At 40.5% G+C, this 128,411-nt stretch overlaps 1 long non-coding RNA gene across 1 annotated transcript; it reads right to left on the minus strand.

Annotated features, from left to right (window-relative positions):
• Positions 1-30,122: 30,122 nt before the first annotated feature.
• LOC308616663 lies at positions 30,123-120,143 on the minus strand. The gene is made up of 3 exons (XR_014015738.1): positions 119,646-120,143; positions 99,928-99,995; positions 30,123-30,426 (listed from the first exon to the last, which is right to left on the minus strand). It is a non-coding gene; the product is annotated as an uncharacterized lncRNA (long non-coding RNA).
• Positions 120,144-128,411: the final 8,268 nt, after the last annotated feature.

Below are 128,411 nucleotides of genomic sequence, written 5' to 3' on the forward strand. Positions count from 1 at the left end.
CTATAAAAGAGGAAATCGACCGTAACACAATAATACTGGGGAACTTTAACACCTCACTTACACCAATGGACAGATCATCCAAACAGAAAGTTAATAAGGAAACAGAAACTTTAAATGGCACAATAGACCAGATAGATTTAATTGATATTTCCAGGACATTCCATCCAAAAACAGCAGATTACACTTTCTTCCCAAGTGCACATGGAGCATTCTCTAGGATAGATCACATCTTGGGTCACAAATCAAGCCTCAGTAAATTTAAGAAAATTGAAATCATATCAAGCATCTTTTCTGACCACAATGCTATGAAATTAGAAATCAATTACAGGGAAAAAAAAAACGTAAAAAGCACAAACACATGGAGGCTAAACAATATGTTATTAAATAACCAATAGATCACTGGAGAAATCAAAGAAGAAATCAAAAAGTACCTAGAGAAAAATGACAATGAAAACACGACGATCCAAAACCTATGGGGTGTAGCAAAAGCAGTTCTAAGAGGGAAGTTTATAGCTATACAAGCCTACCTCAAGAAACAAGAAAAATCTCAAGTAAACAATCTAACCTTACACCTAAAGGAACTAGAGAAAGAAGAACAAACAAAACCCAAAGTTAGCAGAAGGAATCATAAAGATCAGGGAAGAAATAAATGAAATACAAACAAAGAAAACAATATCAAAGATCAATAAAACTGAAAGCTGGTTCTCTGAGAAGATAAACAAAATTATAAACCATTAGCCAGGCTCATCAAGAAAAAGAGGGAGAGGACTCAAATCAATAAAATTAGAAATGAAAAAGGAGAAGTTACCACAGACACCGCAGAAATACAAAGCACCCTAAGAGACTACTACAAGCAACTCTATGCCAATAAAATGGACAACCTGGAAGAAATGGACAAATTCTTAGAAAGGTATCACCTTCCAAGACTGAACCAGGAAGAAACAGAAAATATGAACAGACCAATCACAAGTAATGAAATTGAAACTATGATTAAAAATCTTCCAACGAACAAAAGTCCAGGACCAGATGGCTTCACAGGTGACTTCTATTAAACATTTAGAGAAGAGCTAACACCCATCCTTCTCAAACTCTTCCAAAAAATTGCAGAGGAGGGAAAACTCCCAAACTCATTCTATGAGGCCACCATCACCCTGATACCAAAACCAGACACAGATACTACAAAAAAAGAAAATTACAGACCAATATCACTGATGAATATAGATGCAAAAATCCTCAGGAAAATACTAGCAAACAGAATCCAACAACACATTAAAAGGATCATACACCATGATCAAGTGGGATTTATCCCAGAGATGCAAGGATTCTTCAATATACGCAAATCAATCAATGTGATACACCATATTAACAAATTGAAGAATAAAAACCATATGATCATCTCAATAGATGCAGAAAAAGGTTTTAACAAAATTCAACATCGATTTATGATAAAAACTTTCCAGAAAGTGGGCATAGAGGAAACCTACCTCAACATAATAAAGGCCATATACAACAAACCCACAGCAAACATCATTCTCAATGGTGAAAAACTGAAAGCATCTCCTCTAAGATCAGGAACAAGACAAGGATGTCCACTCTCACCATTATTATTCAACATAGTTTTGGAAGTCCTGGCTATGGCAATCAGAGAAGAAAAAGAAATAAAAGGAATACAAATTGGAAAAGAAGAAGTAAAACTGTCACTGTTTGCAGATGACATGATACTATACATAGAGAATCCTAAAGATGCCACCAGGAAACTACTAGAGGTACACAATTAATTTGGTAAACTAGCAGGATACAAAATTAATGCACAGAAATCTCTTGCATTCCTACACGCTAATGATGAAAAATATGAAAGAGAAATTAAGGAAACACTCCCATTTACCATTGAAACAAAAAGAATAAAATACCTAGGAATAAGCCTACCTAAGGAGACAAAAGACCTGTATGCAGAAAACTATAGGACACTGATAAAAGAAATGAAAGATGATACAAACAGATGGAGAGATATACCATGTTCTTGGATTGGAAGAATCCATACTGTGAAAATGACTATACTACCCAAAGCAATCTACAAATTCAATTCAAGCCCTATCAAATTACCAATGGCATTTTTAATGGAACTAGAATGAAAAAATCTTAAAATTTGTATGGAGACACAAAAGACCTCAAATAGCCAAAGCAGTCTTGAGGGAAAAAAACGGAGCTGGAGGAATCAGACTCCCTGACTTCAGACTATACCACAAAGCTACAGTAATCAAGACTATATGGTACTGGCACAAAAATAGAAATATAGATCAATGGAACAGGATAGAAAGCCCAGACATAAACCCACGTACATATGGTCAACTAGTCTATGACAAAGGAGGCAAGGATATACAATGGAGAAAAGACAGTCTCTTCAGTAAGTGATGCTGGGAAAACTGGACAGCTACATGTAAAAGAATGAAATTAGAACAGTCCCTAACACCATACACAAAAATAATCTCAAATGGATTAGAGACCTAAATGTAAGACTGGACACTATAAATCTCTTAGAGGAAAACATAGGAAGAACACTCTTTGACATAAATCACAGCAAGATCTTTTTTTTTTTTTTTTTTTTTTTTTTGCAGTACACGGGCCTCTCACTGTTGTGGCCTCTCCCGTTGTGGAGCACAGGCTCCGGACGCACAGGCTCAGCGGCCATGGCTCACGGGCCCAGCTGCTCCGCGGCATGTGGGATCTTCCCGGACTGGGGCACGAATCCGTGTTCCCTGCATCAGCAGGCGGACCCTCAACCACTGCGCCACCAGGGAAGCCCACAAGATCTTTTTTGATCCACCTCCTAGAGTAATGGAAATAAAAACAAAAATAAACAAATGACACCTAATGAAACTTAAAAGCTTTTGCACAGCAAAGGAAACCATAAACAAAACGAAAAGAAAACCCTCAGAATGGGCGAAAATATTTGCAAATGAATCATCGGACAAAGGATTAATCTCCAAAATATATAAACAGCTCTTGCAGATCAACATTAAAAAAACAAACAGGGGTTTCCCTGGTGGTGCAGTGGTTGACGGTCCGCCTGCCGATGCAGGGGACATGGGTTCATGCCCCAGTCCAGGAAGATCCCACATACCGCAGAGCAGCTGGGCCTGCGAGCCATGGCCGCTGAGCCTGCGCATCCGGAGCCTGTGCTCCGCAACAGGAGAGGCCACGGCAGTGAGAGGCCCATGTACCACAAAAAAAAAAAAAAAAAAAAAAAATCCAAAAATGGGCAGAAGACCTAAATAGACATTTCTCCAAAGAAGACATACAGATGGCCAAGAAGCACATGAAAAGCTGCTCAACATAACTAATTATTAGAGAAATGCAAATCAAAACTACAATGTGGTAGCACCTCACACCAGTTAGAATGGGCATCATCAGAAAATCTACAAACAACAAATGCTGGAGAGGGTGTGGAGAAAAGGGAACCCTCTTGCACTGTTGGTGGGAATGTAAATTGATACAGCCACTATGGAGAACAGTATGGAGGTTCCTTAAAGAACTAAAAATAGAATTACCATATGACCCAGCAATCCCATTACTTGGCATATACCCTGAGAAAACCATAATTCAAAAAGACACATGCACTCCAATGTTCATTGCAGCACTATTTACAATAGCCAGGTCATGGAAGCAACCTAAATGCCCATCAACAGATGAATGGATAAAGAAGATGTGGTACCTATATACAATGGTATATTAATAAAAAGGAACAGAACTGGGTCATTTGTAACAATGTGGATGCATCTAGAGACTGTCATATAGAGTGAAGTAAGTCAGAAAGAGAAAAACAAATATCGTATATTAATGCATATATGTGGAACCTAGAAAATGGTACAGATGAACTGGTTTGCTGAGCAGAAATTGAGACACAGAAGTAGAGAAAAAATGTATGGACACCAAGGGCAGAAAGCAGCAAGCTGTGAGGGTGGTGGTGTGATGAATTGGGAGATTGGGATTGACATGTATACACTGATGTGTATCAAATGGATGACTAATAAGAAAAAATAATTAACTAAAACAAAACAAACAAAAAAACCCCATAAAATTAAAAAAATAGTGGAAGATAAAAATAGGGATAAACAACACAGGGGATAAACAAAAAACAGTAACAAGTATGGTAAATATTAATCCAACTATACCAATAATCTCTTTAAATGTCAGTGGCCTAAATAAACCAGTTAAAAGTCAGAAACTCTCAGAATGGGTCAAAAAACAAGACAACTATATGTTGTCTATGAGAAACTCACACTAAATATAAGGGCACATATAAAATAATTAGAAAAGATATACCATGGTAACACTAATCAAAAGAAAGCAGAAGTAAAGGTGTCATTGCTTCAGGAAGACATAAGTGCATATGTGCTTAACAGAGGGTCAAAATACAGAAGGCAAAAAATAATAAAACTGTAAGAAATAGGTGAATTCACTATTATAGTTGGAGGCTTCAATACCCCTCTATTAGAAATTGACAGATCCAGTAGGTAAAAATAAGGAAAGACATAGTGGAACTCAACCCCATCAATCACCTGGATATAATTGATATCTATAGACTATTTCATCCATATCCTTCTCAAGCTCACATGGCACATTCACTAAGAAAGACCACATTCTGGGCCATGAAGCACGCCTTGAAAATTTAAAGCACAGAAAACATACAATGCCTCCTCACAGATCATGATGGAATGAAACTAGAAATCAATAACAGAAGGATAGCTGTAAAACCCCAAAATACTTAGAGATTAAATAACATGCTTCTAAATAACACAAGTCAACTAAAAAAAATCTTAAGATGAATATAAAAATTTTTTGAACAGAATGAGAAAGAAAATACAACTTTCAAAATTTGAAGAATGTAGTGAAAGCAATACTTAGAGGGAAAATTATTGCAATGAATGCATGTATTAAAAAAGAAGAGGGCTTCCCTGGTGGCGCAGTGGTTGGGAGTCTGCCTGCCAATGCAGGAGACACGGTTCGAGCCCTGGTCTGGGAAGATCCCACATGCCGCGGAGCAACTAGGCCTGTGAGCCACAATTACTGAGCCTGCGCCTCTGGAGCGTGTGCTCCACAACGGGAGAGGCCACGATAGTGAGAGGCCTGTGCACCACGATGAAGAGTGGCCCCCACTTGCCGCAACTAGAGAAAGCCCTTGCACAGAAATGAAGACCCAACACAGCCATAAATAAATAAATAAAAAATTTTTTAAAAGAAGGAAGAAAGATTAAAAAATTAATCATCTTAGTTTCTACCTTACAACTCTAGAAAAAGAAGAGCAAATTATATCCAGTATAAGGAGAAGAGAAGGAATAAAAAATTACAACTAGTATACTGCAACCTTGCAAAATTCACCTATTAGTTCTAGGAGTTTTTTTATTCGGTTTGATTTAGTGTGGTTTGTTGTTGTTGTTGTTGTTGTTGTTGTTGCTGCTGCTGCTGCTGTTATTTGTAAATTCCTTGGCTCTTCTATGTAGAAAATCATGTCTGCAAATAGGGACAATTTTATTTCTTCCTTTTCAATTCATGTCGTTTCTTTCTTTTTGTTGTTTATTACATTGGCTAGGCCTTTTAGTAGAGTATTGAATGGGAGTGGTGAGATAAGGTATCCTTTCCTTGTTACTCATCTTCCTGGGAAAAGCTTTCAGTCTCTCACCATTAAATGATTTTGGCGATGGCTCTTTTACAAATACTCATTATTAGGTTAAGGAAATGCCCTTCTATTTCTAGTTTTTCGAGAGTCACTATAAGAAATAAACGTTGAATTTTGGCAATTTTTTTTGCATTGGTTGATATGATCATATGGTTTTTCTCCTTTAAAAGTGTTAACTCAGTAGATTACTTTGATTGATTTTTAGATACTAAGCCAGTTTTACACTCCCAGAATAAAATCTGCTTGGTCATGTTATATTATTCCTTTTATGCATTGTTGGATTGAATTTGCTAATATTTTATAGAAAATTTTTACAGTGATACACATGAGATAGATTGTTTTATTGTTTTGTAGTTTTCTTCTCTTGTGATGTCTTTGTCTTGTTTTTATATCAGGACAATGCTGGCTTCATAAAATGAGTTGGGAAGTATCCCCTCCTCTTCTATTCTCTGGAAGAAATTATATAGAATTTGTGTTAATTCTTTAAGTGTTTGTTAGAATTCACCAGTGAAACCACCTGGGCCTGTAGATTTCTTTTACAAAGATTTTTAACTATGTACTCAGTTTTTTAATAGTAATAAGACTAACCCTGTTACCTATTTTATCTTCAGTGAGTTTGATAATTTAAATTTTTTAAGGAATTAGTATTTTATATCTATTGTTGAATGTCAAATTCACATGCATAGAGTGTTTTGTAGGATTTCTTTATTATCCTCTTAATTCTGCACAGTCTGTAGTGATATCCACTTATTTTATTTCTGATATTTGTACAGATTTTTTTTTTTTGCGATACGCGGGCCTCTCACTGTTGTGGCCTCTCCCGTTGCGGAGCACAGGCTCCGGACGTGCAGGCTCAGCGGCCATGGCTCATGGGCCCAGCCGCTCCGCGGCATGTGGGATCTTCCCAGACCAGGGCACGAACCCGTGTCCCCTGCATCGGCAGGCGGACTCTCAACCACTGAGCCACCAGGGAAGCCCTGTACAGATATTTTTGTCTGTAATTTTTATCTTTTCTATTCTTTGGTCAGTCTTATTAACATCTACTTTTGACACTTCAGATTTCTTAGAATAAATATTTGTTATTCTATAATTAGAAAAATATTATAATTTTAAATACATTTTAAATTTGCTTGCTTCTATATTTAAATTATGAATAAGAATGCCAACAACATGGAGTTGATATGTGGACTAAAAGCAATAATGCACATAAAAGTTCTGTACAGTCTATATTCATGTTAGCTATTATGATTATAACATACATAAGTAAAGGAAGACAGTTGCGTAACTGATTTAGAAGAACATTGTTATACAACTGAAGAATAGATGGTAATATTTGAATTATGATTTGGGGGGGTTCAAGAGAATAACCTAATTTTTTTTTTTTTTTTTTTTGCCACACCGCACGGCATGCAGGATCTGAGTTCCCCCACCAGGGATCGAACCCTCACCCCCTGCAGTGGAAGCACATAGTCTTAACCGCTGGACTGCCTGGGAAGTTCCTGGGAATAACCTAAAGTTTAAAACATGGTTTCCCACAACATTTAGAGTACAGTTGTCCAAAACTAGATATATGACATTTGTTTATTTAAAATTTGTAATCACTTCTGAAAATGACTAATCACAACTCAAAATTTTAAATCTTTGTAGATGAGTATAAAGAGCAGTAGAAGGTAGGCAATTATCTCATTAATTCTGAAATATCCCATGTATTTCTTTGAAGACCAGTCACATAAACTAAATCCTACAGCATAGTTAGTGGATTCATATTACATATTTAGGTCCACAGGTAGATTACCTGTGAGCCTAGAACATGCTAGCTTACTTGTCCTCTTTTTCAAATTAATTTTAAAAAAACAACCAATATAAACCTGTCCTGAAAAGAAACCATTCAGATAATATAGTTTTAAATCTTACCTTTTATATTAGCACAGAGTTTAGGGGCAAATGGGAGGGTGGGGTGAGGGAATTACATTTTCTTTTAAAGCACTTAAGGTGGGTTGGTACAAATATTCCATCTCATAAAAAGAGTTGCTGAATTTTCCCCCTCTGAAGCCTGGAAGCACTCTACCTGACATCTGGAAGATGCTACTCTATGAGGAATTGATCCTCTAAATACTGAGCTCTCAGAGCCCCGTGAATTCACAGGTATGAATGAGGCAAGGGAAATGACAAGACGAGAAGGATTCCAATTGTAGGAGAGAGAAGAGCATTAGACGAAACTGACACATTCAGCCATGATTTATGCAATACCCAAGTACTAATTCTCAAGCCAAGAGCATAATTTCAGGCTATATGCAACCACCAAATTATCATAAATTAAGCTCAGGCAAAAATAAGGCCATAAAGTGGACATTTTACAGTGGCTATTGACTACAATGTTCAGTTTGCTTTAAATCTTCTGAAACATTGTTAGTTTGTCAACTGAATTAGTAACTGGTGTCTTCTTGGGAGGGAAATATATAATGCTTCAAACTCCATATATATTACTCACCACAATTAAAGTCACCTGCTGTAAGAAGCTGCTATCTATATGCATCAGACTAATTATTTTGCACTTTTTTACTACGATAATGGGACACTGCTGCCAGTGGGCAAATCTTGATTATACATTATGTGGTAGTTCCTAGCAATTTTTGATGAAAACTACAGGTAGAAACAGATTATAATGGGAACATCTAATTGAAATTCATCTCCATTTTGCTTCAGATGGAAGACATGCTGCTTGGGCCCTGAAACTTATTCAATTTCATTCAAATGGGATGCAGATTTTTCAGGCAAAAACTAAACTCAAAAAATATATGTTTCAAAGGGTCCTGGAAGAGAGTGAAGAGTACCATAAATGTTGATCACTCAGGTTTATTAGGCTACTGCTCCCAAGGTAGGAATAGAGGGCTGGACTCCTACTAAGGGCCATTATCTTTGTTATACCCTATTCCACTGGCAGTTAGTAACCCGAGGTTCACAAAGCCCATGAGGAATACTGTTTAGTCCTTTCATAAATTTCCCCCCCACTCCACAGTCAGGTCTCCCCAATACTGTGCAGGTCCCCACTGTCACCTCCTTTGAGGTCCTGCCTCTGGCACTGCCTCCTAGGGCAGAAGATGAAGACTTTTCCAGTGAGACATTGAATAGGAAGGCATCTCCTTCCTGGGCCAAAAATATTTTATACACGAAGACACTAATGAACACATACACACACAGACACATTCTTATACACATACATTCATACATATATTCACAGATACATTCACATGTAATATATGCATGCATATATTTATTTTATGTAAGTGTGTATATAGGATATGTATATCCCCCTCCTTGTCTATAAACCAAACATCCACCATTGGCAATATGACTGATAAAATGCTTAGTGAAGTATCAGATAAGTACTCAAGAAAATATTACTTAAAATGGAAAATTGCCGAGTTATTTTTGCTAAATGCTAGACAATGTACTTCTTAAGAACAACTTATTTATTCATTTATCTGCTCATTCATTTAACCAATATTTGATGAGCACCAACTATGTGCCATGTACTAATATAGATGCCAGAGATACAGCCCTAAACTCAACAGTCTCAGGCCTCGAGAAGCTTTCATTCTTGTGGGGAAGAGACAAACAGGTAAATATGTCAGACGGTGATATGTCCTATAAAGAAAAATAACAAGTTGCAGTGAAAACAGAGTGATGGTGGGCACTCTATATATGGTGATCAGCAAAGGTCTCTCTTACAGGGTCATATTTTAAGAGACTTGAATGAAATGAGAGAGTAAACCAGGAAGATAACAGGAGGAAGAGCACTTTAGACAGAAGGAGCGGCATATACAAAGGCTCGGCAGTAGGAGCGCCCTGTGGCTGGATTACAATGAGAGAAGGGGAGAGTGAAAGGAGATGAGGTCAGAGAGAGAGCAGAAGAAAAGATAATGCGAAGCCTTGTAAGCTTTGGTGATGGCTTTGGCTTTTACTGAGTGAGATGGGAGCCATCAGAGGGTTTTGAACAGAGGAGCTACATGACATGACCTTTCATAAGGCTTTCTCTGTTTGCTCTGTAGAGAAAAGATGGCAGGGAGAAGGAAAAGAAGCAGGCAGAGAAATTAGGAGATGATCACAATAATCTGAGTGAGAGAGGATGGTGACTTGAACCACAGCACTGCAGTGCAGGTGGTGAGAACTGGTCAGATTCTGAATATATTTTTAAAATAAAGATGACAGGACATGCTGATAGATTTAGGTGGAGCATAAAGAAAAATAAAGAATCAAAGTTTACTCCAAGGTTCCTGCCTGAGCAACTGGAATAAGCGAGGTGCAGGTAAAGTGCCAGGATGCAGTAGGTGCTAAGAGATGCCAGCAATCAGTATGCATATTACTTCCTTGGGGTGAGACTAGTGACTGTCCTCTTAACCAAGCACAGGTGTGTCCTAATGAATAGCTGTAATGAAAGCCTCTGTCTTTGAGCTGTTAGTTTTTATCATCAAGGCGGACTCTAAATGCCAAAAACTTCTTCACTGGGGGAAGGAGCTGGAGTCTTAAAATGGAAGCCACAAATAAATCTCCAGGCATCTCATGGACAATTTCTATAAATTTTCTTTTTGTGCTATATTTTAAGATGTGCTCAAATTTCCACAGGCAACATACTAAAATCAAAATTAATCCAATCCTTCTGACGTGGAGTTATAATTACAAGTGACCATTCAAAGTATGCTTTAAATACAGTGACCGAAATATGGAACATAAAATCAAAACAAAGCAACATGGCTGAATGCAGTCTTTTAGGAGGTATAGCAACGTGGCTTCTTTAAGGAGCTATGTTTAGAATAGTCAGCCTGAATAGTCAGCACATTCGTTACAAATAAAAATAGCTTCATGGAAAATATAAGTAAATTCATAGAATATAGAATGATAGGCCCGGGGCTTCCCTGGCTGTCCAGTGGTTGAGACTCCGCGCCTCCAATACAGGGGGCACGGGGAACTAAGATCCCACATGCCGCACAGTCAAAAATAAATAAATAATAAAAATCAGAATGATAGGCCCACAATTACTGAATAAGAGAGGATTAAGTATACTATAGGTATATTGCCAAATTTAAAGTTGACAACCAGGCAGACAACTATGATCTTCCAAAATATTCTTCTTGTAGCCTTTTCCAGAGACAGAATGTGAACGGACTGAACCGCGGGCAGGACACAGGAAGATAATTCTAAAGATGTCACCCATGCTCTTTCAGAGTTTCTAGTCTCTATGATGAAATTGTAGAGGCAATTTTACACTGAGAAAAGAAAGATGTCTGCAGAACAAAACAGATCCATACATTTGCCATCCACAACTTAGCACACAAATGTGTGACTAGAAAATGTTACCTATACCAACGCATGCTAGATATTCTCTGTTTACCCCTCTAGGTCCACTCTCCAGCCTTCATCCTGCTTTGCATCTCAGGAGTCTGATTTTTATTGGCTATGTCATCTGGACTCCCTGGCCCTTTGGATTTAGCCAATGGAAAGTACCAGATTGAGATCAAAGAGCAAAAGGAGAAAAAGATTTTTCTCTCTGCTGGACCATGGGTTGGTCCACAGTTCTTGTCCAGGAGTCCTCTAAGTCTGACCAAGTTCTGATAACCACTCCTGCCCCTTGCACCTGTTTCCTGCTATTGCTAACTGTGGGGGCCCACCATCCCTTAATAGTTTCCTTTAAACTTGCCCACACTTTTGTAAATAACTCATTATTAAAATCTCTTTAATAACCCTTTTGAGTTTACTGTCTGTTTCCTGCCCCTCAACTGATACACCGTGATCTCCACACTTGCTTCATAATCATTTGTTGAGCTTTTTAGAAACATAGAGTCCCAGATCCCACCCAAAACTGAGTGAAACAGAATCTCTATGCCTGGAGCTAAAGAACATGTAACTTTAATAAACAACCCAGGTGATTCTGATGCAACCATCCCGAGACCAGCATTTGGGAACATGTGCTCTGCAGATCCTATCACACCAAACAGAATCATCTGAAAACAAGCATGGTGCTTCCAAAATACAACCCCAGCTACACCCCCTCTAATACCAGAGCAATCAGGACTCAGAAAAAGAAGTGGATTCTCCATGGGGACATCCAAAGCTGAGGAAAACGAGCATACGGTCTGCAGTGATAGGAGATGCTCCTGAGCACATTAAGTAAATGCTCAACTACCCCTTTCACATTTGATTAGATCTTCATTTGAAAATCACTTTTCAACCATCTTGCAGGGAATGAAATCTATATCCACCTCCATCTGGTGCCAAAATTAACAAAGTGGAAAATGCCGACCCGCTTAGGCCTGTCCAGCTTCAGCTTAGAGTGGGCACCAGAGCACCCAGTGCCTTTCAGCCTTGGAGAAATGAGCCTGTTTATTCCTGAAGACCATGAGCCTCTGGTAGGACCAACGGATATACAGAATCAAGAGCCCAACCTGCTACAGTCTCTGAGGATCTATTCTTCATTCCAAAGCCAAAGGCATCAGGAGATGGGCTAAGTTGACCATCTGTTCTTCTCTCTGATAATATGTAATTAAGTAATTTATTTATTCAGCACTTGAACCCCCTCCTCTCGCCTCCCATTAGTCAGGGATGATTATGCCAGATCCAGCTGTAGGTAACATATTGCACACTCAGATGAGCGCTGTGCTACAAAGCACTCTGCTAGCCTCCTGGCTATGGCCACCTCTCAGACCCTACCATAGGAGTGACTGTGTGAGGCTTGCTGCTCTGCTGGCTTTGCTTTCTTCCCCAACGATTAGGCAGCACTTTCCTGCTGTGCATCAAACCATTTACTGTGCATATTTAATTCATTTGTTCAAAGATGAATTTACCCACATTCTCTGATCACTTCCACCAAGCCAGCCTACTGGCTAGGCAGCACCGATGGATTTGTCCCATCTGGCAAATTTTATCTAAATATGTAAACAAACATAAATGTACCCAGAGTCTGATGCACGGCTTTAAAGCAATGGGATTGACTCCATAAGCCTCCAGCTAAACTTAGAGCTGAAACTATGATTACATATAGCATATGTAATGTTTTACGTATTACATGTAATGTTTTGTGTATTGCGTCTGTTATTGTGGCCTGACCAACAAATATGTCCCTTTTTCTGATACTGGCTTTTTAATATTTTAAAGGAGAACCATCACTCCTTACCCTATGTCCCTGCCGTTTCAATGGGTCTGACATGATCCAAGATTGGGCTTATGACCTTGGCCAGTCCAATAAATGCAAATTCTAAAAACAGTTCAAAAAATTGAGCTTTTTGGGCTTCCCTGGTGGCGCAGTGGATGAGAGTCTGCCTGCCGATGCAGGAGACATGGGTTCGTGCCCCGGTCCGGGAAGATCCCACATGCCGTGGAGCAGCTGGGCCGGTGAGCCATGGCTGCTGAGCCTGCGTGTCCAGAGCCTGTGCTCCACAACGGGAGAGGCCACAACAGTGAGAGGCCCACGTACTGCAAAAAAAAAAAAAAAAAAAAAAAAAAAAAAAAAAAAAACCAGAACTCAGAGATGAAGAGACCAAGTCCTAAGCAAACAAGTCACCATTTGAGTCCCGGATCCTGCCAACGCTATACCTATTCCAAGACTTTTCTAGTATGTGAGCCAATAAATTCTTGTCATTGCTTAAGTCACTTGGTTATTTTTTAACACTTGCAAACATAAGAATTTTGATTAATATATTTCCTTATTTTAAATGTGATAGGTCACTGTAAAACCTCAACCATTCAGACATGGATTGGGATAAATTCACCTGAGTTTAGCATATCAGCATATTCTTTTTTGTAATAGATGGTACAAATGGAACTTAGTAAATATAAATCAGTTCCTGAAAAAGTAACTTTAAAACAGTAATTCTAAAACCATAGGTTCTTGAGAATAGGAAAGGGCTAAAGGTTATTGTAGTACAAACTAATGGTCAATGATATTACTTCTCTAACACTGACATTACTCAAGTGGAGGCTGGAGGACCCTTGCCCAAGATACTGTAAAGAGTGGTATTAGGGCAATGAAGGTATTTGTTTGCTGTCCACAAAGCTTGCTGTGGTAGGCTGAATAATGGATCCCAAAAGATATCCCTGTCCTAAACACTGGAATCTGTGAATGTTACCTTACATGGCAAAGAAGAATTTTACAGATATGATTAAGTTAAGGATTTTGAAATGGTAAGGTTACCCTGGATTATATGGGTGGGTCCTAAATGTAATCACAAGTATTGAAACCTACATTTAGAGTCTGAGAACTTAACTATTACAGATAAGATAATGTCTGCCTGTGTTTGATCCGCTCCCAATGATGAGAAAAGGACAAGGTCATCAACCATTTGTAAGGCAGACTATCTTTTCATGTGTAGATGCCTCTAGTCAGCAAGAGGTTTTCCTCATATCAAGCCCAAATTTACCTCCTCCTATAACTTCTGTCAGTTGTGAAGCTTTCTGAAGATACAGAGGATATATTTGATAGGTTTTCCACAACACAATCCATCACACCCCCTTAAGTTTTCTTAAGTATGTAACTGTATCAAATCAACACATTATACACCTTAAACTTACACAATGTTATATGTCAATTATATCTCAATAAAGCTGAGTAAAATATATATTCTTTGATTTAGCAGCAATGTCATGGAAAAAATTACACATACTTTCAATGTAAGGATAACATCTATGGAGTATGCATGAAATAATTCAGCAAGAAAAGTTAATTTTAGGGCTTCAAGCAAAAATATCAGATCAGATAACCTGAATACCTCCTGTTATAACGTATATAGATAGTCTGCTTAAAAAATCACAAGTATCCTTTTAAATGCATGTCTGAGCTTAAAACTAAGGAAAATCCCCAGGAATCAAAAAGGAAGATGGAAGGAAACTCAGTGAGACAGTACCATGTTGTCCTGGTTTGGTGATTAGGGAAGGGATTGGTCTGGTCTCAGCCCAGTGTCTTCGATTTTAATAGCTGCACACATAGGACATAATACCTGGGACCTATGTGAAACAGACAGTTGAAAATGAGACCTTCACCCTTAATCCAGAACCTTCAGAGGACTGCACTTTCAATTAAATGGTGTTTTATATGCTCACTGGCACAGGCAGGTAATAAAGAGGCAGATGCAGTTCTACATTCCAGGCAGGAGGAGTGGGGGAAGCCTTCCTTGAAAATTCTTAACCTGAAGCCTTTCTTCCCATGAGTTTGGGCTTATTTTATACTGTCTTTGCAGGGTCCTGTATTCCTAAGGCAAGAAATTAACATAAAAAGTTATCCTGGAACACCTGGCAGGAGAAAAGGAGAAATTTACCTCAGTAGAGAAAGACTCAGCCCAAACCGCATAAAAATCCCATGGAAAAAGCTCTACTGATAATGCACATGCAAAACAAAATTATAGAGCTCAAGAGGAAAAATCTAATGTTCATGATAAATCAGCAGATAAAAAGAAGAACTAGATGCCCCACCCCAAAACTTCAGATAACAAAACAGTCAGAGATTTTTTTTTTAAGTATGCTTAAAATGATTAAAAGGACAGTGTATTGAAAACATGCAATTAATTCTGGTCCTTCCCAAAACCCTTCTAAAATATAGTAAACCTTTTTCCTCCCTAAGGCATAAACACACAAATGTAAAAAGAAAAAAAGTAAGAACTAAACAAAAAAATTTTGAAGGATAGAAAGCTGATGGACAAGTGATAATTTACTAGTAGACAAGAAAAGGCTACATTCTAAAGTAGTAATCAGAAAAGCCAAGAAGTACCCAATTTACCCTACAGATAACACCCCCATAGTCAACAAGCCTCACACATATGCTCAAAATATTTATAACCCCACTGGTACATATGAACAGATGACCCAAGTATGGGCTAATATTTGAGAAAGAAGATGTGAAAGTCAGACTACACCTGAATTCCAACTCTGCAACTTTGTACTATGTACAAGTATTTACCTTCTTTATGTCTCAGCTTTGTCACCTGTAAAATTAAGAAAATGATAATATCTCCAATAGTTAAAGTGAAGATTAAATAAGTTAGTATGTATTAAATAAGTTAATATGTATAATGCACTAGAAGAGTAACTAGTGCAGAGTTAGTGTTTAATAAATGGTTGCTACTACAGTTGCCATTGTTGTCTGAAGAGAGGACAAAATGAAGATGCTGAAGCCAATTAGAGAAAATGGAGATCATATAGGGTGAAAAAAAATATTTTAAATTAATAATATCCTCAGAGAGAAAAAATATCTTGGCTATTGTGCTCAGGAAAAAAGAACACACATTTATTTTTTTAAAAATATACTCAGAGAATAAATACAGTCAAAAGAAAGAACAAAAAAGGTTGCAAGAAATCTCTAGAAATTTGGAATGGTGGGAAAAGGATATCTGAAAAAACACTCTATAAAAACAGTGGAACACTAGCAAAAATTGTCAAAATCAACTTATTCAGACCACTGGAAATTAAAGAATGACATAACACAATCCAAGGAGTGTTTATTCAAGGAAAACATCTGAGTCTCATAAGGACAATGAGATTTGTGGTGTTTTAATGTAACCTATTCCATCACCCTCCACCCAGCTCTGCAATAGCCTTGAAAACCAACAGTCTAACAAAGAGAGTAGCTGTGGAAACCAGCAGCCTTAGGGAATTCAGGTGTTATACTAGGAAATATCTAATTAACACAAAGCAAAACAGTAGGGAGGGACAGAGAAACAAAAAGGATGAAAGACATAGAGATAAAAATAGCAAACCTGCAGACATAAATCCTACCTTGGCAGTATTTGCATTAAATGTAAACAGATTAAACACTCCAATCAAAAGGCAGATATTGACAGATGGATTTTTAAAAATATATATATTCTAACTATATGTTGTCTACCAGAGATATGCTTTAGACTCAAAGACACAAGTAGGTGAAAAGTAAAAGGACAATAAAAGACATACCATGCGAACAGTAACCAAAAGAAGTTGGAGTGGATAAACTTTTATCAGGCAAATTAAACTTTAAGACAAAATTGTTATTAGAGAAAAAGGCATTTTATAATGATGAAAAGGTCAATCCATCAAGAAGACATAACAATTATAAACATATATTCGACTAACACAGCCCCAAAATAAATGTAGTCAAAACTGAAATAATTAAAAGGAGAAATATACAATTCAACAAAAATAGCTGGAAACCTCAAATCCCCACCTTCAAGAATAGATAGAACAATTAGACAAAAAAAAAGAAGGGAACAGAAAGAATTGAAAAAAAGTGTAAATAAACTAGACCTAGCAGAAATCTATAGACCAACAATAGAAGAATATACATCCTTCAACCAACAATAGAAGAATATACATCCTTACTAAGTGCACATAGAACATTCTCCAGGATAGACCATACACTACTCCATAAAACAAGTTTCAACATATGTATAAGAATTTCTATCATACAAAATGTGTTCTCTGGCCACCATGAAATGAAATTAGAAGTCAGTAACAGAAGGACATTAGGGAAATTCACAAATATGTGGAAATTACATAACAGAGTCCTAAATTACCAATGGGTCAAAGAAGAAACCACAAGGAAAATTAGAAAATACATGCAGATTAATGAAAACAAAAACACAGCATGCCAAAATTTATGAGATGTGGCTAAAGTAGTCTTTTGAGGGAAATTTATAGCTGTAAAAGCCTATATTAAGACAGAAGAAAGATCTTAAGTCAGCAACCTAACTTTCCACTTTAAGGAACTATGAAAAAAAGAGCAAACTAAACCCAAAGCAAGTTTAAGTAGAGACAAAGGGAGGACACAGGAGAGGAGGGAAGAGAGGAGACCTCCCAGAAAGTCAGAACACAAAAATGCAGAAATTGAAAATAGGAAAGAAAAGATAGTACAGGAGGTCTAACATCTGAATAAGATGAATCAGAGAATGGAGGAAATGGAGGTTAATGAACCATTTAAAAAACAACCATTGGGCTTCCCTGGTGGCGCAGTGGTTGAGAGTCCACCTGCCGATGCAGGGGACACGGGTTCTTGCCCCGGTCCAGGAAGATCCCACATGCCGCGGAGCGGCTGGGCCCGTGAGCCATGGCCGCTGAGCCTGCGCGTCCAGAGCTTGTGCTCCGCAATGGGAGAGGCCACAACAGTGAGAGGCCCGCGTACTGCAAAAAAAATACAGCAGAAAAGATACAGCAGAAAAATAGAGTTTGTTGTGATTATCCTACCAATACTTATGTCAAAAGACAGAATACTCAGGGTCAGTGAAAAAGACAACACAGACTGATGACCTGGATCAGGATAACAATAGAAGAAAGGGTCAAGAGGAAGAACAAGATATTACCCTTGTTTTTGACAAAGGGCATTATCTACATACTTACGAACAACTAATAATTAATGCAAAACTACATGTGGTTACATATGCATGTCATTTGTAGTTTCCTGTGTGAGTGTATGTATTTGCATAAAACACTTAGAAAACTGTATATAGTTCAGTTCACTGCTGAATAAATACTTTTGCTGTTTTCAGGAAGTTAGGTCAGAACATCATAGCAAGTAGGGTAAGTGAAATAGTAAGCATCTTCATTCACTACCCAGGTTCCACATTGCATACATAGGTAAGATACTATAAGATACTTTTTCTTTGAGTATTATGCATAAACATTTTACATACCAATAAAAGAACAAACTATTAATTGCAGTTAGCTCTCTAAGTTTTTCTTTTAATTAATTAATTCAATTAAGACCCAACGATGACGTTGGGTCTTTGTTGCTGTGCGTGGGCTTTCTCTAGTTGTGGCGAGCAGGAGCTAGTCTTTGTTGTGGTGCGCAGACCTCTCATTGCAGTGGCTTCTCTTGTTGCAGAGCACAGGCTGTAGGTGAACGGGCTTCAGTAGTTGTGGCACGCAGTCTCAGTAGTTGTGACTCTCAGGCTCTAGAGCACAGCCTCAGTAGTGTGGCACACGGGCTTCATTGCTCCGTGGCAGGTGGGATCTTCCCAGACCAGGGCTCGAACCCGTGTCCCCTGCACTGGCAGGTGGATTCTTGACCACTGCACCACCAGGGAAGTCCCTAGGTTTTTCTTAATAGGCAGCACTTTATGTCATGCAGGATTACAAATTTGGGGGGAAAGAGTTACAATTCTTTAAAACTATTCTTTAACGTAACAGCTAGAAGCTTTGAGTTTGTGACTTAAATATGGCCTAAGACCTGTTTTAACCTTCACAAGTGTTATTATTAAATTAGTTGCCAAAATATAAAACTTGGAAGACTTTGCAAACTTTCCCACCAAAATACAGATTTATGTATTCTCTATTTTTAAAAATGTAACAGTTGGCTAGAGCTAAGTTAGGGTGCCCACTTTGGACAAGGTCTGCAGGCAGGAGGTCTTCTTCACTCCAACCCCCAGCCTCCTCCCCTGTCTGGCTGGCCCCATGGGCATTGAAGACTAGAATGTTAGCTCTAATTGCAAGTATAGACCAGCCTAGCAAAATCAGCATCAGGCCAAACAGACATGGTTTAGAACCCTGGGTTCACCAGACTTTCCTGATGCTGGGTAATTTATTTACTCTTTTAAGCCTCAGTTTCTCCATTTTTGGCAAAATGGGAATAATTTTATCTTTTTTATAGGACCATTATGAGGATTCACAAGAAAAATGCATGTATGTCAAATGATTGGCATATATATTCAATAAATGATAGTTCTTCCCTTCCCCTAATTGAACTTCTCACCAACCCTAACACATTCAACATCTTGAATCATTCAGCACACTTCTGAGTGACCTACACACGTAGATTATACAACAAGTGGTTGAGGATAAAAAGATATGTGTAACCCCTGCCTTTAAGAAGCATATAAGCTAGTATAGGAGATAAAAACTAAGAGTAGAACAAGGTAGAACGTGATGTTACCATATACCTACTAAGAATGGGCAGGACTTCCCTGGTGGTGCAGTGGTTAAGAATCTGTCTGCCAATGCAGGGGACATGGGTTCGAGCCCTGGTCCAGGAAGATCCCACATGCTGCAGAGCAACTAAGCCCCTGCACCACAACTACTGAGCCTGTGCTCTACAGCCTGCAAGCCACAACTACTGAGACCACATGCCACAACTACTGAAGCCCACACACCTAGAGCCTGTGCTCTGCAACAAGAGAAGCCACCATAATGAGAAGCCTGCGCACTGCAAGGAAGAGTAGCCCCCGCTCGTCGCAACTAGAGAAAGCTCACATGCAGCAATGAAGACCCAAAGCAGCCAAAAATAAATAAATAAATTAATTAAAAAAAAAAAAAAAGAATGGTCAAAATCCAGAACACTCATTGCAGCTCTATTTACAATAGCCAGGACATGGAAGCAACCTAAGTGTCCATCAACAGATGAATGGATGAAGAAGATGTGGCACATATATACAATGGAATATTACTCAGCCATAAAAAGGAATGAAATTGAGGTATTTGTAGTGAGGTGGATGGACCTAGAGACTGCCTTACAGAGTGAAGTAAGTCAGAAAGAGAAAAACAAATACTGTATGCTAACACATATATATGGAATCTAAAAAAAAAAAAAAAAGGTCATGAAGAACCTAGGAGCAAAACGGGAATAAAGATGCAGACCTGGGGCTTCCCTGGTGGTGCAGTGGTTGAGAATCTGCCTGCTAATGCAGGGGACACAGGTTCGAGTCCTGGTCTGGAAAGATCCCACATGCTGCAGAGCAACTAGGCCCGTGAGCCACAACTTCTGAGCCTGTGCGTCTGGGGCCTGTGCTCCGCAACAAGAGAGGCCGCGACAGTGAGAGACCTGCGTACCACGATGAAGAGTGGCCCCCGCTTGCCACAACTAGAGAAAGCCCTCGCACAGAAATGAAGACCCAACACAGCCAAAAATAAATTGAAAAAAAAACGATGCAGACCTACTAGAGAATGGACTTGAGGATACGGGGAGGGGGAAGGGTAAGCTGGGATAAAGTGAGAGAGTGGCATGTGTATATATACACTACCAAACATAAAATAGATAGCTAGTGGGAAGCAGCCACATAGCACAGGGAGATCAGCTCGGTGCTTTGTGACCACCTAGAGGGGTGGGATAGGGAAGGTGGGAGGGAGGGAGATGCAAGAGGGAAGAAATACGGAGACATATATATATATATATATATATGTATAAGTGATTCACTTTGTTATAAAGCAGAAACTAACACACTAATGTAAAGCAATTATACTCCAATAAAGATATTTAAAAAAAGATCTAGAACACTGATAACACTAAAATGCTGAAGAGGATATGGAACAACAGGAACTCCCATTCATTGCTATTGGGAATGTAAAATGGCACAGCCACTATGGAAGACAAGTTAGTGGTTTCTTACAAAACTAAACATACTCTTACCATACAATCTAGCAGTTGCACTCTTTGGTATTTATCCAAATGAACTGAAAACATATGTTCATACAAAAACCTCCACATGAGACATTATAGTAGCTTTATTCATAATTGCCAAAACTTGGAAGCAACCAAGATATCCTTCAGAAGGTAAATGGATAAATAAACTGGGGTACATCCAAACAATGGAATATTATTCAGTGGCAAAAAGAAATGAGATATCAAGCCATAAAAAGGCATGGAGGAATCTTAACTGCATATTACTAAGTGAAAAGAGGCCAATCCAAAAAGGCTATGTACTGTATGATTCTAAGAATATGATATTCTGGAAAAGGCAAAACTATAGACACAGTAAAAAGATCAGCAGTTATCAAGTTTTTGGTAGGTAGGGAGGGATGAATACATGGAGCACAGGACATTTTTAGGGTAGTGAAAATGCTCTGCATAATACTGTAATGATGGGTACATGTCACCATATATTTGTCCAAAACCATAGAATGTACAACATTAAGAGTGAACCCCAAGGTAAATGATGGACTTTGGGTGATTATGATGTGTCAATTTTAGCAATGACGATTATGATTCGTCAGTTTTAGCAAATGTACACTTATGTGGAAGATGTTGATAATGGGGAGAATATGCATGTGTGGGAGCAGGGGGTATTTGGGAAACCTCTCTATCTTCCCCTCAACTTTGCTATGAAACGAATTTCTCTCTTGAAAAAGTCTTAATTAAAAAATTATAATAAAGGTGGCAAGTAGGAGGGGAAAAGAAGGATAGAGTACGATGAATGCCAGGGCAAAATTGAAAACAGGGGCTTCCCTGGTGGCGCAGTGGTTGGGAGTCCGCCTGCCGATGCAGGGGACATGGGTTCGTGTCCCGGTTTGGGAGGATCCCGCATGCCGTGGAGCGGCTGGGCCCGTGAGCCGTGGCCACTGAGCCTGTGCGTCCGGAGCCTGTGCTCCATAAGGGGAGGGGCCACAACAGTGAGAGGCCCGCGTAACGCAAAAAAAAAAAAAAAAAAAAAAAATTGAAAACAAAATGCAATGAATATACTGAGGTCACATGTGATTAGGCAAGTGTTACTCAGCAGTGTTTTTTTATAAACCTTTATGGTACTTTTCCATGTGTTACCACCTACCTCACCCTCATTCCCATCTATACCAATACAAAGGGGGGATGGGGTAACTACAGTTAGGACTTCACTTAAGGAACTGAAAACTCACCAGTCTCCCCAGATCTGCTTGCTGTACATCCAACCATGTTCTCTACAAAGAGAAACAGCAGCTACTGCTGCTGGTTTAAAATAGGATGTCATATCTAGCTGTGAAATAACATTTAGAAGACTCTACTTTAGATCTGAGTATATATGGTGGGGAGAGAGAAGGAGGCCAATTTTTTTTTAATAAATTTATTTATTTTTGGCTGCATTGGGTCTTCGTTGCTGCATGTGGGCTTTCTCTAGTTGCAGCGAGAGGGGGTTACTCTTCATTGCGGTTCATGGGCTTCTCGTTACAGTGTCTTCTCTTGTTGCAGAGCACGGGTTCTAGAGGTGCGGGCTTCAGTAGTTGTGGTATGCAGGCCCAGCAGTTGTGGCTCACGGGCTGTAGAGCTCAGGCTCAATAGTTGTGGTGCACGGGCTTAGTTGCTCCGCGGCATGTGGGATCTTCCTGGACCAGGGCTCAAACCCATGTCCCCTGCATTGGCAGGTGGATTCTTAACCACTGAGCCACCAGGGAAGTCCCAGGAGCCAATTTTTAAGAACAATCTTACTTGTCTGGTGGGACTCACGTTTTATCTCAAACACAAATGTACTATTAAGTGAATCTAAAATAAGTGATACAAATCTCTCTACTGAGCCAGTGGGAAATTCCAACCTTTGTAAGCTGGGAAGTGCTAAGCCAGCAACCTTTTAGAAAAGAGTATCTGTCTTTTTGAGCTGTTTCTGGGGAACTGCATATAAAGCATTCTGAAAACAAAAATACTTCCCAATTTTTCCAGGATTTGTTTGCCAGCTTGATACAAGGCTACCCAGGACAGATATTGTCAGGGCTCAAAGTGTTTTCAGAATTATATTCACAGTTGAAATGTTCTCCAATATGGTGTTTGAACATCAAAACCAAAACAGCCCTTGAAGAGATTTAAAAAAAAACAAAACACATTCCCTAATTTTTTAGTCCCTATAAAATATCTAAAGGAATTATTTTCTCTATCAATATTCCTATCACTTAATAATTTGACAGGCCTTTCTGAAAAATGTCTTTAGCAGATTTACAACTAGAAGAACTAGGCATATTTTGATTGACTACAGTAAGCTACAAACTGACATAATTCTGATTGATTTTAGGTGGGAAAGAAAAACCATATGCTGAATGTTTCTGTCTTCTTATGGGTGGGAAGAGTAATTATTGGTCAGGTCCCAGGGGTTTCAGAAACGGTTAAGTACCCAAACTTCATTTTCTAGTTAAATCTTTGAGTCATTCTTCTGATGATTAATTCAGCTTTGCAAAAATATACTCTTGCGGCAACTTATTTGGAATAAGAAGTCAATGACAAAACCTTAACTTTATTGAGCTTATATGTTGACACAACTGTCAAAAGATAACTAGATTTTTTTAAGAAAAGATTAATTTATACATGACAAATTCAGGAAAGATGACTAAAGGGGAGTTAACAATGTTTGGAGTATATTCCTAATATGGGGAGGCTATTAGAGACTGAATGTTTATTTCCCCTCAAAATTCACATGTTGAAGCCCCAACCTCCAATGTAATGGTATTTGGAAAGGGGGTCTTTGGAAGGTAATTGGGGTTAGATGAGTCCATGAGGGTGGGGCCCTCACGATAGGATTAGTGTTCTTACAAGGAGATGCACCAGGGAGTTCCTCTCCACACACACACACACACACACACACACACACACACACACACAGAAGAAAGGTCATGTGAGGACACAGGGAGAAGGCAGTCATCTGGAAGCCAGAGAGAGGGGCCGCACCAGAATCTGACAGTATTGGCACCCTGATCTTGGACTTCCAGCTTCCGGAACTGTGAGAAAACAAATTTCTCTTGTTTAAGCCATCAAGTGTATGGTATTTTGTTCTGGCAGCCCGAGCTGGCTAATACAAGGACCATATCCCAGAAGAAAGTATCATGCTCTAATATCCTTTAGCAGACATCTTTTGGGATTTGCCTGCCTAGCCCACATCCCTACTGCTGAGAACAGGCACCCCCTTCACCCACAGGATAATAATGGTACTCACTCTCCTGCCCATAACTAACTGGCCTAGGGGTAGACCCCTGTCAAACCATGCTGCTCTGAGCCCTACTGGAGCCTGAGGCAAAAAGAAAAAAATCAGTAATAGTGATCCTGCCTTTATTCAAAATTTTGTATTCTGTTCACCATGGAATTTTTTGCATTAATATTTATTTCATAAAATATTACATTGAAGTATTATTTATCCAGATTATTGATATTTTTAGTCATCACCTTAAATTTTGCTGAGGCTCCACTCACCTAACCCTAGACCCATCCCTGCTGACAAAGTTAGGTATCCCCTGAATTTGAGAAATGGTCTAAGAAAGCCCAGTCAAGGGATCTTACACTGGCAGCCTCAAGACTCCATTTGGCCTGTAGACTCTAGTTGTGTGTGTGGTTTTGTTTGTTTGTTCTTAAATTTTTTTCATGTGGACCATTTTTAAAGTCTTTATTGAATTTGTTACAATATTGCTTCTGTTTTATGTTTTGGTTTTTTGGCCATGAGGCATGTGGGATCTTAGCTCCCCGACCAGGGATCAAACCCACACCCTCTGCATTAGAGGGCGAAGTCTTAACCACTGGACTGCCAGGGAAGTCCCTCTGGTTGTGTTTAAGTTGAATGCTTTTAAGGAAGAAATGCACTCTGCATATTGCCACTGTCTCATCACTACCTGGTAATTAAGGTGTGGCCCAACTCCTGACAGTCTTTGGGCCTGACTCTGACCTAGCGGGTGGGACTGGTCACTGAAATTGAGACCCTTTGAGGCCACCATATTCTGCACATGCAGAAAGATGCAGAAAAAGCCCAACTGCAGAAAGAAAAATGAAGTAGATGTGCGAGAGGAGCAAAAAGGAGACCTCCAGGAGAGAGAAGAGTATAAGCTTGACTATGGTGACTTTGAACTTCCTGTTTGTATCACGCACGGGCAGCTCTAATTCTACCTTCAGTCTGAATGAAACACCCATGTCCCTTCTCACTAACCACCCCTTGCTCTCCCACCTTCCTGGGCTGGGGCTCCTGATACGTGGAAACTAACAATCCTCACCAAGTCTCCTAATGAGGAAAACCCATTGTCCTTTCTTACTTTCTATTTACTGTAAAATGAGCAGAGAAGTAATTCGCCAGGGAAGTTCTGTCCTGCTCAGAGTCCCCAACCTGTGCAAACAGCTGCCATTTGAAAGGAGGAATGATCATTCACTCCACAGTCTTTGCTGTGTGGTTCATAGCCCCGTCTGCGCCGCAGATATAGTTAACACTTAAAAACTGGTGAGCACAGAAAGGCTGGATGGAGACAGCCTCCAGGAGCTACAAAGAACACCCAGGCTCATGCTGTGATTTACTATTGTTATAATTATTCGGAATCAATTTTAATCAAGAAAGAACATACCCATTTAAATAAAATGAAAATAAAAGCACTGGGAAGAAAACCAAAGTTTGATTCCAAGCAAAACTGAAGACTTCAGTCTCTGCAAAGAAAAACTAATTCTGCCAAAATTTAGTACATTTTACATTTAATTTTGCTCTGATTTATGACTGAATCTCCTGTACCAATGGTACATAAAAAAGCATTAACTCTGTGGAGGCAATTGTTAGTTTTTAATCATAAAAAATGCATACTGCTTATACCATTATTGCTTAGGAAATTAGGAAACACAGCTTCTAATACCCTGTGTGTGGAATACTGTAGCAAACCACTTAACTTGCAATAATAGAGTATTGACTGGGTACAGTGATCTGTGAGCCACGGCCACAGTCAGATTAAGCTATCATCACACTGTGCTCGATAGAGCCGCTCTTATAATACATTCATTCCACCTTAGCCAAAGAATAGCTAACAGATTAGCCACAAACAGGCCTAAGAGGCTCTTCCTGTAAAGTATATATTATTATCCTTGTTTCACTTTGTTTTCAAATACTTAATTAAACTACTGACTTCCTTTTTCCTCCTATCTGCAAAACCTTTAGGATTTTGTAATACTGTAAGTGCATGATTTAAGCAATATCTGAATTAAGAGAAGGTGTTTCTGAGGCTAACTTCATGTTTACCCAAGAGAATCACCATCCAAAAAGTTGGATTATCATTTGCAGGTCTTGAAGGTGTGAGAGGATAAACTTAAGAGCTTTAAAATGACGTTTAAGTGAGCCTCACTAGCCCAATGGCATCAAAGCACACATATGTGCATGCTCTTTCTGAATCCAGGCTGTGATCAGCACCCATCTCTCCCTCCTCCCTCTCCCTTCTTCCCTTTCCCCCTTTCCTCTTCTTCTCACGCACACACACACATCACACATCACACATACACTAACTCACTCACTCACTCACACATAGACTTTTCATTATTCCCTAGTTAATCTGAGGAAGTGATCCAGCATATTACATAGTGACAGGATATGATATCTTCTGGTCCCTGTCACTATTCTTTAATGGACACTGGAACATTTAGTCTAAAGCCTTTTCTTTGCATCCCAGTTAGCATTGTGGACAGATCCTAAGTGTCTGTGGCAGATGAGCCTTAATAACAAGAGAAAAAAGGCACCATCCTAGAAAATCTATCCAAGCTACAGGTCACAGGAGGGAAAGCCTCGGAGACATAAAAAACTGATATGCCCCCAAAACAATCCTCCTGTTTTACCATAATTAGTATTACTCCGTTGATTTAAGGCATTACCCAAATGCAATAACTATAAAAATATGAGTCTTTTGAACATATCATTAGGGTCAACTCTTCATAGGTTTCTCATGTTCCTGCAAGTTTTCTGAGCAGAAGCATTGACAGTTTCTTCCTAGACTATCTTGTCAAGAATGTTTGAATAGCAAACAGCCTTGGAAGCTAGAGATAGTATCTTCCTCTGGGACAGAGGACAGATTTGTTTCCTGACCAATGTAAGAAAGATAATGTCTCCCTCTGAGGCAAAAGTTGGCCAGGTTTATCAGCAGCCCCTTTAAAAAACGAGAGTTTCCTGAGCTTGGGGTTCCTCAACCATGACACAAACCCATTATATGCACAGCAATCCCATTGGACTTCTTCTGCATCATCCTTTGGACTGGGGACAAGGGGAACCAAGGAGATCATGATGCTCATGCTGCCTGGGGAGCCATGAATAAGGAGGTCTGTTGTCTCTACCCAGGAGTCTTATGTTTTCAACCAGCGTCCATGAAATTGTCACAGGCTGACTCGTTAGTGTGCAAGTAGGTTAAAATTTCAGACAATCACAGTTCTGGACGCTCACCACACTTAACAAATTAATATGTAACTTGAGAACAACCAACTCTTTCCTCACAGGAATAACAGATTGCTTGACTCCTGAATTGCAGTGGTTCTAAGGGATGTTTAAAATATTCCCCAGACACTGTCACTCCCAAGAGAATGCTTCACACATGCTCATGAACCGATATGTCAGCAATAGCCACCACACAGAACTGCCATGTTCTCCCTCTCCTGCACCAACTGCCTCCGTAGGTGTTTTGAGCTTCCCCCCAGCAACTGCTCACCACATTCACCTTGTGAATGCCAGTGTCCATGCAAGAGCATGGTCTCCAGAGAATCCTCCATGACGCCAATTCCAAAGGTGCCAAAACAGTGCTTAGAGACTTCCATTTTTTCCATTCTGTGCCATAATGTGACACCGAGGTTCTGCAACACAACTGATTGGGCACTGGAATCCCTAAAGGCTCTCATAAGAAAAAAAAATTACAGCAACTACTGACCATTGCCCCATTAAGCAATGAACTCAAACCCATTCCATTGTATAGGCAAGAAAGACAGAACAACATCCTCATCGTTGTTGTCTCTCCTCCTCCTTGTAACCTTTATTGCAGCCAAACTCCTCCCTCCAATTCAAACTAACAATCCAATGTTCTTATATCAAAGGATACAGACAGATTCTGGGCAAGTGTCCAAAGGCTCCATCCATCCTGGTAATAGTCTATTACAAACCCTTTTTGTTTATAAGACTATCTGCCAACCAAGGAGCAGAGAACTATATTAAAGAAAATGGAACACAAGTTGGATAAATACTGCAGAAGAAAACAGAGAGGAAAAAAAAGACAAAAAGAAATGACCTAGACTTTAAAGATATATGGGAAGTATGCACCTAGGTATTTGAACACATTCTTGGCAGTAAAGACAAGATTGTCAAGGTCATCTTCAGCCTTGAGCACCTCTATCCAGGGCAATAGTTCTTTGCACATGTACTCCAGGCTTTGAAACTGGTCATGCTTTTATCTAGGTGATGATGCTTATTTGTATATTCAAATATGCTAACTAGTAATTATGAAAAGCAGTACATGCAAAACATGGGTGGACTAGAGTAATTGCTCAATAAAAAACTAAAGAAAAACTGAGTTTTGCTATCTTTCATTTTTCTGTCTTCATCCTCCAAAAAAGAAGAAAATGTAGACTTGCTAGGGAACAAGAAAAGCATCTGGATCAGAACACCCCCCAAATTTCACATTCAATCTTGCCATCCAAACAAGGATTTAGAAGCGCTTTTACTAAACCAATAATTGAGTGGTGCCTGCCAATTTCTCCCAGAACTTGGCTTTTCTTAACAAGCCATTCCACTGCCTTTATCCCTTTTGTTCTTTGCAATGAAAATAAGAAAAACTGGATGAATTGCACACAATCAGCAGGGATATCATGGGGGTAAAATTGTGTAATGAACTGTAAAAAAAAAAAAAAAGACTTTTGAATCATGGAATTTTCTGAGAAAAATCCACAAATAAAAAAATGCCATCGAGAAAGTTGACAGTTTTATAAATTGGTCCATAACACAGTAATGCTCAAATTTTTTTTACTAGCCTAGAAATTGTTTAGTTTTGATAGCAATGACCCAAGTAGCGAGGACTATATTTCTATGAGGAAAGTGGTAAATACGTAAAATGTAGCCAGGACCAATTTTTGCCAAAAAAATCAAAGAAACTAAGTTACTTAAAGACAAGAATGAACTAACATCTAACACAACTCAACAGTGAGTTCGCTGACAGATTTCTCAGGAAGGCTGTACTGTTACCCAGACCTCTGGATCTTTCCACTGCTCTGGTCCGGTTCTCTGAGTCTAAGTTTGATTCTAGTTTGATCACTGAAACAATGTTCAGACCACTTATGGTTTCAGAAGATCGAATAAGAAAATTTCCATCTGAATCTTGATCCTGAAAGTGGAGATTTGAGAAAATGTACCAACCTTGTGAAACAGCCTCTCCCAAAGCTGAATCTAGTCCCTGGTAGTAAGTTAAATTACTACAGAAGCACTGAGTGTTCTGCAGGACCATGTATCATGAGGTCAACAGCACAGATTTGGCAGAGGTCAGTCTCAGGTTCAAATCCCAGCACGGCCCAGGTGACCTTAGGAAAGTTATAAGAGATTTCATAAGCCCAGGTTCTGCTTCTCTAAGAGAGGGATACTAATATTCCAATACACGTCCTCCGTGAAACTCTGATGATCAACCATAATATATGAACTAGAACTTTGCTATATAGCAGACTTGTCACAGATCTCAAACGACTTCAACACCAGCAGAAGGAAAAGCACCACTGTGGAATTATAGCTACTTTGATTGTGATGAGATAAAAAAAAATCCCTACAGGAGAAAAGAGGGGTGTTAAGAAGAAAACAGTTATTCACAACTTCTCTTTCTGGAGGTATCTGTTTTACCTCTCCAATCTCTAAAAGCTGTTGAGGCTTCAGCTTCTTCTATGAACAGGAGCTGACCGGTGACGGGAAAGGATGCTCAGAACAGCAACAGGAAGTCATGTAATCAGCACTGGCTGAGAAGCCCTAAAATCTCGCCTGGGCTTCACCCTTAATAGGCTGTACCTGGGGCCCTTGCTTAACCTCTCTGCGACCCCAAATTCTCAATTGTAGAATGAGAGATTTGAACTGAAAATGTTCTAGAAGGTCCACTAGAGCTAACGAAAAAGCATTCTAAATTTCCACGATGCTACTAAACAAAATACACAGATGATCCAAAAAAGATTGCAAGTCAGGTTACCTTTCCTCTGGAGAAATCCAGCTTGCGTTATAGGGAGCTCATGCTTTGTTTGGCAATGAATGTCCTGATCCACTGTGCTGGGCATCCAGGTGACCCACATTTCTGTATAAATGCTTCTGCTCGTGCCAAGGGCTGCATGTGGCCTGGAACTAGAAAGGAAGAGATTAAACGGAAGGCACAAACACCTGCCTCAAAGCCTGTAGGGAGCTCTAACCATTCTGATGGGCCATTTGTGGTAATTGTCCTGTCTTATCCAATAAACTGGCTATTCAGGCACTGAGAGGTTGATGCCTGCTGTCAGTTGACCATAATTCCAATCACCTCATATATCTCCATTGCAGATATATGTTTTATTTGCATCACACCTGTACCACCACAGACCAGGAGAGACCAATTAAACTATGATTAGCACATATGCCACCTAAATCTGACAAACGTCTGTTCTCAATGAAATTAAAGGACTGTGTTAGGGAAGGCCAGATGACCACTTGGGTGTGGGAGGGTCGTACCAATGACATTGAGAATATGAGACATGCAGAAATAGATCTAAAAGAAATAGGTTTTGTTAGTTGCATTTTCTATTGCTATTGATAGACAACTTTTGATAGCACATGCTCAGACAAAGGAGAGCATTCCATTTTAAACACCTGCTAGCAAATCAAGTGGCAAAGGAATAGGATCGTGTAGCTTGACTTAAATAAGTACATCAATTGCTGGGGCATCTGGACAATTCGCAACTGGATACAACATCATTTGGGCTATTGAAATGTAAAGCACAAATACAGACAAGGTCATTGCCGTGACTAATACATCATCCCAACTTGCCTCCCTGCCTGTATTAGTTAGGGCAACACCAGCTGCTCTTAAAAATAAAACTGTTAGGGCTTCCCTGGTGGCGCAGTGGTTGGGAGTCCGCCTGCCGATGCAGGGGACATGGGTTCGGGCCCCGGTCTGAGAGGATCCCACATGTCGCGGAGCGGCTAGGACCGTGAGCCATGGCCGCTGAGCCTGCGCGTCCGGAGCCTGTGCTCCGCAACGGGAGATGCCACAACAGTGGGAGGCCTGCGTACCGCAAAAAAATTTAAAAATAAATAAATAAATAAATAAATAAAACTGTTAGTATCTAGTGAAAGTGTTCTAGGTGAGCAGGCTACTCTCCTCCACATGGAGATTTAGAGAACGAGAATCCTGCTGTCTGGTGGCTCTGTCAATTCCTAGGCCCCTGGAGTCTCCTGTAACCAGATGACAGACAGGGGAAAGACATGGTCAAAGAGATACTGGTGGGCTTCCTTGGTGGCGCAGTGGTTGAGAGTCTGCCTGCCGATGCAGGGGACACGGGTTCGTGCCCTGGTCTGGGAAGATCCCACATGCCGTGGAGCGGCTGGGCCCGTGAGCCATGGCCGCTGGGCCTGCGCGTCCGGAGCCTGTGCTCTGCAACGGGAGAGGCCACAACAGTGAGAGGCCCGTGTACCGCAAAAAAAAAAAAAAAAAAGACATACTGGTTTCTTAAAACTCTGGCCCAGGAAATAATACCTCTGCTCCTTTGCAAGAGCGGTCACATGGCATATCTGAATGCCAGGAGGACCAGGAAATGTAGTCCCTAGGTGGGCAACTTCTTCCCAAGGTTGATCCTATACCATGGAAGGCACAGCACTCAATTCTGGTGGACGGCTAGTCTCTTCTACAATCACACACTCTCTCATATAGAAATGGGTCTACTTGGGAGCCGGTGTTTATATCCCAATCATTTCAATTGTACTTTATCATTGACTAGATATGTTACATCCCAACTTCCTGCTTTTTCCTGGTCAGTAACTTCATATGGCTATCACGTTGAATGTTTTTTCAAGGTATTGGAGGATACCCAACCAGACAATAAAGATGCCTCAGAAGTGTACTATTAGGAGCGAGAAGAGCATACGATTGCCTTCCTCATGAGGAAAGAGAAACTATTGATTTGTCTTCATTTTTTTGGTCACTCTGCTTTCAAGCTTTACACCCAGTAGGGTGACAGGCTGGTTATAGTGTCTAACTCTGCCTCAGGAACCTGGATCGTGATGTGAGTCCAACACCAGCTTTGCCACCATCATCAATAGTAGATTCTTGCTCAGGCCAAATTCAGGGTCACAGCTCACGACTCTATGAACTGTGGGAAGGGAGTAGAGATGATAGAGGCTGTGGTCGAAGATGATTGTCAGATGGCATAAGGGAGAAGGAAAGACATATGAAGAATGTCTTATTCAGTGTATCAGTTAAAGTCTCAAAATCCTGCTTGCCTTCTTAATTGAACTCTATCTTTGATACCACTTTTAGGATTGATAGAGCATCCTGGGATGGCTAAACTTTGTTATAGAAAAAAGAACACCAAGTCATAAATGTAAAAACCGAACAAAAACCCAAAAACTTGTCATTTATAAGAACTGCACTGAAGGAAGCAGGAGACTGTTCACCGGCCAGGTGATAGGAACCACCACTCCCCAGTTTCTTAACATGCTGAAATGACAGTGTTCCTTTTGTTCCTGAGTAAAGCTAAGTTCCCCACCAAGATATGTCTTATGGACAGCAGATAGAAGTAGCTTACGTCATTCAAGTAGGGAAGATGGGACCATGTGACTTTCAGCAGAGGAGGAAAAGGCAGATCTTGTCATCATAAGCTAGCCAACTTTAAAAAACCTATTTAAAAGGAATTCTGAGAACACTCATTTTGATGAGATCAAAATATGCACATAAAGAACAGAATCTGGGCTTCCCTGGTGGCACAGTGGTTGAGAGTCCGCCTGCCGATGCAGGGGACATGGGTTCGTGCCCCGGTCCAGGAAGATCCCACATGCTGCGGCGCAGGTGGGCCCGTGAGCCATGGCCGCTGGGCCTGCGCGTCCGGAGCCTGTGCTCCGCAATGAGAGAGGCCACAACAGTGAGAGGCCCGCGTACCGCAAAAAAAAAAAAAAAAAACAAAAAGAACAGAATCTATGAGCTGCAGTTTATGTCCAGGGTAGTAAGCCATTAAGGATCTCTGAATTAGATTCTTAACTTCTAAAATGCATGATGTATTTTAGAAATTAAGAATGCATCAAGTTCTGTTGATTATAGAGAGTCTGATTTTCTAGTCAGCATCCACCAAAAGCAGCCACAGAAAATGCTTCTGTAGCACAGTTGTGCTGACTTATGATCCCTACTCTGCCGACTCTGATCTGCTTCTAGGCACAGCTGTTTCAAATGGAACAGTACTTTATGCAGACAGTGCCAGCGTGGCCTCAGAGCAAGAAAGTCCAAAGAAGAGGAGTTGGGGAAATCAGTCTTTTATAGTTGGAGCCAAGAATTTGGACCATCACTTGCAATTTCAGATACCTGTGATGTTACAAGGCTTCCTCTTTGCTGAAATGCACTGCCTGAAGCAGATCTTAGAGAGATGTTATGGCAACCCTGTTCTCTGGGTCCCTGAAAACTTCCATGAGACTGCCAAGAAGATGAGCAAATCGGAGGATAATGAAGAAGGCTGTAGCATGCACAGTGCCTCATCTATCTTTGCTGAATCTCAAGGAGAAAACCACATCCAAGTTGATAATTACAATATTAGAATCCACGTAAGGGTGTTCTGTTTGTTTGCTGGCTTGTTTTTCTATAGAATTCAACAGTACAGACTTTCTATTAAAAACAAAAACTAAAGACAGTGAACCAAGGAGTAGAATTTCAGATTCAACAAGATACATGTCATCAACAAGAGCAGGACCTTTGGGAAACTAAGAGAAATAGATCCTCTGAAGAACAACACTTCTCTTGGGACCCAACAGAATGTTTTACAGAATTCATCCTCCTGCACTCGGCTCCTGGCTGATGGCTACCAACTGCTATAATCCTACACCTTCCAAGACTTTCGAAGGCTAGGATTTGATCCATAAGGCAAAGTATAAATTGTAGTGTTTAAGAACCAAGCCTTTGGAATAAGTCTTTCTTATTTCATATCATGGCTTCACCACTTACTGAATAACTGTCAGTAAGTTACCTAATTTCTATTAAGCCTAATTCACACATGGGAGAAGAAAGAGCTGAAGATATATATTTTTAAATATATATATATCTTTATAACAACAGTTACCTCTGGATAGAGGGACTAAGCATTAAATTATTTTATTTAATTTATCTGCATTTGCTAAAAAATTTTACAATTGGGCATATATTATTTTTATAAAAAGAAAAACAAACATGTCATATAATAATAAACTTAACTAAGGAAACTGGAACTTAATGAAATAATGGTTTTAATAGAGTAATTCATGATAAATCCAAGCAATAGTTAGATCCCAACTTTGTTCCTCTAAATACTGTCAAAATGCCAAAAGTCAATTTGAAAATCAGTTGATGGGCTTCATTCTAAATAAAGGGAAACAAAACCACAGCACAGTGTAACAAATAAAATTACAAAACCTCCCCATCTCCCCATTGGTCACTCGATTCCATTCCTCCAGGCCTGAGGTAGCATGGTAACCAGCTCCCTTTACAGTCCCGTAATGCCTCCTGTACCAGACTCTGTGCTGTTATCCAGATATATACATCCCAGGACTACCACGAAACTGTCCTTCCAAAAGATTCCAGCAAAATGAAACATTCTGTTGGAATGTTTTTAAACAAGGTATTGAAACACAGAAAGGACATTTGCTTTCAAAGTTTTAGCCTATTCCAAGAACACTGTTGAGATTTTTGCCTCATTCTCCAACAGCCCTGACACAAAACTCAACTAATAGAGGCAGTCCCGCTTCATGATGGCTGACTGAGCACGGAAGGTGCATCAGCCAACCTGATCATTAAGGAACTTCAGGAAGATAGAAAAAACACATCATATGATTGACAGTGAACTCCCAAAGAACTACAACCTCAGGCAAAAGAGAAGACCAACAGAACTACAGAATAATCCCCAAATAAGAGAATCAGGTACAGTAGCAAGCTTCAGCAGAGTCAACAAATCTTGTGACTGGCCATGAGAAAATTAAAGTGCTAGACAGCAGCTGCAATGGTGCCTGCTTTCAAATCATCTTCAATACATTTTGAATGAAAGCCTCAAATACAACCCTCTAAATAAAGTGGAAGATATGCCCCCAAAAGACAACTCAAGCAAGCACTGGAACACTATGTTTCATGAAACTCCTAGCATCCAAAGTTAAGCTACTCATACACCTAAAGAAAAGGCTACACAGCCCAATGTTTCTCTCCCCTTCTGCCCTACACAGCTGTAGAGCCACAGATCCTGTAATCATAACTGAATTATCTACCGGAAGAACAGCTATTTTCATTTATGCTGAAGAAATCCATTCCAACTACTAGTACTGATCAATCTAGACCCCAAATTATAAATATAAGAATGCCAAAATAACAAAACTTATGAGGAAAACTAACAAATGAAAGAGATAAAAGGCTGAAAAGCAAAATAACCAATCCCTGTAAATGAGCTTATGAACAATAGTGAATATGAATTTAAATACATAACAATTATCTTCAAGAGATTTGATAGGACTTACAGCTATAAAAGAGCACTGTGAAAAATGATCATCAGTCAGCAAATTAAAAACATGATTGCTAAGATTTTTTAAAAAACAAAATAAATCAAAAAAGTAGCAAAATGGACATCAACTAAAGCTGCATTATCAAGGTGAAAATCCATCAAATGGACCAAGAGATAGAAATTATAAGAGAAGTGGCAAAAGTCATGATAAATCTTAAATCTTTCAAGACAGATCTTAGAAAGCCAGTATCTCTCTACCATGAGTTCTAGAAGAAGAGAATGAAAAACATGGAGAGGGAATATAATGAAAGAAATAAACATCAATTTTCCTTGACTTAAAGAAATTTTCCACAGGACATGGCCCACTGTAGAAAAGATAGCTAGTTGTCTCACTATATCCATTCTCCCTTTCTTAAGAAACGCCCTGAGAATTTTAGCTTATCACAGACGACCAAGCTAAATACTTTCTCATCCCCTCTTGCTTATTGGTCATGTGACAAAATTCTACCCAATAAGATACGGGATGAAGCAATATGTGCAACTGTGCGCCACTGTCTTAAAGAAAAGAAAAATGCCTTCCACTTTCTCTTTCCTCTAGCCATTGGCTGGAATACAGATGTAATGGAACAGACGTTTTAAATCAAAGATCAGCAAAAACAGCCATGCCCTTGTATTTACTTATTTTCAATGGCTGCTTTTGCACTACAATGGCAGAGGTAAATAGTTGCAACAGAGGCCTTATGGTTCATAAAGTCTAAAATATTCACTGTCTGTCCAGTTATAAAAAAAGTTTGCCCTCCCCTGGTTAGAATTTTAAAGACTGAAAGCATATGTGTTGGTGATGATATGAAGCACCTGGAATCCTCAGGCAATGCCAGTTGGAGTGTAAAGTGTTACAAGCATTTCTTAAAACTGTTTGAAAAACAGTTTGAATAAAGTAAAATATACAGCTGCCCTGTTACCCAGCAATTTCACATCTCTATATATTCCCAAGATAAATAAGTATGTATTATGTGTGCATGTGTGTATATATCCACAAAAGGCATGTTCAAGACTGCTCAGAGCTGCTTAACATCACTAATTATTAGAGAAATGCAAATCAAAGCCACAATGGGGTATCACCTCATACCAGTCAGAATGGCCATCATCAAAAAGTTTACAAACAGTAAATGCTGGAGAAGGTGAGGAAAAAAGGGAACCCTCCTACACCATTGGTGGGAATATAAACTGGTACAGCCACTATGGAGAACAGTATGGAGGTTCCTTAAAAAAACTAAAAATAGAACTACCATACAATCCAGCAATCCCACTCCTGAACATATATCCAGAAAAGATGAAAACTCTAGTTCAAAAAGATATATACACCCCAATGTTCACTGCAGCACCATTTACAAGAGCCAAGACATGAAAACAACCCAAGCACCCATCAACAGACAAATGGTTTAAGAAGATGTGGTATATATATACAATGGAATATTAACCATAAAAAAGATTGAAATATTGCCATTTGCGGCATAATGGATGGACCTAGAGATTATCATACTAAGTGAAGTAAGTCAGGCAGAGGAAGACAAATACTATATGATATGTGGAATCTAAAAAATAATACAAATGAATCTATATACAAAACATTAATAGACTCACAGTCTATTAATATCACATAGAAAACAAACTTATGGTTACCAAAGGGGTGAGGGAGGGAGGGAAAAATTAGGAGTACGGGATTAACAGATACAAACTACTATATATAAAATAGATAAGCAACAAGTATTTACTGTATAGCACAGTGAACTATATTCAATATCTTATAATAAACTATAATGGAAAATAACCTGAAACAACATATATATACAAAACTGAAACACTTTGCTGTATACCTGAAACTAACACAATATTGTAAATGAACTATACTTCAATAAAAATTTTTTTAAATAAAAATTTATAAAAGACTGCTCAGAGCAGTTTTATTCATTATAATCGAGTGGATAAACATATTTTGATATATTCATACAATGAAAAACTACACAGCAATGAAAAGGAACAAACTACTGGTATGCCCAAAGACATGAATGGAACACCAAAACATACTAATGAGTGAAAGACAGACACAAAATAGAATTTACTGTATGATTTCACTTATATGAAGTTCAAAAAGAAAAATTAATTTATGATGATGGAAATCAGAATGGTTAATATAGGTGGAGGATGTGCATTCACTGATAAAGGCATGAGAAAGCCTTTTGGGGTGCTAAAAATTCTATAACTTGATCTGGCTGGTGGTTACACAGATACCTACGTTTGTAAAAATTCATCAGGCTATGCACTTAAAGTTTTTGTACTTTACTGTATACATATTATAACTGAATAAAAACTGAAAGAAAAAAAAAGCTGAGATAAACAAAAAAATATATATCTTGTAATTAACACAGAAAAATTGTTGATTAATTTTTGGCAAAACAGCAGGCCATAGAATTGAACACATTACCTGAAAATGTAAGACTGAAAAATGTAAGAGGCTAAAATAAGAGATAAGCTCTTCTAAATCATGAATAGAAATAAATCAACTGCAGTGATATTCAATAAATATTACAATGTTTAGTAAAAAGAAGAAGACATGAGAAACAAACACAGTATGAGTCCACTCACACAAAATTCAAAAACAGGTTTAAAGTATATATATTAGGAATGCATGCTTAGGTGGTAAAACTACATAGGAAAACATGGTAGTGAATCTCATTACATTAGGAGAGTAATTACCTTGGGCAATAATAGAAGAGGCTGTGATAACAAAATGATGGGAGAGGGGAACTTCTGGCATGCTAGTAATGTTATTTCTTGACCTACATGATGATCGTACTGATGTTCACATTATTACTCTGTTAAAATGTACAGGGCTTCCCTGGTGGCGCAGTGGTTGAGAGTCCGCCTGCCAATGCAGGGGACACGGGTTCGTGGCCCGGTCCGGGAAGATCCCACATGCCGCGGAGCAGCTAGGCCCGTGAGCCATGGCCGCTGAGCCTGCGTGTCCGGAGCCTGTGCTCCGCAACGGGAGAGGCCACAACAGTGAGAGGCCCGCGTACCGCAAATAAATAAATAAATTAATTAATTAATTAATTAATGTACATATGTTTTAAGCACTTTTCTCAATGTATACTTTATTTTGCATAACAAAAAGGTTTAAAATTAAGTAGAGATATAGGGAACTTGAATAACAAAATTCATTCACCATTATACATGTGTTATCTCTTCCTATATAGGTATGAAAATTATACCCATATAGATATAATATCATAGACACATACAAATTTAAATGTAACATATATTATATATATGTGTGTATGTGTGTATGTACCAAACAGAGAAGATGCATTCTATTCAAATGTTCATAAAACCTTTTTTTAAAAGTCCATCATCTACTAGGCCAGGGATAATTTCATCATTGCTGCAGCTCAATCATGGCTGTGAGCTTCCCATGCTTTCATTTTCCAAGTTGGGGTTTATGTGTTTGTGTTTAAACTGTCATTATTTATCGATGTATGGTAGGGGAGAGAAGATAACTCAGCTTTCAGTTCATGTGTTGCAGGTCACGAGGAATCACATTCACCCACACTTCATGTAGGACAGTGCATTACCCAGAAAGCCCATATGCAGTAAACGAATGGATGCAGTAAATGAATGGGACTCAGGATTGTCTCTCCAAGGCAACAGTCTGAGAAGAAAGGTGCTCTTCTTACATACTTGGTAGCCAGAGGGACGGACTAGGACAAAGATGGCTAACTGTGTTACCCTTCCCCCATAGAGCTGAGATGTCTCAGAGAAGTAACTGGTTAGCCAGGGACTACATTTCCCAGTTCCCTTTATCATTAGAGGCAGTCATGTGACTAAGTTCTAGCCAACAGAATATGAACAGAATTGAGGGCCTTAACTTCCAGACATGATACATAAAGACCACACACACAGCACTCCATCGTATTCTTTTTATCTTTCAGCTAACTAGAATGGAGGTGATCCCCCAGGGTGACCTTAAAAACTATCTGTTGAAGAGGAAAAATTTTCCATCAGCCCAGGTCCCCGAATAACTGTATGGATGGTAGGATAACTTACTACCCTGCAGTGTGGTTGTAAGGATTAAATGAAATCACGAAAAGAAGATGCTTAGCACAGTGCCTCACACGTCATACGTGCCGAGTGTGTGTTAGCTTAGTAAGTACCCAGGAAATTATTACAAGGACCTTAGAGTCTTCGAAATGATTAAGTTTCAAGAGATGAGCTCTTGAAGATAAAGGAAAGTGATTGATGACCATCCACTCAGCCCATTTCTTCCAGTTAATCACTTCTTCCTCCAAAGAATCCTCTGTGCTTGGTTATATGAGTTGCACAGTAGGCAACGGAAGCACATTTGAGGAATAAAGCTGCAAAACCGGCTCAATATGCTAACCATCAGGGACAAAGATGGACCAGCTGGAGACTCTGAGATGAGCCCCTAACATCGGTGAGCAGAAAGGAGGAAATCATATGTAAATACAGGTGTAAAGGTAAAGTTTTTCCCTGCTTTTTCCCTTTCTGCTTGCATCAAGAATATGTGCACGGGGCTTCCCTGGTGGCGCAGTGGTTGAGAGTCCGCCTGGCGATGCAGGGGACACGGGTTCGTGCCCCGGTCCGGGAGGATCCCGCATGCCGCGGAGCGGCTGGGCCCGTGAGCCATGGCCGCTGAGCCTGCGTGTCTGGAGTCTGTGCTCCGCCACGGGAGAGGCCACAACAGTGAGAGGCCCGCGTACCGCAAAAAAAAAAAAAGAAAAAAAAAAGAATATGTGCACGTATACAAGCATGCACACACACACACACAGAGAAACACACACAAACACACACACACACTGACACACAAATAGACTGCTGCACTGCAAACAGTATGGGTGATTTTATTGATGATTCTCTCAAATCATCACTAAAACAAAATAAGCTGTTCACTTCACAGCTGGAGTCAAATAGAGTGAGGACAGTCGTCTCACCCTTCTCTGATGATAAATGAGCCTTCCCCTCCTTACTCGGGTCCTTGACCCAAATTCACAGTTTTTCCAGTGACCCAGGCGGACCTCTGAGATGAAAAAAAGCCACACTCACAAATGCCTAATGAAGCTTGTCTCAACTCTTACTATTGCAGCCTGTCATTCTAACTCTAATTGATTTGCTAAGGTAGCTTTTTTTTTAATCATCAGCCTAGCAGACAAAAACACCTAATGTAAATTAAACACATCCCTCTCTCGCGCGCGCCTACATTTCACCAGCCCCTCTATCCCTTGTTTAAACTTTCTCTGAAACTTCATATTCTCCTTTTTTATCTTGGCAGTAAGCAAATAAGTGTCTGGCCTTTAAGAAGTTCTTTGGTAAAAGAATCTTTGAATCATGTAAAGGGAACTTTTCTCCCCTCAACAATCTTTTTCAGTGAGGCACAAATTTCAGTCAATTGAGAGGGACGCTCTAGAACCCTCTTTGAAAATGGTTTGGAAGCCACATCAGAGCTTAGCAGGAAAGAATGCCATGATCGAATAGCAATGTTTACACAGACAGGGCATGGTGGCGTATTAGAATATATTCCATGTATTTGTCCTCTCTAGGAGTCAAGATACAATGATACATAGAAAATTCCAGAAAGCAATATATCTAGCCTATTGTATATAGATATAGACATAGATACAGATATTTAGAATCCCAATCCTTCAAAGAAGATAACACAACCTCATCTCAAAGTACATTCCTTGAAATTGCTTGAACTTGTTGGTTGTTTCCTACAACCATCTACTTTAAACTCCTTATGCTGTGAAACAGAGATAAATTAAACGGCTTACTCGGGGAAAAAGAGAAAAAGGGATCTTAGAAGTAAGGCCCCGAGGTTTCTGTGTTCCTTTCACAAAACCAAACTCTCTGAGAGATCCTCCAGCCTGAGAGCCTCCTGGAAGCCATGTGCTTTGCAGCTACCTGGATGTCTTTCTCCAACAATGGAGGGGTGCGTGTTAACAGCCTGTAGTAACAGGACTCCATTATAGCCAGAACATAACATCTCAGAAGGACTCCCAGCTACCCAGACTTTGCAGAGTTCCATTTAGCACCATCTTTGTGAGGCGTGAACACCTGACACAGGATGAAAGTGGAGGAACCAGCCCTGGGGAAGAAGGGCTTCTTCCCTTTCAAGTTTCTGAACTTTTCTAGGTCTGTGGAGGTCCAAACCACAGAACCAAGGAAACTGAAAAGGAAAACAACAAAAGAAGCTGCAAATCAAAAGAGCCCTCTCCACTGCACAGCTCCTGCTGTTCTGCTTTCATTCCACACCAGCGTCATCTGAATGGATAGCAGCACCTCAGCCTCCCTGTACAAAGTCAACACATTGTATGGAGTGTGTACAACTTGCAAAGGAGCAGACTGGCTGCTGGCTAAATTCTCCAGCCCCTTTCCGTCTCCCTCTGTGCTTTTTTTCTTTGCGGGGCTGCGGGGTTTTCTTTGTCCTATGATGACTAGGTTCCTCTGGGATCTTTAGGAACACCCTAAGGACACCCCTCCACCCCACCCCCACATATGGCCATGCCCTCCCTGAGAGCTGCACCGCAATTAGGACCTTTCTCTGCCCACCCACTATACCTGTCCTCATCTTCCCTCTGCCTGTTACTCTGCCACTAAATTCTTTAAAGGTATTTGTGTTAGTCAAAGCTCTCTGGGTTGTATAAAGCAGAAATACCCTTCAAACTAGGGAGAAGGACCTTTTGGGGATTATGTACGTGAGTGAGCTTATGAAAATAAAGCAAAAGCAGAGAGGGATCCAGATTTTGTAGGGCTCAAAGTTTAAACAATGATTGCGGAGAGCAAGGGGGTGGGAATCTCTGTAATTTCAAATACAAAATTAGGATTGAAAGTGAGTATTTATTAAGAATGAGAAAAGAAACCACAGCAAATTGCGAATTTTTAAATGTTGACAAATGTTACAAATAGCACAAAATCCAGAAAAATATCCTAATGTTTTCGTTAATTAACTGGCTGATAAAACTCTTGTAATAACTTTGTCTTGTTTCTTTTATCTGCTTACTCTTTGATCACCTCTCCACATGACAATAACTTTGTACTGTAAGTTTCTCTAAGAGAATAAAAAGATAGTTCAGGGGCTTCCCTGGTGGCGCAGTGGTTGAGAGTCCGCCTGCCGATGCAGGGGACACGGGTTCGTGCCCCGGTCTGGGAAGATCCCACATGCCGCAGAGCGGCTAGGCCCGTGAGCCATGGCCGCTGAGTCTGTGCATCCGGAGCCTGCGCTCCGCAAGGGGAGAGGCCACAACAGTGAGAGGCCCGCATAATGCAAAAAAAAAAAAAAAAAAAAAAAGATAGTTCAGTCTTTCTTCTGGCACAGTGGATCAAAATTCATTACCGAAGTTGGGATGCAGAAAACATGCAACGTTACACACAGGGTGTGCTGTTTGCAGTACTGATACCTGTCCTTGCTGTATGAAGACAGGAACTCTAACACATTATATTTTGCATGATTCACAACAAGAGAAAAAAATATACGGTTTATTTAAATTGCCTACACTGCATAACCAAATATATTCCTCCCTATTTCCATTTTGATAGACATCAATGAGGACCGAGTCCTCTTCTTATAATTTTAGATTTCTGGTTATTTATGTGTACAACATTCTCCCAAATCTTCCTTCTCCTCCACTTTCCACATACAACTGATCCTAGGAGCTATACAATATGTTCATATTTTTATCAGATCACACTTTCCTGCTCTGTCTTCTCTGTAGGAAAATGGTCATGGACTGAGGGGAGGGGAAATGCAGAGTGGAAGCAGAGAGAGCAGCTCGGAGGCTCTTGAAGCAGTGTGTGCAAAGGACGACAGGGATTTAGACCGTGGTACTAGAGGTAGAGAGAGTAAGTGATCAGACTCAGACAGATTTTGACAGCAGAACCAATATGATTTGCTAATTAGATATGGGAGACAAGAAAAAAGAGTTCAGCCAAGTAGATAAGAGAACCATTTTCACACAGGATTATTCTGAGTGCTAACTGAATTAATGCTTGTAATTGTGCCTAGCATGATGCCTGGAACATAACTGGAGCTCAATAAACATTAGTTGAATCTGAACCTTGTTTCTATTACTCAAAAAAAAAAAAAACCCTGAGAATGAATCATATAGCAGATCCTACATTGTTCCTGGCTTGATTATTCATGACAACAAGCATTTCTGAAAATTTCCCTCACTGGCCCCTACAAATCTGCTGAGTGCAAGATAGGATAACAAACAAAGCAAACAATTAAAATAAGATAATTATAAAAAAGAATGTAGAGCACAATCTTGTATTTATCTACATAAACACAACTCACAACACAGCTCAAAATAGATATATCTAGGGTGATCATTTCAGTGCAAAGGAGGAGCTACTGAAGACTCATTCTGACAAAACCTGCTGGGGTTTTTACATCGCCAACCTAGTGATTCCAGTACCCACCCCTCAACACCCTTATAATTCCCACAACTACACAGCTTTGAAATTATACCCTTATAGGGTGTAATTTTTAATTTGATAAATTCATGCTATTTCAAATCTTTCCATTAAATGAAATATTAATATTTGCATTATATCACTTCACCATTTGCTTAAATTTGCACAAAATAAGATCTTACCATATAACAAAATTATCAACATAAGTTATTTCTAGTTAGTGAGGTTTTGAATGCGTCTTCTTTTTTTTTCATCTGTATTTTGTAAAATGTTTGCAATGACAGCATATTACTTTAAGAGGAAAGAATGTATTTTTAAAACATTAAGAAAAAAAGGCTAAGAAAAACAAGTGGAAATATTACTTGATTACCCCTCAGTAATAGCAACCTCTTAGTAAATATAAATAAAGTTGAACTTAAAACTTTTTTTTCTTTTTAAATTTTTATTTATTTATTTTTGGCCACGTGCTGCATAGCTTGCGGGATCTTAGCTCCCCAACCAGGGATTAAACGCAGGCCCTTGGCAGTGAAAGCGTGCAGTCCTAACCACTGGACCACCAGGGAATTTCCCTACTTAAAACTTTAATGAATGAGAATAACTGAGGATAATGGTGCACATTCTAATGGTGCAGTATGATATATATTTTAGTCATACATATATATTCACACCATCTTTGGTCCCTGCCTTCCTCTTCTCTCCCTAATTCTTCTCTTATCTACTTCCTTCTCCCAAGAATATAGCATAGTTCATCAAGAACTTCCAATATGCCATGTGCAAGCCTTTGTCATTAGCATTTAGAACGTCGGGGCCTAAAGAAATCTCAAAGGGCTTATACTTTGTAGAAGAGATTTAAGTCAGTATTTACCACAAAATAAGGAAATTTCCCAAGAGAATATGGCAAATACTGTAGGTTGGCTCATGCAATACTTTTCCCTTTCCCTTTTCTTCCTCTCCTGCAAACCCACCTAGATAGATGTAAACCCACATTTCCAGAGACCCCCACAACTAAGGATAGCCATGTGACACATTTACAACCAATGACAGCTATGCAGATGTCTCCTGGGAACTGCTGGGAAACACTATCCCTGTTTGCCAGTTCCTGCCTGGAATGCAAGCATAATAATTAGAGTGGCAGCAGCCACGTTGGGACATAAGGAAAAAAGTCAAGAGAACCACAGAGACTTTGGGCCTCATGTCTTGGACCCACTGCTCTACTACCAAATGTCACATACCTCCAGACATTTTTGCATGAGAAAAAAAGAAGCCTTTATATATTTATGCCTATTACAAGTCCAGCTCCTGCTATAGACAAAGGCAAATCCTAACAAATCCACAGGCCTAAAGTGGCTTTTTGCCTTTAACTAAATCTCTACCACCTTATGTTCCTAAATTAGCCACTTTCTTCTGATATCACAATTTAGGAGAATACTAATTACCTGATGGTTCTGGAAAATTGAAATTGTTTACCAAATCATATTAGGCTTTTTAGACCCAATGCTCCAATTCATATATTATGCATTTATGGAATAGGGAAAAATCAAAGAAGTAAATGAAATAAATCAAATAATATCACAAACTTGACATTTCAAAAACAGTTATTGGGGAAGAAGTCCTTAGAGTCAAGAGTCTTCACATCTGAGAAGCCCTGTGGTGTCTGCAAACCTTTCTGGGTCAACAAACCAGCTTTGCCCTATAAGAGGTGACTGGAGGTTCAGAATGTAAAAAGGCCACTAACTCCTAACATGGAAATTTTTCCATCTAGTCCATGGCCTAGAGGGTATCTGCACCCCACCCCCAATCAAGAAGAGTACAGGAGACATCAAGGCCATGAAAAGGTAACGGACAGAAGACAATCTCACCAAGATTACATTCCATAAAACGGAATTGGCAACATCTGCTCAATCTACTGTAGATAAACAGTGAACTATTTTCCATCTCATTAACTGAGAGGATGAGATATTAAATAAACCCCAGGGGCCTCGTGCTTTATTATCACATTTAAGGGTTGGCCCAGACTTGCTGCATTAGCTAATCCTTATAACGGTTTACAGTCTAAAATCCTACCAATTCCAATCTCTCTTTCTTTCTCTCTCTCTCTCTCTCTCTTTCTCTCTCTCTCTCTCTCTCTCTCTCTCTCACACACACACACACACACACACATTCCCAAATGGCTTAAAACCAAAAGTTCCTGCTTAATCTGGCTGTCTCTCTAATTACTAGTCACTTAGCTTAAATTATTAACCATGTCTTCAACTGCGATATATAATACCTATAGGTCTCCAAACAGGACTCTAATAGAACTATCTAATTCTATTAAACTGCAAACAACTGCCCATTAAATATTTATTAGCCAGCTTGCATTCATTGCAGATAGATTGGAGTGTCAGCAAATCTCTTGGTTCCCTCTACCCAGAGCTCTGTCACACAGAAGGTTCATCCAAACCAGCTCATCAGAATCATACCTACTGATCAACTGCCAATTACCTCTTTAATGAAAATCAATGGAAACAAAAAGAGTTTAGAAGAACTTACAAGATATGGTATGGATTTTTTAATACTTGCTTAAATAAGTAAATTGGTTAAAATATAGCTAACTTGATTGTAAACACTTAAGGTTTATTTTACCGCAGGGAAAACTGCTGCCAGTTAAATAATTAGATTTTCTTCCTCAGCCTGGTGAATTGCATTTTTAATAAAGGAGTTGAAGATCTGTCAGTTTCAGCCACTCAGGAGTGATGCTTTTTGATGCTGTACTTTCAGGCTAAAATAACTTCTTTCTTAAAGCCATATGAAAGTTAACCTGACACCTTGGGCAGACAGCATGCCTTAAGATGGTAAGCATGTGGGCAGTTTTAGACAATTAGATTATGCAAGATGGCAACTGTTCATTCACTTAAAATGCAAGAACCATCTGGATTCTCCCAGAGGATCTGGGGAAAATGAACAAGGGAAGTCCTTCCTCTAGACAAACCATTTTAACATAAATCATTCAAAACCCAAATTGTAAATCAATTCTTAACAGCAAATGGCCATAATGCAGAATATAGAAGAGGGGCAGGAATATCATCTGACTCTCGTTCAACTAGCGTCTCAATAGTCATAGAAAGTCAGGCAAAAGAAAAACAGGAATTACTATAGCAAATAATCAGTAGTAGCATAAATTTTTGCTTTCTGGTTGCTGTATTTAAAGATTCAACCCCAGACAACTGCCTTGTAGGTTGATTTTTGAGAAAATACCCCTGTCCAGAAGCAAAATAATTAAGATGGACATGAAAACTAACACTAGGAATCTCTAGTCATTAAAAACAAAGCAACGGGAAAATAAATAAATTGTGCTATATTCACACACTGGAATAAAGTATTGCAATACAAATGGACAGACTATTGCAACATGAAAAATGGATTAATTTCATAAACATCATGTTGAATGAAAGAGCTAGACCAAAAAAAAGAACAGATTCTGTGTGACTGAATTTACATAAAATTCAAAAACAGGCAACATTAAGCTATGTTTTAAATAGAGTAGTATTTACCTTTGGGAGTGGGAGAAAAGGTAGTGACTGGGGAGGGGACACAAAGGAGATTTTTGAAGTGCTTGGTAATGTTCATGCTCAGTCTACAAGTTGGTTACACAAATCTAGTCCCTTTGGGAAAATTTCTGTACTTCTGAATGTGTGTTATTTTTCAATAAAAAGTTCACTTTCTAAAAAGTGAAGCAACAGAGCAATTTATTAGTGTGGCCTTAGGCAAGTCACTTATCTCTGGACCTCAAAAGTTCCATCATGTGTAAAATAAGCAGTTGGACAAGATGGTCTTCAGATTTCTATTACAAAAATGCTCTGACTCTATGAAAGATCACTAGTCTCACAAGGACAAAATGAATCAATAAATCTATTCTGACACCAACCTCATTTTAGTAGTCAGATGTCTTCCTCCACCCCCTCACCCTTTCTACACCCTTTACTTAAATAGTAAAAAGCAAGTTTTTAGGCAGCACACTTACAGAGAGAATCCTCCTGATAGATAGATAGATAGATAGGTAGATGATAGGTAGATATGCAGATTCATAGATAGAGATATTCTTATAACACCAGACAAAAAGGAGAGGTAAAGCACTTTCACACACTCATGAACGTGCCCTTCAAGTTTCTTTCAATTTTTCACTCACATGGAAATATTTAACTTTTGAGTTATTTTATCCATGGTTCTGAAATCAGACAGGCATGGACTTATAAGGAATGCAAAAAAATCTGCCCTAAAATATCTCTTTGGCCTAGCTACCTAAGTGCCTGATGTTCCCACAATTAGAGTATCTTAGATCAATCAGCCCTTCACCTAGCAGAGAACTGACCTCAGAAGATGTGAGACATAGGACACAAGTTTTGTCCATGTGGGACAGGATGGTAGAGATCAGGAGCCTGGTGCCTCCATAGAAGACAGGCATTTCCTCACCTGCCCAGAACTAAAAACCAGACAACACTATTAGGGGATGGGACCCAGGTGCTCTCCCACTGTTCATTTCCCACCTAACACCAACTTATTCCTGGTTCTCCTCATGTTTCTCCAAGAAAAAGTCTTGTGACTTCACCATGTGATAAGAAAATAAAATCCCATTAATGGCTTATTTCCCCTAAATAACCACAAGCCACCAAAATAAACTGTTCACTTTTTAAACTATTAGTTATATATACAACACTATAGGAGGACTACTCAGAATTTCCCTTCACTCATTGTAGAAACCTAGGCATAGATCTCTCTTCTCATAGAATTTTATAAGGACACGTTGCAGTTTCAATGGGGAGTGAGCACATGTCACCAATTCATGGCCAAGATAATGGACAGAAAGAACCTAAATCCCTCAAGCATGAAATATGACAACTTTTAAACTCCCCAGTAGTGTATCTTTTAAAAGGACAAAATAAAGTACAAGTCAAGAATTGTTCTTTAGAGGAATATCCCTAGATCATGTTGTCAGGAAACATAATATGTCATTTCTCCTTAGACTTCAGGTAGAGTAGAAGGGCCTGGAGAATATGAAATGAGCAAGTTACCTGCTGCTGTCTTTTATAAATCTTAAACAGAGACCAAAATTAGTTTGGTTGGATTTCCTTAACAAGGTGCAAGCACCTCTAGAGAACACATTCTCATGAGGCAAAAAAGCTGCCTCTAAATGTCTCTGTTTCATGCACTTCCAGCTGGGATTGGGGATCTGCTCTCTCCTTTAGAAACAAAGGGCTCTGCTGTGCATCTGGGGAAAAGATGGGGAAGAATTATATTCTGGTTTTGGTTTCTTTCTTTCTTTCTTTCTTTCTTTCTTTCTTTCTTTCTTTCTTTATGACTGCATTGGGTCTTCGTTGCTGTGTGTGGGCTTTCTCTACTTGCGGCGAGCGGGGGCTACTCTTTGTTGTGGTGCACAGGCTTCTCATCACAGTGGCTTCTCTTGTGCGGAGCACTGGCTCTAGGTGCATGGGCTCAGTAGTTGTGGCTTGTGGGCTCTAGAGCACCGGCTCAGTAGTTGTGACGCACGGGCTTAGTTGTTCCGCAGCATGTGGGATCTTCCCTGACCAGGGACCGAACCTGTGTCCCCTGCATTGGCCGGTGGATTCTTTTTTTTTTTTTAACATCTTTATTGGAGTATAATTGCTTTACAATGGTATGTTAGTTTCTGCTTTATAGCAAAGTGAATCAGCTATACATATACATATATCCCCATATCTCCTCCCTCTTGCGTCTCCCACCCATCCTCCCTATCCCACCCCTCTAGGTAGCACTGAGCTGATCTCCCTGTGCTATGCAGCTGGCAGGTGGATTCTTAACCACTGCACCAGCAGGGAAGCCCAAGAATTATATTTTGAAGGGATATGTTTAGGTGTCAATCTTCTTCTCCAGTCTGTAAAGACAGAGCAATTGTGCAAATACTATTTAACTCATAAAAAATGCCATTGACCTAAGCCCAGTAAAGGAAAATCCTGTGATAAAACAGGCTTTTCCACTCCCAGAAGGTAGAAGCAAGTTGGGAGAAGAGACAAGAACATAAAGAAGAAAGTATAAGAGGGAAACTAGAGCCTTGGCTACAGCCAGAACCATTCCATAAAAAATTCAGAGCTGCATAGATGCTGAGGCCCACAAAATGCTACTCATGGTGTCATCCCTCAAGGACCCTGAGATTTCTAAGCTCTATCCCATATTTATTTTTCTATAATAATAGAAGTTCTATCATGTGTATGGCTACCAGGTTAAAGACTACATTTCTCTGCCTTCCTTAAAGCTGGATGTGGCATGTGACCAGGTACTAGCCAATAGGAGATGCAAGCAGAAGTTACTTATGCAACTTTCTGGTCACACCCTTAAAAAATAAGGCATATGCAATTCTGTTGTTCTTTGCTTCTTCTTACTTGCTGGAATTCAGACATAGTGGTAGGAACTAAAGCACCTATTATGAACCAAGAGTAAGAAAGCACAGGCTAAGCATGGAGGAGCAGCAACACAGAAGGTGCTGAGTCCCCAAGCCACGGACCTACCATATAAACCTGACTGCTTACACTCAGCAGCCAAACCAATATACTAAAACATGCAACCACCAATTGGTTCTTCAGCATCCTCTGTTCCATTTGGAGTTATGCTTATCCCTCCTCTCAACATTGCCCAGTGCTTCCCATCAAGCATGGATGATTCCCCCATCTAACATCCTGGCACAATGGACTGCCCCCCACCACCACTACCCAGACTGGGGGTTACTACAGATAGACAACTTGCAGGAGAGGATCATGGTAGTTTGAATCAAGAGCTCTATCCTAATCAAGGTGGGACCATGATAAACCAGTTTGAAATCATCCACTGAGCCTGGTCAGCAGTGGCTATATTATCCCTGATGACGGCTCAATAGCTTTTTTCTCCAGCCAGGAAATTTGAGAGGTGAGTCAGGGCAGGGTTACCTAAATAGATTGTACCTGCCAAGACCTGGTGCCTGAATAAATAAGTGCACGTGGAATGGAAATTAGGAGGCTGGACTGAAAATAAATTTAACAGACTGCCTCCTCTTTATATACTCCTTTTAATCAGCTGGTTTCATGCGGTTTCACTTTGCAGAGGAGATGTGACTCATGAGCATGCTTGCCAGAGACAGATGCTTTGTGGGTTTTGTTGTGTTAAAAAAAAAAAAATCTCTCAGATAAGGATCTGCAAGAAATTTGGATGAAAAGAAATGCCAAAGGTAAACATGATTGGAACCAAGGCAGATTTTGGAAGGAAGTTGTACAGGATTTTTATAGACTCGTAGCTCCTCAAACTCTTTTCAAAGACATAAAAATAAAAGGTGAATCAGATTTTTACAAATAAAAAAGTCATCTAGTTCAACTCAGTTTTCCTAAAAATAAATACTTAAGATAGTATATAACACACAGTTGTCAAACAAATATTTATTTTTGTTGTTGTTGAATAAATGATTGCCTGACTAGAAAATAAGAGAGATAAGTGACTTGTTCAAAATTATACAAGAAAGATTCAAGTGAACTAAGATGTCTTAACCCCAAGCCCAATATATTTTCTATGTTGTCTTCTCTCATTATGTGGCATAGGCACTTTAGTTTTTGAAATGAACACAAAATCTATGCACACACCTTCCTTTTCCTAGTGTCTATTACAGTTAGAACAGTTTTAGCCAAAGGTAACACAACATCTAGCAAAACGCTGTTTAAATCAGAAGAATGTTTTATCGTTTACTTTACAAAAATTCAGAGGTATATTGTCCCAGGGTTGATTTTGATGACTCAACAACATCACCAAGGACCTAAGGACCTTGCACTTGCCCATGCTCCTGTGTTGCTTTCATTTGGAGGGCTATTTCCTCATGGTTGACAAATAGTTGTAGCATTTCTTCTTATCTTCTCTGAAAGCATCCATAGCAGAAAAGAAGGGAGAAAGATACAAATGGCTTCCTTCTCACACCACTCTATTAATAAAAAGCAAAATCATTCCCCAAACCTTCAACATACTTCCCCTTATGCCTCATTAGCCAGAAGTGGATCACGTCCCCACCCTTTGACCAATCACTGGCATAAAGGAATGAATTGTGATAACTGGGTTAGGCCTATGATGATTTCCTTATTGGACCTGGGCTCATACCATCCCAAAGAAATGTGTTAACAAGGAAGAAGGGAAGTGGCTATCTGAAGACATTGATGAGATTCTGCCACATACACAGATTGCCTTGGCAGCTCTACTGAAGACTAAGCCCACAGGTATTATATCCCAACAATGCTAGATGTAGAAGTATGAATTCAACTCAACAAATACTCGTCAATCCCTTTCTATTCTCCAGGTTCCACACAGACCCTGCAACTAAAACTACAAATAGGACTGACACTTTTCTTAACCTCAAAGAGTTCACTATACAGTGGCAGATGAAGACCACTAAATAGATTACTACAATCCCAACATGACATGTGCTCTTAAGGGAATGTGCCTACACACCCATGACATAATAAAGAAGACCTAACTAGCCCACATACAGACAGTCAGGGAAGACTTCCAAAGAGCAGGTGTCATCAACAGAATAAGTAGAAGTTAGCATAGAGATGCTATGGAACAAGCAGAGTTCCAGATAGAAGACTCAGGATAGGCCAAATGCAAAAGACAAATGAGAATACAATGAGTCTGAAGGCTCAAAAAAAGAAAAAAAATCAGTAGGACTAAATCACTGAACATAAGGCAGAGAGACCAAGTGAGACTAAAGAGGTAAGAGCTGGTATGCCAATTAGTCCTATTTCAAGTTTTTGCCAGTTTGATAAAGGATTCGCCATGACAAGCTGTAGGTGGAGTCACAGGTGTGAAAACAACTAAAAGGCAGCAGGCACAGAGGTGACCTCCCCCAAGGAAATGGATCATGACATTGCTACTTGGTGACTTGCAATTCCCTTTGCCAATTCTCCATCTATCGAGGCTATTACAGACTAGGCTGAAAATAATGTACCAGTTCAGAGTGTCGACAGCTCTCAGCATAAGGGCTAGTGTGGGTAATGAGTGTGCTTTGACAGCCCAAGGTCAGGTATTTAACAATATTCCAGAGTTTAAGTATGATACACTGAGCACTGTTTTAGCTCCTTACTAAAGGCTCACAGCTGCTAATATTTACAGAAATAGGAAGCAATTACAGTCTGCTGCCACAGGAGGAACTTAAATAATTTAAGACTCATAATGCCTCTGATTCTTTGCAAGCCATCTTTTCTCCAGAACCAGCTGCTTCTAGTTCTCAGAAAGCCCTCTGTTCAGAAGGCAGAGTCGTCCTGATGCACAGCCCTGCTTTCACTCGCCCAAAAACTCAAGCACACAGCTTTTTGGCATCCATAACATTTCTCCCACACTTGTTCTTCAGCTCTGGAAAGGGCCCCTTTTCTCACCAGCCATGAAACTCCACAGCCATCTGCCTGGGCTAATCTGGGCAAACTGGGATGAGCAGAGAGAACCATACTGTGATTTCACAAACTAAACTACTTTATTTCAGTAGCCATTTTCATGACACGGATGTGGTGGGACAAGAAAAGAGAAGAAAGGGGAATGGGGGAGAAATTGAGTATTGAATGCCAGACAGAAGAAAGTCAAATTTGCAGCACTCCAAGTTTCCGTGTGAACTGTGAGAATCTCTCCTGATGATTCCGTTGTGGACACAGCTCTTTCCCCTAACGGTCTACAAGCTGATGAGTGGGGTAAGAAAATGTAGACAGTTATGAATTTTTTTAATGGAAATGTAGATTCATAAGTTTCTAATATTAGCCTATAAAATGACCTTTGCAAGACTGAGAGAACACTGGGATATCTGCTTCCATTATAAAGTTTTAAAAAATGACTAAGAAAGTAACTGATAAGGTTATTCCACCTGAGGATAGACAGTTTTTATAGGAAAGGTGTTCTAGGATCTTTGGCTTCCACAATCTCACATTCATCATCACAGTTTTCTTGGGAGGATATCTGGCTAGAAGGGAAAGAGCATGTTTTCTGGCACCCAACCTATTAGCTGTCAAATCCCAGCTCTACCCTTTTCTGGCTCCAAACTGTGGGTGGTGATTCCATGTTTCTGAGCCTCAGTTTCTACATCTGCAAAATGGAGATGACCTAATAAACATGTTTAAATGAGAATCAATGTACTTTAAAGCAAGTAACTTGGACAAAGAACCTAACACTGTCTAGTCTATAGAAAGCATCCAATGAAGCCTGGCTCCTGCCCTTCCCTTCCAATACATGTTCTTCCATTTTTCTTGTCAGGGTCATATGTATACCTTTCCAATGGCTGCAGCCATTGGGAGAAATGCTAATCAGTTCCTCCTGTTTGTACACTGAAAAATACAGAAACACTTTTTTATGTCTGAAAGGGCCCTGTTACAGTTTGAATTGTGTCCCACCAAAGTTTGCATGTTAAAGTCCTCACCCACAGTACCTCACAAGGTGACCTTATTTGAACTAGAGTTGTGGCAGATGTAATTAGTTAAGTTAATACAAGGTCATTCTAGAATAGGGTGGGTCCCTAATCCAATATGTCTGGTATCCTTATTAAAAGAACACCATGTGAAGAGACAGGCCCCCAAAGAGAATGCCACGTGAAGATGAAGACAGAGATCTGAGCGATGCAGCAGAAGCCAAGGAATGCCTCATGGTCAGCAAACCACCAGAAGCTAGGAGAAAGGCATGGAATGCTTCCTCCTAGCCCTGAGAAGGAACCACCCCTGCTGACACTTTGATCTCAGGCTTCTAGCCTCCAGAACTGTGAGACAATAAACTATGAGTGTTTAAGCTACCCATTTGTAGTACTTGGTTATGGCAGCCCCAGCAGACTAATACAGTCCCACTGCTAAAGTCATTTTCTACTCAGTGTACACATTAATAGCTTTCACCATTACAACTTTTTTTTTTTTTTTTTTTTTTTTTTTTTTTGGCGGTACATGGGCCTCTCACTGTTGTGGCCTCTCCCGTTGTGGAGCACAGGCTCCGGACGCACAGGCTCAGCGGCCACGGCTCACGGGCCTAGCCGCTCCACAGCATGTGGGATCTTCCCAGACCAGGGCACGAACCCGTGTCCCCTGCATCGGCAGGCGGACTCTCAACCACTGCACCACCAGGGAAGCCCCATTACAACATTTTTTATAGGTTGCCAATAACTTTAGGTCTTTTGAGTGAACATTCAATTATACCCTGTGCAAATACCATGGCTGACATGGATCATTCAGGTTGGCTGAGAACACAGAGGTCCTTAGTCATTGTCTCCTTTACTCCCAAAGTACCTTGATTAAAAGGTCTCACTGGCTCTATTTATTTACCTGTTTTTCTTTTCCTCTAGGCTTCAAGGTCCTTGAAAGCAGAAACTATGTCTCACTCATCTTTGTATCCCTGGCAGAAAGATGGGGAAGGGGTGTAACATTTGTTGAACATCTGACTTTGCCAAGCATTCTAAACTTAGTTCCACAAACTGATCTGAGTGTCCACCACATGCCAGACCACTTCCCCAAACCAGGAGAGGAAAGTATCAAGGTCTTCATCTTATGAAAGGAGTAATCAGGTTCAGAAAATTAAGATGGAAGTGGTGAAGGCCTTTTTTCTTTTTAATGGTGTTTTGCAACATGATTTCAGGAAATACAAAATATGAGTCCAATGCAGAAGCTCTCCTGGAACTTGGACTCAGAGAAGGCAAGGAAGAATTAGAGAGAAAGAGTAGGTGAAAGATGTCATCTCCCAATAAATTCCCATAAGTAAACCATACATTGTAAACAAACCACAATGAGTGACAACACAGTTCTGACCCTGAGAAAATGTAGGTAGAATCTAGAATAGTTATTTCTCAGAAGAAATGTCTAACCCAGAAAGACTCATTCCCCTTCTAAATTGTTCAATACTTATTAATTGTATCCTGTGAACTAAAATGCTAAGTTAAAATCATGCCTTACCTTTTACTATTCAACACATGAGAGTGTAGCAGATAATTATTTCAAAGGCAAAACAACTGGATGAAATTCACGTATGTATGTAGATCAAATTTAGATAGATAGATAGATAGATGATAGATAGATCAAATCCATATATGAATGCAGATATTATGAGAAATATTAAGTCCTTTCAAAAATCTGAATACTTTGTCTCAAAATAGTGGTATTATTAACGGGAAAGCATTTTTTCTGTACCTTTGAAAAGTTCATGGCATAGAATTTTCTCATTTGTTTTTTTTTTAAGTTTTGTGTCATGATATCTTACATATCAAGACACACACACACACACACACATACACCCCAGACATATGTACTAACACAAATAAGGAATACCCTTGAGTATCACCAGTACATGCACTCCCAACCCCTGCTGCTTTCCTTGATCACAAAGATCCATCCCTTCAGGATGACTTGGGACCAATCTGGACATGTGAGTGCCTAATGGCTATGGTCTAAATGTTTGTGTCCCCCCCCCCCAATTCCTAACCTCAATGATAATGGTTTTAGGAGGTGTGGCCTTTTGGAGGTACTTAAGCCATGAAGATAGAGCCCTCATGAATAGGATTAGTGCTTTATAAAATAGGTTCCAGAGAGATCCCTGACCCCTTCCACCATGTGAGGACACAGCAAGAACCTGACTATGAACCAGGGAAAAGGCTTTCACCAGAATCTGACCATGCTGGTCCTTGATCTTGGACGTCCTTAATCTTGGACGTTCCAGCTTCCAGGCTGTGAGAAATAAGTTTCTGTTGTTTATAAGCTACCCAATCTGTGGTATTCTATTCTAGTAGCCCAAATGGACTAAGACACTGATCAACTTTGACAGACACCCTCTGAGTTTGACATTTCTTTTGCCCACTTCACTACTTATTAGTTGGTTTTCTTCCCTTCCAGGCTTCTTATTTACTGTATTATTCCATGAAGAGGGGACACAGAACCAACTTTATACAATCCTGCAGAAACTCTAAAAAGTACCTCCATGTCAGGCCCTTGAACCAAATCCAGCACTTCAGCTCTTGCCTGCAGGTTTCCAAATCCCTTCTAAGGAACTCAAGGAAGATCTCAACTATGAACATTCATGGAGAACTGGTACTAAATCAGTACCAAACTAGATGCTTAATGATTAACTATATGCCCTTGATAAAATATTCAATCTCATCATTGCCTGGCAGTCATGGCTTGCTTTAGAACACCTCTCAAAAGGGATGGCAAAGCATAACCAATTTTAGAAACCATCTACTTCTCTAAAGGAAAACATATATAAGCAATGAAATTCAATATTTACACTGAATTCTTTTTCAAAGAAACCATGAGCTCTCTGAGGACAGAAACCATATATTTTTTTTATCCTGAATAACCATCACAATGTTTGGTACACTGTATGCTTCCAGTAAGTGCTGGGCAGGCTGACTGAATGGCAGAGAAGGTACTGAGACATATACAAGTTAAAGACCAAGGCTAACATCACAGGTGGACAAGAGTCATTACAAGTACATCTATTTGCATATCAATTTCCAAAACTAGTGGAAGTGTTTTTGATGTTCGCCTTGAACAAGGCTCTAAGGATATGAAAGTAGTAACTTACCAAGCCTGATTCTTTAGTGCCAAAATGTAAGAAACTCAATTGTTCCTGCAAAACCTAAGCACAGTTTAATTTAAAATGACAACTCAGAAACTTAAGGCTTAACCACGTCAACTGAACAATTAACTTCTTTATTTGAAACATACAATATATTTGAATTACATTTACTAATCATTCTACTCTGTTACACATTAGAGGCTTTTGAGTTATACAAGGAGCATAAATATTGCTTGTGCTTTTAAACTTTTCTAAATACAAGAAATTGCAGGGCCTCCCTGGTGGCGCAGTGGTTGAGAGTCCGCCTGCCGATGCAGGGGATACGGGTTCGTGCCCCGGTCTGGGAGGATCCCATATGCCGCGGAGCGGCTGGGCCCGTGAGCCATGGCCGCTGGGCCTGCGCATCCGGAGCCTGTGCTCCGCAACGGGAGAGGCCACAACAGTGAGAGGCCCGCGTACCGCAAAAAGAAAAGAAAAAAAAAAAAAAAAAAAGAAATTGCATACTCAGTAATACAGGGAGGGATGACATAGAAAGTCCTTGTGATCCAGTATCACTACTAACTCTCTGATGCTTTTTCTTCCATGTTTTTTTCATTTAAGATCACATAACATTTAGCTTTAAAAAAAGGGATCCTATACATTGTTTTGTAACTTGCTTTTTTCATTTTCTTTGTCTGTCTTTAATGCCTATAGTTTTTAAAATCAGATAAAAACGTTAAATGATTAGCTGTCAAACCTATATTGACAACCACGTACTGCTTATTTTTGATAAGTAATGAACAATTTCATGATTTGTACATTTCAACACCTCAGTCAAGCTGAGGTGATGTGAACAAAGATGGATCTCTGTTCAGAAATATATTGAAACCTAAAACTCAGGTATTATAGCAGAGCTCAAGAGATTGTCAAAATGTTGAAATTTTTAATATAGGCTGACCCTGGGTGACTCTGATTGACCCAAACCCTTTGCTCGTAAGGTAAGAGTCTCTATTACCATGTCAGTTCACCAGTTGGGATGTTGACTTTCTGACATTAGGGGTGAGAGTAGGGGAGGAGAGAAAGAAAAAACTACCCATTCAGACACTGTAGTATATTACCAGCAGATTCCCAGACATACTGTGGCATACAAGCCCATCAATTATATAAACTCCCAGCAAGTTCAAATAAAACAATAAACAAAGAAAAGGTCATCATATAACAGCAAAACAAGTCAGGGAAAACAGCTGCCAGTGTCAGGTAATGCTTGATCCAATCTAAGGCAGAAAATATCAAGAGAGGTTAAGACTGCTTATTGGCTTTAAATCTGTAGGTGGTGCATTCTCTCTGAAGCTGCAGTGCCCAGAAAGGCAGTAATCAAAACCAGTAACCCAGTGGCCCTTTCAACCATGGCTCTCCCTCCCATAATGGGTTGTCAACACCTATTCGTGGGCTCAGAAGCCTGCAGTTTGGGTTATGGTCTATGAAACATTAGAATGGGATCCTGAAAAGACACAAAAGCTAAAACTGTGATTTACAAATTCTTCATGAGGCTCTCCTTTGGGAGAAAGTAATGTGATCTGAAGCTCAGATCCAGAATGAATCTCTATCTCAGGCAACATAAAGAGTGATTAAGGTTATGCTGGTCTGTCTAAAACCCAGATAAATGATTATGATATTTCCAGATTTCAGTTTCAGAGATTGGTCTAACTTCATTGCTAGAAGTGCTTTGACTAGAAAGGAAGCAAGGCAATTAAAAGTTGAAGTCATCACATCTTTAAATACTGAGATAAATAACGAATACTATTAAAATGGTTTTTAAGTTCGGGTTATCAAAATTCCTGCTACTAATGTATTTTGAGTGCTTTAATGCATACTGCTGAAATTTTGACTTTCTCCTAATTACCTGTATACCTTAGTGATGAAAACTGACGGGGTCATTTCATCCCCTTACTTAAAATCCTTCAATGACACCAAGTCCAAATGCCTTATTATGTCCAAATAAGTCCTTCCTGATCTGGGCACAGCCTCAGGGTTCCCCTCCTCAACAATCCTCAGTGTACAAGGCACATTCAGCTGTGTACTGCTATTTACAAATCCCCAATTTGTGCCATACTGTTTCACATCTCTCTGTCTTGCATGTGCTGCTCACCTGGCCAGGAAAACCCTTCCAAATTCCCCAACCCTCCCTTTATCCCAACTCGACCTCCAACTCTTCCAGGCAAACATTTATTCACCACTACTTTAATCAAACAGAGCCACAAAATGGGGCTGACGCTGGAGCTGATAACTTGGATTTGCATCCTGCTTCTACCATCCAGTAGTTACTCAGCTACGCTGTGTCTTTATTTCCTCATCACCGAGATGTGAGGAGGAATAATACCTAGAGATGTTGAGAGGTTTAAAGGAGGTAAGGCTTTATAGGTAGCTTTTGAGAACACACTAAGTATTCAAAAACTATTAGCTATTGTCACTAGCATCCTCATCATCACTCTCTCTTAAGACCCCAGTTAGGGACTTCCCGGTGGTCCAGGGGATAAGACTCCAAACTCCCAATGCAGGGGGCCTGGGTTCGATCCCTGGTCAGGGAATTAGATCCCACGTGCATGCCGCAACTAAGAGTCCACACGCCACAACTAAGAAGCCTGCATGCTACAACTAAGTTCCTGCATGCCGCAACAAAGTTCCCACGTGCCGCAATGAAGATCCAGCACAGCCAAAAATAAATAAACTAATAATAAATAAATAAATATTTCTTTTTAAAAAAAAGACACCAGTTAAAGCTCCTTTAAAATCTTTTGCACAGCAAAGGAAACCATAAACAAGACGAAAAGACAACCCTCAGAAAGGGAGAAAATCTTTGCAAATGAAGCAACTGACAAAGAATTAATCTCCAAAATTTACAAGTAGCTCAATATCAAAAAAAAAAGAAACCCAATCCAAAAATGGGCAGAAGACCTAAATAGATATTTCTCCAAAGAAGATATACAGATTGCCAACAAACATATGAAAGGATGCTCAACATCACTAATCATTAGAGAAATGCAAATCAAAACTACAATGAGTTATCACCTCACACTGGTCAGAATGGCCATCATCAAAAAATCTACAAACAATAAATGCTGGAGAGGGTGTGGAGAAAAGGGAACCCTCTTGCACTGTTGGTGGGAATGTAAATTGATACAGCCACTATAGAGAACAGTATGGAGGTTCCTCAAAAAACTAAAAATAGAACTACCATACGCCCCAGCAATCCCACTACTGGGCATATACTCTGAGAAAACCATAATTCAAAAAGAGTCATGTACCACAATGTTCATTGCAGCACTATTTACAATAGCCAGGACATGGAAGCAACCTAAGTGTCCATCGACAGATGAATGGATAAAGAAGATGTGGCACATATATACAATGGAATATTACTCAGCCATAAAAAGAAATGAAATTGAGTTATTTGTGGTGAGGTGGATGGACCTAGAGTCTGTCATACAGAATGAAGTAAGTCAGAAAGAGAAAAACAAATACCGTATGCTAACACATATATATATGGAATCTAAAAAAAAAAAAAAGGTTCTGAAGAACCTAAGGGCAGGACAGGAATAAAGACGCAGACGTAGAGAATGGGCTTGAGGACACGGGGAGGGGGAAGGGTAAGCTGGGACGAAATGAGAGAGTAATATTGACATATATACACTACCAAACATAAAATAGATAGCTAGTGGGAAGCAGCTGCATGGCACAGGGAGATCAGCTCGGTGCTTTGTGACCACCTAGAGGGGTGGCATAGGGAGTGTGGGAGGGAGACGCAAGAGGGAGGGGATATGGGGATATATGTATAAGTATAGCTGATTCACATTTACAACAATGTAAAGCAATTATACCTCAATAAAGATGTTAAAAAAAAAAGCTCCTTCCAAAAAAAGAAAAACAGCTCTTGGCCAAATACAACCTCGTCTCCCAAACATATTGATTACTTACTCTTTTGTTCTACCCCTGAAACTTGGACATACTTCTAATGCAGTTCTCATATGGAATCACAAGTATTTCTTTTACATATCTGTTCCCTCCCTGAAATTTTCTCAAGAACAGGAACCATGTCTCATTAATCTTGTATTCTCAGTGCCTAGTGGTGCCTGACACATGGGAGATACAAAAATAAGTATTAGCTGAATGAATAAATAATTGAATGAGTTCCTAAAAAAACAAGTGAAAACCGAATACTGATCAATCAAATCATGTTTAACTATTCTAAGGAAATTTGATATTCAGAGAAATCATAAGAAAAATTCAAGGACTGGATGAAATAATGGAAAGCACATAGATTTAGGAGTCAGGCCTACCTGAATTAGAGTCCTGGTTGTTCTCTTACAAGTTTTATGACATGGGCCAAGTTATTTAACCTCTGGGAAACTCTGCTTCCTTTTTAGGTAAGAAGATAACATCTACCTCACAAGTTAAACAATAAATAAGAAGATACAAGCAAAGTACCTGGGCTTACGAGCAAGTGTTCATTCACTTATCATTTCCCTTGGCCTTTAATGTAGAACTATATTTGTATATTTCATTATTACTTCATCTTTGGGTTAAATTTGGATCTGCTAAAATGCTTCATACAACTGTACCATCATAGTAGTCAAGTTTTGTTTTCTTGTCCTGTATCCACATTCTTTAACACCTGGACATATACACCCCATGTGTGACCAAATTCATGGATTTGTATACTATGGACAAGTGTTCTTTGCTTTATTTCAACTACTATATTTTCCTTCTGCTCAAACCACTAATTTCAACCTCAGAATTTGGAAGGTAAGTAAGTAATCATTATCTGAGGTTCCAGGAACACATGCTTAGACCTAACCCTGCAAATGCTAATATATTCTTTACCATTGCATTACCAATAAATTGATCAGCTCCGTATATCTAAGGAAGATAGAGCTGCAAAAAAGAGAAGACAGAACTAAAGGAAACACACGACAAATCCCATCTCTTTTGTTAATTTGACTAGGTCTGACCATGATGATACAAATTCTTCAGTCACTCAGTTTTTTAAAAAAATGGATGAAATATTTTTTTTTCCAGGCTTCCCTGGTGGCGCAGTGGTTGACAGCCCGCCTGCCAATGCAGGGGACATGGGTTCGAGCCCTGGTCTGGGAAGATCCCACGTGCTGCAGAGCAGCTGGGCCTGTGCGCCACAGCTGCTGAGCCTACGCTCTGGAGCCCGTGAGCCGCAACTACTGAGCCCGCGTGTTACAACTACTGAAGCCCGCGTGCCTAGAGCCCGTGCTCAACAACAAGAGAAGCCACTGTAATGAGAAGCCCGCATACCGCAAAGAAGAGCAGCCCCTGCTTGCCGCAACTAGAGAAAGCCCGTGCGCAGCAACGAAGACCCAATGCAGCCAATAATAAATAAATTAAATAAATAAATTTATATTTTTTAAAAAAAGGGTTTCCCTGGTGGCGCAGTGGTTGAGAGTCCGCCTGCCGATGCAGGGGACACGGGTTCATGCCCCGGTCCGGGAAGATCCCACATGCCGCGGAGCAGCTGGCCCCGTGAACCATGGCTGCTGAGCCTGCATGTCCGGAGCCTGTGCTCTGCAATGGGAGAGGCCACAACAGTGAAAAACCCACGTAATGCAAAAAAAAAAAAAAAAAAAAAGACAAAAAACCATTTTTTTCCTACCATAAGATAAGTTACTCATGAATTTCAAACAAGTGTACAGGTTTGTCAGGGAAGTTTTTAAGAAAGGAGGGTATGGTAGGAATGACAGAGTTTCTGATTTCACAAGTTCAAGGCACTCCCAGTTTATCTGTAACCATTCTTACCTTTCATTCTTGCTTCAAGAATACAGGGAGCGGGCTTCCCTGGTGGCCCAGTGGTTAAGAATCCACCTGCCAATGCAGGGGACACAGGTTCAAGCCCTGGCCTGGGAAGATCCCACGTGCCAAAGAGCAACTAAGCCCATGTGCCACAACTACTGAGCCTGCGCACCTAGAGCCCATGCTCTGCAACAAGAGAAGCCACCGCAATGAGAAGCCCATGCACCACAACGAAGAGTAGCCCCTGCTCGCCGCAACTAGAGAAAGCCCATGCGCAGCAATGAAGACCCAATGCAGTCAAAAATTAAAAAATAAATAAAACACAAATTTTTAAAAAAAGAATAAAGGGAGCAAGAAGAAGATGATATCGATGTTACTATTGATAAACAGAGAAACTGAATTAAAACCACCCAAAATCTTGAGATTCACTGGACAGACTTGAATCATACGTAGATATCAAACTGTTCATTTAGCCTCTAAAGCCTAAATTTAATAAAACTGCAAGGATGGAGAAATGGGAACCCCCATAAGGTGAGTATGGACATACAGCGTCATCTACCTTTTAATATTATGTAGCATCATCCATTGTGTCCATTGCAGATGCAAGTGTCATTAAAATTAGAAAACACACAATCCCCCTTCAGCTTCTCCAAAACCCCAAAACGTCATGATTGCTAATGAGTGGATGGCTTACCTTTACTAGATTCCAATTCTTGAGGACGTCAACAGACACACAGGCTAATAGCTGTATTTGGCTTATCAGAGGAATAGAAAAAGAGGAATAAGAAACTTTGCAGAAGTAACTAATACTACAGTAGTGTGGCTATTAACAAATGCCCCCAAAGTAGAACTTAGATCCAGAGAAATGCAACTTTACTTAAAGCATCAGCTACAAAATAAAAGAGTTGGGGCTTCCCTGGTGGCACAGTGGTTGAGTCCATCTGCCAATGCAGGGGACATGGGTTCGTGCCCCGGTCCGGAAAGATCCCACATGCCGTGGAGCAGCTAGGCCCGTGAGCCATGGCCACTGAGCCTGCGCGTCCGGAGCCTGTCTCTGCAACGGGAGAGGCCACAATGGTAAGAGGCCCGCGTATAAATTTTAAAAATAAATAAATAAAAGAGTTGGCCTATCAACACCACATAGTGAAATCTAATCAAACTGAAAAGAACAGTTGATCTGTCTTCAAGAGAAAATGAGGAGGTCGTGGATAATATCTTTAACATATGGGTGGCTGGGTACAGTAAATGACTGTCGCACAGAAGGTTTATCTGTAAACATTGCAGCAAGTCTGGGGTTTTTAACTGCAATATATGGCTGGTTTCAATCAGCTGCTGCTAGCAGGAAATCTATGGCCCATAGGAGCAATTACCCATCTCTTGACTGAAGCACAGGGCAATTATAAGCTACGGAAGTACACTCACGATGCTGGAGCACTTGACAGTATGGTGCTAATGGAATTTGGACAGGAAACAGTGTTTGGACCTACATTTCTCAGTTTTAACCCCCTCCTCAAATCTTTTCATATTTCTCTTATCTCACAACATGGTAGCACAGAGAAATTGTGGTCTGCAAAAGCAGTGTCATCTTCACCCAAAATACAGACAACAGGGTTTTCTCTCCCTGTACCCCCCCCACAGCCCCTTGAAATTATTACATTCATCCTGATTTTTCAAAATGCATCATGCCTTCCTCTGTGGTTTTACAGATTTCTTACCCAAGTGTCATATTCAGCATTTGGTGTTCATTACTGACTAAATCAATTAGCCAAATTAGGACTTCTAATCTCAAGGAAGTGAAGAGAAACTTGTCAGGGAAATAAATGGGGAAATAATTACTCTTTTATGTCACTGTGCAAAAATATGTCAACTAGGTATCCTTAAAGAAGTAACTTCTCTAAGATTAGAGAAAGGAAAATGAAAGATAGTAAGTGGTCTGTCAGTTAACCTTCTATCCTCATTACATTTCTTTCTTTTTTTTAAAATTAATTTATTTGTTTGTTTTTATTTTTTTGGCTGTTTTGGGTCTTCGTTGCTGTGTGCGGGCTTTCTCTAGTTGCGGTGAGCGGGGGCTACTCTTCGTTGCGGTTCGCAGGCTTCTCATTGGGTGGCTTCTCAGGTTGCAGAGCACGGGATCTAGGCCCACGGGCTTCAGTAGTTGTGGCACGCGGGCTCCAGAGCGCAGGCTCAGTAGTTGTAGCGCGTGGGCTTAGCTGCTCTGCGGCATGTGGGATCTTCCCGGGCCAGGGCTCGAACCCATGTCCCCTGCACTGGCAGGAGGATTCTTAACCACTGTGCCACCAGGGAAGCCCCATTACATTTCTTTCTAACAGAAGACCTAATGTGCTAAGCATCATATTAGGTGCTTAAGTGCATTGTCTCATCCAGCCTCACAATAACTCCAAAGCAGGTACTACAATCATCCTCATTTAAAGAATGAGATAATGGAGACTCAGTATGAGTAATTTCCTCAAGGCGTCACAGCTAAACACACTGTGGAATCGGGACTTGAATCTGATCTGTATCAGTCCAAACCCTAGCTCTCAAATACCCTAGCATTCTGCCCCTGCTATTATTGGGCGACTCTGTGAGAGGAGATGAATAATTGGCAAAGTCACTCTGTTATGCTCCCATGATAGACATTAACAATGAATCCCAGCATCCTTTCCCACTGAGTGTAGACAGGACCATAGAATCTCTCTCATCACAGTATTTCAGGGAGCCAACAGTCTTCAATTCTTATGCCAACTTCAGTTTAGAATTCCTCAGCACAGTAGCCTTGGCACAGTACTTGACCTATTAGTAGGCAATTCAATAAATGTAGATTTTAAGAGATCATTGTATAGAAGGAACATAGGCACCTTCATTACACCCAAAGTGACCAGGGTTTAACTTGTGGCTCTGCCGTGTATTACTCACATGCTTTAAGCAACTTATCTAACTCTGGGTCTTAGTTTCCTCAGCTGTAACGGAAGGATGGTACAACCTACCTCACAAAGCTGTGTTTAGGATCAAATGAGATGGACTCTGAGTGGAGGTAACTGACCCTCCAGAAATACTAGGCCTCTTAATAATAACGAAAGTTTATTAGGTTTGCATAAAACTACTAGCATCCCCAAAGACCAAAATAGATAAGAGCTATGTTCCTAAGAAGGAAGAATGGAATTAAAAATAATGGAGTATAGTGAGTATCCTGGAAATGGGACTGTGAAAGAAAGTTAAGAGACTTGAAAAAGACATATAAGGTCCTGAATTGAGTTAGAAAAACAAAAAGACCACCCCTGGGGAATGGATGGTGGGGTGGGATACCTTTATTATATCAGGGCATGTGACTCAGAGGAAGAAAATATAAGGAAAAAATAATCAATTTCTTACTTCTAGGTCTTGGACCCAGCTAGCAAGACTGAATCTTTGTTCTGGTCAATTGAGAAACTCCTAAGAGAGCACAGTAATATATAGCATAAACTATGAGTTAATTTTAAGATAAGTGATCCTCCCCAGACTACTGGTGACCCTGTCTTTCTGGGGAATCAGATAGAGACCCAACCATATATCATGGGCGGGGAAGGGGGGCAATCAAGCACAATGCCCAGCTCACAGGAAGTGCTCATGATTAATGCATATTGATTTTCATCCTTGTATCCCTTAAGAAAGAAGAAAACCTTTCTGTCCTGGTCCTTATAGCTAAGTAGCTTCCAGGTGAGTGGAAGCAATAGTGTGCCTGATACAGTTTCCAAAGGGTCCTGCAACAGAGGATTGGGGTTGTCTTTTTTTCCCTCTTTTTATTCCTGTATTTCCTATTTCTCAAGACATTAGGAAAGCGGAGAAGATGCTCTACAAGACAAATCTCAATTCATCCAGCAGATCAAATCTGGAGAGAAGTGGACAGCACTGAGTTGCTTAATCCCACGAGTCCCCCAACTGCATGGCACAGTCGTCTTCCAGGCTCTAGTGGCGATAGAGAGGAGTAGATGAAAAGAAGCCAAAAATATTCATAAAACTGAGTCAGGGACTTCCCTGGTGGTCCAGTGGCTAAGACTCCGCACTCCTAATGCAGGGGACCCAGGTTCGATCCCTTGTCAGGGAACTAGATCCCACATGCTGCAACTAAAGATCCCACACACTGCAAGGAAGATCCCACGTGTCACAACTAAGACCTGGCGCATCAAAATAAATAAATAATTTTTTAAAAACTGAGTCATAAAAGAATTGATGAATTACACTTACTCTCACAGAGCTGGTTTGGAAAAAAAATGACAGAAATATATTGGAAAAAAATGTACAGTACATTGCAAGAAGCCCAAACTATCAGGTTTACTGCGTGGTCAACACCTCTGACTGTATTTCACGTCCTCTTTTCCCTTTATTATTTTTTTTCCTCTTCTGTCGTTCATGATTCAAGGCCTGAGTTTAGGGATTAGGACACACCATGTCACTTTGCAGTTATGGATTCTCACTGATGCCTAAATTCCCCATCCCCCTCCATTAAAGCCTCCCTTCTTGCTGAGAGCACTTATTTCTGATTCTCATTAGGTTTATTCTATAGATCAGAAATGTTTGTGCTAAAAAGTCCATAGATGCAGATTTTATGGAAATCTGATGACACTCTTATTCCAATATTTATAAAATGCTTCTCTGAAGAAAATACAAGTAAGATTTGGGATCTTTAAGACACTAACTGCTAAGGTTTTCAACTATGATATGACTTCACTTGAGTTATTGAAAACAAAGCAATAGAAAGATGCTTTGATGGATTTAGAAAGGTCAAATATCTTTGGTGACACTAGATATTCAACTCTGTGACAGCCAACCTCATTTTTTTTTTTTTTTTTTTTTTTTTTTTTTTTTTTTTTTGCGGTACGCGGGCCTCTCACTATTGTGGCCTCTCTCGTTGAGGAGCACAGGCTCCGGACGCACAGGCTCAGTGGCCATGGCTCATGGGCCCAACCGCTCCGCAGCATGTGGGATCCTCCCGGACCGGGGCACGAACCCGTGTCCCCTGCATCGGCAGGCGGACTCTCAACCACTGCGCCACCAGGGAAGCCCCCTCAACCTCATTTTTATGACAAAATATTTCAGTATTTTTTCCTTGGTTCACAGATGCTCTCTTTATCTCATATTATACATTCACAAGGCATAGTGTTGTGTTATGACATTCATTCTGGTCTCCTTAGCCTCCTGGCTGCCTACCCCTTTCCATTACCTTACCAGAAAAGTAGCCACAAAATTAAGGGAAAATATCCAGCCTAAAGGGCAAGGATTTCTAGTAGTGGGAAAAGAGTGGGAATGAATTGTTTCAGACCAAAAGCAATTATATTTTGAAGGCAGAAGCAGACATCTTCTGGCACAACTGTCAAGACGTTACAAAAAGATTAAAGGAGTTTTTTTTATTTTTGTCATTTAAAATCTGTTTCTGGTTCTCAAAAAAAAAAGGTCTGCTGTTCAGTTTGTGATTTTTAATAAGATTTCTCAATAGACGCACTGCTTTTAAAAAAAAGTGTAAGGAAAAAAGAAGCAAAAAATCGAAGGCCATGTAGCAAATACAGCAATGACTTTGACATTGTATCATTCATTTTCACCATTCTGGTGGATTTAGACAAGATTTTTGTAGGAGGTTATACCCTATACAATAACCTGTCAACAAAATATACTTTTTGCAGAGACTTTTCAGGATTTAGGATTCTATTGGGGTTAAAGTAGAAACACCAGATTAATTTCTTTCAAAACTCTGGGAACTTTTGCTCAAGGAGGCAAAGGATGGTATTTTTCACTGTTAACAGTGTGCAAACCTCTCCCTAAGCTCCAAATGTCCAGAAACTATTTCATCCCCGTTCTTTGGGATATTGGCTCCCTCAATTCTTCATTAAATACTGATTATCAAGCTCCAGCTGAAGAGACACAAGAGGGTATCTTGAAGAACTAACTGAGGTTATTCAATCAAAAGGGCCGTGATTTCCAGTGATTATCCTCTACCTTGTTCCCCACCTTTATGACATGGAAATTGTTTTGGAACTTGTTCACAGCCAAATTCTCTCCATGGCAGCTGAGCCATCACCAGTTCTCTTTCATCTTTCTCATTCTCCCCATCTTCACGACATTCTTCATCTCTTTCCATTGTTGGAGTTTAACGTATTCTTTTCAAAGGCTTCTCTTCTGGCCTCTCTTCACCCTCCCTGTACATCCACTTCTGTTGGTGAGCATGGTGAGTCACAGCCTTGCCCTTAACATATTCATTAACCAAGGGACACCACAGATGGGAGATAGGTTCAGGGCTTCATTTTCTCTCATCCTGTTCCCAAGTTGCAATAAAGCATGCACAGAATGGGGTTAGGAGCTGTAGGAGGCCACACGAAGTAAGTATGTGAGATGACCCATCCCCTCAAGTATTTTGCAATATTTTGAACAAAACAAGACTTCTACTTGGAAAACAATTAGAGGACAGCATGTGATGGTAATTAATGAGGGCTAAGTCACCTGCCAAATGGTATGATCCATAAAAGATCTACTGCAAGGGGCAGAGGGAAAGAAATGCTTCTACTTAATCCAGTCCTTGCATTCATTGTTCATCCTATGAACTCATTCAGATGTCAACCTGCTATGGCAAATGTGACTTTGCAAAGGAACAAGTTCTCAACTCTCCTTCTATGATTTACAACCCTGGTGACATTTCTCCTTCTTTTATTTCCCCTTGAAACTCCAAATTACCAAAATTGTCATCAAATATGATGCAGGAATCCATTTAGAGTGCATCTCAGCCTCCTCTAAAATATTTACAAGGCTGAGTATGCCTTAACTTTCTACTTCACAGTTTAAAAAAAAAAAAAGACATGAAAATCAAAGCTTCTGCTGAAGTTAGGTCAGCAAATTGAAAATTTTAACATGAAGTTTTACCAATAAACTTTTCGTATTCTAATGCTCCCCAGATGGAAAAAATAAAATCTGAAAGAGGCTATTCTGAAGTGAGGAAATACGGTGATGCTTCCAGGAATTTAAGATTAGAAAAATATTTAATTTCTCATTTAACTCAGTGTATGCCTTTGGCCAGTTACCTTTACCAGATATTAAGAGGGGAGGGGAAAGATGGGGAAACTTAGGTCAGCATTTACTAATTGCTAGAAAGTTTATAGGGAAAGAGATTGAAAGTACTGAGTAATTTCTTTGAAAATGCAGCATATTTCACAGTTCCCGATATCACACTGTAAAATACAATAAAACAGAAAGAAAAGGAAAATGAAGACTAAGATAAGGAAAAAAGGAACTTGAAAAAGAAGAACACAATTCTTGAGCACCAATAACGTTCCAGACACTTGGCTAGGTCCTCCATATACATTATCTCATGTAATCCTCCTAACAGCCACGCACAGGGTCATTAGGAACTTTGTTTTACAGATGAAGCATTTGAAGATTAGGGAGGTAAAGAAACTTGGTCAAGACCACACAGCTTAGACCACACAGTGCAGAACTAGGATTTCATTCTAGATCTAACTCAGACTCTTGTCTTCGTGGTACTATATTGCTTCTCCAAACAACCAATCATTCCTCAGGGGTTCTTCCAGAATAGTCACACCCTACACATTTTGGGTGCCAAGGAGACAGCCTTCTACTGGGAAACTCCCAGGCTCAGCTAACCAGGCAACACAGCGAACACATGGAAATCTATATGATTTTTCCCCCTCTCCTCTCATTGCCTCTTACGATCTCCCTTCACATCCTCCAGGCAAAAGCCCAGCCACCTGGAACATCAAGGAAAGTGAAAGCATAACCCATCAAGGTGGATGGAGATCAGGAGGGAAAGTGTGGGATCATCAATCTCCAGTTCAGCACAGACCCACTCATGACCCAGTAACCAGGGGACGGAAAGAGTTCCCAACAGAAGCCTGACCACAACAACAAAGTGGTCCTAATTCCCCAGGGCAAATGTACCTCCTCGGTCTATCTAACTGAGAGAAAGCATTGACAAACGTACAAGCAAGAGAAAAAATGTGCTCAGAGTATTTTGTATTTGTCAATGTGCAGTTGGCATCGGGGTGACCTGCTGTATGGAAATGGGACAGGCTTGGGGAGGGAGAGCTGCTGAAAAGAGAGGAGAATGCAGAGGATGAAAGCGAGACAGACAACTCAGAATTCTTTCCTTTTGAATTTCAACCTGTTGGATAAAAACAATAGCAAATGAGGCACTGAATATGCATGAGGCCTAGAAGGTATTTTAAGTTTTTCAGGAGACAGCTCGCTGAATGGAATTGCTAATTATGTCTCACATTGCTCTGTCCAATTCAGTTAGCTTGATTATAGCTGAGTTGTCAACTCTCCTGAACTTGAGGTTCCACAGTTGCAGCCCATTCTGAGGTTTAATTCAAAATTGGAATTAGCTTTTCCCCCAAAAAAAATGTTTTCCCTCACTGAAGAGCTAGTTTTACCCATTGAGACAACATAACCTTTCTCAACAAAAATAAAATTAAAACCACCAAGGTTTCGGATTCAAGGGTTTTGGGAGTTGGTGGAACTTGGGAATGTGATCACAGCTGTGACAATTGCAAATTAAGATTGAACAAAGAGCCAAATTAAAAGGGTGAGAAAGAGCAAAGCGCCATATGGAGTATCTCGCTGCTACCCCCACAGGATGTCTTTGATTTCTTAGGATAAGGAGGCTTTGCCAAGTGAGATATGGACTAAATAGAGCCCTAGAATCTCACTCTTTTTTTACCCTAACCTGCAGTGACTGCCTGAGTCAAGGCACTTGAATTTCCCATTTCCTCTACTTAATTTCTTTACCTCTAAAATGAGACAAACCTCACTCGATAATGGTGCTAGCCCAAGAGAGGGATGATGGGTGAAGTAGAGGTCCTGGCTGGACAGTTATATAAAGATCAGAGGCTGTCTAGAAAATCAGGACCTCAGGATAATTTACCCTAAAGATAGAAAGACTGGGGCATGATAGGCTTAGTCAAATAAAATGTCATTAGGTTCATTCAGTGTGATGCCCTTGAGCAAATCCAACCATTCCCAGCCAAGCCCATGCTGGACGCATGTCTGAAATGGATGAAATGCAACAGAGAATGGAGAAAGATGAGCAAAATTGAGAACACAGCAGTCCTGCTTGGGGGCCCCTCCAAAATAGTAGTCCAAAGAGGGAAGGAGCAATTTTCCCGCCTTGCCCCAGAGAGACACACTGCTTTGGGGACATGAGGGTCGAATGCATGGAGGAAGGTATACAGTAAGAGAGACCTGCAATGGCAGCTCTGCCGTGCTGAACTAATGGAAGGGTGGACAAACACTGCAGCAGCTGCAGAGCAGCACAGCTTCAATGGAAGGGTATCTTCTGAGAACATTTGTGACACATTCTCAGGAAGTATAGGAAATGGTCCAGGATGAAATATTTCTTAAGGGGGTTGAGTTTTATGTTATATAGTTGGGAGGCTGCCAATGCAATGTAAGAAGCCTAGGCTATCCTGCTGAGGAGCCATGCAAAGGAGAACCAAGCCACACAGCCAATTGCTAGGCATGTCAAAGAGGCCCTGGGAACCAGTCAGCTGACTGCAAACACATGAGTGAGGCCAGCCATAACCACACATCCTAGAGATGAGCCAGCCCAGCTGAGCCCTGCCCAAATTGCAAAAGGATGAATCAATGGGTGTTGTTTTAAGTCACTGTGTTTTGGGGTGACATGTCAGAGTGCATTAGATAATTGATACAATCTGTACATAACTCTTTTCCTTCTGACACTCCCCCATTTTCAAGACAGAAAAAAAATGATTTTTTCCCATGTCATCTGCTCATGAAAGCAAGCTTAGTTGCTCCAATGCAACATCTGCTTCTGACCTTAATCAGAGGCATTAGAGAAGTAACAATCATCCTACTTGCTAAATTTAAAGCTCTAGCTACAGTACGTCATTCTGCCTGAGCAGAAAAATCATCCAATAGCAACAGCTTCGATGCCCACATCTGTCTGCCGTGAATAGGCTCAGAACTGGGTGATGTACATGCACTTTGGCCTCAGTAACACACCAACCTCCAAACGGGCTGTGAGTTCAGGATATCACTGCAGTACTACAGCCTTGGTTATTTGCCCTAGACTTGCTTTCATAACAGTTCCTTTGGTTCTCCAAACATCCCCATGAGGATAAGAGAAGATAAAAATCTCATCTATAAATAAAGCAGCCAAGCTACCATGAGAGGGGAAGGCAAGTCAGCTGCAAAAAGGCATGGCAAACAAAAACATACAATATTATCAGTCAGTGCCATTTTCCAGTGTGGCAGGAAAACAAAATCTCCATTACTCCACCTGCTTCAAGAACATCTCCAGGAGATGTCCTGAGGAACATGCAGAATTACTTTCTATCAAACCTAAGTGGGGAAGTTACCAGGAGGAAAAAGTGCTATTTTTTAAAAATGTTTGAAATGTTCCTTTTTTCTGTTTCTCATCTCCTGTCCTCCTTTCTCCTAAACTCAAGTGTTTTTTTGGTGGAGCAAAGACTTTCTTAAGCAGAATTTTCTTTCTGATTAAATCTTCTCTGTTCTCGTGCAGTTCCATTGCTTCAGCTCTGATAAGCCTCAGGTCAGCTCTATCTGAGTTTACAATCCAATTTGAACTTTCAGTGATCATGGAAATATAGCTATTTCTTATTTCCAGTGATATCAGATTAAGCTGTCATCCCTAAGCAGCCAAGGTGGGAGAATTAAAATCATATCATGAAATGCAGACACTATTTATTCACTTGAACTCTTTCTCATAGATGTTCCAGATATGAGTACATCAAAATGTTGCTGATAGTCAAGGAAAATTACCCCCTAAAATACAACCTGTGCACATGATTTTTTTTATGTGCTCCTGATGTCTGTCCTTAAGAAAAAAATTGGGTTTACTTCAATAGATTCACCTGCTTGCTGTGATGATCTATGCCAGTTGGAAGCCTCAACTTTAAGTCCATCGTGCTTAAATAAGAAGAGTGTTTCCATGGTTCCAAGTCAAAAGGTTCAGTCTTTTTTTTTTTTTTTTAGTCTCAACAATACAACACATACCAATCTAGCTCAACTAAATTCCATTTTTCTCATTATGTATTAATATTAGGCTTTATCTCTGCATGACCAGAGTCAGACTAAAAGAAAAGTCTACACCAAGATAAATCCAAGCCTGAGGAGACAAAAGGACAAAAATCCAGGGGTAGCAGACGAACCAGTGGGGAAGAAAGAAAACAGAGAGGAACCACAGTCTTATGTCACTCTATGTTTAAGACTGACCATTGGACTCTGAAGAGAGGTTGGGAATGGCAGCAGAGATTCAAGGCTAGTATACTCCTATGGCTGCCGCTGAAATGAGCATTTATTGTGAAGAATCCCTAATGGGAAGAGATAGGCCTCTTCCCTCTACTCCAGCCCCCAGTGCCCTTCTCTTGGCTAATTCCTGTGAAGAGTAACGATGGCTCACTTTCATCTCTTATCCCATGACTACCTAGAACTCTTTCCTAGATGTTTAAAATAAGCTTACTCAGAGGTTGTTTAACTGCAACAGTTCAGAAGGCAACTGATATCTGCAAGATGCCTAGAAAGAAATATTCCAATTCCAATGAATAACAATACTAGGAAGACCTTTTTTCTTTTCTTTTTATTCTTGAGCACTTACTGTATATCAATGGTACAAAAATTTTCTATCATTTAATTCTTACAATAGTCCTATGAGGAAAATAGTAGGCGTTGCTTATTTTTTGTCTGCTAACACACCCTACACTATCCTATTCCTTTGCGGACCTGCTTCTCCCATTCTCCAATCCTATGATAGTGGTGGGACTGGCAGTCCCATACACCACAACCATAGCTCTAAGAGGGCAAATAGAATGGTCTAAACATTCTAAGTCCCCTCATCAGACCACGTGATTGGTCCAGGGTGGGGATATGACCAAAGTAGAACTAACTTAGACTATTTTACCACGTTTTAAAAAATCAGTAAATTGTTTAAATTTCAAGTTAAAGAACTAGATAATGTAAATGAGGAATGGCAACACCTTCTTCTCTGCTATGTGGACAAATCCTGTATGCAAAAATACGATTGAGGCTAAAAGAGGCAGCAAATCAAAGGAGGGCAACAAGGTCATACCTTAACTAACCACTCCTGGAGAGTATGGTGATGAGACCGACAGAGACCGAGACAGAGACAGATTAGCTAGCACATTCCCTTTTTTGCTTCAGCAGCCATAATTTGGATGCTGACATGACCAAATAGCCTTGATTTATCAAAACAGGTACTATTATTATCCTCTTTACAAAGATGGGAAAGCTGAAACAGAGAGATTCAATAACTTGCTCAAGGTCACACCAATACAAAAGACAGAACCTGGATTTAAACCAAACTCAGTAGGACTCCAGAGTCAGAGCTCTTAATCATTGTAAAATATAATCTATTAAGCAAAACCGTCCTGCTAGGCATTTTCAGAATGCAGGGGAGAACAAAATTGCTCTTAAAGAAATAGTGCTGTAGGAGAGATAGATAGGAATATAAATAGCAATAATATAAAGCGTATGTGCTATTATTATGTGATCTAGCACTCTTCGGTAATAAATACTGTTCGTTTACAGTATCTGATCTGAACTTCTCAACGACTCTGTGAAGTAGACAGCACAGGGATTTTTGTTATTCCGTTTTACAGATTAAGAGAATGTCTAAGACAAAGTTCTCCTAAGATCACCTCACTATGTGATGACTAACGAGATAAAGAGAAGACTAGACACAGTGTCTTCCAACTTCAAGGCCAGGGTCCTTTCTCTATAATACTATTTACTTAACCTGGCTTCACTAGGAAAAGTGGTGCTCTGTGGCTCAGGAAAAGATACTTGGGATTCAGAGATTAAGCATTAGAATCTCCCTCTCAACATAGAACTACTTGGGAAATTTCTGATCAAAATTTCTAAACAAAAGTTTTAACAATAAGGATTTTTTTTCATCCAACATAATTCTTAGACTCTTACCAGTTTGACTATTCAGTCAGATAAGACAGATGAGTGGAACGTATAGTCACCAATATTTTTTCCTGTTCTTTTTTACTTTTTTTTTTTTTTCCGCTATGTGGGCCTCTCACGGTCATGGCCTCTCCCGTTGCGGAGCACAGGCTCCAGATGCACAGGCCCAGCAGCCATGGCTCACAGGCCCAGCCGCTCAGCGGCATGTGGGATCCTCCCGGACCGGGGCACGAACCTGTGTCCCCTGCATCGGCAGGCGGACTCTCAACCACTGCGCCACCAGGGAAGCCCCTTTTTTACTTTTTAATTTTTGATTTGAATCCATCTGGAACATATTTTGATGTAAAATGTTAGATGGAAAATAACTTTTTCCCCTCCATATAACTGATCAATTCACCAGTATCATTTATAAATTAATCCAGCCTTTCCCTCTATATACTCATATATACACCCTTAGATTTTTTTTTTCTGAGCTATTACTTCTATAATACTAGTGTGTGAAAAGCTTTATAAGTATAAAAGACAAGAACAATAAAGGAAAAAAGACAGAGAGGTTTGCATCTGTGCAATCAAACATGCAATATCAATTGACAGATTTAAAAAGATTTAAGCCAATACAGACTCTGTGATATAAGGCCAAGAATCTTAATTTGCAGAATAGTTATAAATACAGAAAGGTAAGATGTCCAAGTAGAAAGATAAAGATTAGGAATAGTCAGTTTGCAGGAAAAAAAAACATATTAGCAAAAAAAAAAAATGTGAAGCATGACAATGTTGGCAAGGGTGTGGGAAAACAGTCTCCTCTACTACTAGCGACTGTGTAATAATTGGTATCTTTCTGGAAAACAATTTAAAAGTATGTATCTAAGGCATACAATGTCCCATACCCTCTAATCAGTGACTCTATACTAGGAATTTTTCTAAAGAAATAACTAAGAATGTGGGGACCACTGTTTCATACAAAGATGCCCATATTCTCATTTATAATAGCCAATAAGCAACTTCAAACTTAAACTATAGCTAGACAAACAATGGTTTTATCCATGCCTGGAGTATCCTGTAGGTGTGAAAACTTGTTCATTCATCCAAACCAAAGTTCTTGAAGCTTCCACTGTGTGTCAAGCACCATGCTGAGGTTTGAGAATACACAACCCCTATCCTTATGAGTCTCACAGCCTAGTGGGAGAGAAAGAACAATAAAAAAATCACAGAGGAATTAAAAATATATAACAGTGATCGGTGCCCAGAAGAAAACCGCTAAGCCATGAGAATATCTAACGGGGAATAATTGATAGGTCAGAGAGATCAATAATGGTTCCCAAGAGAAGGAAGGACAGTCCAGTCAAAGGAAACAGCTCACACAAAGTTGTTATCCTTTGCATGAAGGAAATATATGGATGTGGAAAAAAAGAATGGTTACAAAAGATTATGTACATTATACTACTTTTACTTACTGATATACCCCATTTTCACATGTAGGATGTTGTGTTTTTCAAGCCAATTCCATCCCAGGGCCAGCTTTAAGTTGCCTTACCCGGAGTAAAAGTTCAGAGCAGCTACCAACTCCAGAGTAAGCTGTGTTTTCTCACTTGCATATCTTTAGTTACAAATGACTATTTACCTGCCAGCTGGGCGGAGAACACCCATAGGTTTTCCTTTGAAGTGAACCTCTTAGATTTAAAGAGATTTTTTTGAAGTTGTTGAAGGTTTGCTTGATCTAAAGTCTCAGAGACGTTTGAAGTTGTGACTGAATGGAAGATTATTTTTATTCACAGTGATCAAGCCGTTAATGAGATAAAGTAGTGAGGAGACAAGCTTAATAGAATATGTGGTTGTGCTGCATGTTAATCTTCACAAAAGGCGAAATGAAAATAACAGGAAACCAGGAAGAAATTAGGACAGATGGCTGAACAGCTCAAAGACAGGAAAAACAATTCTTCCCTGCATAGGGCTTTCAAAAGTAAACCCCTCTCATGTTGAGTTCAATAGACAAAAAAGCGATAAAGAATGAGAAGATGCAGGGCCGGGACGAAAAGCTTCCTGGTGGCTTTCCCCTATCCCTTCCTCCATCCCTGCCCCAGCCCTCCTCCGAAAGGCAGACTCATCCAGAGCAGCTACAAGTCTTCAGTGTGGAAAGAGCATAAGCAGTAAAGAAGGCTGCCATCTGCCTCAATGGCTCGCCATGCACCACTTTAACCTCCATAAGTCATAACCAGGTGAAGGGGCATCTCCAGCCTGGACGGATTCAGCAGCAACGCACTTGGGAGGCCAGCGAAGCAGATGCAGAAGAGGGGAGTTGAATGTCAGTCCCATTTACTCTCTATGTTGGTTCATTATCATTATTATTATGATTATTTATTGTCATTTTCTTGTCTTTCGGGCCAGGGGAGAAAAATTCTGGCTACCTAATTAATTATCCACTGAAGTCAGAAAACTGATAAAGCCTGATAGACACAAAAGAGAAAAGTAAATTTGTCATTAAAGGGTATTCTTTTAACCCACTAATGTGGAGGTGAACCCAAGCATGGATACCTTTAGTATTTAAAGTGGCCCATGGAATACATTTTAGGAAAGCAGCAAAGCTTCATTTCCCAGTGGGTCTTCGGAGAGCAATCTGCATCGTACTCCTTTGGGATGCTTATTTAAAATGCAACTTTCGGGCTTCCCTGGTGGCGCAGTGGTTGAGAGTCCGCCTGCCGATGCGGGGGACACGGGTTTGTGCCCCGGTCCGGGAAGATCCCACATGCCGTGGAGCGGCTGGGCCCGTGAGCCATGGCCGCTGAGCCTGCGCGTCTGGAGCCTGTGCTCCACAACGGGAGAGGCCACAGTAGTGAGAAGCCCGCGTACTGCACAAAACAACAACAACAACAACAACAACAAAAATGCAACTTTCTGGACCCAGACTACCTCTTGATTCACTGGGACTCAGGAATCTGCACTTTTCAAACATCTTAAAGATGCTTATATTCTGTACCTCATATCCAGTGTCTAAAAGTCCTTGAGAGTCTATATTTCTCCTGGGTCTGGTTACAAATGGATTTGGGAACTGGAGTTAATGTTAGACTGGGCTTTATTTCTAGAATCCACCTGGGCAGAGGGGCAACCCTGCAAGGAAAATCCTCTGGCTTCTGTCTGCCATGCCTCCATTCCATCAACCCAGGAACTAGGAGTTAGTTTCAGGGCTGGGGTCTTCGTGGACCATGCAAGTAGTGTGAAGTCACCAAAGGGCAAGCCTATGGTATAACCACAGGGGAAAGCCCACCTTCACCCCCTCCTGGAACTCAGACCAGGAGGGCTAGACTCCTTATCACTTCCCTTTGCCCATGGTAGATTTGCCTTTCAGTCTGCCACTTTTTAATTAGGAAAATGCCCTTTCGAAGAGCTGGAGATAGAGGTCTCAATTCTTACTCCACGCCTTGGGGCAGCCTCAGACCTTGTCTTCTGTCCACCTCTAGCCTAAAATACATTACTCTAGATTATTGCCCCTCGAGGCAGCTCTGGCGTGAGCGCCCAATTACCTCTTCAAGTCATAGCTCCTCCTGCCAGTTTCTGGCCGTAGGAATTTTCCTTTCTCGGTCACAAGCTCAGTTATGCATTTATAATCATGTTGGCTATACTTTATCCAACATTTCTAGGAGTTGTGTAGCAAGAGGGTTTTTTGGGCTCTCTTGCCTTGTGTACTGCTGGAAATAGAAGTTCTCAAAACTGCATTCTTAGCAAGCACCGCAAATGATTCTGATCCACACAAGTTTGAGGACATTATAATCTGAGCAAGTAATGAGACTTTAGAGTTGTGTAACAGTAGTTTATAAAATGTTTTCATATTCATTTATTTCATTTCATCCTTGCACAACCTTGCAAAATAAGCAGAACTGGTATTTTTATTCCCAACTCTCTGATGATAAAGACTTGTCAGACTAAGTTTCTTGCCCAAAGATATAAAAGTGTTTAAGGAGCAAAAATGAGAAGCTCAGACTTCCCTGGTGGTGCACTAGTTAAGAATCTGCCTGCCAATGCAGGGGACACGGGTTTGATCCCTGGTCCGGGAAGATCCCACATGCCATGGAGCAACTAAGCCTGTGAGCCACAACTCCTGAGTCTGCACACTGCAACTACTGAAGCCTGTACACTCTAGAGCCTGCATGCCACAGCTACCAAAGCCCGCACTCCTAGAGCCCATGCTCCACAGCAAGAGAAGCCACCGCAATGAGAAGCCCATGCACTGCAATGAACAGTAGCCCCTGCTCGCCGCAACTAGAGAAAGCCTGTGCACAGCCAAATAAATAAATAAAATAAAATAAGAATAAAAATAAAAAATATTTAATAATATTTTTATTATTAAATATTTAAATTAAATTATTTAAATATTTATTATTATTAAATATTTAAAATATTTAATAATTTGAAAATAAAATAAGAAAATGAGAAGCCTCTCCTAAATTCTGCCTGGCTGCTGAAGGGTTAGAGCCTGCTTGAATGACTCTTCCTATTCTCCATACTCTAAATCATGGGCTCTTCCTGATTTGGGGGATCAGTTTTCAGCCCTTCAGGAAGACTCAATGAGCTGTTAACCATGGTCCAAGCAGTACTGGGCTCACCATAAGACTTCAGCCACATCTCTGTTTCTGGGTTTGCATTTGATCATTCATCCTACAACCACATCCATTCCATAAACATCTGAGCACCTACAATGTGCCTAAAAACAAACTAGAGACTGTCTCATATCCAGCCTATATTTTAATATTCTATGGGAAAATTTTACTATGGCCTTAACACTGCAGTTTCAGATTGCTTCAAAGGGCCTTTTAGCAAACAATCATGCAACTAAAATAGTTTTCTGCTCTGTCCAATGTTAACAGAGTCTTCCCTTTCCACTTGGCATTACCCCCTTTTCCTCCTATCTTTAGGGTTTACAGAGAATAAGTGTCTTCCCTATAGAAGACATGCCAAGAATTTTTTCACAAGCACAAATTGCCATGAAAACTTAAAAGGATTTGTTTAAAGGGAAGTTAATTAATTTTATTTTAGCGTTGTTGTCCAAATGGCTTTGAAATTGCTGCCTTTTTCCCTTTAGGGCCAAGCTGATTTCCTTTAGTCCCTTTAGCACACGGTAATTTGCATGAATGTGAAAACATTTTATCTGCATTAATATTCTAGAATTTGACAAGTGTGTGTAGTCATGAAGACAATCAGGTCAGCCAGTATCCATCAGTAGTAGGGTGGGAGAACACATAACTGTATATGCAATCAACAGAAAACTCAACTGCCATCCAAAAAATAAGGTGGACTTATGTTGAACGTACCAACATGGAAAACTCAAGTTACATCATTAAGTGAGAAAAGTTTAGTTAGAAAACAAGGTATAAGGTTTGATCCCATTCATATAAACACTTAGAAAGAAGTCAATTTTGAGAAAGAAAAGAAAAATCAAGAAGGTAAGAGGCTCGCATTTTAAGAAAAATTCAAGAATGCATCAGTGCATAAGGAAAAATGTGAAAGCATTCAGGTATAATACCTTTAACAAGTATATCTAAGCCACCAAATAGTGCCTGATAATCATCTCCGATTGTCCTCTAAAACTACCAGATAAGGAGACAATTCTACAGTTCTTGTAAAAATGTTTGAGTTGTCCTTCTCCACATACAGTTATCAGAGAATAATTTTAGTAATGTCGACATGTTATTAAACTCTTACAAGGAACCAATCACAGTGCTAGCTCTAAAAGTGTTAGCCAGAAAGAGAAAAGAGCACTAAAATGCAAAATCTGTAGGTCATAGCTGCTCCAGAATTTCTATAAAGCAGGACCTAGAGCCAGCAATCTGAAAGGGGTTTGGACTTTAGCTCTATTTGTATAGAATTTAAATCAAGAAAATGTCAACAAGAAAAAAAAAAAAAAAGAAAATGCCAACAGATCATATTGAATAATGGGAAGAGGGTGAATAACTAGTCAAATGACAATAGACAGACCCCACACGATGTTTCTGATGTCCTGGGATAAGAAAATCCCCAGTGGAGAAGACACTGCCTCTGGTTCTGGGAAAAAAAAAATTGGATTTTTTCTGGTAGAAGATTCTAGAAACTCAACAAGATTTCAAGAAGTTTTATAGAAGCATCTTCAGCAATATAATAGTTATAATGCCATGGACACAGCAACAACCTGATCCCTTCCTTTTAAAAGTATACATATTGTATCTAATTACACATGACCAACAGCTTAATTTTCCTTCAGTGCAGAGCTTCCCAAACTGTCTGTGGTGAAGGACAAGTCTGTTTTCACTCCTTTGTTTATTAACTTCCTTTCCATCAGAGGTTGATGACACTAAGCAGCTTATAGTAGATGTGATTCACCATGTGGGTTTGACATCAACCAACTGGACCAGACACTGACTGAAAAAAAAAAAAAAAAAGAGTTCACTGATCACTTGCTTGGATGTCACAGCAGTGACAAATTGTTATAAAATTTTCTAAATACTAATTCTCCATTTCTATTCTTTTGTTGACCTAGAGCAGTAAAAATGCTGTTCCACATACCACAATTTAAGTAGTGCTGGTAAGAAGCATACAGATTCTAACTCAGTCTTTAAATATCTTTAAATCAGACACTGATCAAAAAATAGACATATTTAAACAAATAACATAAACAATTTAAACATAGACAATAAAACACAGACAGTTTAAACAAAAATGTCCTACGGCTCCTTGTTTACACTTTTTCGCTCAGTTTAATTGACAAGTATCTTGACACATCAAAGCAATCTGTTTCCAAAAGCTGCTACGATTTGCAACTACTTATCTTTATGAATTATAATTTTCTCAATATCGTGCAATCAAAATAAGATAAATTGGATACTGAGACTGAAAATGTATCCTGCAGAGATACTCTACAGAAAAATTTAAATTTCCACTGTAAAACACATGATTGCAGTAGAGATTCACAGTGTACAATGGCCCTGAAACATCCTACAGAAGTAAGCTGGATTGACTTTTCAAAGGTTTGAGAGTTATTTAACCACAAAATGCATTCTTTACATTATATCAAGGAACACGCTGATTTACCTATTTTGAGAATTGTTGGAGAAGACTCTCTGTAAGGGTACCTTGTCCTTTCTAATGCCTCAGACTTCCTGAATCCCTATACAGAAAATGCAGATGCCTTAACTTTTCATTACCCACCCACCCCTCTCGACACACACACCATTTTCAAGTGCATCCAAAATTTCTATTTTTTGCCTAGGAATGAAGGACATCTAAGGACTTCCAGTTTCAGTAATGACAATCAGAGCTTTATGTGGAGCGTAACTTTTCAGTTCTGAGAAAACTAACCACTGTGCTTACAAGTAAAATAGAAAAAAGCTGTTCTGAGATAATGGATGCTGGAGAGTTAACTAGAGTCACGCACTAGCTGAGAAACTAGTCTTATAGCCAGTGACACAGCAAGGAGAGTTCAAAGCTGTACTTCAGCCAAAGTAAATGTTAGTGCATCATGGATTCATACAATCACCTGAGGATACTGAAAGCAAAAAATGTTAAATCTATCACTGCCAAGGTTCTATGGAACAATCGTGACTCCCTCCTGCCCAAAGACCTATGCAACAATACTAAAGCTCAAAGCAAATTGGGTAAAGCTCCTGCAATCCATGGGATCACATCAAACAGGGTTTTTCAGCTTGAGAGCCCAGACCATTTCACGGGAAATCCCTTGTTAAAAATGCAGCTTTTGTGCTTCCCTGGTGGCGCAATTGTTGAGAGTCCGCCTGCCGATGCAGGGGACACGGGTTCGTGCCCCGGTCCAGGAAGATCCCACATGCCGCGGAGCGGCTGGGCCGGTGAGTCATGGCCGCTGAGCCTGCGCGTCCGGAGCCTGTGCTCCGCAACGGGAGAGGCCACAACAGTGAGAGGCTCGCGTACCACAAAAAAACAAAACAAAAAAAAAAAGCAGCTTTTTCTGGACTGTGGTGATAATAAGACAACTACATAAATGACTTTAAAAATCACTGAAATGTATACTTTCAATCGTTGAATTGAATGGTATATAAACTACACCTCAATAAACATGTTAAAAGTCAAAAAAAAATTTTAACCTCAGCTCCTGGGCCCCATCTCCAGAGATGTGTAGTAGATGTGTAATAGGGTTTAGGAGCTCACAATTTTTTGTAAAGAACCTAGTAATTCTTCTGAGGACGAATGTTTAGGCTAGATGTTCTAAATTATATACTAGAATTAAGCTACATCATCAGAAAGCAGCATTTGCCTGGGTTACATGTGAAATCAATTTACTGAGTTGCTGTCACCAAGGAATGTCACTGTCGGGGAATGCCACTATCAGGAAATGCCACTCACTTGTTTTAAGATGTTAAGTATATATATATTTTAAATTATATAATTCCCCTTCCCTGTTATGAGTGTTGAATGATAACTTAGGTACCAAGAAAAGACTTCCCTCTTCCAAGGAACTGTTATGTTTGTATATGGTTTTCACAGATAATTGAACTGACATTACTTCCTCTTTTAATTTGCCTGCTAGGAAGTTCAGAAACCAAAAGTTCTTCCAACTGTAGTAATTATATAAGAGTTAATGGTGTGATTACCTTCAGTCATAAATTCTATCTTCTCTGGTCTTGATATCTTTTTTGCATATGTCATCTTATAGTAAACATTCTTATAAGCTGCCTCAAAGCTTTGAACAGTGGCAGTGTCATAGCCAGTGAGGTTTATCTGAGGCATAATAATCACTGCAAGTTAAATTGCTTCAATTTTTGTATGAAATAAGACAAAATAAAAATAAATGCTTGGGCTTCCCTGGTGGTGCAGTGGTTGAGAGTCCGCCTGCCGATGCAGGGGACACGGGTTTGTGCCCCAGTCCGGGAAGATCCCACATGCCGCGGAGCGGCTGGGCCAGTGAGTCATGGCTGCTGAGCCTGCGCTTCCGGAGCCTGTGCTCCGCAACGGGAGAGGCCACAACAGTGAGAGGCCCGCGTACCGCAAAAAATAAATAAATAAATAAATAAATGCTTACAATAGATATAACTACATGGAGAACTTGCATTGTAAAACCTCCTATTAAATAACCAATACTATCTTCCAAAGAACTGGAAAAGAAAAAGATTACCAAATAAAAACATAATCTATCTAGCCACTTGGGTGAATTTAGAAATATGTGAGCAAGAGCATTATTGAACAGCCTTGAATTAATGAAGGAGATGAATTAAGATAGCCTCCTGCATTGTAGCCCTGTAAGATACTAGGCAAATGTTGCCAGTTCATTTGAAGGCAAACATTTCCATCAAACTGCAGAGAAACCTTCCCCCAAATTCTGAAGATTCCAATCAGCCAATAAACTGGTGGGACTGAGGTTGGGGGTGGAGCTGGAGCACAAAGGTGGACTATAGAGATATTTGGTACCTGTGAGGAAGTTATAGGAGTTATGGTTGATTTTACTAAAGAGAGAGCTTTGCGATTCTGAAGACACTCTTTGTCAATTCTACATTTCTCCTCCATTCAGAATTTATTCTAAGCGTGATGAGAAGCCACTGGAGGTTTTGTTTTGTTTTTTTAAATAAATTTATTTTATTTATTTATTTTTGGCTGCATTGGGTTTTCGTTGCTGTGCGCGGGCTTTCTCTAGTTGCGGTGAGCGGGGGCTACTCTTCGTTGCGGTGCACGGGCTTCTCATTGTGATGGCTTCTCTTGTTGTGGAGCACGGGCTCTAGGAGCACGGGCTTCAGTAGTTGTGGCTCTCGGGCTCTAGGGCTCAGGCTCATTGCTTGTGGCGCATGGGCTTAGTTGCTCCTCAGCATGGGGGATCTTCCCGGACCAGGGCTTGAACCCGTGTCCCCTGCATTGGCAGGTGGATTCTTAACCACTGCACCACCAGGGAAATCCCCACTGGAGAGTTTTGAGCAGCGGGGCTGGCATGATCTGGTGAAAGTTTTAAAATGATTTTTCTGGGAAATAGACCAAAGTATGGGGGCAAGAGTGGAGCAGAGAAATCTGTAGTCTGCAGCAGAAGTCCAGACAAGAGATGATGCTGCCTAGAAGGGATAGGTGGATAGCAGAAGAGATGGTGAGAAGTGGTTGGATATATCTTGGTAGAGCTGACCAGACTTGCTACTGAACTGAACTCCAGTTTTACCAGTTTATTCAACCCCCAGGTTTTGGTGCTTGTGCCAGAGTCTACAGTGATAAGATTTGGTCACAGCCCTCGATGAGCTCTCATTTGATAGCAAGAGTCAGGCTTGTTTTTAAAAATTCTAAAACATAATGCCTTTGTGTTAATAATTTTTAAAACATAAAAATAATTTCCCATAAAAATATAACTTAAACATAACTAAAGAAGACAGACAAAATATAAATAGAATAGCATTTAAAAAATTAAATCAATATTTATATACACACACAGAACCAGCAAGCCAAGACTACTGAAGCAGTCAATTTTCCCCCATTTTAAGAAGTAAATAATCTTAATCTCATACAAACTATTGCAGAGAATAGAAAAAAGCAGCAAGCTGTCCAATTCATTTTATGAGACTAGAACAACCTTATCTCAAAACAGATGAAGAATAAATGACAAAGAAAAATATACAGCCAACTCACTGGAGCATAAGTACAAAAATAATTTAAAAAAAAAAGAATTGGCAAACTAAATTCAATAGCATTAACCCCCTACATCACACCACACAAAAATATTAATTCAAAATGGATCACAGGCCTACCTATAAAACTTAAAATTATAAAGCTTCTAGAAGAAAACAAGAGAAAATCTTTACAACCTTGAGGTAGATGAAAGTTTTTAGATAGAACATATAAGACGCAAGTTATTTTAAAAAATGATATATTGGGCTTCCAAATTAAATGATTTTGATTTTTAAAAGACACCATTTTTAGAAAATGAATAAGCAAGTCACAGACTAGAGGAAAATATTCTAAAAACATATATCAGATAAAGGACTTGTAGCCAGAATATACATAAAAAACAGTGTAACTCATTAATAAGAAAGCAACCAATTTAAAAAATAGGACAAACTTTGAACATAAGCATCATAAAAAATATGTTCAAATAGCTGAGAAGCACATGAAAGGATGGAAAACATCATTGGTCATCAGGGAACTGCAAATTAAAATCATAATGAGCTATCACTACACATACATTAGAATAGGTACATTTCAAAAATAATCATATCAAGATGTAAAGGCAAGGATGTAGAGCAACTGGAATTCTCAGGGATCGCTGATAGAAGTATAAAATAGTATATCTTCTTTATAAAACAGCTTGGCAAGTTTTTTTTTTTTAATTAAACATTCACCTACCATACAATCCAGCCATTCTACTCCTAGGTGTTCATCCAAGAAAGATGAAAATGTATGTCCGTACAAAGATTTGTATATGAATCTTCATAACAACTTATTTTTAATAGCCAAACACTGAAAACAACCCAAATGTCCATCAACAAGTAAGTGGATAAACAAACTGTGATGCATCTATAAAGGGAATGCCGGTGAGCAATAAAAAGGAATGAAAGGTGGATTTAACTATAGGTACCTATCATTGCAAGTCACCCATTAATTCAAACAATTAAAGGGAAGAAGATTGTGATCATCAGTTTACATGGAAAAGGGACCTTTTAAAATTCAACATCCATTCAGCCATTAAAAATAAAGTAGCAAACTAAGAAAGAGAAAGACACTGCCTTAATCTGATAAATAGTTTCTTCAAACAAAAACCTACAGCAAACAGAATAGTTAATGATGAAAAGTCAGAAGTGTTTCCTTTCAAGTCAGAAACCAGCCAAGGCTGTCCAACCACTACATCTATTCAACATTGAACCATAGGACAGACAACTCAGTAAGAAATAAAGTGTGTAACATTGGAAAGGAAAAAGTAACTGTTATTCATAGGCAATGACATTGTGAACATAGAAAATCCAGATTATTCTATGGAAAAACTATTAGAATAAATAAAAAGAATCAGAAACTTGCTAGATATAAGATCAATTTCTTTTAAAGTTGTTTTCCAGCACACCAATAAACAATGAGAAACATTTTAAAGGATACTGTTGGTTCACAAACTAAATACCTTCCCAGGTGAAATATGAAACTGACCCCCATACACGGAAGGCAAGGAGAGAGCGAAGAAGGAGATGGACCACTTCAGGTTGGCAGGTTTAGTAACCAAGGGAACTTACTTATGAGGCTTGTCTCGGGCGGCTGCAAGACTGAGCAGATCTCCACACCAGCCCACCAGAACCTTAAAGGTTTATATAGAGGCCCTGATTGGGTTCGGTCACATATACCATCCAGATGATCTCAACAACACCTTACTTTCTCAAGGCTATATCCCTTTTTTCTTTTCGGTACGCGGGCCTCTCACTGCTGTGGCCTCTCCCGCTGCGAAGCACAGGCTCCAGACGCGCAGGCCCAGCGGCCACGGCTCACGGGCCCAGCCACTCCGCGGCATGCGGGATCCTCCCGGACCGGGGCACAAACCCGTGTCCCCTGCATCGGCAGGCGGACTCCCAACCACTGCGCCACCAGGGAAGCCCCAAGGCTATATCCTTGAAACAGCTCCTAGCATGGGAATGATGGGCAGAACATACATTCCAAGGACGGGGCGGTGGGGGTTGGGGGGGTGCAGTGAAGAGCCTCCAATTGCCCGGGTCCAGCTTGTGGGTCAGCTGGTGGTCACATCCTCTTGATGACCTTCTCCAACAGAAATATGCTGTTGCCCACCCTGCCCCCAACACATACAAAGTGAGAATGAGAGCGCAGTCAGGACATAGGTATGGAAAACCTTGTAGTTCATACACAAAAGTCAGACTTTTTCCTGAGGGCAAGATCTTGGGCCTGCTTGTCCCTGCAAGTCGTACGCAGGGGCAGCAACAGCCAGATTTGTGTTGTAGGAGGTTCCCTCGAGCTGCAGGATTGGCAAGAACAAGCAAGGCCACAAACTCCATCTGAACCGTGTATACACTCTTCAGACATCCTAAAGATAACTACTACTGAAACAGTAACCAGCTCAATGCAACAGGATGAACTTCTCATTAACAAAAACCAAATACTGCCTTTCAATGCAAAAAGGAGTTCATGCAAATATGAGGCCTGATAACAGTTTGTGAAATCAAAATTTGAAGGATCCAGTAAAGGACAAGTTTATTAGGAGCTCACAGTGGGTGATAGCTATTGGGAAAGCTATGAGGAAATTATAAATTAAAGAGGAAAGTGAAAAAGAAAATCTCATGGCCTCTCCAATAGCATACTAGGCTATTATGTCCTATTGTGAACACTGTGCTACATTTTAAGAAGTGACATTAGACATGAAAATGGAGGGGCAGACGGCCATAAATTTTTTGATGCTCCTCCCATGGAGAGGTACAACCTATGTCCCTTCTCCTCATCTGAGTGGGTTCTGTGACTTCTATGATCAATAGAATGTAGCTGATTCCAACAGCTTCTAGGCCCAGACTTTAAGGTACTTTAGTATTAGTAGCCTTTACTTATTCCATCTTGGAGCACAGAGCCACCATGTAAAATGGCCATCTACCCAGAGGCCATCATGCTGGGAGGAAGGGGAATGGCCTTGTGGAGAGATAGAAGCCCAGCCAGTCTCAAGCTATTCCAGAACCTAGCAAATCAATTCCTGGCCCAGACCAGAGCCAGACACTGATGACATTTCGGAAAGCCAGCCCAAGTCAAACCAGCCCCACTGAGAATTTGACTGCAACTACATGAGTGATCTAAGCACGAATCAGCCAAGTGGGTTCAGTCAACCTACAGATTCATGAGATATAATGATAACATGATCACAATTTTATATATTATATCACGTATAAGTATTAATACAATAAAAAGTGGTTTTAGCCATTAAGTTTGTTACACAATAGAGAACTAAAACATGAGGTTCCTGTCTCACAGACTGTTTCCTGCCACATGAGGAATGATTAAAAGAACAGTGAATATTTAGCCTAGAAAAGGGAACAGTTTAGAAAAGGATAATAACCATCTTCAAGTATTTGAAACTCTAGCATGTGAACTAAAGAAGAGCTTTATTCTCCAAAGGCCAGATCTAGGACCAAGATCAGATGATATAGGGAAGGAGCAAACATCAGGTTCCTAGAAAGAATATTCCAATAATTAGTGTGGTACAAGAATGAAAACAGCATTACAGTGATGTCAGAAACAACTTTCTCTGGACATGTTCAACTAAATAGACATTTTTCCAAAGAGGGAATGTAAATGGCCAAGAGGCTCATGAAAAATGCTCAACATTGCTAATTATCAGGGAAATGCAAAGTGAAACCACGAGGTATCACCTCACACTTGTCAGAATGGCTATCATCAAAAAGAACACAAATAACAAAGGTTGGCAAGGATATGCAGAAAAGAGAACCCTCCTACACTGATGGTGGAAATGTAAATTGATGTTGCCACTATGGAAAACAGTACGGAAGTTTCTCAAAAATCTAAAAAGAATACTACCTTGTTACCCATCAATTCCACACTTAGGTATATATCTGAAAAAAAAAACACACTAATTCAAAAAGATACATGCACCCCAATGTTCATAGCAGCATTATTTAAAATTGCCAAGATATGGAAGCAACCTAAGTATCCATCAACAGATGAATGGATCAAGAAGATGTGGTGTATACACATATACAGTAGAATACTACTCAGCCATAAAAAAGAATGAAATTTTGCCATTTGCAGCAACATATATGGACTTGGAGGGCATTATGCTAAGTGAAATAAGTCAGACAGAGAAAGACAAATACTATATGATATCACATATAATGTGGAATCTAAAAAATATAATAGACTAATGAATATAACAAAAAAGAAGCAGACTCACAGATATAGAGAACAAACTAGTGGCTACCAGTGGGGAGAGGGAAAAGGGGAGGGGAAACCTAGGGGTAGGGAATTAAGAAGGACAAAGTATTAGTTACAAAATAAGCTACAAGGATATATTGTACAACACGGGGAATATAGCCAATATTTTATAACTATAAGTGGAGTATAAAAATTCACCTTTAGAGGCTTCCCTGGTGGCGCAGTGGTTAGGAATCCGCCTGCCAATGCAGGGAACATGGGTTCGAGCCCTGGCCTGGGAGGATCCCACATGCCGCGGAGCAGCTGGGCCCGTGCACCACAACTGCTGATCCTGCGCTCTAGAGCCCACAGGCCACAACTGCTGAAGCACATGTGCCTCAGCTGCTGAGGCCCGCACGCCTAGAGCCCGTGCTCTGCAACGGGAGAAGCCACCACAATGAGAGGCCCACGCACCGCAACAAGGAGTAGCCTCTGCTCTCAGTAACTAGAGAGAACCTGCGTGCAGCAGCAAAGACCCAATGCAGCCAAAAATCAAATAAATTTAAAAAAATGCTCAACATCATTAATCATTAGAGAAATGCAAATCAAAACTACAATGAGATATCATCTCACACCAGTCAGAATGGCCATCATCAAGAAATCTAGAAACAATAAATGCTGGAGAGGGTGTGGAGAAAAGGGAACACTCTTGCACTGCTGGTGGGAATGTGAATTGGTACAGCCACTATGGAGAACAGTATGGAGGTTCCTTAAAAAACTAAAAATAGAACTACCATATGACCCAGCAATCCCACTACTAGGCATATACCCTGAGAAAACCATAATTCAAAAAGAGACATGTACCAAAATGTTCATTGCAGCTCTATTCACAATAGCCCGGAGCTGGAAACAACCTACGTGTCCATCATCGGATGAATGGATAAAGAAGATGTGGCACATATATACAATGGAATATTACTCAGCCATAAAAAGAAGCGAAATTGAGCTATTTGTAATGAGGTGGATAGACCTAGAGTCTGTCATACAGAGTGAAGTAAGTCAGAAAGAGAAAGACAAATACCGTATGCTAACACATATATACGGAATTTAAAAAAAAAATGTCATGAAGAACCTAGGGGTAAAACGGGATTAAAGACACAGACCTACTTGAGAATGGACTTGAGGATATGGGGAGGGGGAAGGGTAAGCTGTGACAAAGAGAAAGAGAGGCATGGACATATATACACTACCAAACGTAAGGTAGATAGATAGTGGGAAGCAGCCGCAGAGCACAGGGAGATCAGCTCGGTGCTTTGTGACCGCCTGGAGGGGTGGGATGGGGAGGGTGGGAGAGAGGGAGATGCATGAGGGAAGGGATGTGGGAACAGATGTATATGTATGACTGATTCACTTTGTTGTAAAGCAGAAAGTAATAAAAAAATAAAAAATTAAAAATTAAAAAATTAAAAAATTTAAAAAATAAAAATAAAAAATTCACCTTTAAAAATTGTGAATCACTATATTGTACACCTGTAACTTATATAATATTGTACAGTAACTATACTTCAATAAAAGACAGACTAGAAGTATGACCAGGTTTCTGTGTTCCTACTGTGTGTTTCAGAGGGGTGACAACTAAACTTGCTGACATCTGTGTGAACTGAAAGTAACCGAGCTATTCTTAATTCCTTCTCTTTGAAAATACTGACTCATGAGGCAATCACATTCCATGGCCTTGACTTCAACTTAACCTAAGCTTAAACAAGACAAATATCTTAGGAATTATATATGTATTCTATTTGTAAGATGTTCACAAAAGCGAGGGACACAAATGCTATTAGGAACCTCTTCTAGTATTTAAACAAACAACTTTGTGGAAACACTTTAAGACTGGAAGAGATTATCCTTCACTACACTTCTTTCACCTACACTGGATAACTACTTCCCCACATCTGATCACTCACTATAATCCAGAAACTGTGCTAGTCATTTTAGATTATTCTCCTATTTGTGCCACACAAAACTCTAAGATAAGGTCTTATCCCTATTTCACAGATTAAGAAACTGAGGCACAGAGAGGTTAAGTAAACTGCCCTAATGTGCAGCCAATAAATCCTAAACTCTTACCCAGCTGGCCAATTACCTGGGCAGACTGAAGAATCCTTCTCACAGAAAGCAGTGACTTTGCTTTAACTCAGTTCCTTGGAAGCCCCATCCATACCTGTTTCTTGGTTTCCAGTAATGCCCTTATGTGATTATCAAATGGGTGACTAAATTCTTGTGTTAGAAAAAGCAGAAAGGAGAATAGATTGAGAATGAAGTACCTCTCTTTACATAGAAGTGCAATTATGTGCGGGCTTCTAGGTAGAGTTGAAGACAAAATTGCTATAGCAACCATTCTAGGTCTCTTCCCCAAAATATAGGTTACATCACAAATCAGACAAATGCCATATAGCATAGCACCACCTCAGTGAAAACTAGAAAATAAATTGTGTTGATCCAAGGGGAGCAAACTATGATAAACAAAGCTAATCATTATTGGGCCTCTCCATTTAAAACAACACCAAACAAACAAACAAAAAAACTTTAAAAAGAATTTTCCCTAGAAATCAGATAAACCAAACATGCTGTTGCTACAAGAATCAGTCCACCAAATAAGGCAGCCTCTCATTCAGAAAGAGTCCACTTGGGAGCCCAACTTAGGCTTATCATCAAAGTATTGATATTAAAAAGTACTGAGAGGGCTTCCCTGGTGGCGCAGTGGCTGAGAGTCCGCCTGCCGATGCAGGGGACTCGGGTTCGTGCCCCGGTCCGGGAAGATCCCACATGCCGCGGAGCGGCTGGGCCCGTGAGCCATGGCCGCTGAGCCTGTGTGTCCGGAGCCTGTGCTCCGCAACGGGAGAGGCCACAGCAGTGAGAGGCCCGCGTACCGCAAAAAAAAAAAAAAAAAAAAAAAAAAAAAAAAGTACTGAGAAAACAATCAGTTGGAATGCCTAATGTATATATTTCAAACCCATCTCTGGATCTTTCTTCATACCAGGGGTCACAGGGTGTATGAGGAAGGTTACACAGTGGGATACACAGTTAGTTGTAGCGGTGTTTTCTGCAGGGGCTTGGACCAAATGACCCTTCAAGGTGATTTGGTATCTTTCAAGTCCACAAGCTGTGTTTATATCCAATCCCAGCTCAGACAAGCTACACTAACCACAGAAGTTGGGATAAAAGCCAGATGCATCCCACACGTCCCTGTGGTCCTCCTGCCTTCTGGCAAACTCCAGGACCAGATTGGAAAATCTGTGCCCGGTTTGGGGGCCAAGTTTGGTGTGATCTGAGGATGATTTATATGGCTTTGGTTGGAGTCCACACCATATGTGCTACTTTGGCCAAGTTTAGCTTTGGGGTTTCTGACTCATTTGAAGTGAAGTGTATCAGGTGGGAACAGATGGGCCCCCCAACAGGGATCAGAGGGGTCTCCTCCAAATCTTGTGGGACACTAAGACAACTGAATTGTCCACCTCTATACTCAAAAGTCCAGAAAACATGCAATGCAGGTGGTGTCAGGGCAAAGGAGCTGGATGTACAAGTGCTTTCCAGGAGTTGCCAAAAATAAAAATAAATTGCTTTTAATTTCTGAAGGGAGAAAGGCTGGATTGATTTTACAGACTCTCCTCTGAACAGCAATTTACATGCTGAAACTGCAAAGCTGAGGGTAAAATATCCCTTCCAGGTGATTTGAAATCCGTTGATTAATTTCAAGTTGATGACCTTGTTCCCCTACAACAATAGAACTTTAATTCATCTCACTCAGGCTGCCTCTAACTAGTTTTCAACAATCACTAAACAACCAGCAAGTGGTGGTGGCTATTCGGTGGATAGAATCCCTCTTAACAAATACAAATTAAATGAAGCATATCAAAACACGATTCCAGTATCAAACTAAATAGGATTTTCTCTGAATTTAAGAGCAAAATACATCCCCATCAGAAGCATCTCAGATACTGTAAGGCAGCTCTGCTCAATAGATAGAAATAAAAGGCAATGGATAAACAAGGCCCTACTGTATAGCACAGGCAACTGTAGTCAATATCCTGTGATAAACCATAATGGAAAAGACTATGAAAAAATCTATATATATGTGTAAGTGAATCACTTTGCTGTAGTATGCAGAAATTAACACAACACTGTAAATCAACTGTACTTCAATAAAATAAATTTTAAAATAAAAGGCAAGCCACAAATACAAGCTAGGTAATTTTAAAATTCTCTAGTAGCCACATTAAAACAAAAGAACAGGTGAACTTAATTTTTAAAATATTTTTATTTAACACAATAGATCTAAAATATTATCATTTCAACATGCACTCAATATAAAATGTTTAATGAGATTTTTTACATTCTTTTTCCATGTAAGTCTTTGAAATGTGGTATGTATTTTACACTGCACAGCATCTCAGTTCCAACTTTCTGCATTTCAAATGCTTGAAAGACTTATGTGACTAGTAACTACCAGTAATGGACAGTGCAGCTCTAAGGTAATTAGCCACGCTAAATATCTTTCAGAAAACAAACGTTACAGTCAGCTCAGACACAAGTTACAGGGAGATGAATAATGGCTTTGATGAAATGGCAACATTTGGGAGGCTGTATAGTAGCAGGCCACAGGGAATCTGAGAAAAACCCTGCCCAAGCTTTACCTCCACCTGCCTCAGTTTTCTCATCTGTATTGTGAGGATAAGAGCTCAAGCTATCGCATATGGCTTAGCGGTTAAACTAGTGAACACAAGTAGAGTGCCTGGAACCATTCCTGGCATATCATAACAATCAACAAATCCTGGCAAGAAGAGGCTGACCAGAAATACCTTGAAGGCAAGGACTGTTCCTTATTCATCACTGTGAAGTCCCAGTACCTAGCATAGACCTGGTACATGGTCAATGAACATTTTCTTTTAAGCTGTTAAGAGTGGTAAGATGTGGTGATGGGTTGCCCAGATCCTGCTTTCAGAACGAAAAGGAATTTAACTCGGGCTGTTGGGTATTCTGCCAGCAGGCAGCCCTCAGCTATCCTCTCCCTATTGGGATTGCATCAACTGAAAACCAATGGCTTGCTTAAAATCAAGCACCTTTTCCAGGTTTGTTTACTTACAATACAACTATCAGGCAGGCTCTCTCCTCCGCAGGGAAGACAGCTCCAAAAGTCCATACCAGCTCCAGAGACCCTCATCCCTGTGTATGTAACCTTGAGCATGCGTTGTGCATCGACTTCTCCCTCTACCCTATGCTGCTTCCTTCCCCCTCCTTCCACAGGTGTCGATCCTAAAGGCTCTCCCTAATAAACACCCTGCCTGTTAACACACAACTCACAGAACTCAACTGGTGATGGATGGTAAGAAACCAGAACTGTCTGTTGAAAGAAGAGTTAAGATGGTGAATAAATAATATTTACCAGTGGCTTTCGAACAATTTCTATTAACCAGGTCAGTACATGTGCCACCTGTATACCATGCATTGTGGAGTGTCTCTTTGAGTCTTTCCACCAGCATCTCATTTCTTCCAAGACACACAACCAAGTAATGACAGAAGAAACGAGAACAGCTGCAAGCACTGAGACTCTTTCAAGAAAGCCTCTTTCTTCTTTAGGTTATCCAAGACCCACACACTACAACCAGACGCATGCCGGAGAAAGCCCAAACCACACTGACTTCTCTCCCATCTCAGACTTTCAATTCTTAAATTTGCCCTTTACTTAAAAAAGTCAATGATTTCACCAAGAAAGTTTGATTAGTTTCTTTTACTTTCTGTAATGAAGTGCCATCCTTTTTACACTTGAAAGGATCTTTGTAATAATGCAACATTGATCTTTTGAATACAGATGAGCTAACCTAGATAACAGGATTTAGAATGTGAAAGACAGGACTTGGTACGATATTTAAGGCTCCAGTGCCATCAAGAGGAATTGCAGCATAAGACATCTGTTTCCAGAGACATTGTCTGGTGCCACATTAATGAATGCCGGATCATGTTCCCCCCAGCACAAAGTTTTTATTTTGTTCAACAGCTTCAGAGATGTCAACATGCTCTGTCCCCAGATGTCAATCACCCAGTACAAAAAAAAGAAAGAAAAGAAAAAAGAGAGATTTAGCTCTGCGATCTGTCCTCTACAGCCTGCAGCTTTACGCCTCAAAAGTGGACAACTGGGATTCAAATTTGATACTAAAAAGCAATTCTAATAAAACTTCAGAAAAAAATAGCAAGTCATTCATTCAAACAATGCTATTTTGCACCAGGTTTAGTTTAGGTAGAGGCTGGGGATATAAGAATGAATTAAACACAGGTCAAGCCCTTGAAGAACTAACAGGAGAAGGCAGGAGATGTTAGCTCTGGACAATGAAGTGTATTTTGCAGGAAGCCATACAATAGGTGGCTATTTTTCCACCTCCCCAGCCCTTAGAAAAATAGAGAAAAGAGCTTTTTGGTGGGACCACCCTCCAAGAGAGGCTGAGTAAGACATCCTTATACACAGCCTCATACACAGTGGTCGCTCTTGCTCAGTCAGGGCCAAGGCCATGAATTCTGTGTATGCAACCATGTTAGATCTGACCTCAGAACAAAGTAAAAAGAACTGTCATGAAAGACCCAGTCCAGTGACAAGTCTAGGAGGATCCATGTTATTCTCTCTACTTATGGTATGTTTGAAATTATCCATATTTTTTCTTAATTAAGTCCAAATTTAGTATGGGGAGCTATAACTAAGCCACGAGCAAAATCAAGTGCCAAGTCTGAGATACTAACCATAAAGTGTATAGAGCCAGAGAGAGCTCAGTGTGGGCTAAACTGGGCTACGTTCTATCATCCAAGTCCCAAGGGCTTCTTGGGACTTGGATGATAGACTAGCTGAGAGTTACTGCTCCCTCACTCTGTAACGGGTGGTATGAGAAGCACCTCACACACACTGTCTCATTTACCCGTCATGGGACTGTATGAGGGTGTTACCTCTGCTTTGCAGATGAGAAAATTGCAGCCCAAGGTTGAATAATTTACCCCAGGTTGTGCAATTCTTAGGTGGTGGAACTTAAATTTGAACCCAGTTTGTCTGACCCCAGAGCCTGAAGTCTTCAACAACTAGATCATACCAAACACTTGGCAAAGAGTGAGGATGGATCAGCGAGGGACAGGACCAAAAAGGAAAACCAGGAAACCTGATAGGCCCATGGGGAAAGGCATATTGAAAGACAACAGGTAGAGATGTAAGCAGGTGTCACGAGGAGAGTCTAGCCATATAGAGTCAAGTTTGATGCTAGACCTTGGAATGACAAATAAGTCCAAAAGAATTGGGATAACAGATAAGAGACCAAAGCAGGGATGCCCTTACTGGAATGCCTTACAAGACAGGGACTTGGTTACCAGGTAAGATGGTAAGAGTACAATTCTAGATGCAAAATATGAGTTTCCAGAAAAGCAATAGCAGAGCTGATTGATACCCTCATTATATGCTTCCTGGGAATATACTTGGTCCCAGACTCTGGCCTTAGGCTCCCCCTATTTAGGAATATGATAACCTCAACCACAATGGGCAGAAACTGTAGCATCTAAAACATGGACTATGACATTCTGGCCCCATGAAATGTTAAAAGAAAAGAAAAGAGAATAAAAGAAAAGGAAAAAAAAAGAGAAAAGGCAGGAAGCAAGGAAAGAAGGGAGGGAGGGAGGGAGGAAGAAAGGAAGGAAAGGGTGAAGGAGGGAGGGGAGGGAGGGAAGAAGAGTTTTAAGTTCCTAGGTCCAAATAGCTTGAGAAACCCTGCATGCAAGAGCATCCTTTGGGAGATTTATAATGCACATGAGCATAAAACTCCATTTAAAAAAGCAAACATTTTCCAAATGTGTTTGCCCACTGAGCCCCACAGAGCACAGCCTAGGAATGAATAGTGTAGAGAAATGCAGGGGCAGAGAACAAAACCAGCCTTCTCGAGAGAAGGAAGGGTATTACGGAAAGTGGAGATGGCCAGAGAAAAAGGCGTGAAAGAAGCCAAGAGTAACCAGAAATTATGGTTGGAAAGAGACAAAGATTCCATCTGAAAAAATTAAGACCAGATTACAAAGGAGCTGGACAGCCTGAATGGACAGAAAGTGGGAGGGTCCTGAACTGAGGAATCAGAATATTAACAGCAGAGATGGAATGTGCTGGGCCTAAGAGCTCAGAATCTAAATCGGGAGAGAATGTTGGTGAGGGTGGTGGGGTGAGGAGGTGGGATGTGTTTTTAGCTCAAAGGCAGTGTACCCTGTGGAAAGCGCCAGAGCTTTGAAATCAGACATTTCCATTTGAATGTCAACGCTGTCATTTACCCCCGTGTAACCTTGGAGTTTGGGGCTCCATCCCCTTTCCAGCAGCTGGGAAACAAAGGCTTAAAGAAGGAATGTGACTTGCCCAACATTCCACTGCAAAAAGCATCTCAGCCAGGATTCAAAACCACAGTTGGCTGCCTCCAGAACCACTGGGCTGGACCACGGTATTATACCATCTCTGAGATCTTTTCCCTTCAGCCCTTCAAGGGCAAGACCCCCGGTCACTCACCCAGTCTCCATGGTTCTCCCTGGTACCGCTGCCTCTCCACTTCCCTGTCAGTCAGCTGAGAGCATCACCTGTGCCCCCACAAGAAAGGTGTTATTGGAATACAAAGTTACATAAGATCTGTGCTATTGTTTTTAAAAATTCACCCAACGCCACCTTTAGCCAACTGTTTTTATTCCAGACACTATTATGATATTTTATTTCAAGCTAACAGATACACCCAGTCCAGTTATATCTTTGGCCACCGTTCAGGTGACAGAGACAACACCATCCCTTTGGGATATCTCTGGTGGTATCTATTCTTTGAGCAGCACGGTTCAGCACCTTTGTTCCGGCTGCAGTTGCTTAAGAACAGCACCTGTCCATTTCCTTTTGCATCACCTCACTCTATAGGTGATGCTCAACTCTAGAAGTCACCAGTTGTAAAGGCTTTTATTTTTTTCGTTTCTCGAGTTAGACCCTGATAGGTCTGGGGTGAGCAGCCCTGGCTCCCCGTGGTGTAGAGAGCGGGTTCTCCGTCTGAGCCGCCCCCTTAGGGTCATCCCAGCCCCAGAGGCAGCGATAGGCCCGCGGGGCGGCATCTCTTGGAGGTGAGAGCGTGGAGAAAACCCGCCTGAGCCTCGGCTTTGACTTGTAAACAGAGGCTTTGAAAGAGCAAAGTTGTGAGTTTGTCTCCACCAAAGCAAACTTCCTCTGCTGTTTGCTTTGGGCGTTTGGCCGCTGTCTCTGCAGAGCGAGCATGGATTTCCTGTCTGTTCGTCTAGCTTCTTGGAGCCGCACGGAGCTCAGCTACCACCGCGAGGCTCCATAACAGGCGTGCAGCCGCGTCCGGGTCGGAGCCCCAAGCCAAAGGCTTTCCTCTCTTGCTCCACGGCTCGCTTAACCCTTTCTTCCCCAAGCACCATCAGGCAGGGAATCTGCAGCTTGCTAGAGTGCTAGTTAGGAAGCTCCCTGAATCACCAGCCTGCAAACCCAGTGCTCCCAAGAGGAAACCAAGAAAGAACCAGGAGGTGGCCTCCCGGGCACCGTGCCAAGCAGCGTACCCTGTTAAGGTAGTGCCTGCCTCGCAGGGCTGTCGTGAGGGTTAAATGAGATTATCCCCATTTCACCAGAATCACAGTGAGACTCTACCCACGGTCAACCACAGGTCTGCCCACATTCAAAAACAGAGCTCTTCCAGGAATGAAATTCGAGGTGCTTTTTCTCTAAGTGCTGCCCAAGCAAGGAGCTCCACATTCAGGCTGATTTTTCTTGAGACATGTGGCACCTTCACTATATCTTTCATTTTTCTACTTTGAGACAGGCATGGGTATTAAATGCTCATTTTCCTTTTGATTGTAACAAAAACAGTGCAAAGTGATTTCAATTGGCCCCTCCTTCAGTGTCAGAGAAGCAAAAGGGGACACCTGGGTGTGTAGTGACTACATACAGCTACAGAGAAGGTGGCTGCTGCCCTTTGTCACCAGGCTAGTCATACCAAGTTGTCCAATGTTTCAAGAAAAATCCAGGTTTCAGCAAGAAACCTGGATTTTTAGTAAGAACTCTTTGCATTTAAGTGTTGGCAATTAATTTTAAAAAAAATGTTAAACACCGTATGGGCCCATACAACCTGACAAACCAAATATGCTCACAGGACAGGTGTTAGAACTGTCTGCCATTGTAACCTCTGCATTGTCCTACCTTAGGAAGAGTCAGCTGATTAGCTCTGAGTTAAGACCTCCTGCATCCAAAGAGGCCAGGGGACATTAGGAGCCCAGCAGGACTAGACCTATCTGTGAAAGAGGTGCTTCAGAGTTTCTATGATCATGAGGTTAAGCAGGTCACAGAGTTCCATCTTCAGAGAAAGCTGGCTAGATTCTGCCTACTGAATAGGTGTGGAGAAAGATTAAATGCAAAAATTTTCTGATAGCAACAGCAGGATTTAAGTTCTATCTAAGGGTATTGAGGGTTTGGAGGAAGGATGGGCTTATGTATTATCTTTGTGACATTTCCAATTAAATGCAAAATCAACAGAACATCTTCTGCCAGGGTCACAGTGGTAATGAGCACTCACCCCAGCTTGTTAGCACAGTAATCCCTCAAAACAGCAAAAAGGAGGATACATCAACTGCCTTTGCTACCTTTATCAGCATAAACAAAGATAAAAATACGGTATAAAATGTTAACTATCTTCCCCCGTTCTACCTGCAAATGTGAAATTCCCCTGTGCTTCAATAAAGGAAAAATATATCCAATGAAATCTAACAAATGGACCATCTGTTCAGAAAGCAGAGGCAGGCATCTTTTACATGTGACACCGCTGCCCTCGTGTGGTCAAAAGATATAATGCAACTGTTTTCCGAGAAGGCTTGAAAGGTTCTGACTGCAAAATGTACTTATAAATATGTCAGTTATAAAATGGGACAATACATGGGAAAACTTTCATTTTAAAAAACACAAATATCACTTATAATAAAAACCTCTGTTCAAATCAGACTCTGGACTCTGAGTTTCATTCCACGCTGAGTTTTCTTATGAAAAGGAGAAGAAATCAAGGGAAACAAGTGTCATTAGGAAATAGCTGGATGGCAGGGACGCAGAACTCTCAGACCTAATGATGACGTCAGTCACTTCTCTGCCACAGTGCCAGTACCTGGCTTCCCACCTCACTGTTTTCCTGTATGGTTCTGCAAAGATGTGGGAAAGACCTTTTACTTCCCACTCACATTTACTGTCTCCACAACATTAGTTCGGACCACCACCTCTGGCTACACCATTCAAGTCCATGGGCTTAAATATCCCAGAGGTTACCCCTGAGTAGGCATCGTTCGAGGGGGTGGCAGGAATTCAGTGCCCAGATAGGGAATAGAAAGGAAAACTTCCCCAGCATGGTGAACTAGACAGGATGGAGACAACATTATAACAAACTAAATAAATAATACTTCTGTTTTCTTCTCTCTTCCACTGACTTTAGGGTGACTTGGTTATTCAATGAACAAATTTTTTTTTAATGGAATATCTATGAACACAAAACAAGGTGGCAGGCACCCTCAGAGCAGAAACCCCTCTCAGCCAGCTTTCTTCCCTGTAAAATGGGGAAAAAATGCCTATTTAATCCTTACCATCACCCTATGGAGATCTCAAAGTCTCTCCAAGATTGAGCAAAGCCTGTAGGCTTTCACCATAACGTTCTAGTTTGAATTCAGGTGCGAGTGAATGGGATGTTTGGTTGATAATCTGAAAGCTGAGTGGATTTCTTGAGCTTTGTGACTCAGAATGGCTTGCTGCTCCCTGCAATGGTTGAAACCAGGCAAATTGGTTGCAAAAGTGGAAAGCCCCCAAGCTCCTTCCCAAGGGAGCCCAACGTAGCTGCAAGGTCCAGGCTGCTGCAGTCAGTGTTGGGATTGCTGGCTGAGTGGCTGGCCATGACAGGTCCTAACCAGCTGGACCCCAAGCACCTCTGAGGACTGCAGGCTGCTGTGCCCCATCCCAACTCCTGCCACTGCCCCAGATCCTGCTGCAAAAGTGAGTGGGACCCTTACTCCCCAGCTAGTAAACGGGGGACAACATAGTTAGTCTTTGTTTTATTCATATCAGGCATGTCTGCCGCTCTGTGAGAGTGCCCACTCAGTGTCCGAGAAAATGAGTTTTGGCATCAGATACACCCAAGCTCAATACACCCCACCTCTGCCCCTTACCAGCTGTGTGATCTCAGCGAGTTAATCTGTGTCTCGAGTTTACATCCTGATCTATAAAACAGGGATAATGGTCCCTGACTCACTGGGTTGGTGTGAGAATGCATGCCTGTTTGGCACACGACACATGTTGTTAAATGATAACAGAGCTGGCACTGTAAATAATTGAAGCAGGTTTTGAAGGCCGGGTGAATTTGAGCTTGGGGTGAGCAAAAGTATTGAAGCCAGAAAGCCTCTGGATGCGATTTAGACCTAGTGACTAGGAGGGATGCAAACTCTCCAGCATCAAGATCAAGGGCAGGGTTGGGAGTCCGACAGCCCAGCCAACATGACTCACAGCCATTTGTTGAACATTTACTCCTTCCCTTGTAACCTGTCAGGGGCCACTATCGATCATCTTCCTTCTCTTCTGAGCCGTCCCCGCAGCTGGGCTGACAAGGGTGAACGGCAAAGTGCTGGCTCCTAACTAGGAGGTTTTCATGATGCCACATTTCTCTGGCTGCTGCTGTAGTCTTTTCACACCAGGGTGACCAGCCCTGCCCTCGAGTGCTGGGCAGATGGATTAAGCTTCCAGTCCCCGGTCTCCCTTCAACCTAGAGTCCGTTCTCTAGTTTGTATTCCGGACCCATTTTTAGGCCAGTCCCCAATGGGAATCTTGGCCTTTGATCCGTCATTACCTTTTCAGGGAGCTTTGGTCCCAACTGCTTTGTGCGGATCCACTCTTCCTTTCAATCACTACACCTCCTCCACTTTTTCTTTTTGCCAGTGAAATAAAGCCCATTTGACCTGCCTCATCTGCAGCATCTTCCCTGATAAAAATTGAAATTGACATCCCAGTCTCAAGCTGGAGGGTTTTTTTTTTTTTAGTTTTATTGTGATAGAAATTACATATCTTAAAATTTACCACTTTTAAGTGTACAATTGAATGAATGATAGTAACATTACAGTTGTACAATCACCACCACAATCTAATTTTAGAATGTTCCCATCCACCTAAAAAGAAACCTTGTGCCCATTTACAGGCATTCCACAGTCCCACCCCCAGACTTTTGACCATTTCATGTAAATGAAGTAATACAAAGCATGCACTTTTGTATCTGGTCAAGCTGAGCTCTTTTTACATATCCTAGTGCCTTGGCCATCACCTTGGACAACCCCCAAAAGCCTGTATATCCTTCTTCTTTTGTTCTCTATCCTCTTAGTGAAGATGCCTGCCTTTCTGAACAACTCTGAGCCTCCTTTATATATTAGGCTCTGGGCTTAGCCTCAGGATACAGTGGTCAGCAAAACTAGACATAGTCCCTGTCCTCACGAAGTTACACAAGTATTTATTTCACCCAGATTTAAAGTTATCAGTGTGATGTGTTCTGCAACAGAGAGACAAAAATCTTGATTTTATTCTGAGCTAACTTAATGTAGTTTATAAGAATTGCCTACTACCAAGCATCTTGAAAACCACAGACTTTCCAGTCTAAGTGGAAATGTTTTTGTTTTTGCTAAAAGTAAGACATGGTATTTTATGCAATCCCAGTTGCCCTTTCTGCAGAAGCTGACAAACTGATCCTAGAACTCATACGGAAATGTAAAGCACCACAAATAGCCAAAACAATCTTGAAAAATAAGACCAATGTTTTTTCCTAATTTCAAAACTTACTACAAAGCTACAGCAATTAAGACAGTGTGGTACTAGCGTAAGGATAGGCATATCGATCAACAGAATAGAATTGAGAGTCCAGAAAAAAACATAGACATTTATGGTCTACTGATTTTTGGCAAGGGTGCTAAGATAATTCATTAGGGAAAAGAATAGTCTTTTCAGCAAACGATGCTGGGAAAACTGAGTATCCACATGTAAAAATTAGCTCAAAATAGATTAAAAACCTAAATCTAAGAGTTAAAACTATAAAAATCTTAAAAGAAAACATATGTAAATCTTTGTGACCTTGAATTAGGGAATGAATTCTGAGATATGACAACAAAAATATGAGTAACAATAAAAAACAGATTAGACTTCATCAAAATTGAAAACTTTTGCACAGCAAAGCACATTATCAAGAAAATAAAAAGACAACCTATACAATGGGAGAAAATATTTGCAAATCATATATCTGATAAGGGGTTAATATCCAAAATATATAAAGAACTCTTACAACTCAGCAACAAAAAAACAACCCAATTAAAAATGGGTAGGACTTCCCTGGTGGTGCAGTGGTTAAGAATCCACCTGCCAATGCAGGTGACACAGGTTTGAGTCCTGGTCCAGGAAGATCTCACATGTCGTGGAGCAACTAAGCCCGGGCACCACAACTACTGAGCCTGCGCTCCACAGCCCACATGCCACAACTACTGAAGCGCCCGTGCTCCGCAACAAGAGAAGCCACCGCAACGAGAAGCCCGCGCACCGCAACGAAGAGTAGCCCCCGCTCACTGCAACTAGAGAAAGCCTGTGCACAGCAACAAAGACCCAACGCAGCCAAAACTTAATTAATTAATTAATTTTTTTAAAAAATCATTTACACTTCAAAAAAATGGGCAAAGGACTTGAATAGACATTCTCTAAAGAATTTATACAAATTGTTAACAAGCACATGAAAAGACGCTAGGGTTATTAATAAAGTATAATTTCATTTTAGAGAAAAAATCACATGAGATATCATTTCACATCCATTAGGATGGCTTTGATCAGAAAGACAGACAATAACAAGTCTGGATAGGATGTATAGAACTGAAACCTGCATACATTGCTGGTAGGAATGTAAAATGGTGCAGCTGCTATGGAAAACAGTTAAATAGTTCCTCAAAATGTTAAATACAGAGTTACCATATGACTCAGCAATTCTACTGTTTAGTATATACCAAATAGAACTGAAAACATATGGCCACACAAAAACTTGTATACAAATGTTCATAGCAGCGATATTCATAATAGCCAAAAATGTAGCAACAATACAAATATCCATCCACTGATGAAGGATAAACAATATGTGGTATATCCATGTAATGGAGTATTATTCAGCTGTAAGAAGCAGTGAAGTACTGATAACACACTACAACATGGATGAACCTTGAAAAGTTTGCTGAGTGAAAGAAGTAAAATAAAGAAGACCACAAATTACGTGATTCTGTTTATATGAAATGTTCAGAATAGGCAAATCCACAGAGACAGAAAGTAGATTAATGGTTGCCTAGGGCTGAGGAGAGGGATGGGGGTGTAGGGGATGGGAGGTGATAGCTAAAGGGTACAAGATTTCTTTTGAGCGGATGAACATAGTCTGGAATTAGATAGTGGTGATAACTGTACAACTTTATGAATATACTAAAAAATACTGAATTGTATACTTTAAAGGGGCACATGAAATATATCTCAATAAAAAAATAAGTAAGGCTTGGTCACCATAAGCCAATTCAAACAAAGCAGAAGAACATATAACGTGAGAGTAAGTGTCTGCATTCCCTTTTCCCCACATGACTGTCATTAAGCTCCTGTCTCTGGGCTCCAAGCCTACTTTTCCATAACCTGCTTTGTGATGCTTTGACTGGGACTCAGCATGTCACATTTCTCACAAGAGGGACATTGTCAGGCAGCAATGTCCCTTGACCCCAAGAGTGCAGTTTGTTCCGGTTCCAGTCTCCAGCTTCTTTCAGCCCTCCTAGCATCATCCCTGTGGCCCCCTTTGGAAGGGTACCAGCAAAAGCCAGGAAGTGCTCCCTTCTCGCAGGTCTGAGCCCTCCTCTGAGGTTCTAATAACACTCAGCCTCATCCTATTTCTCATTCTTAGTTGTGGTAGCTGCTTCCCACAGTTACTGTCTTTGTGATATCTCAATATTCCCTTCTTACTTTTTCAGCACTCCAACCTTGTATATATTTCTTTATACCAAATACCTTTTGTTGAAATATTTTGTATGGTGTCTGTTTGCTTAATTGCATCTTGACTGACAAAGCCCATTATATATCTATACATTCCTCTAAGTTGCTTTTAATTCATATTGAAATATTACCTCCCATTGTTCTTTATATAATGGGATACTATATTATGCCATAAGTTGCTTTACATTGTTTCATCAATGTACTTCCACATCATTTTGTATACAGTTAATGTATCCTTTTTATGGTACTTGGATCCATTTCATCTTCTCCCATGATGTTCATTGCTCTAAATGTGTCTAAAGTATATTGTTCTTTTGAGAAACTTTGATTGAACTGAATTCTAATTATATTCACTTATTTATGAAGCACCTACTCTGTGAAAACATTATACTGAGTGTTTGAGAACATAAGGATAAATTAGACATGGTCTTGCACTTGAGGAGATATGAGATATAGCTGAGACTATAAAATTGAATTTTTCAAGACATTTCCAGTTTTAAGTAATCTGTCCTTTTCCTTCAATATACTAATTCTCGTACCCAAATTTTTATTTTCAGTCAAACACAAATCTCCATTCAGTCACTACTATGCAACTCTTTATCCTGATGTTCATCTGCTCCATAAAAAGAGGGGTTCTGGGCTTCCCTGGTGGCGCCTGCCGATGCAGGGAACACGGGTTTGTGTCCCGGTCCGGGAGGATCCCACATGCCGCAGAGCGGCTGCGCCCGTGAGCCATGGCCACTGAGCCTGCGCGTCCAGAGCCTGTGCTCTGCAACGGGAGAGGCCACAACAGTGAGAGGCCCGCGTACCGCACACACACACAAAAAAAAACAAGAGGAATAAGAGAAAAGTTACATACCAAAACTTGAGACTCCCAGCCTTCTTCCCCCACCTGAGCCCAGAATGTTGATACCTTAAATTATACCTTCTGGGAAGGATGTAAAAGACCTCACTATGGAATCTGACCAGCCAGAGAGGAAATATCTAACAATCCTGGTATTTGGGGTACCCTAATGAAATAGCCAGTGAAGTCACCTTACAGTGAAGCTCACAGTTGACAAACCCTATTCTCACTCCAGCTTTTTGTGCCCTATTCTTAAAAATGATCAGGACTTCCCTGGTGGTGCAGTGGTTAAGAATCCACCTGCCAATGCAGGGGACACGGGTTCGATCACTGGTCCTGGAAGATCCCACATGCTGCGGAGCAACTAAGCCCGTGCGCCACAACTACTGAGCCTGCGCTTTAGAGCCTGAGAGCCACAACTACTGAGCCCATGCACCACAACTACTGAAGCCCACGCACCCTAGACCCCACGTGCCGCAACTACTGAGCCCACGTACTGCAACTACTGAAGCCCGTGCACCTAGAGCCCGTGCCCCACAACAAGAGAAGCCACTGCAATGAGAAGCCCCTGCACTGCAACGAAGAGTAGCCACCACTTGCAGCAACTAGAGAAAGCCCACATGAAGCAACGAAGACCCAACGCAGCCAAAAAAAAACAAATAAATAAATAAATATTTTAAAAGATCAGACTTCTATGATTCCAACTATATGACATTCCGGAAAAGGCAAAAACCATGGAGAGAGTGAAAAAAAATCAGTGGTTGCCCAGGGTTGGAGGGAGAAGGAATGAAAGGCAGAGCACAGAGGATTTTTAGAGCAGTGAAACTACTCTGTGTGGTACTGTAATGATGAATACATGTCATTATACATTTGTCCAAACCCATAGGATATAAAACACCAAGAGTGAACCCTAAATAAACTATGGTCTTTGGGTGATTATGTATGTTCATCAATTGTAACGAGTGCACCTCTCTGGAGGGAGACGTTGATAACAGAAGAAGCTGTAAATGTGTGGGTTCAGGGGGTATATGGGAACTCTCTGAACCCTCCCTTCAATTTTGCTGTGAACCTAAAACTTCTCAAAAAAAATTTTAAAGGAGCTCTTTATATTATTCTTACAAGTATTTTTAAAACTTATAATTTCATCAAAATAAAAAGTTACCCACCTCATGGCTCCCTCCTCCCAAAAAAAGATGTATATGAAATTGATGGAAGGGGTCAGGAGACAGAAGGTGTTGTGGAATAAAGGGACTGAGAATTCTGAGATGTGCTTTCAACTTTTTAGAGTTGTTTTAATGCCTCTTCCCTCTTTCTGGAAATAATCATATCAAAAGTCTGCTCGTTTATAACCCCACATAAGAGACAATTTTCAGATAGAAAAAAAAATTGCCCGATACCCATTGTAAATACCCAAGTCTCAGAAAATAGACATTTTGGTTCTAATTTGGTGGAACATACAAGTGTGCAGAAAGTAACGTCAAAAAAGGGGGAGCAATAGTCTAAAAAGCCAACAGCAAGGAAGTGATTAAATACATGGTGTTACATTTGCAACCTGAAATAGTATGACATAGATATATTAAAAGATTGCTTATTGTCATGGTTAAATGTCTATGATAGCACATTGAGCAAAATAAGGTACAGAGAAACCCATACAGAGGAATCCATGCAAAGAGGTGTGTAGATGGGGGAGTAGCCCTCTTGTATTGCATGTGGCATAGTAGTTTCTAAGAACCTAGCATAATAAGATCTATCTCTTAATGAATGCAAAGTATTTGCATATGGCAAATACTCCATAAATACTGTTAAAACAAAAACCAGATGAAAACAAGTCAAAACGTTAGCAATGATGACTTCTGTGTGGTAAGATTGTGAGCTATCTTTCTTATAGGTGTGGTTTGCTTTTTTTTTTTTTCCTGTTTTTGATAATGAACATCCATGATCTTTTTTTTTTAATCAGGAAAAATATAAATTGTCTTCTCCTGGCCACACTACTTTCACCTGGAAGTTAAAGGACCCAAAACTGACCAGACATAATGTTCAATTGTAGGCATCCAGAGAGAGTCCTGCAATTGAAAAAACAGACCTGCGCTCACTGACAGCAAGAGCATTTATGTCCAAAGAAGGTACAATTGTTCCCTTACGAAGGCTGAGGCTTGACATATATAAGCTCTACTGTATACTATACCATACAGTATAGTACAGTATACAATACTAGACTATACTGTATGCTATGCTGTATACTATTATATACAGTAGAGTGAGACAGGTTAAAAAAAATTGTTTGCACTTGTCCAAGTTTCTCAGAAAGCATACGACTGAACAAATCCTTGACAAAAGTGATCATTAGATAGGCATTAAATCCAGAGTTCCCAAGTATGTGTTTAGCTTGGTTGTGGATTAACACTAAAGGTAAAGGAAAAGGAGCCTTGGTTATTAATAAACATATTTCTTACTTAACCTGCTGAAGGACACTTTGGGAGGCTAAAGCATCACACTACCCTGTGGACATTCTCCAAGCTTGAATGTGGACACCCTCATGTATCTAGATTGAAAAGTATCAACAAGCTCCTAACAGGGACCCCGTGGATAGTCAGGTCTGAGGCTCTGTCACCAATTCTGAAAGGTCTCATTCCCCTCCCTACCCACTGCAACAACAGAACTTACAAGGGTTTTCACACTTGAGAAGATCTCTTCCAGAAAGATCCCACACAAAGTTCCTCAGAATTGATCCATCTGTTATGAACTGAATTGTGTCCCCCCAAATTCATATGTTGAAGCCCTGACCCATGATATGACTATTTAAGAAGATAATTAAGGTTAAATGAGGTCATAGGGGTAGGGCCCTAATCTAATAGAACTGGTGTCCTTCTAGGAAGAGGAAGAGATACCAGAGTACAATCTCTGTGCACACACAGAGAAAAGGTCATGTAAGCACACAGCAAGAAGGCACCCACTGTCTGCCAGACAGGAAGAGATCTCACCAGAAACCCACCCTGACAGCACCTTGATGTGGAAAGCCCAGCCTCCAGAACTGTGAGAAAATCAATGCCTGTTTAAGCCACCCAGTTTGTGATAACTTATTATGGTGGCCCTAAGTCAACTAACTCAGCACCCTTTCTTTTTTTTTTTTTTTTTTTTTTTTTTTTTTTTGCGGTATGCGGGCCTCTCACTGTTGTGGCCTCTCCCGTTGCGGAGTACAGGCTCCGGACGCACAGGCTCAGCGGCCATGGCTCACGGGCCCAGCCGCTCCGCGGCATGTGGGATCCTCCCAGACCGGGGCACGAACCCGTGTCCCCTGCATCAGCAGGCGGACTCTCAACCACTGCGCCACCAGGGAAGCCCAGCCTTTCTTTTTAACACAAAAATTTAACCATGCCACATTGAAGAATCTAAGGAAACATTTTACAATGGTCAGACTGACCGAGGTTTGAACTTCCACTTCCTAATTCCCTTTTCATAAAGATCAGGCTAAAGGGGTATTTTCCTCTAACATTCATAATGCTTGATGTTTCACTTTATTCTGACTTGACTGTCTGAAGAACTGGATATATAAGAATCAAAATAACTTCCTCTGATTACCAAATAAATGCGTAATGAAAATATGCAAAAGCCATCTGGGGCTACACAAGTCAATCCTAGATATCATGATTATTCCCTTTAAGTCTGCTTTGGTTTGAATTGTAGAAAACTGATGGGAAAATTCTTTGAGTTTTTCAGCTATGATGCTGAGAAACACAGAAGGGATCATGGAGATTTTATCTTTGACACTAACAGAAAAGAACTTCTATAGGAAAGCAAACTGCTTTTATGCTTCAATACTCTCAAAAATGACCAGAAAGTCACTCTAAAATTTACTTCTGAAAAGGTGTCAGATTTGTATTGACCTCATGGGAGCCAGATTTTGGTTAATTAGAAGCTCATCTGTGAACAGACATCTGAAAGTTCAATGAGGAACCATTAACAACTTTTTGGACAGGTTTCTCTTCATCTGTCATCTCACAGAGCAGTCAGTATTGGGATCTGTCCCTTTCTCTTAAGATATAAAAGTCCAGTTTTTGCCAAAACATACGTTCAGTGAGCTGGTGCCTTCTGGAGGGCAGGCTTTTGTTGGCCTCTTTTATTGATTTTCTTGACCCCAGAAATATGCAGTAAATAGAATTCTGTTCAACTTGAAAAGAGAAACTAGACTCCCAACACTGTCCATACCAATCTAAACCCTTCATTGATTAAAAAGAAGAAAAAAAAAGGAAAGGCAACAACAAATGAAAAACCACAAAAACAACAGGCAGCAAGCCAAAGGCAAGACCATTATAAATAAAATGATCTGCTTTAGAAAAGAGGCCCAGTGTTCTCCATCTAATTTAAAAATTATAATGCATTGAGCTAAAAATCAGATAGTCTCTTTTTATGGTAGATAAAAGGGGGAACCAGAAAGACCATCAGGGACTGAGCAAGAATCGTGGTTATGCTGGGGGAAGGGGTCCATGATACCCCTCCTTGACCTACCATAACCTCATCCTGCTACCCTGACTTTGCTGATAATAGTGTTTGTAATATAACAGATGACCTTCCAATTAAGAGTAATAAATCCAGACCTATTTAAGTGATTCTTCTCACTACCTGGTATTAAATTATACATTTATTTTCCCTTATATATTGGCCTTGAGCACCACCAGAATCAAACCCATAAAGTCACCTCCACTTCCTCAATATTTGATGAATAAAGGAATTAATGAATGAAACATAGGGGTTGAGATTGTTGCATTTGCTTGCAGCAAGCCCCTGAAGATGAAATGAGAACTCAGCTGATCTGGAGGAAGGGAAATGGAACTACTGTATTCAGAACATTACCCCTTGATTGTTAGGCGAAAGCTAGGAAAAGTCATTTGATATAAAAAAGAGAAATCTTGTTGGGAAGGATCAAAGGACACTACTATCATCAATGACTACATATATAAACCATAATATCAATACAATGGGAAGGTACACAGCCATTTAAAAAATCAGATCACAGAATATATTTCAAGGGGGAAAAACAGTGACTACATGTATATTAGGTGGAAATGGCAGGTATCAAATGCATAACGTAGTTCCATTTATTTAATAATCTGAAATCCCATACCACTAAATACTCAGTAATCATCATTAGATTAATTCAGTGTGATTAGATTTCTTTGCACTTATTGCTGCTTTTAGGAGGTGTCTGTATTGGATATGTATTCATTCATAATTAGGAACTGCTCCATGGAGTTCAAGAAGAAAGACTTTCCTTCAGCCTGAAGCTCACAACTGGATCACAGGACTATATTTACTGCCCTCATAGTCATACCATCTACCCTTTGGAAACAGTAGGGGTGAACGAAGGCAATTCCCTTGTTAGAAATAGGACTCTCTAAGAAGACAAACAAAAATAGATCTACCTCTTAACCTAGTCTGTCAAGCTCCCTGGACCCAACCAACAGCAACAGGGCTCTTCTGACTGTCCTCAGACCCTGATCCTTTTCTCTCCCTTTGGATACCTTTTGTTATGTATGGTTTAGAGTCTTGCCTCCCATTTGTCCATCACAGATCTCTGTGCTTCTTGCAGGTGCAAAGGGAAGGCTCCTATCACAGGGAGGATCAAGAGCCTGCTAGGACGTTATATCCACCCAGAAGCTGTCTCAAACTGAAACTCCTTACAGCTGCAAGTTTACTAATACCTGACACATAGTGTTGTTGCAAGGACAAGCGGTAATCCCAAAGTTAGACGTGGGGGAGAAGTTCCTGGAGGGTGTCCTCTCAAAGTAAACAAACATCAGATTCACCTGAGGAGCTAGTTAAATGAGAAGTTTCCATGACCTCGCTCCCAAGATTCCTTTTCAGTAGGTCATTTTTAATGTGTACATTGAATAGCTTTCTAAGGCAATTCTGCTGCAGACAGCCCACAGATCACACTCAGAAACAGTGCTTCCAAACCTTATCTAATGACACAGGGTGGACAGTGAGGCCAACGGAAGTGCCTCAATATTTTATCCCAACTCTGGTTGAACTGAAGTCAAAAGGTTTGCCTCTAGCTAGCTGTAAAAAAAAAAAAAAAAAAAGCTGAAGTAATAAAGTAGACTTTCTGAGCATTTGACATTTACATCTCAATTTCTCCTTTTAGGAACGTGACAGCGTTCTCACCTGGGAACTTTAGGCGATGCTGTTTTGCATTGAGAGTTTATTTTGCTTGGTAATTATTCACAAAATGTTTTACAGGGTATATTTGGTCTCCCCAGCTTGACTCTAAACTCCTGGCGTAGTTGGAAGGCTTTAAAAACACTTTTTTAATGACATGGAAAGAGAGAAAATGTGCTTAGTTCAGCACTGTTGACAAAAGTGCACCCAAGGTCACTAGACGTATATTTAATGCTGCCTCATTCAGCTCTAAATCTGGAGTATGATTCCTTTTAAATTGGAGACCAGGAGTAGGAATATCAGGTGGAGAGTATTATCATTCTAAATTTTAAAAAGCTTTTACTTCATAATCAGGGCAAGTTTCGCTTTAACGCAATGGTCCTCAAAATGCGGTCTACAACCAGCCAAATTAAAGTGACCTTATGGAAAATGCACATTCTCAGGCTCCTCCCAGACCCAATGAATCAGAAACTCTGGCAGTGCACCCAGACATATGAGTTTTAACAAGTTCTCCAGGGATTGCTTCTGTCTTAGTCAGCTAAGGCTGCTATAACAAAATACCACAGACTCGTGCGGGTGGGATGGGGGGAATTAAACAAGAAACATTTATCGCTCACAGTTCTGGGGGCTGGGAAGTCCAAGATCAAGGTGCCGGCAGATTCGGTCCTTGGTGAGGGCTTTCTTCCTGGTTTGTAAATGCCGCCTTCTTGATGTATACTCACGTGGCCTTTCCTAGATGCTCTCTCTCTCTCCCTCTTATAGGGGCATTAAATCCCACTGTGGGACTTCCTTGGCGGTCCAGTGGTTAAGACTCAGTGCTTCCACTGCAGGGGGTACGGTTTCGATCCCTGGTCGGGGAAGTTCCGCATGCCGCGAGGTGCGGCAAAAAAAAAAAAAAAAATCCTGTTATGGAAGGCCCCACCCTCAAGGCATAGTTTAAATCTAATTACTTCCCAAAGGCCTTACCTCCAAACACCATCACACTGGAGGTCAAGGTTTCAACATGTGAATTTGAGGACACATTCCCTCTGTAACACGTTCAAACGCACACTTAAATCTAAGACTGGGGTTGGAAGGGATGGAGGAAATCTGTCTTATTATGCATATTAAAAACAAATAAACAAAAAACACGAAGGCAATAAAATAGTAAAGCTAGCATGTAATCAAAGTGTACAATCTGCTTGCTAGAAAACACTATTCATAAAATAAATGTGCACAAAAAGAGATCCACCCACATACATGTATACAATAAATGCACAGAAACAAATGAAAATATTTCTGTTGCATTTTACAAAGTGCCTTGTCTCACTTGATCTCAGTGGAGTCTCCTAACTTCCCTGAGTTGAAAATTAAGTCCTATTACTTTCCTGTTTTACAGGTAACAACACGAAGTTCAGAGATGACCTGGGGCAAGTCACATTGGTATCCAAGCTGCCTAAATTCTGTATTCACTTCCCTCCACCAAAAAGCATTTCCTTCTTTTATTATAACAAATGAATTCCCCTGTTCCTTCACCCTGTTTCACAAGGATTGGGGTAAATGTTATCTTCCACAGCTCCTAGCTAGTCTGTTTGTTGTCTGCAGACCTTTTCTTCATTCACAAATTAACAGCTTGTCCTCATATTAACCAGATGGATGGCTGCACCTGGTTAATTGGAGTTGTAAGATGGATAACTGGATTAAAGAGCACAGTAGCTGGAATGCTCACTGCTGGCCGGACATAATTAAGAAAGGAGGAGTGAGCAAGTTCTACTGGGGCTTCAGTGAGGGAAAGGCTCAGTGGACTGATTTCCTGGAACTGCTTCAATTACTAAATTATGAGAAGCACATGCTGCCGCATCGGGAGAACGTTGCAATTCTGCTTCTGAGAGAGCACAAATTTTGCTCTCTCCCTAAGATGTTCAGCATTGAAATCAATGTTTCACAGAGTGTGTCTGTTGACCACCTGTCTCAGAATCATCTGGATGTTTATTAAAAATGCAGATTTCTGGACCTCATCCAAGACCCACTAATTTAGGGGGTGGGGGTTGATGGTGAGGACCAGGAATCTGTATTGTTAATAATCTCCCTCTAAAATTGTGAACCACTGACTTACTGCTATCCTCAAATATGTAGAATTTCTAGAATCACCTAAAAAAGACTGCACAATCCACACTTTGGGAACAGTAACTCTGGTAGAGTCCTTGGCTACCAAAACCTCCAGCAACTGAATCTCCAAAAGCCCAAAAGTCCTTGAGAAAGCAAAGAATCTATTGCCAGAATCCAAGTAGGTTTTGTCTCAGAAGCCTCCTGAGACACTTGTTAGAAATTCTCCACCTCAGCCCAGAAGTGGTGAATCAGAAACTCTGGGGATGGGGTACCCTCAGGATGAGTCTGAGGCATGCTGAAATTTGAGGACCACTGCTCTAGACCTGTTCTGCTCAACTCTCAGTGCACATATGAATTCCCTGGAGATCTTGTTAAAATGCAAATTGTTTCAGTAGGTATGGGAACTAAAAATCTCCCAAGGGACATTGATGCTGCTGGTTCATAGACCACACTTTGAGGAACAAAACTTTACGTTATTTTTTATCTAATGGTATGAGATAAAATTCATATGTTAAAAAAAAAAAAAAGCGGGTTCCTAGGCCTAGGCTGAAATGGTTATGTAATCAGCACACTCCAAGCACAGAAAGTGAGGCTGCTAAAATACCATCAGTTGGATTTGAGCTCTGAATACGAGGGATGAATTTGTACTGACTGGCCCACAGGACATCCTCCAAAACCGTGATAACTAAGATCACAATTTTTTTTTTTTTTTTTTTTGTATTTTGGCTATGCTGTGCAGCATGCAGGATGGTTCCCTGACCAGGGATCGAATGCAGGCCTCTGCGGTGAAAGCACCAAGTCCTAACCACTAGACCACCAAGGGAACTCCCCTAAGATCACAGATTTTTATGTGGCTAGAAAAGGAAGCCAAAACTGGCTTCGCAAGGATCAAATTCTGATGCAATTTACAAACACTGTCACCAGTCAGCTAATAGGCTCTGATAAATTATACTAACTCTCTCTAGAGCAGACTCTGCTGTATAGACACCTCTGGTCAGAGACTTGGGGACTTCTAGTTCTGACTCATGTCCCTTCACTGGGCCTTGATTTCCTCACATGTTGAGTGATAGGTTTAGGGCCTTTGCCTACCCTTAAAAGTCTGTAGTTCTCAGGGCTTCCCTGGTGGCGCAGTGGTTGAGAGTCCACCTGCCGATGCAGGGAGCCACGGGTTCGTGCCCCAGTCCGGGAAGATCCCACATGCCGCGGAGTGGCTGGGCCTGTGAGCCATGGCCGCTGAGCCTGTGCGTCCGGAGCCTGTGCTCCGCAACAGGAGAGGCCACAATAGTGAGAGGCCCGCGTACCACAAAAAAAAAAAAAAAAAAGTCTGTAGTTCTATGACCCGTTCAGTCCAATTGTTGTACTTGCTATATTGCCTCTGGAGCTGAAGATTGCCACTGCCTACCCTTTGCACTTGAGTTTAGCGAAAGCACAGTTTTGTTCCTCTGAGTCAGCCTCTATTGCTGGTCCAGGGATCACAAACTTCTGCAACATGCGTATGACTTCAGACCCTATGTGCTTCTTGCGCTTGTACTTTTCATCTTTACCTTGGTATGTTTTCAATTATTCAGCCTTGATGTTCCATCACACTAAAACTCCTATTGGAATATTGTCACATAGAAGACTAGTTTGCCTGGCTGTCAAGGGTTTACTAAGTAGCCCATGTCTGTTGAGATGAGGTACGTACAGATTAGAGAGTGAGGATTTGCTTTTAATAGGGACCTACCAGAATAATTTGTGCAATAAAGACTTTGAATAGCTAGTAGGTTTATAGAATTTCTCTAGTGTAATTAGGAGAGGCATTGTTGTGTAATGAAGAAAATTAATTAGAACTAAGTGTTTAGGGAATGTCTGGTTAGGTAGCCAAAGGCATATTCGCAGCCTAATTGTTTTTTGGCAGCTGGAGGCATGTTATACCCTTTCAGAGTGTTTAGTTAATGGATATTTTAACATGCCCCACTGTTTGCTTTTCCTTAAATTTAAACTACTTCCCCATAAAAAAAAAAACAGTTCATCAAAGGTTTGAACCAAGTATAAATGCCTCAGTTATCTGATTTATTTGATCATACTGTCTGCCAAATGTTCATTGTTTTCAGAGGAAGTCCATACTGAGAATAATTTGCATGCCGTCCTGCACCAAGTGTAATTATAGAGTTCTACTGTATGCTTATAAAGCACAAACACCAAAACATTTTCTAATATTTTTCCAATATTTCTTCTAACCTGCACCCAAGTTACAAGTATTCTGTTTCAAGTCTTCTCTGGAACAAGGTAGAGTTTTGAAAATACAGTATGTTTTAAAATAAGATGGGGGCTTCCCTGGTGGTGCAGTGGTTAAGAATCTGCCTGCCAATGCAGGGGACACGGGATCGAGCCCTGGTCCAGGAAGATCCCACATGCTGTGAAGCAACTAAGCCTGTGAGCCACAACTACTGAGCCTGTGCTCTGGAGCCTGCGAGCCACAGCTACAGAGTCTGCATGCTGCTGCTACTGAAGCCTGCACACCTAGAGCCTGTGCTCCGCAACATGAGAAGCCACCGCAATGAGAAGCCCAAGCACCAAAACAAAGAATATCCTCTGCTCACCGCAACTAGAGAAGGCCCGTGCACAGCAATGAAGACCCAACGCAGCCAAAAATAAAAAATTAAAAAAAAAAAGGCTCAGTTATCCAGTTGGTTGATTATTTTTCTAATATGCATAAAAATTTGAAGTCAAATAGACATAGGTTCAAATCCTGGCTCTGTCACTTGCTATGAGATCTTTAGAAAATTATTTAAACTACCTAAGGCTTAGTTTCATGATCTGTAAATGAAGATAATAACTCTGGCCTTATAGGGTTGAAGTGAAAATTAGACAAAATAGTATATTTTATTAAATTAGGACATTTTTGGTTTCAGATGAGAAACCTGACATAAAATAACTTAAAATAGTAAGAGGGAAATAACGTTTATTTAGAATAATTTTATATTTCCAAAAGAATTACAAAAATATAAGTTTCCCTTGAGCCAGCTTCCCCAAATATAAACAAGGTCACTGCCATAAAATTATTAAAACCAGAAAATTAACATTGACAAAAATACCTTAATCCACAAACCTGATTCAAATTTTGGCAATCATCTCTTTTCTGGTTCAGGATCCCACATTGTACTTAGGCTTCATATCTCGTTGGTCTCCACCGCCTAGGAAAATTCCTCAACTTTCTTTATTTTCTTGACCTTGACAAGTTTGGAGAATATTAGCCAGTTATTTTATAGAAGTCTCTCAATTTGAGTTTGTCTGATATTGTCTCATGATTTGGATTGAAGTTATTCATTTTCAGTAAGAATACCACAGAAGTGATGTTGTACTCTTCTCAGTGCTTCAAGAGTCAATATGTCCCATTGCTATGATGTTAACTTTGATCACCTGGTCCAGGTGGTGTCTGTAAGTTTTCTTCACTATAGGGTTACTAATTTTTCCTTTGTAAATAACTATTTTGTGAGATGATACCTTGTGACTGTACAAATATGCTTTTTCTCATCATAGTTTTGTCCACTCATAGTATCCATCAACGATTATTGCCTGCAACAATTATTACCACAGTGTTTGGCAAATGGTTTCTATTTCCACCATGCATTCTGCATTTATTAATTGGAATTTTACTGTAAGGAAGAGTTGTCCCATCTCCCTGACTCATTTATTCAATTATTTATTTACTGATGTATGGACTCACAAATATTTTATTCTATAGGATATAATCCATTACTACCTTTATTTTATTTTTATTTTATTTTATTGCTAAAATTGCCTTAGATTTGGTCATTGGGCGATCCTTCAAGTTGGGTTCCTGGGTCTTTTTTTTTTTTTTTTTGCGGTACGCGGGCCTCTCACTGTTGTGGCCTCTCCCGTTGCGGAGCACAGGCTCCGGACGCGCAGGCTCAGCGGCCATGGCTCACGGGCCTAGCCGCTTCGCGGCATGCGGGATCTTCCCAGACTGGGGCACGAACCCGTGTCCCCTGCATCGGCAGGCGGACTCTCAACCGCTGCACCACCAGGGAAGTCCCCTGTGTCTTTTTAATTTGCCTCTGTTATTCTTTGGGCCCTTCCTCACTTACTGGCACCTATGCACATCTCATAATTCCAGCCCTGGAATGAGCCATTTCTCCAAGAAAACTTACATCATTGGGAAGTTCAAGGCAATGAAGCTGGCTTTAAGCACAGCTGAATCAAAGGGTTCAACTGATGTCACTAGGAATTCAAAGCTTTCTCTCAAACTTTTGGTTCTGCTTTTCTCAGTTTCATTCTTAGGTAAATGCTTACACATGGTGGATAAGATAGCTGCTGACGCTTACCCTCACAACTGTTCTTCCTAAGAAAAAAGAGAAAACTACTGATAGTCACAGCGAAAGTCCCACGGAGAGGTCATATTAGCACAACTTGGGTGATATGCCCATCTCGGATCCAATCTCTTTGGCCAGGGAAATGCGGTATTCTGCCCAGGTATGTATCATAGGGCCACAGGCAGGGAGGAGGGGAGTTCAGTCCCATGAGACCACATGGAACGGCTTTTCCTCAAGAAAAGGGGGCTTCAATAAGATGTGGATGGGCTCACACCATGCACAACATCTACAAGGTTCTTTGCTTAGTGAAGCACATAGTGAATATTACACAGTGACTTTTCCATCAACTCACTCTTCTGCCTCACTTCATCACTTCCGTCTGAAAGCAGGCACATCTGAGATGAGATAAAATTCACATGAATCAAGTTGGTTACTTGTTGGCACTGCTGGCCAAAGGTTTTTTTAAGTAAAAAGATGAGTATAATGTCACAATGTGGAGGTCTCAACCTCCTATCTACAACAAAAGGCTACCTGGAATGGCTGAGGACTACTATTCTGGTTAACATTGTGGATGGTGTGCACATATATGTTTGCACGTGTGTGTATAACATTCAGAGTCACAGTTTTCAAAGATTTAGAGGTAGTGTGGCAGAACAGAAATAATAGGGCTTTAGATAAAAGTAGATCTCAGTTCCAGTTCTGCCCCTTGCTGTGCCTTGGGTGAGTTACTTAGTCTCCCTGAGCTTGTTTCATCTGTAAAATAGAATAATTCGTACCTCACGTGATGTGAGGAATCAATGACATAATGCACGTAGAGCACCTAGCACAAGAGTAAGTGCACGAGAAAACTTTCAAATAAACTACAGGTAAAAATAAAGGAGATATATAGAAAAAATAAACTAGAACGGATGTCATCTTCCTTCAACAATAATACAGGCACCTCAGCATGTCCAAAACATCATTATAAGCATCAGCTATTGTTGAATTAAAAATATGAATGTTACCAGTTAACAAAATCTGCAGTGTGTATTTCTCTTTTTACGTTGCCTGAAAACAAACAAGCAAACAATAACAACAGCAAAACCTAGAGTGTGGAAAAGTAAACAACAGAGCAAGACGGCAACCTACCGAATGGTAGAAAATATTTGTAAACCACGTATCAGATAAGGAGTAAATTTCCAAAATATATAAGGAGCTCATAGAACTTATTATCAAAAGACTAATAACCCAACGTTAATATTGGCTAAAGACTTGAATAGACATTTCTCCAAAGAAGACATACAAATGGCTAACAGGTATATGAAAAGATGCTCAATGTCATTAATCATCAGGGAAATGTAAATCAAAACCACATGAGATCATCTCACACCTGTTAGGATGGTCATTATCAGAAAAACAAAAGATAAGTGTTGGCAAGGACGTGGAGAAATTAAAACACTGTTGGCGGGAATTTAGTAATGGTGCAGCCACTATGGAGAACTGTGTGGAGATTCCTCAATAAAACTACGTGCAATCCATCAATTCCACTTCCAAGTATTTATCCAAAATAACTGAAATGAGGATCTCAAAGAGATATCTGTACTCTCATGTTCACTGCAGCATTATTCACAACAGCCAAGATGTAGAAACAACCTAAATATTCATCAACAGATAATGGATAAAGAAAATGTGGTATATCATACAATGGAATATTATTTGGTCTTTAAAAAGAAGGAAATCTTGCAATGTGACATAGGAGAATCTAAAGGATATTATGCTAAATCAAATAAGCCAGTCACAGAGGACAAATACTGCATGATTCCACTTAAATGAGGTACCTAAAATAGTCGAGCTCACAGAAGCAGAGAGTAGAATGGTGCTTTCCAGGGGCTAAGGGGAGGGGGAAATGGGGAATTGCTACTCAATGGGCATAAAGTCTCAGTTATGCAAAATAAGTTCTAGAGATCTGCTGTACAACATTGTCCCCATGATTAACAATATTCTTTGGAAAATTAAATATTTATTAAGAGGGTAAATCCCATGCTAAGTGTTCTTACCAAAAACAAAACAAACAAACAAAACCTAAGAGTGAAGAAGCCAAAGCCACAGGTCTAAATGTAGGTAGAGGGACTTCCCTGGTGGTCCAGTGGCTAAGACTCCACACTCCCAATGCAGGAGGCCCAGGTTTGATCCCTGGTCAGGAAACTAGATCCCACATGCGACGAAAACCCCACATGCCGCAACTAAGACCTGATGCAGCCAAATAAATAATTTTTTTTTTTAAATGTGGGTAGAGCAATGGGGCAGGGGTTACATCTGTGTTGAGGGCTATGACACATGAGGGTTCCACTTTGTTAAACGTGGCTCCAACAGTCTCTCCATTCTCAAAACCCCTTTAATACTTTCCTCGCATTTGTTTGTTAATGTTGATATGACGGTGGTTTAACGAGGCGGCTCTTTTAACATACAAGACGGAATATAAATCCAAATAAACGTCATCCCCTTCAAAATAGCTTCAGAGAAAAGATATATACTTGTTTCAGTGATGTTCCAAACTTCTGTGCCTAAAATTTTTCCCAAGACAAGATACTCAAAAATCAATTAAAATTTATTTAAATCCGAGACTAAATAGAGTGATCAAGTTTAATGTATCTGTTTGGCATTAAAACACTAAGGTAGGGCTTCAGGGGAAGATGGCGGAAGAGTAAGACGCGTAGATCACCTTCCTCCCCACAGATACATCAGAAGTACATCTACACGTGGAACAACTCCTACAGAACACCTACTAAACGCTGACAGAAGACCTCAGACCTCCCAAAAGGCAAGAAACTCCCCACGTACCTGGATAGGGCAAAAGAAAAAAAAGAATAAACAGAGACAATAGGATAGGGACGGGGCCTGCACCCGTGGGAGGGAGCCGTGAAGGAGGAAAGGTTTCCACACACTAGGAAGCCCCTTCGCGGGTGGAGGCTGTGGGTGGCGCAGGGGGGAAGCTTCGGAGTAGCGGAGGAGAGCGAAGCCACAGGGGTGCGGAGGGCAAAGCGGAGAGATTTCCACACAGAGGATCGGTGCCGACCAGCACTCACCGGCCTGAGAGGCTTGTCTGCTCACCCGCCGGGGCGGCCGGGGCTGGGAGCTGAGGCTCGGGCTTCGGTCGGAGCGCAGGGAGAGGACTGGCGGCGTGAACACAGCCTGAAGGGGTTAGTGCGCCACGGCTAGCCGGGAGGGAGTCCGGGAAAAAGTCTAGACCTGCCGAAGAGGCATGAGACTTTTTCTTCCCTCTTTCTTTCCAGAGACGGGCGCGAGCTGCGGCTAACAGCTCGGACACCAGAGACGGGCATGAGACGCTAAGGCTGCTGCTGCCGCCACCAAAAAGCCTGTGTGCGAGCACAGGTCACTCTCCACAACTCCCTTCCGTGGAGCCTGTGCAGCCGGCCACTGCCGGGGTCCCGGGATCCAGGGACAACTTCCCCGGGAGAGTGCACGGCTTGCCTCGGGCTGGTGCTACGTCACGCCGGCCTCTGCCGCCGCAGACTCGCCCCACACTCTGTGCCCCTCCCTCCCCACGGCCTGAGTGAGCCAGAGCCCCTGAATCAGCGGCTCCTTTAACCCCGTCCTGTCTGAGCGAAGAACAGACGCCCTCCGGCGACCTACACGCAGAGGCGGGGCCAAATTCAAAGCTGAACCCCAGGAGCTGTGTGAACAAAGAAGAGAAAGGGAAATCTCTCCCAGCAGCCTCAGGAGCAGCGGATTAAGTCTCCACAAACAACTTGATGTACCCTGCATCTGTGGAATACCTGAATAGACAACGAATCATCCCAAATTGAGGAGGTGGACTTTGAGAGCAAGTTTCATTATTTTTTCCCCTTTTTCTCTCTTTTTTTTTTTTTTTCTTTTTGCGGTATGCGGGCCTCTCACTGTCGTGGCCTCTCCCGCTGCGGAGCACAGGCTCCGGACGCGCAGGCCCAGCGGCCATGGCTCACGGGCCCAGCCGCTCCGCGGCATATGGGATCCTCCCAGACCGGGGCACGAACCCGTATCCCCTGCATCGGCAGGCGGACTCTCAACCACTGCGCCACCAGGGAGGCCCCCCTTTTTCTCTTTTTGTGAGTGTGTATGTGTATACTTCTGTGTGAGATTTTGTCTGTATAGCTTTGCTTTCACCATTTGTCATAGGGTTCTATCCGTCCTTTTTTTTCTTTTTTTGGTTTGTTTTTTACTTAAAAATTTTTTTTTCTTAATAATTATTTTTTTATTTTAATAACTTTATTTTATTTTACCTTACTTTATTTTATTTTATCCTCTTTCTTTCTTTCTTTCTTTCTAATTTTTCTCCCTTTTATTCTGAGCCATGTGGATGAAAGGCTCTTGGTGCTGCAGCCAGGAGTCAGGGCTGTGCCTCTGAGGTGGGAGAGCCAATTTCAGGACACTCGTCCACAAGAGACCTCCCAGCTCCACGTAATATCAAACAGCAAAAATCTCCCAGACATCTCCATCTCAACACCAACACCCAGCTTCACTCAACGACCAGCAAGCTACAGTGCTGGACACCCTATGCCAAACAACTACCAAGACAGGAACACCACCCGATCCATTAGCACAGAGGCTGCCTAAAATCATAATAAGGCCACAGACACCCCAAAACACACCACCAGACGTGGACCTGCCCACCAGAAAGACAAGATCCAGCCTCATCCACCAGAACACAGGCACTAGTCCCCTCCACCAGGAAGCCTACACAACCCACTGAACCAACTTTAGCCACTGGGGACAGACACCAAAAACATCAGGAACTACGAACCTGCAGCCTGCAAAAAGGAGACCCCAAACACAGTAAGATAAGCAAAATGAGAAGACAGAAAAACACACAGCAGGTGAAGGAGCAAGATAAAAACCCACCAGACCTAACAAATGAAGAGGAAACAGGCAGTCTACCTGAAAAAGAATTCAGAATAATGATAGTAAAGATGATACAAAATCTTGGAAATAGAATAGAGAAAATGCAAGAAACATTTAACAAGGACCCAGAAGAACTAAAGATGAAACAAGCAACAATGAACAACACAATAAATGAAATTAAAAATACTCTAGAAGGGATCAATAGCAGAATAACTGAGGCAGAAGAACGGATAAGTGACCTGGAAGATAAAATAGTGGAAATAACTACTGGAGAGCAGAATAAAGAAAAAAGAATGAAAAGAACTGAGGACAGTATCAGAGACCTCTGGGACAACATTAAACTCACCAACATTCGAATTATAGGGGACCCAGAAGAAGAAGAGAAAAAGAAAGGGACTGAGAAAATATTTGAAGAGATTATAGTTGAAAACATCCCTAATATGGGAAAGGAAATAGTTAATCAAGTTCAGGAGGCACAGAGAGTCCCATTCAGGATAAATTGAAGGAGACACATGCCAAGACACATATTAATCAAACTGCCAAAAATTAAATACAAAGAAAACATATTAAAAGCAGCAAGGGAAAAACAACAAATAACATACAAGGGAATCCCCATAAGGTTAACAGCTGATCTTTCAGCAGAAACTCTGCAAGCCAGAAGGGACTGGCGGGACACATTTAAAGGGATAAAGGAGAAAAACCTACAATCAAGATTACTCTACCCAGCAAGGATCTCATTCAGATTCCATGGAGAAATTAAAAACTTTATAGACAAGCAAAAGCTGAGAGAGTTCAGCACCACCAAACCAGCTTTACAACAAATGCTAAAGGATCTTCTCTAGGCAAGAAACACAAGAGAAGGAAAAGACCTACAATAACAAACCCAAAACAATTAAGAAAATGGGAATAGGAACATACATATCGATAATTACCTTAAATGTAAATGGATTAAATGCTCCCACCAAAAGACACAGACTGGCTGAATGAATATAAAAACAAGACCCATATATATGCTGTCTATAAGAGACCCACTTCAGACCTAGAGACACATACAGACTGAAAGTGAGGGTATGGAAAAAGATATTCCATGCAAATGGAAACCAAAAGAAAGCTGGAGTAGCAATTCTCATATCAGACAAACTAGACTTTAAAATAAAGACTATTAGAAGAGACAAAGAAGGACACTACATAATGATCAAGGGATCAATCCAAGAAGGATATATAACAATTGTAAATATTTATGCACCAAACATAGGAGCACCTCAATACATAAGGCAAATACTAACAGCCATAAAAGGGGAAATCGACAGTAACACATTCATAGTAGGGAACTTTAACACCCCACTTTCACCAATGGACAGATCATCCAAAATGAAAATAAATAAGGAAACAGCTTTAAATGATACATTAAACAAGATGGACTTAATTGATATTTATAGGACATTCCATCCAAAAACAACAAAATACACATTCTTCTCAAGTGCTCATGGAACATTCTCCAGGACAGATCATATCTTGGGTTACAAATCAAGCCTTGGTAAATTTAAGAAAATTGAAATCATATCAAGTATCTTTTCTGACCAAAACGCTATGAGACTAGATATCAATTACAGGAAAAGAGCTGTAAAAAATACAAACACATGGAGGCTAAACAATACACTACTTAATAACGAAGTGATCACTGCAGAAATCAAAGAGGAAATCAAAAAATACCTAGAAACAAATGACAATGGAGACACGACAACACAAAACTTATGGGATGCAGCAAAAGCAGTTCTAAGAGGGAAGTTTATAGCAATACAATCCTACCTTAAGAAACAGGAAGCATCTCGAACAAACAACCTAATCTTGCACCTAAAGCAATTAGAGGAAGAAGGACAAAAACCCCCCAAAGTTAGCAGAAGGAAAGAAATCATAAAGATCCGATCAGAAATAAATGAAAAAGAAATGAAGGAAACGATAGCAAAGATCAATAAAACTAAAAGCTGGTTCTTTGAGAAGATAAACAAAATTGATAAACCATTAGCCAGACTCATCAAGAAAAAAAGGGAGAAGACTGAAATCAATAGAATTAGAAATGAAAAAGGAGAAGTCACAACTGACACTGCAGAAATACAAAAGATCATGAGAGATTACTACAAGCAACTCTACGCCAATAAAATGGACAACCTGGAAGAAATGGACAAATTCTTAGAAATGCACAACCTGCCGAGACTGAATCAGGAAGAAATAGAAAATATGAACAGACCAATCACAAACACTGAAATTGAAACTGTGATTAAAAATCTTCCAACAAACAAAAGCCCAGGACCAGGTGGCTTCACAGGTGAATTCTATCAAACATTTAGAGAAGAGTTAACACCTATCCTTCTCAAACTCTTCCAAAATATAGCAGAGGGAGGAACACTCCCAAACTCATTCTACGAGGCCACCATCACCCTGATGCCAAAACCAGACAAGGATGTCACAAAGAAAGAAAACTACAGGCCAATATCACTGATGAACAGAGATGCAAAAATCCTCAGCAAAATACTAGCAAACAGAATCCAACAGCACATTAAAAGGATCATACACCATGATCAAGTGGGGTTTATTCCAGGAATGCAAGGATTCTTCAATATATGCAAATCAATCAATGTGATACACCATGTTAACAAATTGAA

The sequence above is a fragment of the Mesoplodon bidens genome, assembly GCF_964165515.1.
Source record: "Mesoplodon bidens genome assembly, chromosome: 4".
NCBI lineage: Eukaryota > Metazoa > Chordata > Mammalia > Artiodactyla > Ziphiidae > Mesoplodon > Mesoplodon bidens.